At 43.0% G+C, this 121,896-nt stretch overlaps 1 protein-coding gene, 3 long non-coding RNA genes and 1 pseudogene across 9 annotated transcripts; 2 read left to right on the forward strand and 3 right to left on the reverse strand.

Annotated features, from left to right (window-relative positions):
- Positions 1–17,818: 17,818 nt before the first annotated feature.
- LOC143270952 (uncharacterized) lies at positions 17,819–43,291 on the reverse strand. The gene is made up of 3 exons (XR_013048142.1): positions 42,951–43,291; positions 20,001–20,053; positions 17,819–17,993 (listed from the first exon to the last, which is right to left on the reverse strand). It is a non-coding gene; the product is annotated as an uncharacterized LOC143270952 (long non-coding RNA).
- On the forward strand, positions 42,575–119,063 carry Papss2 (3'-phosphoadenosine 5'-phosphosulfate synthase 2). Of its 6 annotated transcripts, XM_015989534.3 has the most exons (14): positions 42,624–42,750; positions 68,237–68,334; positions 85,675–85,789; positions 89,321–89,556; positions 90,844–90,982; positions 91,500–91,618; positions 91,761–91,874; positions 94,020–94,131; positions 97,872–97,886; positions 103,311–103,516; positions 112,934–113,069; positions 114,732–115,000; positions 116,321–116,550; positions 117,330–119,063. In XM_015989534.3, the coding sequence occupies exons 2-14, from the start codon at positions 68,245–68,247 to the stop codon at positions 117,469–117,471; spliced, it is 1,923 nt and encodes a 640-aa protein (XP_015845020.1). In that variant the 5' UTR covers positions 42,624–42,750; positions 68,237–68,244; the 3' UTR covers positions 117,472–119,063. The 6 variants fall into 6 exon arrangements, with proteins under 6 accessions (XP_076418411.1, XP_076418406.1, XP_015845021.1 ...); XM_076562291.1 differs by lacking the exon at positions 68,237–68,334 and having other exon boundaries at positions 42,580–42,750; XM_015989535.3 differs by lacking the exon at positions 97,872–97,886 and having other exon boundaries at positions 42,617–42,750.
- On the reverse strand, positions 48,007–49,088 carry LOC143270951 (uncharacterized). Its single transcript, XR_013048141.1, has 2 exons — positions 48,917–49,088; positions 48,007–48,482 (listed from the first exon to the last, which is right to left on the reverse strand). It is a non-coding gene; the product is annotated as an uncharacterized LOC143270951 (long non-coding RNA).
- LOC102921833 (small ribosomal subunit protein uS9 pseudogene) lies at positions 60,786–61,311 on the forward strand (annotated as a pseudogene).
- LOC143270950 (uncharacterized) lies at positions 86,606–90,923 on the reverse strand. Its single transcript, XR_013048140.1, has 3 exons — positions 89,773–90,923; positions 87,935–87,991; positions 86,606–87,074 (listed from the first exon to the last, which is right to left on the reverse strand). It is a non-coding gene; the product is annotated as an uncharacterized LOC143270950 (long non-coding RNA).
- Positions 119,064–121,896: the final 2,833 nt, after the last annotated feature.

Below are 121,896 nucleotides of genomic sequence, written 5' to 3' on the forward strand. Positions count from 1 at the left end.
TAAAATCAATTCCTCTTTGGGAGTCTTCAATCCATGTTGTTCCTCTGGAGGACACTGCATGCAGGTGAGGGTGTCTCATCACCCTTGTGCAAATTTTACAACCAGGTATGTTAGTAACACAGGCTTAACTGAATGTATAGACAGACATTTACTGTTTGTTCATTGTCTATTAAACTCCTAAACAAACAAATACTAGAAAAAAAACTTTTGTTTGTTTGTTTGTTTTTTGAGACAGGATTTCTCTGTGTAGCCCTGGATGTCCTGGAACTTGCTCTGTAGACCAGGCTGGCCTGGAACTCAGATATCCACCTGCCTCTGCCTCCCAAGTGCTGGGATTAAAGACACATGCCATCACCACCTGGCTGGAAAAACTTTTTAATACAAATAAAGAATCTAATATGAGGGCTATATTTTAACAGACGTGTTTGAGTTTGTGTTTCTATTGCTGTGAAGAGACACTACGACCATGGCAACTCTTATAAGGAAGACATTTAGATGAGGGGCTCACTTACGGTGTCGGAGGTTCAGTCCATTATCAGCATGGAGGGGGAAATGGTTGCATGCAGGCAACATGGTGCTGGAGCTGAGAGTCCTACATCTTCATAGGCAGGCAACAGGAAGGTGACTGACGGTCACACGGACTGAAACTTGAGAAAAGAGACCTCAAAGCTCCTCCCCCCACAGTGACACACTTAGCAAGACCAAACCGGCTCCAACAAAGCCACACCTCCTGATTGCGCCACTCCCTTTGGGAGCCATTTTCTTTCAAACCACAAAACCTAATAAAAACTTGCTCCCCTTTATAAGGACAAGTTCAAATCACTGTATCCTTTGCCTAACTGTAATTGTTTTTAAGGTGTAGATTGGGGAGCTGGAGAGATGGCTCAGCCATTAAAAGCACTTGTTCTTGTAAACGACCTGGATTCATTTCCCAGTACCCACACGGTGGCTCAAAAATTAAACTCCAGTTCCAGGAGATCTAGTACTCTCTTCTGACCGTCCAGGCACTAGGCATGTATGTGGTAGGCATACATACATGTAGGCAAACATTCATATACAAAATAACTAAGTTTTTTAAATTAAAGGTATATATTGCAGAAATTATGAATGAAATCCCCAAAATTTGAACCATTTGCTGCCCCTTATAAAGCATTTCTTCACACTGTATCACATATTCAATGATACTTCTTACCTCGTGTTTCTCCAAATCTACAATTCTTATAACAATACCAGTGAGCCAGTATAAATGGCATTTATGCTGATGGTGTCTTATTCCTGCGAGCCTTGTCTGTCTTTCAGAGCTCCAGTTCGTTCACTGACATGGTTACTGCATCAAATGAGGTGATGCTAGGAAATATACACACACACACATACACACACACACACACACACACACACACGCACGCACGCACGCACGCACGCACGCACGCACATGCACACATGAGAGAGAGAGAGAGAGAGAGAGAGAGAGAGAGAGAGAGAGAGAGAGATCTACTCTAGTGAAGAGGAGATAACCATGAATATAAAGTGTCTTTGAGGCATTAGCTGGAGAGACGACTCAGCAGTTAAAAGCACTAGGTACTCTTTCAGAACCACATCACGTGACTCAAAGACATCAGTAAGCCCAGCTCCCAGAGATCCAACACTCTTATGACCTCTGTGGTCACCTACACACATGTGAATATTCACACAACAGAAGCACATGTCTATGCATGAAGTTAAAAATATATTTTTTAGAAAAGAAAAAGAAGTGTTCTAGTAGCACAATGTTGGGATACATACAAGGAAGAGGGAACATTTAATCAGAGGGACAAGGAGCCATGGGAAAATGGTCATTTTTAGCTCGCTAAAAACACGAAGACTTTTCCAGGAGTGGAATTTCCTGATGAAGATCCAGTTTCTCTGTGAATCAGACCCATAAAAAGACTCTGCCTGTGAGCTGGGAGGTTCTTAAGAATTCAGGAAACTCTGTTCCCTGAGAGGGGGACCTGATGCTCTGGAAGTTGGGCTGGCTTCAGATGATTAAGTGGAGGTTTTTCAGAACCAAGCCAACTCTGAGACTTCTAGACTCTATCCCCATTGTCTCACAGAACCTGGTATTATTTTGCAGCCTGTGGCCTGTCCACAAGCCAATGGAGCTGAATGGGTTTCTAGTAAGCCCTCTTGCTGAGGAGGAGCATTTGGACAACCCTCTTGCCTTGGAAAACCCTCTGGGTGTAACAACACTGGAGAGGGCAGAGGCAGATAACCAAGGGTAGCATTTGGCATGTGGCCACTGTCTGTAGATGTAACGGTCTTATTAAATAAGAAACACGGAGCCAAATGCAGAGTTAAAAGCTCAAGAGGTCAGAGCAGTAGCTGAGAGCTGAGACTAAAACTGCCTTCTTACACCTCGCTGCTGCTGCTGCTGCTGCTGCCGTCCTTCCCCTGAGAAAGAGACCTACTTCCTGTGTGTCTGTCTTTTTATTGACTTTCTGTTCTGCCTTCTTATTGATTGTAAACCCAACCACATGACCTCCTTGTCACTGCCTGTCTATACAGACCTCCAGGTCTCTATGGTTGGTATTGAGATTAAAGGCGTGTGTCTCCAAGCTGGCTGTGTCCTTGAACACACAGACTCGGCCTGCCATGTGATCGGATTAAAGGCGTGCCCTGCTGCCACCACCACCTGGCTTCTGCTATGGCTTGCTATTAGCTCTGACCCCCAGGCAACTTTATTTATTAACATATAAATAAAATCACATTTCAGCACAAATAAAATATCACCATAACTGTCCTTTTAAAGAAATATTGTCTACACTTTTTTTAAGATTCGTTTATTTTTATGTGCATTGATATTTTGCCTACATTGGTGTATCTGTGTGAGGTCTAGGTCCCCTGGAATTCAAGTTACAGGTGGTTGTAAGCTGTCATGTGGCTGCTAGGAATTGAACCTGGGTCCTCTGGAAGATCAGCCAGTGCTCTTAACCACTGAGCCATATTGCCAGACCTCTACATTTGTTATTTTTAACATAAGAGATGAGAGACTAAGAAGGGTTTGTTTGGAAGGAGGAAGGCTGGAGTTGGAATAAGCATACCTCTAGTGCTCAGCCCTGTACTGCACGAGGGGAAGCCCAGGTCAGCCTAGGTCAGCGGACAAACTCAGGGGAGTCTAGAAGTATGCAAATAGACAAAACCTAAAAGCAAAGTTCCTGAAAGCTGGGGAAGAGAAAGAAGAGGCGCCTTGGTTCTGAAATATCTGATATACTGGAAGCAGGATCAGAGGTATGGGTGCAGCAGGAGTAGAGGGATGGGCAACTAATTCCAGTGCCGTGCCTGAAAGTGGGGAGCCGGCAATGGTATTGTCATAGGAAAGGAACCAGAAGCCTGATTACCATGGCTGACATGTAACGCAGGAGCCGGTGGACACGGGAATCTTGAATATGCATTCCGCCATTGTGATCATGCAGAAAGCTGAACCCATTGCTGGCAGGCAGTCCAGAGGGGGCAAAGGAGTCCCTAGTCAAGTAGATCCACAAGTGCCTTCTGAACAAGGGCAGAGGCAACTAACTATCTGGCTTTTAATCCTGTGCCACTTGGTGGATTGACACGCATGGGCACATTCAAGACCGTGGGTGATTGTAATGACTTTCTGAAATTCTTAGAATAAATGAAACGCTGTTTTAAAGTACTTAGTGGAATACCTGCACACAGTAGGCCCGTGCTATGTTGCCAACAATGATATCACAAGGGATAGGCTTACTAAGAAATGGTCCAGAGGGTACATTCCTGACTCTAAACAACCCTCTTAGTTATCTGATTCTAGGGGAGCAGTTTTAATAACTTCATAATTCATGGATGACTTTACAGTGCAAAATAGTTCCAAACTGTACATCATTAATTCCTTCCTGTCTGGTGGAGTTTCAGCTGACTTCCCCTTCTTACTTCTTTTGAGAAATATTCCTTATCTGTGAATAGAGACACTCCTGGAATATGTAGGATCAGGGAAAGTATTTTCCAATACTTACTATTTTTTGAGAATTTCATAAATGGATATTGTATTTACACTGTTTCCACCCTATAGTCCCCCCTCTCCAACTCCTCCCATGCCCCCCACTTTCTCTCAACGTCATAACCTCTTCTTGATATACATACACACATATGTATATATAAATACAACCTGCTGAGTCTGTTTAGTGTTGTTCATATGCGTATGTATTTAGGGAGGATCACGTAAGCTTGGATAATCCATCAGGGGGCTCATCCCTAGAGAAGACCAATTCTCCCTCACTTAGCAGTCACCAATTGCTTATAGCTCTTTTTTTTAACAGCCCTCTGTTCCTTTTTCTTAAATGTTCCCTGAGTCTCAGGTACAGGAGGTATGTTGTAGATATACCAGTTGTGGCTGGGCACCACACAACACTTGTTCAGTGCAGTTTGATGAGTTGTGGTTGTCTGTAAGGGTCTCCATCTATTGCAAAGAGAAGTTTCTCTGATGAGGGGTGGAAGGTACATTCATCTGTGGGTCTAGGGATAAATATTTAGAATGTCGTGAGGAATTACGCTGGCCGAGTAAAGTGATGGTGGTGGGTTCTCCTCCAAGATTCATGACCTCACCAGCCCCAGGTAGTTGGCTAGGTTTCCAGTATCAGACATTGTGGGGGCCCAAATTGCTCAGGTCAGAGAATCTGAACTTGGTTTATCCAGCAGGGCTGCATAATGGGATGATCTGACCACGGGCATGGGTACCAGGTGTTTTAAAGTGTCTACACTTGACTGTATGGTGTGCTTTGATCTAACAAGGGGGAGGTCTTTTGCCTCTCCCTTTGACATATTTTTAAAAACCTGTTTGAATAAAGCTCTGGGTGACTGGGTATTGACCCAGGGCCCTCCCGAAGCTGTCCTGTGTTTCTGTCTTTCATATCGCCCCTTTCTATCTTTCTACCTAGTATTTCCTCATTCCTCTCTCCTCCACCCAAGAACCCTTCAAAAGGTGAGAACAGGTCAGAGCTGGACTCCAGCAGACTCCCACAGACATGATCTCCCTCTTATTGAGTGGAGCTTTAAGTTCAATTTAGACAGTTGTTGGTTACTGCCAAGATATGAGTGCCACTATTGCAATTCTAGAGTTATCATGCCATGCTAGATGTTATTGTGGTTCATAGGCATACTATCTGGGTAGGATTATTGATTGGTTCCCTCCTTTGGAAAATTGTGACAACTTCTAGTTCCATGAAAGTTAAACCTGAGAGAGGAAGGAGGCTTTCAGGTTAGAACCCAGCTCAGATCCTCTGGGTCTTGTATCAGAATACACGTGTCTTCAGCAGCAGCAGCTTCATGTCTGGAAGACAACCTAGGGCAATAGCAATAGCCTATAATGTTTGAGAAGTTTCTTGGACTCCCCTGATCAACAACTCAAAAGGGGACTTCTTGTGCCTGGAATAGGGTTTTGGTTAGCTACTCTATGGCTTTTATGGGGGAGCATTGTCATCTAAGTTGGAGAATTTCAATTGCCTATATTCTTCACCTAGGGGTAGGGTCTTGTGAAGCAGAAAATATTTTTATATAAACTATCTGAAGTATATTTTAGATGAATGAAGGAACCTGAGAAAGAACAATACAGTCCACTCCCTACCCGTGTGTGTGTGTGTGTGTGTGTGTGTGTGTGTGTATGTGTGTGTGTGTGTGTGTGTGTGTGTGTGTGTGTGTATGTGTGTGTGTGTACATGTTTATATCTTCATGAGAATGGTAGAGGTTGATATCAGGTATCTTTCTCAATTGCTCTCCACCTGACTTTTTCATACAGAGTCTCTCATTAAACCTGGAGCTTGTAGATTTGGCTAGACTGGCTGCCAAGCAAGTCCCTGGGTCCTCCTGCCTCTGCCTCCCCAAAGCTGAGATTACAGGTGCAAGCTCTGGTGCCAGAGTCATAAGTTAGAATTGATGTTGAACTCAGATCTTCATGTTTGAGCATCATCTGTCTAGTCCCAGGCTACCCTTCTTGAACTGGGTCAGGCTACAGGGTCTGCATTTCCTAGAGACATCTGGTCAACCTCAGATGAATGGGATAGAGAACAGAGAACACTCCCTAGAGATGAGGGAGTTGAGTTCAAGTGGATTCCAGTCTGAGTGTGAGAATAAGAGAGACTTCAAGGACAGTGCTTCAGAGTGGGATTTTGGAAGGATAGAGCTAGGGCAGAGGTCTCTCATATCTTTGCATCAACAAGGTATGGTACTATTGACAAGAAAATGTTTCTTTCAAAATTCTTTGCTGTGAGTGTTTATTGAGTATTAATAATAACATATCCCTATCCTTGGGGTTTTAGCAAATCCATGCTTGTTAAACTGGACAACTGAGTATTACTAAAATAGACTTTTTTTTTTGAAGCCTGCACTATAAAGGAATTCATCTCTAATCCTTGAGTAGTTAACTCTGGTCAGCTTTCACATTTTATGGTTAGATACACTAGGGCCTTTTATCCCTGCAAATTCTGCATCTGGAATATTCTTCCACCTAGCAGATCAAATTCCACCAAGGAAGATGCCTTCCTTGCCTGCATACTTCCATTTTTAAGAAGTGTTTTAGTTCTGCCTTGCAAAAGAGCAGCCCCCTTCACACTTAGCAGCCGAGGGCAAATGTTATTTCCCTGACAAGCATGTCGGACACCTTCGGCACACAGACCTCTGTGTGGCTCTCCACAGAGTCACTCTGTTTCCAGACGAGACTGTATACCCTGCGGCATTAAGTGGCTTTTGCACTCCTGCCCTGACTCAAGGTGCTTCCCCTACTGCTGTCTAGAGGTCGAATCCGCCAGCAGGCAAATGAGGCAGCAAATCCCCACCGGCAACACTCTCCTCTGCCACACGTGTTGCACCGATTGTTTCCCATCTGCCTGCTTGCTGCTGCTGCTGACAATGATCTTGTCGTCTCTGAAAGGTCCCTGGCAGCCTTGCCATGCCTTTGCTGCCACTGCAAAGGACGACAGGAGCCAGCTGTCCCCAGAGCCTACTACTTGCAACGCCACCTTTTCTGAGAAACCCATTTTGAAATTCTCTCTGGTAGAGCTGCCTGGGTACATATCGGCCTCTCGGGTTCTCTCACCATAATAGAGATTGGTTTGTTTTCAGTGTTTGGTTGTGTTTTTTCCAAAACAAAAGAAATAAAAATATTTTCCTCAGCTCCAGGTTTATTCTTTTCAGTCAGTATACAAAGTAATGGATTTCATGATGGAATTCTCATGTATACTTTGTTATTCATCCCCCTCCCCCTTCTTCCCGTGGTTCTCTTCCTCTCTTCCCATACCCCTCTTCTTCTGCTTTCATGTCACTTGTATTCATTATACACACACCCTCACTTAAGTTCTCGTCTTCCCCTCTCATAGTCCCCTTTCTAGTTTCATGACTTACATTCAGACCCAGACCCAGACTCACACATTAAAATCTAGGATCTACATATGAGAGAAAACATGTGGTATTTATCTTTATGGTATGGTTTATTTCACTTAACATAATGACTTCCAGCTTCATCCATTTTTTTGCAAATGTCATGATTTCATTTTTCTCCTAAATTTAAGAGAAGTTAAATATTTTCATAGGCCCCTGTGCCGGTTAGTTTTTAACGTCAACTTGACACAAGCTAGAGTCATATGAAAGGAGGGAATATATCTCCTTAAGATTGGACTGTGGGCAAGCCTATGGGACACTTTCTCAATTAATGATTGATGGGGAGGGCCCAGCCCAGGTGGGGCTATCCTTGAGCTGGTGGTTCTGAGTTCTATAAGACATCAGGCTGAGCAATCTCTAAGGAGCAAGCCAGTAAGCAGCATTCCTCCATGGCCTCTGCATCAGCTCCTGCCTCCAGGTTCTAGCTTGAAATCCCTGACCTGACCTCCATGGATAATGAACTATGATGTGGAGGTGTAAGGAAAATAAACTCTTTCCTCCTCAAATTGCTTTTGGTCATGGTGTTTCATTACAGGAATAGTCACCCTAAGACAGTCCCTAAAAATATTGTGGGTTATAGGCATTGTACCTAACATATAGTCAGTTCTAAGCCTGTTTTTTTTTTCATGAAACAAGTAGTTGCTATGGTTGTTGAGAGTGTTGAGTCCAAATACAAATTGTCCAGGTTTGAGACCGACCACTGTCCCTGTGTGAATCTCTTGATGTCACAGTGACTCTGTTCCCTCGTCTGTAAATTAGGCATAATATTGTAAACTTGCTTACAGGGCTGTAACTATTTTTAAATGGGCTACTATGTTCTGAGACCAATGACTTACACCTAACCTATGCATGCTCACTATTATCATTATAAATTATTGTTGATATTAGATGTTCAATCAATATTATACTGGATACAATGAGTAAAACAATGAAAATTCTTCTCATGCCAAGATAGTAATTTTAACAATGTTAGGTTACTGTAAATAAACATTTAAATTCTGCATATATTATTTTTGAGGAAAGAGGAGAAGAAATCATCTCTTAGAGATGAGTGATATCCTTGGTAGTATATGAGTGCCTCATTGGGGTAATCAACTCTCTGAGCTGGAAGCATATAACCCGGCTAGCCCAGCTTTCCAAACGGTGAAAAGAATACCTTCAATGGCACAGCTTCCTGAATACTTGTGCGAACATGGGGCAGAAAGCTTATTCTGCATCTCATTCCATCACCAACCACATTAAGCTTTGAACTGTCTCCCAGCAAGTTCTGCCCACCTGCCTTGTTTCCACACGTTTGAACTCATTGAGAAACAAGACCTGCATGTGGCCCATGCCTTGCAGCGTCTCCTCAGCTCCTCCTGCTCAGCGTACAGAGCCTCTTGTCAACCTTCATTTTCTCTAGTGATCATGTGGCCCCCCACACAAACCTTTTACCACCTATAGCCTTGATGAGTATGTGATTTCATCCAACTCACTGACATGTTCTTGCCCCAGGCTGGACAGGGCACCTAATTAAGGACTGCTTCTGGGTTGAATACTTTTTGAATGGGGTTTTATATATTAGCACCATTTAACCGAGTTGCCCTGATGAATCATACTGACTGGGAAAGAATTTTTTTCTTTTTCTTTTTTCCCATTTATTGAAAATGGATTTCCCCCCCTTACATAATATATCCTGGTTACGGTTTCTCCTCCCTCTACTCCTCCCAGTTCCTCCCTTCTCATCCAAATACACCCCCTTTCTGCCTCTCATTAGAAGAAAACAAACAGGCTTCTATGGAATAATAGTATATAATAAAATAAAACAAAACTATCACATTGGTATAAGACAAAACAGAAAGAAACAGACAGACAGAAAAAGGCACAAGAGATATATAGATGCTGAGACCCATCCATTTGTACACTATAGAATCCCATAAAAACACTAAACTGAAAGCCATAGTATACATAAAAAGGGAAAAATATCAAATCAATTAAAATTTAAGATAAGATAAAAATTTAAAAAATAAAATAAAATAATGACCTTATGAGACAAGGAACCTCCTAAGATGTCATTGGGTCATTTTCTGTTGGCCGTCTACTGCTGGGCATGCAGCCCACCCTTCAAAGTAGTTTGTTTGCCCAGTGAGACTGCCTTGGAAGAAACTAAATTTTCATTTGCAAGTGTTTATCAATTGGAGATAGCTTCTGATTTAGGGATGGGGACACGTCCACTTCTCCTTTCAGCCATAGGTGCAGATCCTTACAGCCCTGTGAATGTTGTTCCAGGCTCTCTGAGTTCATATGTGCATTGACTCTGTCAATTTAGAGGGGCTTGTTTTCTTGGTGTCCTCCATCCCTTCTGGGTCTTACTATTTATCTGCCTCCTCTTCTACAGGTTCCTCTGAGTCTTGAGGGGAGAGATTTGATTGAGACATCTCACTTAGGGCTCAGTGTTCCAAGGTCTTTCACTTTTTGCATAATGTCTGGCTGTGGGTTGTAGTCGGAGCTTTTCTGTGTCCCAGCCTGCCAGCAGTGGGGACAAATCTCTCTCACCCACCAGTCCTGGAGTTGCTCAGACCCAAATAGACACACACAGGCTTATGTTAATTATGAACTGGATGGCCTATGGCTCAAGCTTCTGTTAGCTAGCTCTTATATTTTAAATTATCTCATTTTTATTAATCTATGTATCGCCACATGTTCTGTGGCTTTACCTGCCTGCATCCTATTACATGTTGCTCCTTGAGCAGCTCGCTAGCTTCTCTCCCTGCCTTCTTCCTGTCTCTCTCTTTGAATTTCCCACCTGCTTCTAAGCTGCCTTGCCATAGGCCAAACGGCTTTATTTATCAACGAATCAGAACAACATATATTCACAGCATACAAAAAGATATTCCCCCATCATTGAGGTATGAATTTTATATCAAAATTTATAAGATTTTATATATATAAATATTGGGGACTATGGGGGTCCAGCCCCTCGATAGTCCCCTCCTAGGGTCCAGGAAGAATCTACAACCAGCTGATAATTAATCTTTGATGAAAAGAAATGAATCTATGTACACGAAACTCCTTAGTCCATACACTTTATCATTCTGTGTCAGTTCTCTCTCTACAAGCTTCTATTCTGCTCTCAAGCCCAGCTCCTTTCTTGTTTGATTTCTCTCTACATCTATCTGCTGCCCCTCTAAGTTCTATCTTAATTTCTTCATCTTGGTTCTACCCCATCTAGGTTCTCATCCATCTAGTTCTTTCCCATATCAGCTCCTCTCCCATCTCCTTCTGTCTCATCTTGTTCTTTTTCATCTTGTTCTTCCCTATCTGGCTCTTCCTCATCTTCCATCTTGTTCCTCTAGTACTCTCTTTTAGACCTTCAGTCTAGTTCTTCCCATCTAGTTTGTTCATCTCCAGTTCTTACCCATCTAGTTCTTCTGTTCTCTTGTCTATTCTCTGTCTCATCTTCAAGTTCTCTCTCCAAAAATCCTCCTCTCTCTCCTTATACCTCTCAGTTCCCCCAAGGCTCTGAGGTGTTCAGTTATAAAACCCAAGCAGTAGTGATCGTTTGCCAGAGCAAGGTCATGAGGCTTGAATTCTTATGGGGGTCATAAAGGCAGGTAAGAATTTTCCTCAGGCAGTGACCACCAGGCCTTCTTTTACAACCCAAAAGGGGAGTGGTAAAGGAGGAGGTCAATAGAGAGCTAATGATCACTTAGTGTATCAAGAAGGAAATTTATGTGCTCAATCTACATTCCTAGAAGTGGTTAGGTAAGAAATTAGGAGTCTATTAGTAAGGCTGTAAGTAAGGAGGGTCTCACCCTAAATTGCACAAGAAATAAAGCTATCCTCCTGACCTAGGAGACAGGTGCTGTTTCATTTGGCCTTAGATGCTTGATAGACATTTTAGAAAAATACACTGTTAGGAGTTCTTGGAATCACACAAGAAAATCATTTTAGGAACAAGCTAATTAATATATATATATATATATATATATATATATATATATATATATAAGCTAAAATATCACCAAGACTTCTTAAGCTATGGCTTGACCTTTGGAGAAGTCCTTGACTTTTCCAAGTAGTAGCTTTTGTGATAGTAGCTGAATTCCATTACATTTTCCTGTAGCTAGCAGCATATATATATTTTAAACTTTTGTTATGATATTAATGGTCATACAGAGTACTAACTAATTCTAGAAAAAAGACTTCATTTAGCTGCATATACATGTTTTTTGAGTTGGAGTCTCTATCAGTTTTCTGCAGGGAATCATAACCAGGCCTAACAGCAAATTAGAAGTCTCCAAAAAGATGATGGGGCCCCACAATGACAATTCCACATGGACAATAACAATACCACTAAGCTGACAAACATCACTCAAAGATCATCTTTGGACTACAAACTGCTCAGGACAATTTTGAGATGGCTAGCTGAGATGATCCAGCCTCACAGACTATTCGATTGAGGACTTGAGATAAGCCTTGCATTTTTGCATTATGCAGAGACTAGACAACAAATGATATAGCTACTATTCCCAGGACTTGACAATTAACCCCAAATTTTTCTTTTCAGGATCCCCTGAAGATGCCTTCATCCCCAAACAGCAGGAATCAATTTTAAGAACATGACACCCACATTCCCAAGAGGTGGGGCAGGTGTCTTTTGGTCTTTCAATGGGTTATGGATAATTGTCATTGTTTAGGATGGTTGGTTACAAGTTGTTATTGTTAATGGTCAGGAAAAAGACTAAATAAAGGAGATTAGGTTTAAGGTTCTTTCTTTGAACAAAAAAGAAAAAAAGAGGATATAGATAAGAGGTAGATTATTGAATCCACTCTGAAAAAAAGATATAGAGATGATAGAATAAAGGGTAGATTATTGAATCTACTATGAAAAGAAAAAAGAGAGGATATAGATATGATATAGATAAAAAGGTAGATTATTGAATCTACTTTTTAAAAGGCAACCACTAGTTTTAAATGTTTAACATTGGATTGGATTTTTGTATATTATATACAAACTATGTGTATTGATATCAATTGAGATTGATATATTGTACATATATTTCTAATCTTGTTCAAGATATTGTACCTATACAGTTCATTTAACAATGTAATGCAATTTGCTAATCCTTTAATGTTATTATTACCAACTATTAGGATATAAAAAAATGAAAGTTAGTAGTTAGACATAATAGAACTTGTAGTCCTATTAGGTTTTCAAGGTCAAGCAGAGATATATTTTAGATAGACAGGTCATCTTCAAACCCTTCAGAGATCTATAGAATATGGCATTTAAGATGTTTTAATAACATATATAATTTTATGATTATGAGACATGCCTGCTCCTGGCAGCACCAACCTACTTCAGAGAAGATATGGGCATTGAAGAATCTCCACATGGAGTTATTTTCACTGTGGCAAAAGTTAGCCACTGGGCAAGAAAGTGCCCTTGCATCAACTGCTGACATTATGCTATCCAAAATGGACAAGCAGGACACACACACACACACACACACACACACACACACACACACACACACAAAAGGATTACTGATCCTTGCCAAGACAAATGTGGTTGCAGCTTTTGGCAACAGGTGTCCTCTGAGGCCAGGGCAATATGGCACCATCACTGAAGTGGCTTTGCAATCTGGAAAAAGTACAGTGCCCCTTCCTTCAAAGGCAGCTGAACAGGCAGTGGACCAATGGCTCCTGGTGGGCAGTGGAATAGTAGCTGGAATAGTTATTCCTGGAGGAGTAACTAGCCTGATGAAGTCTGGCCTTTCAATGGTAGACTGGCATTTAATAAAGGAGATGAAGCCATCCACAAGCCGAGAAGAATGGGAAGCTGAATTCCAAAATCACCAGCAATTTCCAGAATTTAAAATCCTGAATCATGACAGGACACTGGTGGAATTCAGGTTTATCTGGTACATGGAATACTCGCATCAAATTTGAGGTCGAGCTGTAGGCCTTGTGAACATCCTACTTCACAAATGAGTCTTTCGGATATGCTAAGCCTGTAGGCTGAAGATGATGCCCCATGTGCAGAAGAACCTTGGGTGACTGTCCAGGAAGCTGGCTGTTTCTGTCATAACTCACATATTTTTGAAGTTGCTTGTTTATACTTCCTGTTTTACTAGGTAATATTATTTCCTTCTTGGGTCTCTGAGGGAGTTGAAGACTAGTTATAGTTTTTCTTGTTAAGAAATTCAGAAAAGAAACTCACTAAGAGGTGCTAAGTGTGTAAGTGTGAAAGACATCATAAGATAGTTTTCTCTTGGTAATATAAGTTAGGATAGAAAGTAAATTAAGTACATTTTGGACTCACCAAAATAGGACAGATAATGGAATATTTTCTCTGAATTTGTCAAATGCAAACAGATTAGACATGGTTGGTGTATTTATTGCTTGTATATATTGTATATAGTTATTGTACTTATTGCAGATAGTTTTTCTTACACTGGTTATAACTTTTTTGTTTTTTTGATTTTTTAAAATTTTTTATTAGACAAAAAAGGGGATATGTGGTAATGTATTAAGTCCTCCAATAAAAATTAACTGAGGATCAGAGGAAAAAGCCAACCACTAAAGTAAACAAAAGTCATGCAATGTTAGCACATGCCTTTAATTCTGTCACTTGAGAGGCAGGGATCTCTCTGGATCTATGTGAGTTCAAGGCCACACTGGGAACAGAGCCAGGCGTGGTTAACCATGAAGGTCTGGAGGTCTGTACAGACAGACAGGAAGTGACAGAGGTGGGCAGGAAGAGGAAGTGATGTAGCTGGACAGAGAGAGCAAATCAGATGGCAGAACAGCAAGGCATATAGATGTGGGTAGACAGGAAGTAGCTTGATTTTTGAAGCTGTAGAGTTAGTGAGGTGAGGTTACATGTGGCTGTTCCTATTCCTCTGATCTCTCTCGGGTTTTCACCCCTATATTTGGCTCTGTGTTTTTTATTTAATAAGACCATTTAGAAATTCGTCTATAGGCTGCTGCTTCAGTACTAGCCACTGCAGTTTAAAGCAATAGATTCACAATAAGGCAGAATCAGATGGAATAAGACTTTAAATAGTTTACAGTGTGTGTAGAAATGTATGTAGGCTTGGAAAATAGAGAAAAATGAATATAGACAGTTATATAAAGAAATAGATAGTCTCAAAAAATAAAGTCTTTAAAAAGACAGTAAAAGTAATATAAAAATAAGCCATGTAAAGATGGAAATCACAGAGTCTGGATTATATTGTCTTTGGGATTTTTAGCTGCAGAGAAACATTTGATTGTAAAGGCTACTAAGTTAAATATATATATTGGTTTTTCGAGACAGGGTTTCTCTGTGCAGCTTTGTGCCTTTTTTTCAAGACAGGGTTTCTCTGTGCAGCTTTGTGCCTTTCCTGGAACTCACTTGGTAGCCCAGGCTGGCCTTGAACTCACAGAGATCCACCTGGCTCTGCCTCCCAAGTGCTGGGATTAAAGGCGTGCACCACCACTGCCGGCCCAATATGTATATTTTAAAAGTATCTTGACATCAAAATTTGTGTCTAAGGATACGTTGCTTTGGAAAATAGGTTCTGCTTTTGTTTCCACAGAAGATGAGAACCTATGGATTGCTTCTAGACTTACATGGTTTGATCAGCCAAGACCCCCTGAAAGGTCTCCAATGACACCATGGTTCAGATCATCCAACATCTAAAATCAGCTTCAAAGCAACTGGCTGAGATGATCCATCCTCACAGATACTACAGCCAAGATTTAACTATAATCCTTAATTTTCTCAGGATCCCCATAAGATTACCAGTGCCCCTATCAGCAGGAAGTAGTAGGAGAAGCTATGCCCAAATTCCCAAAATATTGTTTATAAATATTTATTTTTATTTAAAGGGGGTTGATTATAAATGCAATCTCTTTCTAAAGAAGAAAAGGAGATAACATAGATATGAGAGGATAAAAGGTAGATTATTGAATCTTTTAAACAGCAACAACTTGTTTAAAATATTTTACATTGCTATAGATTTTAGTTTATTACGAATTAAAGATAATTTTGTTATACTTTATATTTCTACTCTTGTTTAAGGTATTATGTTTGTGCAGCTCATTTAAAATTGTAATGTATAATTTAGAAATACAGATCAATAACTAGTCATCTATGATAACCAAACTTACAGTCATGTTAGTTAAGTTTTCTAGGTATACATAGATATATATCAATTAGGTAGGTAATATTCAAATACTTGAAAGACCTACAGAATATGGCATTTAAAATGTTTTAAAAACTTAGACTTTTCTGGATAATGAGATACATCTGCTCCTGGCAGCACCAATTACTTCAAGGAGAATGATGGCATTGAATAAACTCATTATAGAGTTTGCTTTCTTTGTAGCAAAAGCTAGCCACTGGGCAAAAAAGTGCCCTTGCATTGACTGATTGACAGTATGTTGTATAAATAGGACATGTGGGACCCATAGGAAGACGACCACTGAACTTTGCAAGGTGAGATGGTCCTTCAGGTTCCTGCTTCACAGAAGAAACTGCCAGACATTCTACAGGGCACAGAGAAGTGATTGAGAGACTCTAGGCTTATAGGCTAAAGAATGGATGCCCCAACATTGCAGAGGAAATTTGGATGACTGTCCAGGCAGGCAGCTGTCTCTGTCATTTCCAGAATTTTGAAAGTTGCTTACAATTCATTTCCTGTTTCCTTAGGTAATATTATATCCTTCTGAGGTCTTTGATGTAATTGAATACTAAATAGTTATAGTTATAATTTTCCTTGGTTATGATAAAAGAAAATTATATATGAAACTTTAGACTCACAAATATAGAATAGATGATAGAATATTTTCTTTAATTTTGCCAAATACAAATAGATTAGATATAACTATAATTCTTGCTTGATAACTCTTTGTTATATGAAATTTTACTATGTTAAAGTTAAAACCTTCCTTTTTGATTAGATAGAAAAGGGGAAATGCTGTGGGATAATGCTTTGGTACAGTGGTTTAATAAAACACTGATTGGCCAGTAGCCAGGCAGGATGTATAGGCGGCAGGGCAAGTAGACTAGGAGAATTCTGGGAAGAAGAAGAGCAGAGTCAGGAGTAGCCAGACAGACACAGAGGAAGCAAGATGACAAGGCAGAACTTAGAAAAGGTACCAAGCCACATGGCTAAACATAAATAAGAATTATGGGCTAATTTATGTGTAAGAGCTAGTCAGTAATAAGCCTGAGCTAATGGTCAAGCAGTTATAAATAATATTAAGCCTCTGAATGATTATTTTATAAGCATCTGCAGGAGTGTGGGAGGGGAGAGGGCAGGCAGGACCCAAGAAAACTTCAGATTGCATCAGTGAGCTCCAAGGATCTTCTTGTGTCCACCTCTCCCATGCTGTGATTACAAGTGTACACCAACATGCCTGGATATTCATGTGAGTGCTGGGGATTCAAACTCAAATCCTCAGCCTGGCACAACAAGCAAGAAAATTAATTTTATTCTCACTGAACTCATCAAAGTTTTACATTTATTATTTTTACATTTAGAAACTTCCGTCTCTGAGAAACACATTCCCTTTGAGAATCTCTGACCAAGGATTAATAATTTAGCTTCCTGTGAACTTTAAATTTTTCTATTGCATTTATTTGTATATTTAGTGTGTGTGTGTCACAGTGTGCCTATGTAGGGCAGAGGGAGTCTCTCTTTCCACCACATGAGTTTTGGGGATGGAACTCAGGTTATCAGCCTTTGCAGCAAGTGCCCTTACCCACTGACCCATCTTGTTGAACTTTTTTAAGTCAGTTTTCTTATGGGTGGGATAAAATGGGTCCATTTATTCATTTAATGTTTTTTGATTATCCTCTATATATATTAGCACACAGATCATGGCCATAATGAGCCATGTGAACCAAAGGACTGGCAGCACAGTCTTTCTTTCTTTCTTTCTTTCTTTCTTTCTTTCTTTCTTTCTTTCTTTCTTTCTTTCTTTCTTTCTTTCTTTCTTTCCTTCTTTCTTTCTTTCTTTCTTTCTTCCTTTTTTTTTTCTTCAGGTTATCAACTCTGAGAGGAAAGAATTAAAATACTGAAGTCTGATCATCTGGGTGAGGTAGACTAAGATGTGGGCAGGGCTGAGAGAAACAGATGATGGGCACAGCAGTTCACAACAACAGAGGGCTGAAAGTAGAACCCTGGAGCAGGCCAGGCCCCACTCAGTGTGTGGCCAGTACCAACCTGCAGCCTGGCAGGAAGGAAGGGGGTCAGATGTGATAAGCATGCCCTGGTTAGCACTGTGTGTCAATTTGGCTAAGCATGGGAGCCAGAGTTTCCCCCAAACACTGTATTTGGACTTAATGCTGCCAATTAAGGCATTTATGAGTGTAATTGATATTTATTCAATTTTTAGATTTATTTATTTGATGCGTGAGTGTTTTGCCTGCGTGAATATCTGTGTACCACATACATACCTGGTGCCCTCAGAGGTCAGAAGGTTCCCGGGACTGGAGTTTCAGATGGCTGTGAAGTACCATTTGGGTGTTGGGAACTGATCTTGAGTCCTCTGCAAGAGGAGCAGGTGCTCTTAACAGCTGAGCCATCTTTCCAGCCCTGTGATGACACTTACATCAGTACATTTGAATAAAGCACATGACACTGGTGTAAGTGCTTGGATAACCAACCAGAAGTGTGGGAGGAGAAAGTTCCTGCAAGGAGGCACCATGGCCATCTATTTTCTGGATCTTTAGTAGCCTGGAACAGACTTCCAGGATCCACATTTTGAAGAGGTAATTGCTTAACAACAACAAAAAAAAATCTCCCCTCTTCTTCCTTCCTCTGCCCCCCCATTTCCTCCCATATTCTCTCTCCTCTCCTCACTTCCCCCAACCCCTCTCTTCTTTCTCCTCACCTCTCCTCTCCCTCTCATTCCCTTCCTTCCCCCTCTTCTCTCCCCTCTCCTCTTCACCATCCCTCTCTCCTTGCTCTATTAAAGAGCTACCAAGGATCTTCCCTGGTCCCTCTCTGATTTTTCTGGTTTCCAGCTAATGTCTACCACCTGAAGTCAATTGAAAGGGAACCCGGGACGTTGACCACAGAGGCCAGCAGTCCCAAGGGCAGGGGCACAGCAGGCATCTGGTCTGGAGGGTCAATTCAGGATTTCCAAACATCAAGAGGAACTTTCCCAAGAGACATTTGCACAATACAACCCTAAAGTGTTAGGTACTCCCAGTTTGGGAACTTTTTGTCTCGGGTGGTGAGGAGGAAGTGGTCCAGCACAGTCACACCTTTCTCATTAGCCCCTCTGGGGTCTCTCCCTCACCTTCCCCTGTATGTCTCTGTAGTAGTTCCCCAGGCACTGGAAATTCTCTACAGAGGGAGCAGGGTTCTTCACACAGCTGTGCCTCTGTACACAGCTCTCCATCTGCCTGTTTTGTCCTTTGCCCTGTCCATTAGCAAAGCTTTGTTGATCCTTTCCACACTCACATGCCACACGCTTTGTGACGTCTGTGAAGTCTATTATTTGGTGGCCCCAGAGACCTCCCCCGGCTTTTCTCTGTTTCTGTTCTGTGGTTTTGTTATTGCACATTGCACAAGGACTCCCGCGGTCTATACACAGACCCACTTGCCCTCTGCACCATCCGCATCCCAGAGCAGGGGTGACAAATGACCCTTGTGCCTCTCTCTCCTCAGTCCATCTCAGACCTAAACAGGTGGCGCTAGAACACACGTGGCCTGCGAAAGAAGCTCTCGGGTGTCTCACGGACGACTTGCTCTTTGTGGAAGAGCGGGAAAGGGCAATGCTTTTCCAAGATCATTTCTGACTATGTTGGCATCTAGGCATATCGTGCATTCTGAGACAGTCTAGAAAATGTACTGGAAAATATTTTGTTGGCAGTTACCTGGTATCAGCCTTACACATGCCAACCCACAGCATGTCCAAATAACCATGGACAGTATTCTTAAGCTGACTCAGTCATAGCAAAGAGCAATTCAGCAGAGGGACAAGGCTCTGTTGTGTGGGTCCCGGTGCCGGGACAAGCTGTTCTGAAACCTTTTCAAAACTTCTGTGTCCCTTGTATACCAGAGACTCATTTCATGGAGCACTGTTAAGGGAAGGACTGCATTTGACACACGGGTGTTTATGTGTGCTTTGGGGGGCGAGGACGCCGGGGGTGGGGTGGGGGCTGAAGGAACAGAAACGTGTTTATTTAGTACATCGTGTAGTGTATTATTTTACTATACGCTGGGGAGGAAGGGTTTATTTCATCTTAGAGGTTGCAGCCCACCCCAGAGGGAAGCCAGGACAGGAGCTCCAGCATGAACTTGAAGCAGAAACCATGGATGATGCTGGCTCAGGTTCAGGCTCATGCTTAGCAAACTGTTTTCTTTCTTTGCGACAGGGTCCCACTGTGTAACCCTGGCAGGCCTCAGACTCACAGAGATCCACCTGGCCCGGCCTCATGAGTGCTGAAATTAAAAGCATGTGCTACTACACTTCTTTTCTTCTTTTTCTTAAAAAAAAAATGTATTTATCAATCCTTTGTGAATTTCATTCCATGTATTTTTATCATAGCCACTCTGACACTTAATCCTAATTCCTCCTAGATTTATGCCCACCTCCTTATCTCCCAGCTTCGTGTCTCCATCTTCTTCTTCTCCTCCTCTTCCTCCTTTAAAAAACAAACAAACAATCAATCCATTGAGTCTAATTGTGCTTCTCCTAGCTGCCCATATAATCCTGATCGTGGGACCATCCACCAGATGGCCACTCTAACAAGGGCCACATCCTTAAGTAAAACTGATTCTCCCTCCACTAGAATCCACCTGACCATCGCTTCTCAGTTAAGGGTGAGTGCTCGTGAACCCTTTCCTTCTCTATGAATACTGATGTAGTTTGTGTTTTCTTTTTAATAAACAATAATGTCCAATTTTCAAATCAGTTTCCAGAATCTCCCCAAGAAAAAAAAGTAGACTTTCTACCCCACATAAATGCTGAAAGGTTGCATTTCAACCCAAAAATTCAGGACAAACTGGTAATATTCACCAAGAATGAGCCTCCTACAGATTGCTTAGGAAAGTTGGGAGCAGAAAAGGATGGCCAACACAGTTACATGCGGAGGAAAGGGATCGCCATCAAGCATGATCTCACAGTATTATTTACCTTTGCGCCACTTCACGCAATTTAAAGCCTGCAAAATGCTAGTTGGCAGACATTTATTTAGCGACTTGTGAGCAGGAGGCAGAGATGACTGATTTAAAAAAAAAAAAAACTTTGTGAGGAAAGATCTGCTTGGCAGGCATGGCAGATTGGAAGAAATGGTAGCATTTGAGGTGTGATGATGCCAGGATTCAATGGGTAGAGATGGGAGAGAAGTGGTTTTAGACTCATGTGATCATGTAGATCACCCTCAGCAAACAGAGACTTTGTCTGTGGGAGCAGATTCATTGGGACAAGCAACCAGAAAGATGGCTTTCAGAATACAGCTTATTAGAATATAGCTTACATCATGAGATTTGAAGGTTTCTATGGTTTTAGTCAGAAAGACATTTGAGAGTCTGACTAAAGACAGGAATGTTCAGGCTGGGCTTGGCAGCCGTGATTCTGGGGGAAGGCAATATAATAAATGGATTTAAGGATTTAAAGAGAGTTTGAAGGCAGATAACTCTTTTGTGCTTTTAATTTTTCTTCTCTAACACACTGCTTAGGCTTAATGAGACCTCAAACATTAATAAACACAAGCTTCGCAGCCATACCCCGATAGGAATTCCAACCACGCCTCCATGTTCATGCATGCCCGGCGGGACACTTAGTCATCTCTACCTAGTCATTTCCGGGCCATATGTCCTGCGTGACCCATGCCCTATGGTTACATGGTCAAGTAGCCAGCGCGGATGTGACCACGTGATCTATGTGCATGCGTGGAACAGCCACGTGGGCCTGTGTGTGCAGGTGCGTCCCGGCCTTTATAAGGCGGGTCCCATGTTCCTCCAGCCTCTTTCTCACACATGTCCTTCCACAGGCCTGATCACGTCTATCCCTTTTGCTTTGTCTTGATGAAACTCTTGTTAGTGGATTCTGTCGTGTGTTGTGACTTTTCCTTGGGGGCAAGAGCACTGAAAAAAAAAAACAAAACCATATCACACCCTCCTCTCAGGATGTATGCTTCCTGGCTGCATCACGAGATAACCTCTACTATCCTGATACCTGCTGCTTCTTGCAGGCAGCTGACTTGAAGTTTTTGCCCCTGCTAATGAAACTTGAGTGTTGCACTGTGAAGTGTCTATGAGTGCTGCCTAAAAAGTGCAATGCGAGTTTGAGTCGTAAAATGTTTGATACTCTTTAACAACTCAGTGGCTGGGAACTTGTGTCAAGAAACAAGATGGCCACAAGGATTTATCTATTAAAAATTTCATCTCTGGCCGGGCGGTGGTGGCGCACGCCTTTAATCCCAGCACTCGGGAGGCAGAGCCAGGCGGATCTCTGTGAGTTCGAGGCCAGCCTGGGCTACCAAGTGAGTCTCAGGAAAGGCGCAAAGCTACACAGAGAAACCCTGTCTCGAAAAACCAAAAAAAAAAAAAAAAAAAAAAAAAAAAAAAAAAAAAAAAAAAAAATTTCATCTCTGAACTGTATAGAAAGCTAAACAATTGGAAATAGCCTAGCCATCTGAGAAGGGGGAAACGTACGTCATTCAGCCAATGAAAATTTCATAGAGGAGTATTTGATAATGTGGGGAAATGCTATGATACCAAGTTAAGTTAAGGAACAGATCGTAAACAGCATGACTTCACTACAATTAAAAGACAATTCATAGAAAGAGAGCCTTAGGGTTCTTTAGATGATGGACATTATGAGTGACTTTGATCTCATCCGTTGGCCTTTCTTTTATTATTGTTTTGCTAAAACTACCTTTATGCAACACAGGTAAAGTACAGTTCAGAACTATTCCTAGTGATTTGGAGTGAGTCTGACTTCAGAGTCTAGATTTGAATGAGGTGGTAGGCACAGATTAACTCCAGGTTCCTTCACAACTCTAAGACATCATACCCCATTATCCTTAGCTTTCAGTGACCTCCAAGCACCAGGTGTGGGATGTGTCCAGTCATCTATCACAAGAAAAGTGATTTTTCAATCCCATGCCTGCCTCTCCTGAAGGGAAAGGGGCATTTCTCATGCATGATTCATCTTACATCTTTTATATTTATTGGGAACAGTCTAGTTTGGAGTGACAAATGTAGGTGAGAAATGAGCATCAAATAAATGAATTTTGAAAAAGAATATTGCTAAGTTCATTGGGCAAAAAAAAATGGAAATTAATATGAACTCTCAAACTATAAGATTCAGAGGTAGATTCCTTTGGGGAGGAGCAGGATTTACAGTTTACTTCGTGCCACCTCCCCAAAATCTGTCTCCCCCCACATAACTTTCATTTCAATTGTCTGCTTTTTCTAGTTACTAGAGCCTCAAGGGCACATCTTCCTGGTGTCAGCCTCCACTGAGGGTAATCATTCCTTGTCAAGCGTTTCACAAAAGTCCTAGGATTTCTTTTCTTGGCTCCTATTTATAGTATTAGGACCAGGACTTAGAAGATACCAGGTATCTGCCCTCCTCCCAAGGTTGCCAGTGGTTATGGTGGAGTGTCTCAATTGTGAGGCTTCCCATGAAAAAACCACCTGAACCAAGAGCAAGGGTACAGGTGCTTATCCAAAGGAAAATCAGGTGATGCCACTAGGAAAGGATGACGTTGCTGTGGGATATTTGTTTAACTATGTAAAGATGTGCTGCATTTGTTTAACTATGCAAAGATGTGTTGCATTTGTTTAACTATGTAAAGATGTGTTGCAGTTTTACCTTGCCTGTCTAAGGCACCTGATTGACCTAATAAAAAGTTGAACAGCCAATAGCAAGGGAGGAGGTATAGGTGGGACTTCTGGGTAGGGAGAGTAAGTAGGAGGAGGAATTTAGGCTCAGGGAATAAAGAAAGAGACACCAGGGAGATGCCAGGGGCCAGTCAGCCAGATACAGAGGAAGCAGGAAAGTAAGAACTATAGAATTAAAGAAAGGTCAAAAGCCCTGAGGCAAAATATAGATGAACAGAAACAGGTTAAATTAAGTTTAAAGAGCTAGTGGAACAAGCCTAAACTAAGGCCGAGCATTTATAACTAATAGTAAGTCTCCGTGTCTTTGGGAGCTAGCTGGCAGCCCAAAGAGAATTCCAACTGCAGAACATGGATTCTATGGAGAAAAATGGCAGCTGTGCTCCCGTATTCGGCCCTAGCACTTTGCACCATGCATGCCATTTTCTGATGAAAATGTATGGAATTAATGAAGGAACAAAGCAAACTTCTACCTTTTCATCAAACAAAAACTTAAATTTCACATGAGAAAACTCATGTTTCCTCCCTCCTCACCTCCTCTCTGTCTCTGTCTCAGTCTCTCTGTCTCTCTCTGTCTCTGTCTCTGTCTCTCTCTCCTCTCCTCTCCTCTCCTCTCTGACACTATCTCACCCTCCAGTCCAGGCTTCAGGCTGGACTCAAACACACACTCCTCCTGCCTCAGCCTTTCCAATGCTAGTATGATAGACACGACTCGCCATGCCCTATATATTCATAGAAATTTGAACACAGTGAGAGGGAATCAGTTCTCCTCCTATATAAAAGGAAATACATATTCGTTTTCTGAGTCCTGTGAGGATGTGTATTGGGTTAACACAAACAAGCACAGCCCTGCTCTGGCCCATGTGCTATCATCATCTTAGTTACACTTGATCTTTGAAAGATGACTGTACATTTCTGTGTTTAGTATGTGGAAGCGATCCAACTCAACCTTGGATTATTTGATTGTAAAACCCTTTTGCCAGAAAAGGCCAGAGCAGTAGAAATTCTATTACATGCTGCTCTGCTAGTAAGATAAAGGAAAGATACAAGAGGTGGATTTTTCTTTTTTAGGTTTCCTTATAGTTGGATTTTAATATTATGTTGTTGTTGGTGGTTTTTTTTTTTACAAATTTGATACAAGCACACAAAGTATTTAAACAGTATAAAGGAGTATGTCTTCCTTTATGAAAACAACAGCTGCTGATTATATTTTGTGTATCTTTCAAGAGCTCTGCAAAACAAATATAAAGAAGGATTGTACTTATTACTACAACCTCCATTCCCTTTTCTATCTTTCTTGCATCTTGCTTTTTTCCCCACTTGGCAATAGGTCCCAGAGTCTGTCCTGTACTAAAACAGAAATTCTATTGTGGAGATATGCCAGATATACCATAATTGCCTTAACCACTTATATACTGATGAATAGTTAACTGATGCAGTCTTTTTAGTATGTGTGTGTGAGTGTGTGTGTGTGTGTGTGTGTGTGTGTGGTGTGCAAGCATACCAGGGCATATGTTTGTTGGATTCAGTTTGCTCCTTTAATCTTTATGTGGGCTCTGGGGGTAGAACTTTAGCTCCCAGGCTTGTGAGGCAAACACCTTTACCCACCGAGCCAACTCACTCTTCTGGCGCTTACTCTCACACTGGTAAGGCCTTTCTGCTTCCCCTTTTGTGAGGAGCTTCCCAGTGGATAAGCCACAATAATGGCAAGGTGCCACTTTGTATTCCCAGTCAAGTTCCAAATGCCCTCATTTACACTCTCCTTGCTCCCGGAGGACAGTATTATATTCTTGCCTCTCACCATTGCTACTGCTGAGAGTAGATGTTGAAGCTCTGGGTCTAACTTGGTTTAAATGAACTCTTCTCCCAGGCACCAGCTGACCTCTGGCTTGACCACTGTACTGTGTGTATTGAATGATAGGCTAGGTAGAACAGACCTGGAAAAGCTTCCAGAACAGGGCCTGCAGGAGAGGCCTCCATATAAACTGGGCCAGCAGAGCTGGGCACTAGACTTTGACTTGGGGCACCCAGTTCTTCTCTCAGAAGAGAAGTCTTGGAAGTTACCACCTCAGTCAACAAAGCAGCTTAGTTTGGGGTACTTTGACATCTTGGGCATGTGTTGAAGGTCTTTTATGAGAGAAGAGGGCTTGCTAAGTGCTCTGCTAAGTGGCTTCTCCACAGTAGAAAACCAGCATACAACATATACTTAACCTGTAAGAATTCGACATGAGTACTTAGGGAAAAAAGAGAAAGAATTAAAGTATTATAAGGAATGCCTTACAAGTCACCCAATGAGTCAGAGATGAGCAGTAGATACAGCCATACTTGAGATCAGCCTCACTTGTGGGTTGAAATCTTTAGAAAGATTGGAAAAGTGATTGCAAAGGTTTGACTCCCCAAAATGAGCCCTTCGTTTCTGCCAGAAGTATGAGAGTGTTCACAGAAAAAGGCAAGGAGCTGGTGCATTGAGGATAATGAACAAAGCTTTGGGGCATCTGAGGAAACAGTGTTTGGCATTATCTGCATTAAACTATATACTTGGGATGTGCTTGCTTTTGAACTTGAAGAATTTTCAAGGTTACTATTGACAATATATGAATTCCACCCTTAGAAACCCACTTTTACCATGATTCACATTAGATCTGAACCCTTCTGTATCTCACCTGAGCTTGCCTGAGGTTCACAGAGGTAAAGTGAATGCCAAGATTCATAAACTGAAAATAAATAGCCAGTGTCGAGTTCAAAGCCATGAGGTTGGCACAGTCTGAGAATTCAGCCAATGCCCTTCATGGCTTACTTATTCACAGCTCTGTCATCTCATACCTGGGAGCATGAGATAGGGCTAGGTGGCTGGCAGACTTCTTTTACCGGGACTCTGGTATTTTCCAGAACAATCAGAGAAAACCAGGACAGATCAAGGCAACCCATGTTGGTTGGTTAACCTTTGGAGGTTTTGAAAGGCCTTGAGTTCCACTATTTTGATTTTTTTTTAATTCTAGATCCTTCATCTGATATTTTGTGACTGATCCTGAGTTCCAGCCCTAGAATAAAGCCCCAAATGTTCAATTGTATCTTGGATACATACGTAAATCCTCTTAGATCTAAGACCAGTCCATCTGCAATGAACTTTGAGTCCTCAAAGTCTTTATTGAAGTTATGAACTCTGAAAACTAAGTTGTTAATAGTGCAAAGGTCACATGCTTCACAAACTCGTTTTACCATTTCCTGGAGATTACGAACTGCAATGATGTAAGTGAAACCAGCGACGGATTGAGTTGCGATGGCTTTTCCCACCAGAGGAGCAATTGAATCAGGAAAGAAATAAAGTGATAGACAGAAAGCTCTCCAAAGAAGCAATACAAATGGCCAAAACACACACACACACACACACACACACACACACACACACACACACACACACAAAGACATTTAACATCAATAATCGGGGCGGGAGGGTTAAAGGAAACAACACAAGAGACCACTTTATGTTCATTGGAGGTACACTTTGTTTTAAGGTAGACAATGATGAATAAGACCTGGAGAAATCAGAACCCTCCTACACTGGCTGATGGGATTCTGGTTCAACCACCTTGAGAAACAGTCTGGCAGTCCCTGAAATGGTTAAACACAGACATTATGCTCCTCCAGCAGGCTGTCTATCAGGAAACATTTCAGGTCTGAGAGTAAACTCCTGTTGTTAGAGGTATACCAAAATAAAAATCATAAAACAATTTCCTTTAAATCATCAAAGACTTAAAAATTGGTGTGTTTTCTACAGACACCTAAATTTTTCCTTCTTTTATGCAGAATTACTTTTCTATAAATATATGCAAGTTAATGATCATTTTATTCCACTTCAAATATTTCCAACATAGTGCATGCAGAGAGGCAGGACAGGAGGCTTGCCTAGCAGTGATGAGTGTTGACTGAGGAGCCTGACTCCGAGTTGGAATCTTGGTGTGTCCTTTACTTAGTCCCTTAACCTTTTCTTACCTCATTTCCTCCTTCATGAAGTGGGAAAGCAACATCACCTGTAGAGTGCTTTAAATTCCCTAATAAATATAAAGCACTGCCTTAGTTAAGATTTCTACTGCTGTGAAGAGACACCATGACCACAGGAACTCCTGTAAAGGAAAACCTTTCATTGGAGCTGGCTTATAGCTTCAGAGGTTTGATCTATTATCATCATGGCGGGTGGCATGCAAGCAGACATGGTGCTGGAGAAGGAGCTGAGAACTCTACATTTTGATCCCCAGGCAGCCCAAGCAACTCTGAGTCACACTGAGCATAGCTTGAGCAAAGAAGTCCTCAAAGCCCACCTCCACAGTGACACACTTCCTCCAACAAGGCCACACAAACTCCAACAAAGCCACACCTCTAACAGTGCCACTCTCTTTGGGGGCCACTTTCTCTCAACCACCAACGCACTTTCAATAGCGCCCAGTGCTCTGGCCATCAGCTCCACTATCTGGATTGCCAACTCTGCATTAGGCCTAAGCCAGCAAACACTAACAACTTCCTGTCACAAATATATACCACCTGGGGAAATTGTACCAGTAAAAAAAAAACAGGAGCACTGGAGCCTTGGCAAGTTCCCTCTGGGGCTCTTTCAACACTTTATGGTGCAATAACACCTCAGAAAAGAATGACTGCTACAGATGCCCCCACTCCCCTTCAGCCTATAAAGTTTATTCTTACTAAACATGGGTTAAGACCGTGGATTATATTAGAAGTTTGTGGCACAAATGTCATGGGCATGACCAAACATTTTCTGATTGGACTTAAGACCTGCTCTACATGATGGAAGCTATACCTAGCACTGTTCTTGGGGCCAAGAACCTTTGGCTAGACAGTACAAGAGAAGAGCCTATTATTATTGTTCTGCTAAATGGATATAGTATTAAAGTGACTCCTAATGACATATTTTAGCCATACCTATAGGTTAGGGTATCTCTCAACCTTCATTAGAGAAGCTTCTTCTTTTTTTTTTTTTTTTTTTGCTTTTTCGAGACAGGGTTTCTTTGTGTAGCTTTGTACTTTCCTGGACCTCCCTTTGTAGCCCAGGCTGGCTACAAACAGAGATCCAACTGCCTCTGCCTCCCAAGTGCTGGGATTAAAGGCGTGTGCCACCACTGCTTCTTCTTGTAGTAGATGATAACTGGTCAATGTGGAGAGTACAAGAGTCTGGAGAGTGCTCATCCCCAAATGGGATGTCCACATCACATTCCTCTGTGCAAGGCTCAGGGATTTTCACAGAAAAGGGGATGATAAGAGCCACGGGCAGTATATGACCACAAGGAAATGGTATTTTCAAGACACAATGCAGCAGTTGCTCATATGAACTCACAGTGGTTAGAATAGCATGCACAAGACTCGTGAGAGCTCAAGCCAGAGAAAAATGATTATGAAGCCCCGCCTCTAACTGAGGAACTATTGGCAATTGTTAGCTGCTAAGAGAGAGTCAGTTTTCTTTAAAGTTGTGACCTGGTTAAGTCAACCAAGCTCCATGGTAGACCTCAAACCCCAGAGTATTTGAGCAGCACAAGTTAGTATTTTTTTTTTTTCAACACAGGATATGAAGGTGGGGAGGGAGGTGGGAGTGGATCTGGGAGGGGATGGAGAAGATAGGATGAATATTATCAAGATACCTTGTATGAAATTCTCAATGAATTAATAAAAGTTTATTTAAAAAAAAAAAAACAGAAATAACTTTGGTTCCTAGCCCAGCAAAATGTGAATGGTGACTCTCCCAGAAGAAAAAGCAAAAGAAAAGGTCTACGTTCTCATTCTAAGCCTTGAATACCTGGGTGTCCTCAGGGACCATGCAAACAAAACTGTGAGCAGTGCAGGTGTAGCAGAGTGGAGATAACAGCTTGCTCGAGAAGCAGAAGCAAGTTATTGGTTGAGCCTTTAACGAGTGGAGGTTGTACTTGATCCGATGAAGATTTGGTGGGTTGCTCGTCATTACCAGAATGTCCCAAGGGAAGCAGAAGGGCCATTCAGCTGTGGCAGCTGGAGCGAAGGTGAGGGCAGAGGCCTCCCAGAGTCCCTGCTGGGCCCTTTGTACCTGGGCAGTACAAACTCAGGGAAGTTGACCACTTAGAGCTCTTAGGATTGTCTGCCAAGGGGACCAATTAGCATCCTACTCATTTCCAATATGTATCAGATACCTATGTATATTAGAAAGAGTGGTCTAAAACAGCATTTATAATCTCTGTTTATATAGGTCATGACTTAGCTGGGCCCCCATGCCTCAAAGCTATAGGTGTCTCACTCAGGGGACAGATATTGCATTTAATGACCTGGTGGCATGTGACTCTTCATCCCAGGGACCGACTAAAGGAAGATTATTTCCAAACTCACGTGTGTGGCTATTGACCAGCCTTGGGCATCACTGGTTCTAAGTACAGGCATCTGTTTCCTTCCTGTGGGCGTTTACCCACCAACCCCACACCTCCCCAGAGTTTTCTTGAGTGTGAGCAGCAGGAAATATTAGTTAAAAGGATTTATATTGCTGAGAATATTGTGGAGATAGATAGAAAATAAAGGATAGCCTCGAGAGGGCCTGGAACCTTTTCCAACAGGCCCTGACTGTCTCTGCCCCAGGGTATTTATAGAGACGCCAAGGGGTGGAGCAAAAGACCTCCTCCCCCAGCACAGCCAAGTGCAGACCATCTCAGACACCTGTACTCAGGCCCATGGTCCTAATCATCCTCTATGCGGACCTGCTGGGTAAAGCCACGAGGAACCCGAAAACGGGCTCCCACACCTTCCCAAGTGGATCTAATTCCAGGGCAGCTCAGAACACAGCAGCCAGAGGACGAGGTGCTGAGTGAGGTGGAGAGGCAGCCAGGAGAGGGACAACAGGGCAATAGGAAGCCTGTCTTTTGTGACCTGATCATGTCATATTACCATCCTTCGAAAGCCAGTCAGCAATCTAGCCCATTCCCAAGGTGAGACAGCAGGAAATGGGGACAATATGAGTTACCTCAGGGGCTGTCCCATAGTCACAGCTTTGTGTCCTTCCTCATCTCTGGCACCAATCCCAGAAAGCAGTTCTCAGGGTTAAAAGTTCCTGGCAGCAATTGCCTCCTCTCAAAAATTAAAGACAGCTGACTATGGCCTATAATGTATCATTCTTGAACTGTTCTGTGCTTGATACATTAAGTCAGAAACTCAACTCATTGCTAGAGTTTTTGCTGTTTCAGGAAATGTTTTGTTGGCCAGTGAGATGTCTCAGTAGACAAAGGCCAAAACCAACAATCTAAATTCAATCCCAGGAACTTGCATGGTAGGAGAGGATCAACTTCTGCCAATGGTCCTCTGACCTCCACGTGTGTGTGTGTGTGTATGTGTGTGTGTGTGTGTGTGTGTGTGTGTGTGTGTGTGTGTGTGTGTGTATCCCCCAGACACATGCAAAGTAAAATCTAAGACAGGAGAAAAATCAGAGAAGGGCTGGATAGATGGCTCAGCAGTTAAGAACATGTATTGTTCTTACAGAGGACCCCAGCTCCATTTCCAGCACCCCACATTGGGTGACTCACAACCACCTGTAACTCCAGTTCTAGGGAGATCTAATAACACCGGCCTCCTCGGGCACTAGCAATTATGGACACATGTATAACATAACTTAAAAATAACAAAAGTAGCTGGATGTAGTGGCGCACGCCTTTGACCTCAGCACTCAGGAGGCAGAGGCAGGTAGATCTCTATGAGTTCAAGGCCATAGAGAGAACCTGTCTCAAATAACTAAAAATCATCAAAATAATAAACCTTTTATAAAAAGAAAAAAGATGTTATAGAATAGTGAATATTAATTTAAAGATGGGTCATGTTTGTGAATGTTATATTAAAAATAGCACAGAAGCTGGGCAGTGGTGGTACATGCCTTTAAGCCCAGCACTCAGGAGGCAGAGGCAGGCAAATCTCAGAGTTCAAGTCCAGCCTTGTCTACAGAGCGAGTTCCAGGATGGCCAGGACTACACAGAGAAACCCTGTCTTGAAAAAAACAAAATCAAACAAAAAAAAAATTCAAAAAACAAAAACATAGCACAGAAAACTGAAGAAATTCTTCCACTATTCAAAAGCAATTGTTGACTGTTATTGTTGTTGGGGGGGCAGAGGAGGGGCATGCAGAAGCCAGGATTTGCATATGCTGATCCAGCCCTTTACAACTGAACTATATATACCTCCAGTCCACAAAGCTAACACTCAGGAAAGAAGTTGTCCATGACATTGATGAACGTGTGAAGCTCTAGCCGAGCGGAAGGTGGACGAAGGTTCACTTTAGTGAGTATAATTTATATAGAGTGGGAAATAGTTCCATTGACCTGCTGATAATAAATTATTGGGGGGAGCAGGAGTAGATCAGGGCACATTCCCATTTGTTAAATCATGTTTGAATTACACCTCTCAGCTGGCTATGGATTCAAGAAATTGCCAGAAATTAGGGAAAACGTATCAACTGGCTATGTTGCATTTACAATAATGTAAGTATCTGACAGAATTAGTAAATGACTACACATATGTCTGTTTACCCCATTGACTCCACGATTGACTGGATATGGCAGAGAGCTTGAGGCAATGATAATTGGGGGGAACTTTTGAGCATGGTGAAGTCCTGAGGACTTGATGGTGCAGATGTTGGGGGAACTTTCTAGTATTAGGGAAGGAAAACACAACAAAACAAAACATTTGTGTCTACTCTCTTAGGTTTAGAGGGTGGGTCTTAGAGTCAAACTAGCTAGAGACAGAATAATAAGTTCAAAGGTTTATCTCACATGAATGTAGGGAGAAGGTCTTCCTAGAAGATAAGAGACTTTCCCAGTAGCCATTAGGTGGGAGAACTTCTATGTTGTATTAAATTGAGGGGGAAGCTGGTTGAAGGTCTCTTTAGTAAGGCTTACTTGTGCAGATTTATTTTGGTGCCAGTTTTGCATCATTAGTGTTGGGGCGCCCTTATTCCCACGGTGCACAAGACGGGTGGGGGAGACCTTCACAAGTAAAAATGTGTGACCTGTGCAAAAGGCAATGTCTTCACTGCCTGTAGCAGCAAGGGAAAGGGGGCTGACAGTTCACACAAAACCAGCCTAAAGCTACTTGCTTGACGTCCTGAAAACGTCTCTATCATAGAGGGTCTGCACATTTTAAGGAGGAGTCAAGCCATCTATATTCTAGACCTTAAGCTGACTTTGACCTGGCCCTAGGTCCTCCTGGGGCTGTGGTCCCTGCCCACTGTCAGGGAACAGAGAAGGGAAGAAAACGTTATAAAGGTGGGTCGTCTGCTTCCAAGCCTAGGATTCTTTTGGTATGTCCTGTATGTAACCTTTTAGAGGATCTGGCCTACCTTGGTGCCATCTCTCAGAGAAGAGCCATTTCTGGGCCACCACTCATGGAAGCAAACCACCCCACTGGCCTCTAATTCCATTTTCACCTCATTGTTTCTCAGGGTGTCATGACAGTCATGTTTGCAACGGGAGGAAAAGCCTTATTCTTTTACTAACTGGTGAAGTTTAGTAGATTAAACATATAGAGTTCTCCTCAAAATCTGTAGCATTCTTCAAAAGCAAGAATGATAATAGCAATGTGGAATGTTTGTAATGCCACAGGAATTGCTGCAATATGAGTATAAGAAACCTGAATAGAGACATGTGGCAGAGGAAACCTGCTCTTCTTAGATGCATGTTCAATTTACTATACCATTACAATTACTAATATTTTCAATCAGATGTGCTTTACAATTTGATATTGTGAAAATGGCTACGTTACCAAAAATGACATATTAATTTAATGCAATCTTCATTAAACTTTCAATAGTATTCTTCATAGAACTAGAAAAAGAGATCTCAAAATTCATATGGGATCTCAGAAGATGCCAAGCAGCAAAAGCAGAGAATGCTGGAAGTATAATATACACCACTCTCAAATGATGCCACAGAGCTATAGTAATGCCACCAGCATAAAGACGACACATGGGTCATTGAAATAGAGCTGGGGAAAAATATCAACCTATACAATTGCAGCCATCAGTTTTTTAACAGAAACATTAAAACATACAATTGGAGAAAAGACAGTCTCTTCCACACTCACTTCTGTAAGATGAATTGCTAAATGGTCTTGTTAATAAAAATAAATAAATAAATAAATAAATAAATAAATAAATAAATAAATAAATAAATAAACCACAGCCAGATATTGGGGTTAAAACTGAGAGAACAGAGGATTAAGACAAGCCACCACCAACCTCACCTCACCAACTCCTCAGCTTCCAGAGAGACCCACTTCCTGTACACCCACGCCTATATGCCTTTCTGTTCTGCCATCTCATTTCCTCTCTTCTCCCAGCTACATCACTTCCTCTTTCTGTCAGTACAGACCTCCAGACCTCTATGGCTAGTGCTGGGATTAAAGGTATATGCCACCATGCCTGGCTCTGTTCCCAGTGTGGCCTTGAACTCACAGAGAGCTGGATGGATCTCTGCCTCCCGAATACTAGGATTAAAGGCATGTGCTACCATTGCCTGACCTCTGTGTTTACTACAGTGGCTGGCTTTTTCCTCTGATCCTCAGATAAGCTTTATTAGGGTACACAATATATGGGAGGACACAATATATCACCACATACTTCAAAATCCCTGTCTCACAGAAGCCTACTCAAAAGGGGTCAGTGGTCTTAAGACCCAAGCCCTGAAGTTGTCACAGGGAAACAGGAAGAACACTTGAAGATTCAGGCATAGGCAAAGACTTTCTGAAAACGACTTTCTAGCCTCAGGAAATAACTCCAAGAATTGACAAGTGCAATCGCATGGAATTAAAAGACTTCTGAACAGCAAAAAAGAGGCCACCTAGAAAATGGTAAGAAATCATTGCCAATGTAACATCTACTGAGAATTAATATCTAGACTCTATAAAGAACTCAAAAAGTTAAATATAAAAAGCACTCATTAACAAATGGGCCAGTGAATTGAGGAGACAGTTCTCACAAGAAGAAATACAAGTGTCCAGTAAAGACTTCGTGGGGTTGGGGTCGGGGTGGTGTTCAACATCTTTAGCCATTGGGAAAATGCAAACTCCATCCCACCCCAGTCAGAAGGGGCATCATCACGTAAGCCAATGACAACAAAAACTGGTGAGAGTGTGAGGAGGGGCCCTCACTGACTGCTAATGGAGAAATAAACTGGTCAACCACTGTGAAATTGGTGAGAAGGGTCCTCCAAAAACAAAAAGTGGGCCTACTGTATTATCCAGATATACCATGCCTACATCCTTACCTGACGAACTATAAGCAAGCCTGCTGTAGAGATATTTGCTTATTGCTACATTATTCATAATAGCCAAGATACAGAACCAGACTAGATGCCCATTAACAGTTGAATGGATAAAGAAAATTGGTGTGTCTAGACAATGGAATTTTATTCAGATATAAGAAAGAATTTATGTCACTTGAAGAAAAATGAATGAAATTGGTGATCATAATTTTAAACAAGATAAGTCAGAACTAGATAAACTAGAATCACATTTTTTCTCTCATATGCTAATCTATATTTTAAAATATTATGTTTTTTAACTTTAATTTAAAATTATATATATACGTATATATACACATATGTGTGTATATATATGTATATATACACACACATATACACAAAATTATGTATATACATATATACACATATATATGTATGTGTATACACAGACACACAGACACACACACACACACACACACACACACACATATATATAGTGAAAGCAGAAGAGGAACCATTTGAGGGAAGAGGGAACATGGGGAATATGAACTAGGTATACATAGGCAGTATGGCCATTTTCACAATCTTAGTTCTCCCTATCCATGAGCATGGGAGCCCTTCCCATTGTCTGGTGGCTTCAGGTTTTTCCTTCACCGTTTTAACTTCTCATTATAGGGGTCTTTCACTTCCTTGGTTGCATTTATTTTTTGGTGTATAATGTGAAACATCTTAATGAAATCTATTATTTTGTATACTGACTAAAACTTAATTTAAAAAATTCTAAAAGCACATAATGACAATATTTTAACAACATTAATGGATTTTTGTACTTACTGTTCCCTTTTCCCTATACTCACCACCATTCAAGCAAGAACATTCTGGTCTCAGAATAGTAAACAGAGAGAGCAGCGTCAACTTGTGATGGTGTTATAAATCTAAAAACTCTGAGGGTGCAGACTAAACAAAGCATTTGGAGAAAGAGAACCCAGCCTAATGAAAAAGTCCTCCATGATAATTAGAGCTAAATGACCTTGCAGAGGAACGCCAGGGTGAGAGTCAGGAATGCGTGCATTTGTAAGCACTCTAGGGGATTTCTGCACGCACTAGCACTACGGTTGGAGAGCCGTGGCTACCTTTGTGGTTCCCAGCCGGCTGTACTGCAGAACCATTCCAGGGTGTGCCGTATCCACCCAGGGAGCTGCACATCTGGGGGAAGGCAAAGTCTAGGCAGCAGGGTTGTTTGGGTTCTTTGCTTGTTTGTTTTACGCTTCTCAGGCCATCACAATGACCAGCACACTGTATTCCTGGGAATTAACCTCATCAGTGTCCACCTTGCTCATACTCCCCCATCTACATCCCCCTCGTTGGTCCTCTCCTTTCCTAATGGCCATTCTGCGTTCACGCCTTCAGTCCCAGCACTGGAAGGCAGATGCGGGAGGATCTTTATGAGTTCGAGGCCTGGTCTACACAGCTAGTTCCAGGACAGCCAAAGCTACACAAAGAAACCCTGTCTTAAAAAAAAAAAAAAAAAAAAAAAAAAGAAAACTGGAGACATAAATTACTAGAATAGTATTTATTCAGTGTTCCCTCCCACGCACATAGTGATCTCTTTCTCCCGTACTTCTGGATGTACTATAAAAACAGGGTGTGGAGGAGCTACAGGGAGGGCAGAGGTCTTCCGAGTGTGGTCCTTGGTCAGTCTCACTTGTGTAACTTGGGAAATTGCTGGAAATGTAGATCCATTCTCCTCCTCTCCACCTGCTAGATGAGACCCCCAGGCAGTCAGTGGTTGGGGAGGAGCAGGGACCCGCAGTTTACCAAGTCCTCCTTGTGGGGACCCAGACTAACTCCCAAGAACCAATAATTCTCTAAAAGAAAAATTGTAAAGTGCTGATACTCCATCCTTTTTTTATTTAATTAGGTGCACCGTTCCTTAGATTAGTGAGTGGTTCTCAACCTTCCTACTGCTGTGGCCCTTTAATGCAGTTCCTCATGTTGTGGTCACCACCAACAATACAATTACTTTGTTGCTACTTCATACCTGTATTTTGCTACCATTGTGAATCATAATGTAAATATCTGATATGCAGGATATTTGATCTAGAACCTCTAAAGTGGTCATGATCCACAGGTTGAGAACCACTGCCCTAGATAATCATAATATACACAAAATTATGCACAAAATTTGAGAGCCCATGAGTCTTCAAAGAACTTCCCCAATCCAGGGCAAATTTGTCTGTCTCTAAACTAAAAGCGCATAAAGAAATGTGTGTTTTGATGAGGACAACACAGGATTCTGTAACTAGTTGGATTTTAAGGTTTATGCAAATTTATGATTAGTGACATTGATAACAGTTTTGACCACTATTTATGTTTCTATTTGGCATTTTTTTTGTTATGAAATGGTCTTGTATACCCAGACTGTTCTCAAACTCAAGATTCTCCTGCCTTTCAAGTGCTAGGATTTCAGGCAATAGTATCCAATCTTTGAGAGAACAAGTATATCTCTATGACTATAGTTGTATTTTTAATATTCAGTGATAGAAATGTTTCATGAAAACCAAGAATTTGATAACGTTTTAAGTGACTATGAGTTCTTCTTCCATAGCACCTAAAAGCATTTAGATAATACTAGTGCATATGTAGAACTATTTTTTTTTTTAAAGAAAATGTGTAGGATTTATATAACTTTTATGAAGCTTTCAGGAGCCTGAATGCCTATGAGATGTGGATCATTATTAATATTATTTGTGTGTCAAAGTGAGATAGTGCTTGTCATGTTGGTGAAAGCCCACAGACTTAGCACTTGTGAGATATAGGCAGGAAGATTGGGAGTTCAAGGCCAGCTTTGGCTCACAGTGTGATTGAGGCCAGCCTGACTGACATTCTATCCTTCCATCATGCAAGACAAATTTCTTTTTTCACACTTTAATTTCTTCAAAAGCCATGTTTTGACCTATCTGCTCAATTTTAGTCTAAATGGTACTCCTCTCCCCCTTTTTTCTTCCTTTCTTTAAACTATGATTACTAAAAATTTACATTTAACACATTATTTAAATAAACCAATAGTTGAATGACTTAATAACTTAAATTGAGTTGGATACTTTTCCCATCATTTAGATTTCTAAGTATCATGAACTAAGTGTCATGCCACTTTGCTAAACATCTTTTCAAAGAATCTGTTTAAAGCTGAGAAATTCAGTCATTGAATGAGCTGAAGTCATTGGTTTACCTGACACTAGACAAATGCAGCTGTCGTTTTCATTGAACTTTCTTGAAACTTGAAATTTCTATAATGACCTGTTTGTATTATATGTAGCATGTGATCATACTAAAAAGTGTACTTGTTTTGTTTTGTTTTTACATTGTGTGTGTGTGTGTGCGCGCGCGCCCGCTCATGTGCACTTAACACTATATATATGTAAAGACCCAAGGACAACTTGGAGTAGTTGATTCTAGCCTCCACCATATGGGCTCTGGGGATCAAACTGTGGCTTGCTTTGCATCAATTGCCTTTACCCACTCAGCCATCTCTGTAGATTAATACAAAGACTACACAATACCTTTGGACTGGATTCTACCTGAGAAATGGGAGAAGAACATTCCTTTTGCCTGGGTTATATATACTACTTTCTCTTGAGGCAGCTGTTGAGTGGCCGGGTCTGTTATTGGTGTACTATGTCTAGTTTTTCTCTGTAGACTGTGCTGAATACCTGTAGTGACAGGCTGGGTTTCTTCAGAAAGGAGACCCAGGAACATGAGTACAGGAAATGAACATATCGAACAGCCCAAGGCAGCCTCAGCTGCCAGTCAGTAGGTGGCATGTCACCCCTATTACAGCCTCCTTGTACCCTTGGAAACTCAGATCAAATACGAATGTTTTCAAAGTCTGCAGCCATTGCCCTGGTTTCTAGGTTTTTGTTCTTGTACTTCCTATGTTCCTCCAAATATCCATTTATTCCCATCTCTGTGGCCCAAATAGGTCTTAAACTTTCCATCCTCCCTCTTCAGTCTCTCAAGTAGCTGGAAGGACAAGCCTGTGGCACCAGACCCAACTAGACCAGTTCTTAAGACATTTTCCTAGGTGCTGGAGAAATGGCTAGCAGTTAAAGTGTAAATGGCCCGGAGTTCAGACTCCCCTGAGACCCAGGGAAATAATGGGTGGGGATGGTGGTCTACCTGTAATTCCAATTTTGGTGTGCAGGAATGGATTTCCAGAGCAAGCTGGCTATCAAGGCTGAATTGGTGAATTCTACGTCTGGTTGAGAAACTCTAATTTAAAGAATAAGGTGGAAGAGCAATTGAGAAAGATTCTCTATATTAACCTTGAGCCTCCGCATGCACGTGTGCACACATGAAACATGCATACACACCACATGCACATATCCACATATCGTGAGAAGAAGAAAAAAGATATTTCCTTGGGCACGCACACACACACACACACACACACACACACACACACACACACACACACTTCCCTCACCAGACTTTGGATACCTTAGGACAGAAAATTCTCACCGTTGCACCTCAGAAGTGTCCCACAGACCCCCTGAAGACCTGCCACCCAGCTAACACACGTGCTGGGCACGATGGGAAAACACACACATTCATGTCGCTGCCTGATCGGAACAGCGTGTTCTCTATTCCAACCTCCTCTCTTCTTCTGTTTCATCTTCTAAAGTCAGCAGTGCCGAGCTTTGTAATCTGCTGAACGTACCATATGATTTCATGCATCTCTCTGCCTTTAATTTCTAAAATTTTCATACCACCCACTTTGGAGAAGGGAGGGCTCACACAGCCCTACCAGTTCTTCAAGTCCCGGGTCATTTTTCCTTGGAGTTTCCCCAAGGAAACCTTGGCAATTTGTCTGTACTGTCCTTCCTGTGTGTTCCCACAGGACCAGCCAACAGACAAATATAAGTGAAGAAATGTTGCTATCTCTTGAAGGGAAAAAGACTGTTGTTGCCTCTCAGATGGATTTTCAAATGCTGTTATTTTTTAAAAGGATTTTTATTAGCATTATTAGTATCATTTCACTTATGCATATGTGGTGGGGGCTGCTCAATGAGGTGAGAGGAGAACACGAGATTCCCTGGAGCTGGAGTCACCTACAGATCCATGTTTTCAGGAACAAATGCTCTTAATTAGAAGCTCCAGTTTACAAAACTCCAACTTGGAAATTATTGTAAATATTTAATGGGGGTAGGATGTAAACAGCCATCAGCAGACCCCACACCATGACAGAAGCCCACAGCCTTCCAAAGTAGTTTTGACAAGTCTGTGCTTTAAGTCAAAGAACAACAGATAAGGCATGCTCTATCACTTTCAACCTGTTCCAAACATATGTTAGCTGAAGTGACCAGAGAGGATCCATTTCTTTCAGTGGATTATAAGCATCTTGCCTGGCTGTTGCCTGCTTCCGGGAAGCCTGTTCAGAAGCCACAGGACAGGACTACTTTATGAATGGAATGCTACCTATATTTGTATGAGGAGTTTCAACAATTCAGTTTTTCCCCAAACACTAATGCATTACAGCCACTAGGGGGCAGCCCGATTGAATTCCTTTGTCATGACCATGCATGGGTGGTGCCTCCTTGTTAGATCCTCAACTAAAACACGTTGAGTACCCCTAAAATATGTTGAGGAGCCTGTGGCATAAATACTCACCTACTGGAATTCTTTGTGTATCCCCTGGTGGTTTGGAGGAATTGACTGATTACAACGTTTCTAAACAATAAAAGGATCAGCTAGCCAGCGCCATCTTTTTAGGTTACTCAAGCCTCACCAGTTTCTAGAAAGAAAAGAAAATGGGCAAACTGGGCCCCTCCAGTGGGTGAATGTTGTGGGTGGTATCGAGAACACAGAACAGAACACAGTCTTGGAAAGGATGTTCGCACGGGAGCTGTGAAAATGTGCTCATCTGCCAGATAATCCGATGCAAACCTTCACTGCCCACAGAGTCTCTCCAGAACATTGACCGTAACTTAAGCTCTGGCTACCCTTCTTTTCTCAACAGAACTTCTGTCTTATAGGAGAAAAAAAGGAGCGAGATGAAAAGGAATTCAAGGCCTTGCCTTAAAGACAGACTTTGGAAAGTAAGTTTCGTCCTTCCTTCCTTCCTTCCTTCCTTCCTTCCTTCCTTCCTTCCTTCCTTCCTTTCTTTCTTTCTTTCTTTTTTAAAGTAAGTTGCCACTAACTTACTAACCAATAATCTATGACCTTAAAGGGTCATAACCACCTCTTGAATCCAAGGGAGCTGAGACCTCCAATACTACATCTTCTGAAGATTAACAAAATGTATGTTCAAAAGCAGTACTTGAAAATTGATTGACTCTTCAGGGGAAAACTTAGGTTATCATGGGGTGTCAAAATGGTTGCCCTAGCCATCTTAGTGACTTAGGTGTCAGATCATTTGAGGAGTCCTGGATTTGAGTCCCAACCCTGCTCCTAACTAGGGATCAAAGTCCAGTTATTTTCTTTTTCTGAGCGTCAGATGTACACTGCTAGAGATAGAAAAACTAGGTAAATGATCTCGTACATCTAGGACAACGAAGATTTCTTTTCCAGGAAGTAGCCTTTAGGATTTACCTTAACTTCCATCTTTGTCTGAAGAACTCAGAAATTTCTTTATGAAATAGGAAACACACACACACACACACACACACACACACACACACACAACTGTCACACAAATTGCATGATTTCTCAGTCTGCACTTTATTTACCTTCTCTTAGGGCAAGACTAACAAGATCCAAGCAAGATACAGTTGAATCTGGTATAAAAGGATTTTCCCCCAATGGAATACCGGCAGGATGTTGCTGTTTAAACCTCATATATAATAAATTAATATCTGCTACCTTGTGTATAGAACAGGGTCTCAAGCCCAAGTGTCTGTCACTTTGCCATGAAGGGTGCTTGCAATTTCCTCAAAATGAATAAAAAATGAGTAGACCGGCCCTCCAGACTACGGACACACAGGCTGCCTTTTAAAGTATGACCCTTGGGGCTGTTGTTCTTTGCCATTTTCCCGTGCAGAAGGGACATCAGTAAATAACTCATCAGACGTAAAGAAAACGGAACATCTTTTAGAAGTAAATTAGATGTGAAAGAAAAATTCCATCCCTCGCCTCTGGAGAAAACTTCTCCAGCCCTTTCACAGAAGGTGGGCTTGGAGAAGCAGGGACCCCGTGGGCCTTCTTGATTCCTCTGGGGGAGCTGTTCTACAGGCCTTTTTGTGTCCTCGGGCAAGGAGTCAGGGTCCAGGAAACTCAGCGCCTGATCCCGAATTACTCGTCCCTGACACCTGGATCCTTCCAGAGAGTGGCGTCTCACCAAACCTAAAAGCCACAATCCTCCTCAACTGGTATGGCTTCCTCCTCCCGGCCCATCCCACCCACAGAAGCGCTACTTGTAGGGAAATGTTTGGAATGAACAGCAACGTGTCAGGTCTCCCATTGCCCAGCCTCCGGGTCTGGCACTGCAGACTTGACTTTTTAGTAACATGTAACAGTAAGTCCTCTGATCTGTCTGTGCCCTGACCACGATGCCAGGCGCAAAGTGCAGTTAAATTCGCAAACTTCGGGTTTTCTATTCTTTTTGCTGTAATGATGCTGGAGGGTCACACTTTGCACTAACAGGCCAGGTTTGAATCCCCTCTCTTATAATATAATCTGGAGGAAACCCGAAGTGTCTCAATGACCCCATTTGCCAAACGGAGAGAAAAGCCAGGCCACGATGGTAGCTTATGAGGAATAAGGCAGGGTTCACGGGAGTGCAGAGTAAGCATCCATAGGTTTAAATACAGCATAGGCTCTAGGTGCTCTGAGGTCCACATCAGCTGGCCTGGTGGCCTCAAATGTGCTTGCCCTTAACTCAGTACACTCTAGGGTCTCGGAGATTCTTGTGGGATGCGAGATGGGGTGAGCTGTGAAGGATGCTCCCTCCCGGGGTCTAGAGCTTGTCCTAGACCTGAGCTGGCAGGACGCCAACGAGGAACCCGCCCTGGCGGCTGCCGGGTCCCCGGGGCTGGGCGCTGCTGGCGGAGCCGACGGGGCGGAGAGGAGAGCGGCGGGAGGAGGAGTAGGAGAAGGGGGCCGGTCAAGGGAAGTGCGACGTGTCTGAGGAGCCTTTTTATACCTCCTTCCCGGGAGCCCGGCAGCCACCGCCGCCATCCGCGTCTCTGCGCCCTGGACCCGGGCTCCGCCACAGCCGCAGCATGTCGGGGGTCAAGCAGCAGAAGACGGTAGGCTGCCAGCCGCCTGCCTGGCCGTCCCCTCCCGCCCGGCCGACCCGCAGTGGGTCCCGCCCTCTCCGGGAGGCTCTGGCGCGGGACTCGGTGCCGGGAGGGAAGACACGGGTGCCCGGTGACACGCAGGGACATGGGGCTAAGTCCGCGTTCCCCTTCCCCGGGCCACGCTCGGGGAGCCCCTCGCTGCCCGGTACCTCTTGGGAGAGCTCCAATCCCTGGGGGTCCTGTCGGCCAGAGTCCTCCCGAGCTTACGAAGTGGGTCCCAACCAGAAAACAGGACCCGACAGGAAAGTCCCTCTTCCTGCAGTCTCCGTCCACCCGCCCTGTCTCCCGCAGGACCTCCGCGAGCGCAGTGGGTGGTGGGCTGAGCATCGGCCGGGTCTGATCGCTGGCCACACGTCAGCGACAGCCACCGGGGTTCTTCTAACCTTGGGACCCTTCTTGGAGTGGACTTTAATGATAGAGTTTCACAGAGCTGCAATTATCTGGGCTAATTGGAGGATTTCATACCGGCAGGCTCTAACCCTCCAGCGTGATTCCCTCCCTATTGGCACGCGGTGGGGGGGGGGGGGGAGCTCCGTTTGATAACTAAGATAAGGGGAGGGTTTCCAGAGGCTGCAGTTTTCTCCACAGCGAGTCTGGGCAGTCCCCGCTTTCAATGGGAAAGATGAAGGTATGTTTAAGTTTCTTTCCCCATAACAACTCTGGCTCTTATAAAATTTGCATTCTTAAAAATGACACTATGTCCCAATAAAGGTGGAGGGAAAACAGTAGTAATCATAGGCTCTGCGTTAGAAGGAAGCTCACAGACAGTATTTGGGTCACCTCAGATGTGGTCTACGAGCCTTAAATAAAAATCCCACCCAGCTAACCGGCTGCTGAACACTGGCCCCTAACCACCACCATTGCGTGCCTCAAATGATTGTGGCGGTGAGTAAATGGGAAGACCTCTCAAAGAATTAAACATATTCTTGGCACATAGTAGGTGCTCAATAAATGTTTGTTATCATCTGCTACTTGTTGGTGTACTTTGAGGAATACAGTGTTGCTGAGGGCTGGAGAAGCCACAAGGAAAGAGTGGAGGAGTCATCCTGGAACTGGAGGTGTGACCATCGGAAAATATGGGTATCCTGTGTCCTGGGAGGAGGGGGTCACTCTTGATCAGCAGCAGTGTCCAGGAGGAAGGTGGTGTCACTATGTGATGGGACAACACTTGGAGTCCAGATGCCTCTGATGGGTAACTTCAAAGGACCCCCAGTAACATATGTAATGAGTTTTATGACTATCACTTGTACTCCTATATCATTTGATCAAGTTCTATTAGGTGTTAGGTGGTGTTTTCTACTGTAGGCACCATTTTTTTAATGTTGGTAGCATTTTAGTCTCACCTCCTCACTTGCATTAAGAATTTCCAGTTCCTGGAGGGAGCTTTGTGAAGCATCAGTCAGAAAGTGAATTCTCCTTTTCATGTCTCTAGTTAGAGGGAGTCTGTGAAGTACAGGGCTGAGGGCAGGGCCTTAAAGGTCCATCCCAGAGGCTCCAGTTACCAGTGAGAATCTCAGAACCAGCGTTTGGTTTTTGTGTTTACAAAATTTGAAACTTTTAGTTTATTTTCTGCTGTTGTTTCTCCTCCTCCTCCTCCTCCTCCTCCCTTTCTCCTCGTCTTCCTTCTTCATTCTAGGGCAGTGATCACTTAATACCCTAAGAGCAGAACTTCCTAACTTTTCCTTAGCCTAACAATTATTTTCCAACAACCATCCCAAGTTCCCAAAGAAGGGCCAGGGACTTATTGTTAGTCCTGTAACAGGCTGGCTGTGAGTGCATGTAAAATCACTCAAACTGTCAGTGTTAACTCAAAATGGGTCTTGACACCCTACAGAACAAAACAAACTTTTCCGCACACATGAACTCATGAGTTACTTAAGAAGCTGGTCTTGCTGTCCCAGAAGGCAGCCTAGGTAAGGGCTTTCTATCTTGGACTTGAAGAGACCTTTATGTTGCCTTCTGCCTGGTCAGTAGAGGACAGTCAGTCGATTCATATAGCAGCCATCCCCATAACTTCAGATGCGTGTGTGTCCCCTTCTGTGTGTCTGATGGCAGTGAGTGTGGAAACCTGGGTGGAAGGCATGGGCTGATGACTAGTAAGGTTGTAACAACATAACCTGAATATTGCATTAGCACATTTTTGTCAACAGCAAAATTTCTTTTCTTCAAGGTTTCTATCTATTTACTGAGTGAATATAGACTTTTATATTACACCATTCTAGGACCAGTAAATGACAAAGACTAAATGAAAGATTGCATGAAGATGATTCATAAGTTCTAGGGAAAAAAATCAATGTTCTTTTAATAAAGAAAAGTAGTACGCCCCTTCTGTGTTAGCCATCTTTACCCTGGAGAAGCAAAAAACAGCGGTCAGTCACATCTCTCTTCTACCCTTGACCTAACTCTAGTCATTGCTAACCTTCTGCCCTCTCCCCTATGCACACAGATACCTGGGGAAGGAAAGGCAGGCTGTCTGAGAGGCCAGCAAAGAAGGGAAAGCAAAGCTGGGTCTCTCTTCTTGCACTGTTTCCTGAGTTGGCAGTTTTCAAGACCCAGAGATTACATTACGATGTTCCGGAGACAGCCAACTCAAAATTAAGACTGCGCTATTACGATGCCTTCTAAAGGGTGAACAAGTTGGTGTTGGGAATGCTTGGAAGGGACACTAAAACCCTGAGGGCTCTCGGTGGCTCTAGCAATGATCACATTTTCATTATTCTAAAAGTGGTACTTTATTTTCTTGGAAGTAGCTACTTTTAAAACCAGTTGAAGACACTGCCTAAGTCAAGACAAGAATGTGTAGAAGAAGCATCTCCGGGTGGAGGGAATGGCTGGTCCTTGCTAGAGCTGTGTGCTCCGATGAGCTAGGCTTCCTCTTATCCCCACAGCACCCCCACCTTGGAAAGTTACTGAGCCTCATCCTCAGGAGAGGAGAAATGTGGGCAGAGCACAGTTTAACTTCAGGTCTGTTGAACCGGTAAAACTAATACTCAACGCTCCTCTGCACCTGCCTGGGGAAGTGACCTTCTCGACTATTGTCTTCTCATGTGTAAAATGGGATAAGAGCGACTTAATTATTCTTACCATTTGAGACTCCATCTTATTGTGTAGCCCGGGCTGGTCTCAAACTCACAATCCTCTCAGCTCCACTTCCTGAATGCTGGGATTACTGGCCTGTGCCACCTTCGTGACTGACTCCTATCTTTGTTATTATTGCACTGTACTGTTGTCGTTTGGCATAACTAAGAAAGCATGGGTTACTGGAGGCTGAGTAAATGACAACTGCTAGAATGTTTAATAAGAGAAAACAAATGCAGAATTATGGAGGAGACAGTTTGAATACTCCCCATGAAAAACTGGGTAGACAAACACACCTCGGTAATCCAAATTTGTACTACTGATACTTTTGCTAGCACATTGGTGAAGACAAGCAGTCCACGTATAACTAAATATTGGTCTAACTTTCCTCCACCCTTCCTATGCCTTTGACTATTTCCAGATGTACCTTAAAAATCAATGTTTTCCAGTTCATGCTATGACTCCCCATAATAAGTCACCTCTTTGGGCCTTCACAAAGTTAGAGATATTTACCCTTGAGGTTTATGTCTCTGAGATAGCTATCTTTGTCTTTTATCACCTTCCTGCTAATATGCGTGGTTCCATGGTTTTCTTCAGGAATAATTAGGCTTAGCTCAACCATGGAACCTTCAGGGAATGAGATTCGGAGAAAGGAATCAGTGATGTCAACTTCAGTCTGGAGAGACAGCTGCGTATTTCAAAATCTGCTATTAAACAGTGAGGGCACTCATTAGACTGTGATTGGAACTCTTTAGAGACCCCAGGAAGGAAAGGTAAATAAGCTTCAACAGGATGGCAGGGCAGCAGACACTGAGTGCTGAGGCCACTTGTTCAGGTGACAGCGGAAAAAGCATGTGTGCTCAGCACCTGCTGCACTGCCTGGCCCAGAGGAAGTGCCCGAGACGTGCAGAATGAATGACTGGACTCACAGCTACAGAGTTCATCAGGGCCTCGACTTAAAATGTGCCCATTTAGTAGATGCCATACTTGACCCTCTTAGTTCTTGTGTGTTTGCTTATTTTTGACTAGGGATTTGTCATTATTGCCCCCTAAGAATTATTTACTGGGATACTTTGAGGCTGAGTGGCCTTTTCCAGGAAGGCCTTGATTTTTATCCTGGCTTCACTCCAGGTGTGCGATCCTTAGGACTTAACCTCACCCTGTTTTAAGTACCACCCAAGTGGTAGGAATTTGAGTTTGTCCCTAAAACGTACCGTGTGGATGCAGCCTTTTCAGGAAGTTTCACCCACCCTCACACGCCCTTCATACACCAGGACTAGAAGGTGGCCTTGTTCTGGTTCGCCCTTATTTTCAGGGCCCTGCACAATAGGAAAAGGATCTCGTGTGTGTGCTCTCCACTTTGATTTCTGTTCTATTTCTACTAACGAGGCTGCTGCAATTAGTGCAAATATGTTCCCACCAGCAAATATGCCCCATAAGGAAAAAAGTGCCCACACACTTGCTCTTTGGGTTCTCATTTTGTTCCAAATTTCAGCCTGATAGTTTCTTTCCATTCCATAGCTATACGCTGTTTTTAATTAGAGTGTTTTGCACTATAACAAGCGCTTTTAGTTATTATCTGTAGAAGGCTAATGAATGAAAAAATTACAGAGGAAAGGAAACATGAAAGGAACATGGCTGCTCCTAGGCATGATGGAGGAGAAATGTAGATATGTGGGAGAGTGTAGTCAGAGGCAAGGACATTTGGGAGAGTCCAGAGTGAACATGACCAGACTGAACTGGGCCATGTGAGGAGGGGTGAGAGAGGAGAGAGAGGCAAACCAGGGCAGCCAGGAGGCCCAAGGTACAAAAAGTGGGTAACCAAAACGGTTGGGTTACATAGGGAAGAGCAGCCCCTCGGCTGGAGAGGTGGGGAGCCGGGTGCCAGCCAGGAAGACCCTGTTACAGGTAGGGCTGAGGGATGCGGGAAGAACCTGGCAAGTCAGCATCTGCTTTGACACGTTGAATAGGCACCTCAGCCATTTGCCCCAGGTTTGAAACCTGACAGCTAACTCATCCCTGCTGGAGACCCAAGCCCCTGCGGGCTCTTCTCAGCTCCTATTATCACTAACACGTCATGTCCTGCATGAATCTGACCATACCTGTGTCAGTCTTAAGACAAGCAAAAGGTTGATTTTATTTTTATTTCTGTGTATATGAGTGTCCCTGTGTGAGCATGTGCCACATGGATGTGCAGTCCAGAAAAGAATGTCAGGGTCCCTGGAACTGGAGTTACAGGCAGTGGTGAGCTTCATGATGTGAGTGTTGGGAACCAACCTCTGGTCCTCTGCAAGAGCAGCAAGTACTCTTAACCAATGAGTCATTTTCCCAGCACCCCTGTGCCATTCTTAAAAGGGAGTGCTCCGTGACCAAGAGAACTTGAGTCAGCTCCGTGGTCAGAAATTGGAAACTGAATTCTCTTTCCTCCTGGAGGTAGGGGCTGCCCATCAAGTCTTGGTGGTCTTTATCCTTAGAGATGAGGATGCCCTGACATACCCTCTGTGTTGATCTGTTTCTCATCTGAGAAAGGCCCCTTCAGCTTCAACACCTCTCCTCTCCAAGCCTGTAACATTGTTGTCCGGTTCCGGTGCAGCCCTGGGACTCTAGGGAAAAACAGGCAGAGCTGGGTAAGTTCCTTGACATTTCCACACCATGCTCAGGAGTGCGGGTGGCAGTTTCTGCTCCGTTGGGGCCATGCTGGGACTTTGAGGAGCACTAGGGACTGCTGAGGTTCAGCTAGGACTCTTCCCTGTGAGATCAGAAACACTGCAATGCCCTAACCCTTCAGCATCCGTGAAGCTCCACGGTCTCCCTCTCCGCTTAGCCTGGCAGAGGAGACCAGCTCCGCTCCCTCCCCGAGGCACCTGGTCCTCAAGCGCCCTTTGCCTCTCTCCTAATAATGATTAAACAAAACCTTCCCAGAGGGCTGCCTGGTTTGTCATAAGCCTGGGTTTTGTTACAAATTTGCTTATTGGTGAAATTATTAGGGCCACTCCACTGTAGTTAAAAGGGAGGTTTACTTTGTGGGATAACTTACAACTGAAGGGACAGGTAGGTTGCAGGGTCTGGGAAAGGTGTGGCACAGTCCAGCAGTGTTCTCTGGAGAATTCTGCTCTGTCTACCTCTAGCATCCAGGGTCCAGGAACCAAGAGAGACAGCACATCCGGATCTCGGGTCTTCAGGGTCCTCTCTTGGCCCCGCCTTGTAGGCGTGACCATTACCGAAGCCTCAATGGGGATTGGAACTTCCAGGTCAAAGCTGGAATGGCTACCCACTACATTTGCTCTTCCTTCATAATCTTGCTTCATAATCACTACTTTCCCCAATTTAGGATAAATAGGTACCCAATAAAAAATTTTCTTCTCTTTCCCTGCAAAAGTGCAAGATATGTAGCTAGCCCCTGACGATGCCTGGTGTATGTAGTGTGTCCTGGTGGCTGCGGCAACTCTTCCGGTGTTTGTAAAGTTTACTGCTGAAGTTGGTTTCCAATAACCAGCACTGTGAAAGTGCAACTATAGTCTAAACATAACAAACGCAATCTGTCTAGTACAAATATTAATGTTGGTAATAAAAATATATAGCCTATAGTCTGCTATAAAACATTCCTAAAATAGTTATCTAAATGCTGCTTCATCCATAATGTTAATTTTTATGCGGGATTAGCACTAGCTTTAATTAACTAGTTAATATCTGATTTACATATTTCATTATTAATATCTTGATTTTGCCTGCCATGTTGGTGCACACTTTTAATCCCAGCACTATGCAGGCAGAGGCAGAGGCAGGTGGATTGCTGTAAGTTTAAGGCCAGCCTGATCGACATAGTTACTGAAGGGGCTGGAGATGCAGTGGCTCAGCTGTTAGAAATTCTTGCTGCTCTTCCAGAAGACCCAGTTTCTGTTCCCAGCAGCCATGTCAGGTGCCTCACAACAGCCTGTAACTTCAGCTCCACGGCACCCAATGCCTTCTGCTCCATGGACAACTATGCTCATGTCTCACACACACACACACACACACACACACACACACACACGCACACGCACACACACACACACATCAAAATAATGTTTTTTAGAAAGGGAGAAAAAGCCGGGCGGTGGTGGCGCACGCCTTTAATCCCAGCACTCGGGAGGCAGAGCCAGGCGGATCTCTGTGAGTTCAAGGCCAGCCTGGTCTACCAAGTGAGTTCCAGGAAAAGAGCAAAGCTACACAGAGAAACCCTGTCTCGAAAAACAAAAAAAAAAAAAAAAAAAAAGGGAGAAAAATAGTGATTTTCTTTATTTTCATATGGCATCTAGCTTTTGAAAGCCTGAATAGCCTTTCAAGTTCCCTGCTGAAGAGTCCTCTGTATATGGATCCCCCTCTTCTCCCAAGGTCTATATCCTGTCCTTTTAAGTTCCTGTCAAGGTCCTCATTTATGTGTTTGTCTGCTGACTAGGCAAATATGTATTGAATGCCTAAGTCAGGCACTCCACTTGCCACAGTGGAGTCTGGCTACTGAGGCTCTACATTCCTTATTTATAGATTTTAGTCCATTCAAACGGCTTAAGTCTACTTTAAACACAGCATTTCCTTTTTTTCTAAATGAGGTGCCTGTACCCTACCCACCCACAATCTTTATGTCCTATAAGCCTTCTGCCTCATGAGTCTTGCAGTGGCCTTGAACCAAAAGCAATAAAATTTCCAACTGACTTTCTTTATATATTTAACCCTTTCTTCTACTAAGTTAATTTTAACATGTGTGACATTGAGGGTTGATTCCAGTGCCTTGTGCAGGGTAAGGAAACAAAAATCCCACTACTAAGTTTTATCACCAACTCTCTTTTCTCATCTTTTGAGACAGAAGCTCACTAATCTGCTCAGACTGTGCTTCTAAAAAAAAAAACTTAAGCTATCTCTACTCTAAGTGTACGTGCGCGTTTGTGTGTTTGTTTGTGTGTGTGTGTGTGTGTGTGTGTGTGTGTGTGTGTTTTCAAGGAATAGTAATTGCAGAAAATTAAGAACCCACGCCTCTAATGCCTTTACTACAGCTGATAAACAGCAATGGAAAGCTTTGCTGGGTGCTGGAGCCATCTTGGTGACACCCCTGTTAGACTGCAGTCCTGACTCCACAGTTTATACCTAGCACTTTTCTTTCTATTGTATATCCTTTGAAAATGGCCCTACGATTTCCCTGCAGCTTGACTTCTATTCCCCAAGAATTTTTTTTTATATAAATAACAATTACCTCCTAATTGGTTTATCAGTCAGTGAGTCACACCACAGTCCCAACTCAAGCTTAGCACTTCATTCTAATCTTCTGGAGATAGAAACACAGACCCAAGAGCAGTTTTTGAAAGATGTAGTTTGGCACTTCCAAAATATTCCAGCCAGTTTGTCTTTAGGAAAGTGTTTTCACTCTTCCTTGAACCCTCCCAAATCATTGAGTTGTTTTTTGTTTTTTTGTTTTTTTTAATCTAAAAACAAATGCTCTCGGGGCTGGCGGTGAAATTCAGTTGCTGGAGCGCTTGCTGAGCTTTAGGAAACTCTCCTTTAGGTCCCAGTCAGTGCTGCCAAACAAGGCTTGGTGCTAAAAAGCTTGCAATCACAGCTCTCAGGAGTGGAGGCAGGAGGATGGAAAGCTCAAGGTCATCCTCAGCAAGAGGCCAGCCTGGGATACTTGGGACCCTGTCAGAGACTGAAGGAGGGGGACCAGTGGAGGGAGAGAGAATTGCCCCATGGGCAATACAGATAAAATCATACTAGGCAAAAGCTGAACTGGGTTCAGTTACATGCTCAAACCTCAGAGGAGTGTTATCTGTTCATCCATCCACGGCTGTTGTTTCCCAAGTCCGTGAAGCATCAGGAAGTTGATGGCAGTGGTCACAAGGCCCCTGAGCACATCTGCTTAGCTCACTGAATCCCCAAAGAGTATTTTCCCCCTCATTTGTATCAGTAATTACAGCTCTCAGTCCACTGGGTCCCTATTACCACAGTGTTTTGAGTGGTTACTGGAAAATAAGAAAAACATTCATATTCATCCCTGGGTTTAAATGAGCCATGCAAATAAAACCTGGCTGGTAAAGTCCTAACCGTGGAATCTGCATGTTTATCTGGAGTTTCACTTTTTAGAACATGTTTTGTTACAATACAAAATTCTCCTCTGCTGTGATCTATTTTTTTTTTAACCAGTGTTTACTGAGTACTTATTTACCTGGCGTGAATACTGGGGTATCCTACACATTAGCTCGTTCAGTCCTTACTAAGTCACCAGCAAGTGTATGACCAACAGTCCGGAGGGAGCTTATTCAGCTGAAGTGAGACTTTAAGAGTCACTCACAGAAGCAGCTGAAGGCCTGCTGGCTTCTCCCTAATTAAGTTGTTGATGTCACAGAGGGAGAGAGGCTTAAAGCCAAGTAGCAAGCCCAGTTGGCTCAGATAACTCATGATATGTTACCACTTCATTTGCACAATTATTTGGCAGCTCTCTACCACTAATATCTCAAGACAATAATAATGAATTCGAATTAGAGGCATCCCTCAGCACTTTTTTAAAATGTAAATGAGCAATCGGTATAAATGAGTGGATATATTCTGTTCCCACGATCAGACACATCTCCTTTCTCAGGGTGACAGAGTGAATGCCTTTTCCTTCACGGGCAGTAACTTTTATGGCTTAGCCTTACTACTTTGCTAGTATTCAGTGGATATGGACAGAATGGTTTGTTTCCATGAAAGCTGGCAATATGTGAGCCAAGAGTAATTTATAGATGATATAAGGAAACTAGAAACTAGACCACCAGTGGATTTTTTACAATAAAAATTTGACTCACTGGAATGCAAGGCTTGAGAGTTTGGGCCACCAGATCTATTTCCATTTCACCAGGAAATGGTGAAGAGTTACTTGAAGTCATGGGGTTGTAAAAGGCTTCTGATGTAATGTTTGCAAGAGAAATTTGGGGGAATCGCTTGCTTCTAGCATAGTACAGGGAAGTTAAGTGTTTTGTCAATGCTGCATCGGTATCACAGGTGGGTGCTAAGAAGGTCTGGGTTCCCACCCCTTGCCGCCCCCTGTGTCAGAGCCTGGAGTCCATGTTTGTTATGGAGGAGAGAAGTGGCTGGGTACATCGCGGGGACTAAAACTGGAGTTTTTACTGGAGAAGAATTGTACTGTTTAAACAAAAGGGATAGTGGTCACTGTGTAAACAGGGACTTTCACTGCCCATGACTTCACAATGGAACATGAAAGTCTACCGGAAGGATGCATCATCTCAGTATAGCCACATTAAATGAATGAGGAAACGTGGGTCCCCATACACACCTCTATTCTTTCATTTTTTTCCTCAGTGTTGAAACAAAGTGCTGTGAGCACCCCTTGTGTTATTAATTCTCATTGATAATGTAAACTCCCTGGGGATTCAGAACGGCACACTGTAAATCTGATGGGGTTCACCAAGTGGAAGAAGAGAGGTAACAGGGCCTTTCCATAAAGTGCCCCAGCTCTTCCTCACCGTAATCTGTGGAGTACTTGGCATTCTTCAATTCATTTGCCCTGTTTTCAACAAGCCCAGTCCTCCCAGTTAATAGGATAAATGGAAAAGATATTATAATTGTGAGAACGGAGAGTATTTGGTTATTTAAACACATGTTTTAATTTTGTCTTTGTGGATGCACATTAATGAAGTGAAGTAATTTAAAAGATAGGGTCACATTGAAAATTATTTTCCTGAGGGACTGTTTGGAAAGCTGTATAAACTTTAGAAGATGTGGATCCTAGCAAATGTCATTAATAGGCAATAAATGTTAGCTTGGATACAGCCCTGTGGCTAGGTTTAGAAACAGTAGTCCTTGGACTCAAACCCAACTTTCACCTTAATAGTACAAGGCTTTATTGTTCTAGGGAGTGAATGCATGTACTCAAGAGTAAGTGTACTTAGAAATAACTGCTGCAACTTACATGTAACTCTAGACCTTGCCTTGTTCATTATGTAAGTACTTCACAGTTGAGCATTCATGAGTTACAAGGTCCCAAAGGCCAACAAGCTCTGGGCCTGCTCTGGGATGTACTAGGGGTTACATTGGCATTTCCCTGGCTCAGCAAAGAGTTTTAATCTTGTGTAGTTCAAGGAGCCCGTGACGTGTACACAGCCTGATTAATAGAACCAATTGAAAAAAAAAAAAAAACAGAGGTAACACAGCACAGCCTGCAGCAGAAGAGCAGCAGGGCGAGGTTTGGGGGCCACTGTGACCCCCATTGAGTCCTCCGTGCAGAGGGAGTCACACATTTCAGGGGCCTCAGTTAGATGTGTATTGTGTTTCCACGAGGCTAATTGTCACCTTGTATTAGAGCGGGGTTCCTCTGGGTATCTTTGATTCTTTATTTCATCATGCTTGTCAAAGCTTTATTCATGCAGTGTGTTAGTTACCCCGCAGCTCTCTATAAAGGGTTCACTGCAAGATCACTTGCCATAGATGAGGACACTAAAATAAAAAGATGAAGCAAACGGTCAGTCGACAGATAGTGGAGGAAACTTCAAGCCTACACTTCCTCTCAGACACAGAGAAGCTGGAGATAGATATCTGAATAGCGTTTCTAATGAAGGGCCCTTCTTACCAGTACTTAAGTTCATTGTGAAGTCAACCACGAAATGGCCTTGTTTCCTTTAGAAACACTGGGTGTTACAAACTGTTATAAACATGTGAGTCGATTCACCTAATGGTGCGTATTTTTATATGGATCAAATCCAGTCCCTTGCTTCCTTTGGTAAAATAAGCATTGTTTCTTTATTTTTAGAAGGTTTAAGTTAAAATCAAAGAGGGACTTCCTACATGATTCATGTCATATGAAACAAGTAAGAAATTGAAGTGTCCATGTCCATAAATAAACCTCGTCGTCGTCGTCGGTGCACAGGATGCTCATTTTGTGATGGCCACAGCTGCTCTCCAAGCGGTTGGTCACCGAATCTGTGATTCCTGCAAAGCTCAGGATATATGTTATTGGAGCCCTCGAGAAAAGTTTGCTACCTCCTGCTGTGGACTGCTGGGGGTTCTGTGTTCAGTTCTGATGATGAGGCCTTACAGGCCATTAGTGCTCAGCTGGAGGCATCTGCCTTCGGAGAGCTGAGGGCAGAGCTGTGCTTTACCAGCCATGCAGAAGAGCTTGCTATATTGCCATTGTTTTGTTTTGTTTTTAAAAAAGATACATGCTGCTTCAAAATTTTTGTGAGACTTTTTCCTGTTTCCTACTAGTATTGTTGAGGTTCATTAATTTCAATATTCTCTTTGTAAAGATCCGTGGGGTTGTCTTTTTTAAGTACATTTATTTTATTTAATTGTCATTTGCTTATGGGGGGCATGCAGTTCTTTGCCATATGTGGGGGGTCAGAGGACAACTTGTGGTAGTTCACTCCTTCCACTGTGTCTGTCCTGGGACTCGAACTCAAGTCATTAGGCTTGGTGACGGACACCTTTGACCACTGAGACATCTTGCTAGCCCATTTTACAAAGCACTATTTCTATAAAGATCCATGGGGGTGGGGTCGATCTTAATTAAGAGGTTAATGTTTCACTGAATTCTGTGACTTTCAGATGCATGCCGACTGCTGCCCAGAACTGTGGCTTACTTCACTTTTCTGTGTTTGTGAACTTCAGTGACACTTCGTTTTATAGCCCTGGCTTGGTTTTCTTTTCTTTTCCTCCTTTCTGATTTATGGACTTTGCTGTGCATTTCTAAGGAATTATGCAGAACACTAAAAGTGTACAAAATGAATAACAATAAATGCCTTTGAATTCTAGTTACAGGGCTTCGCAGAGCCTTCCATTGCTGTCCTATGTCCAAGAGCCCTTTGCTTTCTGGGTTTTATTTGGACCTACCCAGGGTTCTGTAGCTATCTGCAGGGTCAGAGACCAGTACACGGAGTTACTGAGCACTGATGGCTGAGTCCCCCACCCTCCTGGAGGCTTTTCAACAGGGCTCATGACATAGGTCGGAGGTTCCTCACTAGACTCCAGAGAGTTCAGAGTTTCGGATTTAAAAGAGGAACTGGGTATCTTATACCTTTAATTGAAATTCAACACATTGCAAGCAGAGACAAACTGCAGCAATGTTGATAGTATTTACAGCCATGTTGCCAATAGAAACCACAGGTGTTTGCACATCACATCACTTTTATATGCTGTCGCAGATACTAGAGCATATCTGAGCTCTTTATCACTACAGAGTTAAGACTGTTGCTATAGCTCTCTCTATAGACAGCTAGATCTCATCATTGAATGCTGATAAATAAGTACGTTTATTACCGGGCTAGAACTTAAAGTACTTTGATAATTGTAATTCAGTTTTTGTTTGTTGCAATCCTTTGTGCTTTATGCACTTAAAAACTTTTATTTTTCTAAGAAGGGGTCCTAGGCTAACAAAGACTTATTTTTCATTTTTTAAATTTTATCTGAGAGGGTCTTATTTTATCTCCCAGGCTAGCTTCAAACCAAAGAGACACACCGGCCTCAGTCCGCACCGCCCAGTGCTGGATTACAGATACACGCCACCACTCCCACCTCCCAAAGGAATTCCTGATTCAAAAAATAGAAATGTTTGTGTAAATGTGCATTCAAACATGTGGGCATGCATGTGCTTTATATGTGGTTTCAGGGGTTCACAGAACCCCCTGGGAAGGCCATCATCTTGAGTCTGCATTTTAAAACCCCTTGCTCTACTTGCTAAAATTCATGATAAGCCATATGAGGGAGAGTTTTATTTACTTAAAAAAAAATACTTTATTTTATGTGTATGGATGTGTTGCCTGCCTGTGTGTCTGTGCACCACATGACTGCAGTGCCTGTGGAATCCAGAAGAGGGCACTGGATCCCCTAGAACTCATGTTACAGATGGTTGTGAAACATCATGTGGGTGCTGGAAATCAAACCTACATCCTCTGGAAGAGCAGTCAGTGCTCTTAGCCACTGAGCCAGCTCTCCGGGCCCTTACTTACTTTTTAAAGCCTCATCCACATGATTTCCTTATGGGAGTTGACTTATATTGCCTTCATTCACAGTCATAGTTTTGGTGCTATTGGTAGCAATTGTCTCATATTACCTCTTTCTCCCCTTTGGCACAATCCCCTCAATACTTTCCGGGTAGACACCTATCATTTCACACTGAATTATAGTTTGTATTAAAAGTATTTCTGTTTTGGATTTTCAAAATATGCCATGCATGCATGTATTTCTTAGATTTGGGATGGGATTGAGAAGAAGTATGAATGGTAGTGCAGATCATTAGGTAGCATACTAATGCCTTTCATGCCATTCTGGGCCAGTATTCAGTCAAGTATATTTATTACTCATGTACAAAGAAGCCAAGGTTTATCTGAGAATATAACTGTCTGCTCATCTTTATGTGTTATGGACATAGGTTAGAAAGTGCATCTACCTGATGGGTTTCGTGCTTTCTTGTGACTATTCATTGTGCTGGTTATCTGATGCGTCTCTTACTTTACTGAGATCTGGATGGGAGCAGAGGTTATGGCCTGTCTTCCTCAATCCTACCAAATCTGGGTCCCATTCCCAGGGCATCTGACAGGACTGGCCTGTGTTGGAGCAAAGTGATGGTCTTTAAAAGCTGATGAGGAAGTTCCTCAGTCCAGCCTGGCTTGACTCCTCACAGAAAAGGAATGCTCCATGACAGGCCAGGGCCCAGCTAGGCAGTAGCCAGTGGCTTCTCTCCGCCTCAGAATGCCTCTTTTCCCTCCCCAAATCTCTCAGGCCATTCGCCAGCTGATGCAGGCCTCTGCAGTCACCACATTCCTCACAAAAGATGTCAAACTAAACACCCGTCTGGCGCTTTCCCAAGCTGGCCCTTCCCACCCTGTCTTACCATGACCGAAGGCAGTCTTTCCTCATCAGCTGTCCTTGAGTCTTTCCCTGTAAACTTCTCTGTTCTTCTGTGACAGTTAAAAGTGGCTTAAGTGAGTAGCTGTGACTATTTATAATGTAGCGGGCAAGATCTCACTATTGACCCTTCAATGTTAGGATGGGAATGAATTGGGAAGAATTCTCTTTGCACATCCAGCAGAATTGAATGTTAATGACCACACTGGAAGAATCTTCCAGAGGCAAGCTTGTTTTTCCGCTATGAGTTGGTTTAATTTTGGCATTCCTAAGGGGGGAAAAAAAACATGTAAGTACCTCAAGGGCAGAAATATTACTCACTTTATGCCTAATACTTATCATCTAAAATTAGATACAGTGAATAAAATTAATTTATAATCTTTGTACCTTTTCATCCAAACTAGTAGATGCCTGGTATTGTTTTAACTGATCACAGTTGTTAAATTATTCCATGAGGTTTAAAAATTAAAATGTTAACTTATATAACTGTAATCCTCATAAAAGTTATTGACTCTCAGTGTATGAGTAAACCAAAAGGCAGGTATGTGGTGTGGCTATTCAGGTTTACTCAGATTAGAAAATTCAAACTTAGAGCAAAATGTTTTTAAATATTTATTTTCGTGTGTGTGTGTGTGTGTGTGTGTGTGTGTGTGTGTGTGTGTGTGTATGTAAGAGAGACAATGGAGGCCAGAAGAGGCGTCATACCTTAGAGCTCGAGTTGCAGATCATGGAGCTGTTGCCGAAGGTTGGAGCCAGGAATTGAACTCTGGTCCTCAGGAAGAACAGCAAGCACTTCTAACCACTGTGCCATCAGTTCTTACTGGTGGGTTTTCTGCTCTGTATGGTTATTTGCATTAGAGGGTGGGCAACAGTCTTCTGTTACTTTCTTTTCCCTCTCATATTATTTTGAAGTGAAATTAGTTATACTAGTTTGAAAAACAAATGTGTACATTAAATTTAAGATTTGTGCTTTCTCTTTCGTTTTCCTGTATAACTCTCGGAATGGAAAATAAATATCAGATACTTGGGACCAGAAATGAGAGGTGAAATATGGCTTGGTGGATAAAAGAAAAGCAGTTCTTTGCCAAGCTTCTTCACAGCTCTGTGCAGAACCAACACAAATAACTAAGTAAATTGCCTCCCCAGGGAAGCTCTGTCTTCTCTGGATCATATTCCTTGCTGTAAGCAGTATAATTTCACTTGTTTTATTTTTGTATGGTAAAAGTTCTCTTTAGAGTTTTTACTGGAAATCTGGGGAGACAGTTCAGTGGCAGAGGCCATCACCTATCATGAGCCCTAGGTTCACTCTTCAGGAACTACAAGAAAAATAAGGTTACCCGGGAGGATTATCTGCTGTCTCCATAGGTTAACAACATTCACTCCAGGAGGTTAGTACTGAGTGTGTACTTGTGGGTCAGATTTTGAGCTATGCAGTCTCTAAGGCTTTGCAAAGGTCAGTAACAATCGAAAGATGAAGGTTAGAAAACACATCCATTGAGCTGAGAAAATTATCTGGTTTTAAAGATATGCTTAGCCTTGTAAATAAAGATAAGCATTTTCAGAATTGATTTAAAAACAAAGTTTGCTAGAGGGAAAAAAAAAAAAGCCAAGCACTAAAACAACACAGTACTGCAAGGAGAAAATGTGCCTATAGCCTCAGAGCGGTGATGACATACACTCAGACGCCGTCACATGTTTTTAATATGAAAATATTTTAGAAGCCGGTGAGATGACTCAGAGTAAGGGCACTTGCTGCCAAACCTGACAACCTGAGTTTTACCCCGGGACACACATTTTGGGAAGAGAGAACTGACTCCTTCAAGCTGTGCTCTGACACGCTTAAAAACAGCCGAGTGCAATGAAAAAGTTTGGAATATTAACAATTCTAAACCAAACCAAAAGATAGGTACCTTGGCAAGTAATATGCAGCTCATAGAAGACATGGGTTATTTCCCAAAAATACCAAAAGCCCTTTAAGCCAATGCTTTCTAAACTATGCAAACTAAAGTGTGGGAAGATCTAAATAATGGAGTGTGGTGCCCCACACCCACTCAGGAGACTGAAGAAGGACAGGTCACTGCGAATTTGTGGTGAGCCTGGGCCACACTGCAAAAACCTCATCTCAAAAGTAAATAAACAATGATGTATACATTTTTTTAAATTAAGGAAAATAAAAGCTTTAGAAGTTAAAAGTGGCTCCAAATGCATGAAGAGTATCCAGTCTCATGTATTATAAGAAATGAAGCTAAAAGGAAAAGATTTGCTTTTTGTTTCTCAATAGGCAAAGGTCAAGGCTTTTGCCAGTGTGTCATACAGGGGAGGGTTTGAGGGGAGCATGGGACACACCCAAGCAGAGAGGTATATCAGTACAGCCTCCACAAAAATTGGCCAGAGCTTGTCAAAATTTAGATGATTATGTGTGTGTTCTTTAAGCTAGCAACGCAAATTCTAGTGCTCACTTTTTAATAAAGATCTTGCACATAAGTTGTCCTCCGGTTGTCGCTGTTTGATGACATGCAAGGACGTCTTTGACATCACATAATGACAAAATGTTGGAAGCCAAGTCAACTTCAGTGAACAGGAAGGTTGCACTACATACTGTGACAATATATGCCTGGCATGGGTTGATTTAAAATTATTAAAAATGATTCCCTGGGGTAATACACCAATGCTGTTGGCTGGCCAAGCATTTTATTTACTAAGGTGTAAAATGATACTTACAGTCAATTTAACATTTTGGACAAAGAAAGAAAATACATTTATAAATCCATAGAATATCTCTAGAAAGATATGGATTAAACCAATTGTATTATTACTTCCATCAAAGAGAGTGATGTGTGTAGATTTACTCTTCAAAGAAAATTTAAAAAATATGTAGAGGAAAGAAACTTATGCCAAGCACATGGGAGGCAGAGACAGGTGGGCGGGTCTCTGTGAGTTCGAAGCCAGCCTGGTCTACTGAGCGAGTTCCAAGACAGCCAGGGCTACACAGAGAAAACCTGCCTCAAAAAAAAAAAAAAAAAAAAGGAGGCGGCACCGCGCGGTGAGGAGCTCGTGTTCACACTCTCAGGTATGCCGTCCAAGGGTCCGCTGCAGTCCGTGCAGGTCTTCGGACGCAAGAAGACGGCCACAGCCGTGGCGCACTGTAAACAGGGAAACGGGCTCATCAAGGTGAACGGACGTCCCCTGCAGATGATCGAGCCGCGCACGCTGCAGTACAAGTTACTGGAGCCCGTTCTGCTGCTGGGCAAGGAACGATTTGCTGGTGTGGATATCCGGGTCCGTGTGAAGGGTGGTGGTCATGTGGCCCAAATTTATGCTATCCGACAGTCCATCTCCAAAGCCCTGGTGTCTTATTACCAAAAGTATGTGGATGAGGCCTCTAAGAAGGAGATCAAAGATATCCTCATCCAATATGACCGGACCCTGCTTGTAGCCGATCCACGTGGCTGTGAATCCAAAAAGTTCGGAGTTCCTGTTGCCCGTGCTCGATACCAGAAATCCTACCGATAAGCCCATCTCAAGGATCAGGGTTTACCTTTATAATAAACGTCCTAGGGTTAAAAAACGAAAAACAAAAGAAAAAAGAAACATACATGTAAATAACTTTTATATATATTTATAAGGAAATTGGAGAAACCAAGACAAAGATTATATATGCAGTCAGGAATGTTGCGTGGTCTCGGGGTTTTATTTGAAAATCAGGTTGTTCTTTGACAATTTCTGACATGTCTCTAATGTAGGCTCCTCCTCACCATTTGTCTTCTTCCCTCCTCTTTCAATCCCAGCTGCCTACCCGTCCCTTTCCCAGATTTATGGCTTTTGGTTTGGTTTTGTGATCCATTTAGTGTAACCGGGGCCATTTCTGAGGTCATTGGATGGGGACTATGCACTGGAAACTGACGGGGTCACCAGTGAGTATATAACTGAAGGCACAGATTCCTCCTTTCCCTCCGTCTATAGGTAGCAAGGAGTTTGGCAAAGACAAGGCAGGGAGCTGAGATTTTTACCCCTTTTCCAATTAACTTGTCATAGTCTGGTGGATGCTAGCAGAAAACACGAGGTTTCTGGGTCAGAAACATTAGACTTTCTTGCTTGTGGCCTGGCAAGCATGATGACCGCCCACACATATGTCCTTTCTTTGTCTGCAGCCTCCCCAGAGGTAGCATGAACATAACATTCACATGCCTGCGTAAACAGTGAACTCATTTCAGGAGAGAAGTCCTAAATCCAGCCTCAGCCTGAACCTGAACTCCAGCCTCAGCCTGAACCTGAACTCTGAAAAGACAGAGTGTCAGTTAGCCCCGCTCACACTATGTGCGGAGACACAATATGCTTGTGAGAATCACTGTCCATCTCCTGCTTGTAAATAAGTACATTCACATACAGACATCCACAAATGCAGGTAAAGCTTAGAGGCTAAAAGTAACTGGGTACTTTAAGGCTCTCAGCCAAGTTGCATGGGGTGTGTATCTATTTGTTATTGATTAGATGACTAGCCTTAGATGACTAGCCTTGGATCTTGCATCTCTAACTCAGATGGGATCAAAGGTCACTATGGTCACAAATTCCATTTTCCTATCTGGCCCACTATTGTCAGGGCATGCTTTTGGTCTACTGAGATTAAGAATGTGAATGAGTCAGCACAATCCCTTCTGACTACTAACACTCAGCTGTGACATTCCCCAAGGGGCCTTTGTTAGGCTCCCAGGTTTGGGAAGTGGCACCATGGTGTCCTTTCTCACTGGAGTGTGTCTCCACGTTTGTTCCCGGTCTAGCTCAGTGTCGCACTGAAATCCATTTGAAGCCTGTGCTTTGCGAGTCTGAACTGAAAACTGGGATTGGAGGTTCAGTCTTGGCTCTGGCACCTGGCTAACGAAGTGTGTGGCAGGAACAAGCTTTCATTCATCGGTGGAATACAGTGGGTTTCTGTTTCACAGTTTGGGGTGGGCCAGTGGGAGCCATGGTGGGTCTACTAAGGGATGAATTGGCACCCTGTTAGGAAGGTGTTAAGACCCTCCTGGGTCACCTTGAAATGCCCTGTTTTTGTAGCACCAATGACCCGTATTTTATGGCTTTTTATTTAAAGATAATATACATGAGTAAAATATGTGAACATTAAGTATACTGCTCACTAAATTTTCGTGAAGTGAGCATGCGCGTATGACCAGCACCCACGTGGGGAAGCACCGCACTTCCTAGCTCCCTGGTGCCTTCCTCCTGATCAGCGCGACCGTTGTGAACTCTTAAACAGAATTCAACTTTGCAGACTCTTCTGTGGGTGTCTCCTTTTGCCTCCTGTTATACTCATGCAGCTGTGTTACACGTATTGCTTGTGGGTGGTCAGGATCTGTCTGTCCCTATCACTGGTTCTCAGCTGGACTGATTTTGCCCCACGTTGGGGGAGATGCTAATGTTTGGACCTTATAACCTTCCCAAACGGGCTAGGCAAGAGGCTGCTTCTGACCATCCTACAACACAAACAAGAATGGTCAGGCCCAAACACAGCCAGTGCTGAGATGGAGGCACAAGGCAGTGGCGTCTTCCATCACGTGAATATTATTCTACTTATTTACCTGTGTATTTCCTAGAGCCTAACGTACACTCACGGACACTGTGAAATCTAGATATGGCTTTGAAATTCTTGAACTCACACTTACACAGACGTTAGATTACCAGGCAACCAGGCATGGTGGCGCACACCTGTAATCCCAGTACTTGGGAGGCAGAGGACGGAATATTGCCAGACTGAGGCTAGCACGGGTCTTATAAGATCCCTGCATCAAGACAGAAGGTTTTCCAATGAGAGGTGTCCTAACGGTGAGAGTAAGTGTTAGAGTGAAAATGAATTGTTGTCATAGTCAAAATTTCAGAGTTGAGGGCGGTTCTAAGAATTTAGGAGAGATTCTAAATAGAGAAATAAGCTAGTCTCACAGGCTTTCCATCACAGCATGAAAGGGCCTCTCTCGCCCACATGCATGTGACAGTGTGTGTGGTGTGTCCATGTTTGTGTGTCTACACGTGTGTGCATGTGCACATGGAGGCTAGAAGCGAGACAGGCTCTCTCGCCGAACCTGGAGAATGCTGACTTGGCCCGATGGGCTGGCCAGCAAGCCCTGGAGATCCTCCTGCCTCTGCCTCCCCAGCTGTGGGCTGACAGGCATGTGCCCTATGCCTGGCTTTTTTACAGGAGTGCTGAGAAATAAACTTGGCTCTTCACGTTTGCATACCAAGAACTTTACCTGCTGAGACGTTTCTCCAGCCCCCTAGGATGGCAGTCCCCACTTGTGTGTACCATGCATTTGTGTACATGCTCCTGTAAGTGCACGTGGGTTCATAGGCATGTGAAAGCCAGGGGTCAGCATCCAGTGTCTTCCTCAGTTGCTCTCCACTGAGTGTTTGAGACAGAGTCTATTACTGAACCTGAAGCAAGCTCACCAACTGAGCTCCACTAACCAGCCAGCAAGCCGCCGGTGCTCCAGCCTCCACCTCCTAGCCCGGGGTTACAGGCATCGCCCCAACTGACTTTTAATGAAGGTGCTGGGGATCCGAACTCGGGTCCTTGTGCTTTTGCAGCAACTGATTTACCAGTGGAGTTCTCTCCCCAACACCGGGCGGGACTTTTCTTAAAGACAGCTTCACCGAGGGGTAATTTTCACACCATTTTAACTAGAAAATCCAAAGATCCCTAGAAAAGTTGCTGGGTTGCACAGCTGCTTCCTGGATTTCAGAACCTGTCTACCACACCCCAAGTCCCCAGACCCGTGTGCAATTGTTCCCATTCCTGCCCTAAGACCCAAGAAACTGCCAGTGTTTTCATTTCCAGATAGTTTCCTTTCCCACTAGTGGAATGATAGACTACGTGGTCTTCTGTGTCTGTCTTAGCACGTCTTCAAGGCTCAACACACAGAGTCAGTCAGGAGTCAGCACCTCCTTCCTTTTTATGGTGGAGTAGGATCCCTTTGTATAGACAGACCTTTTCTGGGGGGTCAATTTACAGGTTGATAGACATTTGGGTGGTTTCCAGTATGGAGCTGTTGTGAGGGAACTATACCAGGCTTTCTGGGGCATGGTGAAATGGCTGACAAAACCAGCTTATTGGGCCCATGTCTTATCCTCATGTCCCCACCACCAAGAAAACACAGAAACATCACAGGGAGAAGGCTGAAGAAAGTGATATGTGAAGTGTTGATGCAATTCATCTTTCTCATTTGTGGCGAGTTTTCATTTAGATTATGGATTGAAACACTAGTAATCTGAACCATCATATTTTAGTTTAAAATTAAAGTGGTCCTTCATGACCATTCAAAAACTCTCTGTTTTCTATAGGGATGATGGGAGGGCTGGCTGTAAAGCTTCTGGCTGCTAATAAAGTTTTATTTCATACCTGTCAATAACCAACTATACTGCTGCACCTAAAAGAACTGGCGTGAAGTTTTACCCTTCAGGTCTGGGTTATCCAGTTTAATTCTCTATCTGTTGTCTTCGTGACATGCATATTTGATCAGGCATTCGGAAAAACTTGACATTTATGTAAATAATGGGGGGGGTAGTATAAATGTCTCATGCTTTTTAAGTGATATTTTTATCTTGTCTACTCGGTGAAACTCAGGTTTATATTTCTATTAATAAATGCCTTATTCATTACAGAACAAAGATAAGAAAGAGGGAGGAGGGAGATGGGAGGGGAAATGAAAATATCGCTTGCCATATCTGTTTTCCATTTTGATATTTGTCCAAGAAAAGGTCTGTACTTCAGGCTGGCCGGGATAGCCTGAGCCTCAGTCTACAGAAGAACAAAGGATAGTACACTCTCTCCTCTTTCCACAGTCTGGAGTCACACACCTGTTTTACTAGTACTGGTCAAGAGGTAACATTTTTCAAGTTAAAAAAAACAAGTTCATTCTGGGAAGATTTTCCACCTCAAATCCATAGGAATTATTGGAATTTTAGGATTAAGTCTTTAAAATCATTTTATTAGACATAAAGATATGAAATACGGCATTCAAAAATGTTTCAAAAAAAGAAAGAAAGAAAATGCTCCTATAACCAAGCATATAAAAGTGAAGAAAGTTCCCACCTCTGGTGTCAAGCCATCGGCCTCCAATGAAGTTGTAGACGCTGTGGATTTTAGAGGTGGGACTGGTAAGAATGCTTCTCTTTATCCTCCCTGGGTGGTATGGTGACTGGCAGGAACCATTAGAGGAAAGGGCATGTAGGAAATCACAGTCAGTTTGAGAAGTTCTGAAGTAGACCTGAGCCACTAAAGCCAAAGTGTCTGGAGGTCTCTCCCCTCCATTCAGGATTGAAAGCAGAGGACTCAAAGCTCATAGATATCATTTGTGCTTTCCCTGTGGGTTCTGAGGATAGGCCTGAGTGTTTCAAGGTGTGTAGCTGCTCATCTGTGATCTAGACCCAGACCCACAGGAGCCCACAAGTGTGTTTTCTGATACTGTGGTCTCACTGTAAGTGCAAGGGACTGTGCCTTGGCTTACGAGGCTTCTGCCACCAGACTGGTGGTGCTGTTTATTTTTGGTCTTTGTGGGGGCCTGCCACCCACCTCTCAAGTAAATCACACATGGAAGCTTATTCTTACTTATAAATGCCTGGCCTTAGCTTGGCTTGTTTCTTGCCAGATTTTTCTTAAGTTTAACCCATCTATCTTTTGCCTCCGGGCTTTTCCTTTTCTGTTCCTGTATACTTTTCTTTGTTTCTTACTCTGTGGTTTGCTGTGTAGCTGGGTGCCTGGCCCCTGGAGTCCTCCTCTTTCTCTTGCTCCTCAATCTCTCCTCCCAGATCTCTCCTCCTATTTATTCTCTCTGCCTGCCAGCCCTGCCTATCCTTTCTCCTGCCTTGCTATTGGCTGTTCAGAATTTTATTAGCCCATCAGGTATTTTAGACAGGCACAGTAACACTGCTTTACAGAGTTAAACAAATACAACATAAACAAAAGTAACGCACCATAAAATAATATTCTACAACAGACTGGAGTACAGCAGTGTGAATTTGCAGTAGAGAGCAAGGTGGCTGCTCCATGCGCCTGCAGGCTTGTGATTGAAAATGTTTTGTCTTTGATGTGTGTGGATTTGTGAAGGTTTAAACCCAGGGTTTACAAGGGTTTAAACCCAGGGTATCATTACAAGCTATTTCAGGCTTCTTCCATTTATTTAGATGCAATAGCTTTTGTCTACCAGGTACTAGCAGAGAAGAATAAAGTTGACCTGCAGCCCACACAGCCTTTTTGGTCTATTTACAACTGTATTGTGTCAGGACATGTCAACAAAATGCAGCAAAATAGACTTGCTCAATGATTTAATTTTGTGATCAATGAAGACTGAAGGCAGAGCACTGGGTTAATCCCGTTTGAATGTGTTGTGATGCTATTGCTGTTAATTCCTATTCTTCACTCTTGGGAGCTAGATCTCTGTATGGACTAGAGAATAACTATTGTTAGAAAGTTTTCTCTCATTTGCGGGTACGAACACAGTCATAGAATGTGTGGTTTAAATCCTGTTAGATAATAGAGCAGGCTATTATTTCAGGTGAAGTCTCAGAGGAAAGCCATATTTTTCAGGTAGGAATGTAGCCACCTCCTAAGACTACTTCAGAGTCCCCAGGGAGCTACTGCCCCATTCATGTATGATTTGTTCACTGTAGTTGTCAGATGCTGAGGATGTCAGCCACTGTTTGAGCTCTATGGATTATTTGCGTGGGCTGTTTATGAGGTGTAGATAAATGCAATCTTAGAGTGCATGTTCTGTGAGTATCCTCTTGTAGTGACACATCTGTAACATCTGTCCTTAACAGGTGTGTCCCTTGTTTGTTGTCATTGTTGTGTAGTAGTCCATTGTGTGGACGTCATGATTTATTTCCTCAGCTTCCTGTTGATTGACAGGGGGCTTCTTGCTGTTAGTCCATCCTTTTTGCCTGCTTCTTTGTTTTGATTTGGGTGGTTCACTTTGGATCCTTCACCATGTCTCACTCTGTAGACCAAATTGGCCTCAAACTCACCACAATCCTGTCTCAGCTGGGTGTTAAGATTACAGGCATGAGCCACCATGCCCAACTTTCTCCCTTTGCTCTGTGTAAAGGATCCGAGTGTAGGGATTTGGGAAGCTGGGAGATAAACCCAGCTTCCAAGGACTCATCTTTAGCCTGGGCACTAAAGCCTTGTCCCAGAGTCAAGTCTTCTGTTCAGGGAAGGGCTCCCAAGTGGCTCCATATGTTTAACATCGGATACATCTGAATCCCAAGAAATCCTTCGCAGACTCGGGCAAGGCTTCCCCTATACAAAGCATATCTAAAAGTTGAATTGGCTCCCGACAGGAGGTTGGCATGTCTTCGGGCTGTGGTATCTTTGGCTCCCTCCATTTTGGTTCCATTTTTACCACGTGGAGAATGAGGAACCCTGAGGTCATTTTTGTTTTACTTTTGTTTTCTTGACTGAGGAACCCCCTTGACCCATGTAGCACTTTCTTTTTAATGCTTACAGGAAAAGAAATGCCAAGCTCCATTTTGTTTCGCTTTGCTCTATCTATAAAGTCTTCACAAAAGCGTGTTTCCTGCCGTTTTCTCCAGAGACACATCCAGGTAGGAACTACAGGAGAAGGAGAGGGCGTCCAGAGAAGCCTCTGGGGTAGAAATGAAGGGGTGTGCATGCGTCATCATTTTCAATTGCATTCCCTGTATGATATGAGGCGCTCTGCTCTTGCGTCGTTCCCTGGGCATTTCAGAACATTTCAAAACAAACCAGAACTTTGCTGGCTCTGCCAATGCCCCATTGGCTGTGCAGTGACAAGAGTGTGTGAGGCACCCCAGTGCCTTCCCCCTTCAGAAGCCCACACCTCCTCCTACCACGAGCTACATGTTTGCTAGCCCAGAGGGCATCATGCTCCTCGCTTCCTCATCTGGAAAATAAGGAGTAATTTTTGAGACCTTCCAGTCTAGTTGGGGGAAAAACATGAGTGACACAGGTAATTAGGTATATATGTACAGATTGTTTTTCTCTGAGCAGTTTATTAAAAACGTGCAGGCTGCCCTCTGTAGAACATTGTCCTTTCCTTTCACACGCTCCTTCCCACTCTAGAATCTGTGAGTTGTGCCAGCCAGAAGGGGAATGGCAGATTTCCAAAACCAGGATGGGGGTGGGGGATCTCTACTCATTGGTTGGCAGAGGGGGAGGCTGCCCAATAGAAAATCCGAATTCGGTGGTTCTGGAGTGTGAGGTCCCATTCTCTTCCCTTCAGCCCCATTCACACCCAACTCACACATCTTCGCAGACCCCATAGCCCATTCATTTACCTCCTGGCCAACAAGCCAGTTCGCAACTGATTTCAAGGCCATGTGTAGAAGCTCAGTATGCTCAACATCAGCTATCAGGTCTTGGAGGAAGTCAGCTAAACTTCAAAAGACTATTATGTCTGCAATTTCAAAACAAACTGTAGAAAAGTAAACGCCAAAGACCAGAGAGATTGCTCTCCCCTAACGCTGCTGTTTTTATTTTCCTTTTTTTTTTTTTTAGCACTAAAAAGATTGAAACCAAGAACAAATTACCATCAGAGGAGAAAGACATTCCTATGAAATCAATTCCTAAAGGGAGAATTTTATCAGTGACATAAAAACACAGGTGAACAAAGCAGAGAGGAAAACATCTGCAGTGTTCAGATGGTGTGTGTCTGTAATACAGGGTAAGACCAGGCCTTATTTTCTGCGAGGTTAACCCTTACTAGGATGCTAGCTAAGATACAGCAATGTCTAGATAAATTTGAGTTCCAGATAAATTAACAGTTTTGTTAGTGTCAAATAGCACAGTGAACATATTATATTATTTTTTTAGCCTGGCAACTTTAACTAGTGACTTGGTGTTTTTAATCACCCAGTCTCAACAGTGTTTGCTGAGTACTTACTACTGGTATAATGGAAAAATTCAGAGGTGGCCTTAGGCGGCATGTGTCTGGGCTACTTTCTGAAGCTCCAACCCGCAACTCTTGGCACCACAATCACTGGTGCTTAATAAAAAAGTTTTTTTTAACTTTAAAGGAATAAAATAGCTTTTTAAAAAGTTTGATTCATATAACCAAAGTGTAAACACAAGATCACACATATGAAAAGATAATGTAACTAATAGTACCTTATTGAGGGTTGTAAGCGGTCAACTTACTTAATGTAAGTAAAGAATTCAACTGCTAAACAAGTCACTTCAGTAAGAAGTGGTGACTAGCCAGGATTAAGTGGTGATTAAACAATAATAGTCTCATCAGAATTTAATATATTCTTTTCTTAAGTTTAAAATTGGCTTATTATTATCTATTTGATACAATGCACTACCAGCAGCTTAATTGAAGTGTAATTTCTACATAAATATTTCAGCATTTGATGTGTTCCCTTTCTGAGTTTGGGCACATATAAATCAACTTTGTCAGGCTTTTAGCCATAAACTGTATTCAAGTCTATAACTACATATACTTTAAAAACATTTCTTGGGCTGGAGAGATGTCTTGGTGGTCCAGACCTGGGTTCTGTCCCCAGCACCCAAGTGTCAGCTTACAACTGTCTGTAATTTCAGTTCCAGGGGATCTGATGCCCTCTTCTGGCCTCCACAGGCACCAGGCATCTACATGGTGCACATACATACATGAAGACAAAACACTCATACACATAAAATAAAAATAAATGCATCTTTAAAAATAATGTGTTTATTTTTCAGAATTTTATATGTGAATACAATGAAATAAGATCATATCTACTCCTCACTTTCCCTTCCAACTCCTTCCATATTCCTCCAACTGGAGCCTCAGTTATATGTGTTTGCAGGATGCCTGCTTTGTTAGAAGGTGTCAGGGTCTGACCTCTAGGCCTCATGATTGTACAGCAAGTGTTTCTAACTGCTGAGACATCTCTCTAGCCCTATGTTTGCTAAATTTGGAGTCCAATAGTATTCCAGGCACATGAATTCAAAGGCAGGTGTGAGCAGAGAAACCCTAAAAACAACTGTTTGTGACCTACGTTTGGACAATTGGCTAGTCTTTCCTAGACCTGCCTGAGCACTGAAATTGCTTGTCTTGAGATACTCTGTTGTTGTTTAAGCAATAAAATCCTCCTACGGTCCTTAGCTTCTACTTCTCACCAGCTTGTAGACGAATTTCTAAACAGTCTTATTAAATAAGAAACACAGAGCCAAATACAGAGGTGCAAGCCATAGAGATCAGAGCAATAGCCGCCAACTAACCTTAGCTCACCACCTCTCCATAGCTTCCCAAGAGAGCTTCTTCCTGTCTATCCTGTGCCTTTATTGCCTTCCTGTTCTGCCTTCTCATTGGCTCTAAGCCCAGCCACATCACTTCCTCATCACTGCCTGTCTATACAGACCTCCAGGTATCTATGGTTGGTACTGGGATTAAAGGCATGTGTCACCATGCTTGGCTATGTTCTTGACCACACAGAGACTCTGCCTGCCGTGTGATTGGACTAAGGGCGTGTGCTACCACTGTCTGGCTTCTGTTTATGGCTCACTATGACCTCTGATCTCCAGGCAAACCTTATTTATTAACACACAAATAAAATATCACATTTCAGCACAAATAAAATATTACCATACCAGCTGAATTAGAGTTTCTTATCTGGAGCCCTAGGAATCTTTATTTTCCACAAGGAAAAACTAGGTAAGGTGGAGAAATCAGCTATGAGGCCAATCAAGATCCCGTGGGGTAAGAAGAGGAAGTTGTGCAGTGAGTCTGTGGGTGGGAAGGGTGACTGAGGCCTGGCTGTAACCTGTAAGCCACATGTTTACTTAGTAAATGAATAAACAAATGAACAGGGAGCAAGAACATTCTAAGCAAGGAGAACTCTGGCCAAGGTTTAGAAGCATCAAAAGGAATATCCTGTTCTAGAAAGAAGAATGGGGTTCATGTGACTGTCAAAAGAAGGGCCTAGCATGCCATGTACCCATAATCCTGCGCTGGGAGGCTGAAACAGGATCAACACCAGTTTGAAGTGAGCCTGGGAAGCTTAATAAAACAAACAGGAAGGGAGCAGTCAGAGAGGCTGACAGCGGTAGCTTGTGCTTCTTCATGAAGTCCGCGGCATTGCTCTGAAAGCCACCCGGTCTACTGTAAGATTTGAAGCAAGGGAAACTTACTTTGGGTGAGAGACACTGAATCCACTTTGAAAGGTGTTGGGAAGGCTCCTGGGAGCAACCGGCTAAGGAGCTGGGTGCGTGGAAAATAATTGGCTGAATTTGGTGAGAAGATTTAGAAATAAGTTGATACCTTTTGAAAGGAGAGTGGAGCGTGTGAGGATGACTCCTCAGATGACAAGCAGCCGTATGAGTTAGTGCCCAGGGGAGAGGACGAGAGGAAGTGGGGGAGGGGCAAAGACAAGAGGGTCAATTCCGTCTGGCTTGTGCTGTTTCAATAGTTGGAGAGGACCATCAATACTAGGCATTTGGGTATCTAAAGATACAGACTTGGGATTTCTAGCATCCTGGGGGTAGGCAAAGTCTTGGCAACAGATGAGCTCTTTGAATGTCCTTTGGAAGTTCTGTAGAAAGCAGGATGGAGAGAGCCCTGCTGTAAAGACAAGGCTGGGTGGCTTATAAACAACAGTAATCGAATTGTATCTGTACTAAAGAGCCCTTTCTGGGATCCTGAAACTGGGAATCCATGGGGAGAATTAGATACCAAGGAGGAAGAGACAAGTAGAAATGATACTGAGGAGGAAGAGACAAGTAGAAATGATAGTAGGTGCCTCTCAGGTGAGGAAGGGAAAATCCATGCTTCAGTACGCAACTGGAGGTTTTCATAATCGCCTGGCCCAGCCCAGGAAGCCGAAGTGCTCAGGAGAAACCCTGCATCTGAAATCCTGGAATAGGGGACAGAGCCTCTGACTGCCTGGCTTGTGGAACTGTAACATGGCGGATGGGATCCGTGAGCTGTGAAAATAGAAACTGAGTCATGAAACTACCCATCTCTCCTTGAGACAAAGGCTGTATAACCGGAGGTACTGAGAGGGAGATCAGCCCCTGATGGACTGACAAATATGAACCATTGGAAACACTTGGTTATCACCATCTGAGGTTCCCCCAAATATCAGGGCCTGGAAAACAAAAGATTCTATTGTCTCAGTAGTTCTCAACCTCCCTAATGCTGCAATCCTTTAATACAGTTCCTCATGTTGTGGTGACCCTCCACCATAAAATTATTTTCATTGCGACTTCATAACTATAATTTTGCTACTGTTATGAATCATAATGTAAATATTTTTGGAGATGGGGTGTGCCAAAGGAGTTGTGACCCACAGGTTGAGAACTGCCACGATAGACAACGGACAGGCATCCCTGGAGAGTAAGCATGAGTGATTTGACGTCTGTTGCCCAGTTTACTGAGTCCAACAGCATCACGTGCACACAATAGTTGAAAGTGAAGTTGATTCAGGAGGGGCCTTGGGACTGCTGGGGGCCTTTAGGGGCTCTGCTATGTCCCATGGTGAGATGTGATCTTTACAAGGTAGGAAAGGTTTTGATAGATCTGGCTGATTTGGACTGGGATATAAATTGGGTTTGTATGGTACCAAAACAACCAAGAGAAGATGAGGTTCTCTTGGTCAAAACAGACAAAGATGTCTGTCTAGGTTTATTCTTTCTCAAATATAGCAAGGTTTATGTTGAGCCAGGGTTCAAGAAGAAAAAATTAGCAGAAGAATGATTACAGTGCTCGCCAGCTTTTAGGAATGTTTAAAACCCAAGCAGGGATGACCTAATGAGACGTTCATACAAAAGAAGATTAAGATGTTCTAGGGTGGGTAATTATCCCGACCCCCATTATGATGTGTTCATTTCTCCCTGGAAGAAAGTATACCGGCTGTAGAGATTGTTCGTCCAGGGCCCTTTCAGCACCAAGTGTGACCAATGGAAAGGCAAGGATCACAGTGCCGGCCTGGAGCCTGTCAGAGATGGGAACCAGCTCCAGCAAAGCCTGTGCCTTCTTGGCAGGCCAGACAGCAGCTCAATTTAGCTCAGCACTGAGCCTATAAGGGTGGGGGGAAAGTGATGTGTAGTGGCCCAGTGGCAGCAACAACACCCTAGGAGTAGCCTGCCAGTTGGGCAGGGTGCCCCAGGATGCAGTTTCCTGAGCCATCACCCACGCTGTGGTGGCTTTCTGGTGACGCAGCTGCCTTTGGGTCTACCCATTCCTCTCCATGTGACCCAATAATCTCATGCTTCGCCAAGCTAGACTTGGGTAGAATCATTTCTTCAGTCTGTCATCAGTGCCCTCTCTGAGCTTAATAGACATTTTTCCTGTCTCCCTAGGAAAAGTTACACACCCTTTAAGGGAAGATTTCAGCCTCACCAGGCAGGGACTCCTGACTGGCAGGGACATCTAGGAATAGTAATATGCCTTTTCCCAGGAGTGGGCAGTAGGCAGGATGTATCACACACAGCTGGTTCCAAATTCTACAGCTGGAGACTGGAGCCAGAGGTGGTGGTCTTCAAGGAAGTTCAGCAATGAGATGCATTCCGAGAATTGGGAAGACTCCAGAGCATAGGAACAGAACCAACCAAGACTGAAAGCATGGGAGCGAATGTACAGCTGTGGCTCAATACAGAAGCCAAGTGCCCCTGGGGTGGCGAGCCTGTCCCTTCCTGCAGACCTGAGTAATCCCCCATCTAGTGACAGTCCCGTAGTCCTGTCTCTTCCAGCTGGTGCCAGGTTTGTCTCTGCTGCACAGACCTCTCATACAGACTTCAGAAGACCTCTGACATCACACACACTCCAGGGAGGAGAGGAGTGCTCATGTTTTCCCCCACAGCATGTGAATAATGCTTGCTTACTGAATTTGCCGTTCAAGATTTTCCAGTCATGTTCATGTGTTTTTCAGAGCTTGTAGGGTGAGAGGGGGGTATCAAATATTATAAAACGTCACATACAATTTTTTCAGATCTTACGTTTTTTTCTTTTTATCTTTTTTTTTTTAATTTATTTTGTGTGCATTGGTGTGAAGATGTCAGATCCCCTGGAACTGTAGTTACAGACAATTGTGAGCTGCCATGTGGGTGCTGGGAATTGAACTCGGGTCCACTGGAAGAGAAGCCAATGCTCTTAACTACTGAGCCATCTCTCCAGCCCCAGATATGTTTTAAAGATGCTCCACTTAAAATATATTTGTGTTGTCATTTTTTTTAGTGTATTCAAATTATCATCTACCTGATGTCAGTCTATGCTTTCTTTTTGGTGGCTTCCAAAAGTTCACTCATCTCAGCTGTCAAGGTCTTTCCTCTTTAAATGATTATCTTGCTTTCAGTGTAACCTATTCAACAACGCTCTCGATGATAGGAATTGGTGAGTAGTATCCATTTGGCCTTAAGGAAACTTTAATTTATCCTGAACCTTCATTTGATCACCATTTTTATTTAATAAATCCTAGAGTTTACCATTTCTATATTGTGCAATAACTGTTCTTTTGGCAACTGGTTTAATTTGTTCTTTTAAGTAAGTTGCCAGCTCTTTTGTCTCAGTTATCACCACAGATATTCTGTCCCTGGACACCTAATGTGGCTTGGTTTCTCACAATTCAAGAGTATTTATACATGTTTTAGGGAAGTCTGCTTAACGTGATAAATAGTGCCGTGGTTTAGCTGGCTCTGAAGTGTCTCCTGAAAACCCAGATGTTAAATGTTTGTTCTCTGGCCTGCAACTCTATGGGAAGGTGGAGACCTTGGTTGGAAGGAGCTAGGTCACTAAGAGGTGTGCCCAAGGGGGTCCTGGGATCTTGGTCCCTTTTCTCTGCTTCCTGGCCTTCATAAAGTGAACAAGCCTACTTGCTATGTTTTGTATGACTTATTCTGATACTGCAACCACAGACTACCATGGACTGCTGTAGTTTTTTTTTTTAACTCTTTACTCTTTGCTATTTGAGGGGCCCACCACCCAGCTCCCAAATAATCACATGGAGTCTAATTCTTTCTTATGAATACCCAGCCTTAGCTTGGCTTATTTCTAGCCAGCTGTTCTTAACTTAAATTACCTCATCTACCTTTGTCTTTGGGTTTTTATCTTTCTCCATTCTATATACTGTGGTGGTATTGTGTTCCCCAAAATATTGTGTACCCTAATAAACTTATCTGGGGTCAGAGAACAGAAAAGCCACTAGATAATTAGGATAGGCAGTGGTAGCACACGCCTTTAATCCTAGCATTCCAGAGGCAGAAATCCATCTGTTCAAGGATACAGCCAAGCATGGTGACTCACGCCTTTAATCCCAGAAAGTGAGCCTTTAATCCCAGGGAGTGATGGCAGAAAGCAGAAAGGTATATAAGACGTGAGGGCCAGAAACTAGAAGCATTTGGCTGGTTAAGCTTTTAGGTTTTGAGCAGCACAGTTCATCTGAGAGCCATTCGGATATGAGGACACAGAGGCTTCCAGTCTGAGGAAACAAGACCAGCTGAGAAGTTGGCCAGGTGAGGTTAGCTGTGGCTTGTTCTGTCTCTCTGACCATCCAGCATTTCACCCCAATACTTGGCTTCAGGTTTGATTTTATTGATAAGACTCTCTAAGATTCCTGCTACAATATACCTTTCTTTCCTTCTTACTCCATGGTTTGCTGTGTAGCTGGGTGGCTGGCCCCTGGCATCCTCTCTCCTTCTCCTTTTCTCACTCCTTGATCTTCTCCTCCCAGATCTCTCCTCCTATTTATTCTCTCTGCCTGTCAGTCCCACCTATCCTTCCTCCTGCCTTGCTATTGGCCATTCAGCTTTTTATTAGACCAATCAGGTGTTTTACACAGGCACAGTGACACAGCTTTGCAGAGTTAAACAAATGCAACATAAAAAAATGCAACACATCTTTGCATCATTAAACAAATATCCCACAGCATAAACAAATGCAACACATCTTAAAATAACATTCCACAACATGTCTATAAACTCTAAAGCTGTGATCCCAAGTAAACCTTCCTTCCCAATAAGTCATTATCTCAAGATAATTATTATTTGACAGAAAGTAGTATTTCTGTCACATTACAGAAAGCTGAGGGACATAATCAGTGAATACACTTCATTGTGAATACTGTATCTGTTACACCTAGCCCATTATGCACCATGAGGAAGGAGAGAGACAATACTTACAGGTTCCAAAGATTTTATTAAGTCACAACATAAGTGGGTCACTGATCTATCAGGGCTTCAGGACAAGGACTCGGGAGCTTTATTCTTGTGACAGCCCCAAGCAGGGACAGGAGCGGGGTTTGTAAGCATAAAATTCACAAATATTTGTTGCCAAGTTACAGCTATAATTTTCACCAATCAGGATTTAGAGATTAGGGGCTTCCTTGAATGTTCCATCATTGTTAACCAATATACAATGCAAGCTTTTCAGTACAACTAATCAGATTCATCTGTTCTTTCTGTTGTTAGGAACAGCCATAATGTTTCTAGAGAACTAAAGATGTATAATGACTATAGTTTAGGGAGGAGGTTGATCAGCCAGTGGAAAGTTCTCAGCTCCCCTAGGGCTTGGGAACCTGAACTTTATTTCACCCTGCAGGTAAAATGGAGTCTGAAATCAAAATGGCAGTACTTGGGCCAAGGTGCTTTTGCCTGCCCCCTTCAGTATCCATGAGCTTGGACTGAACATGGTCATTTGTCAGTGTCCTTTTTCTTTGGTCTCTTTACACACAATCCATTAGAACCATCTTTTCCTCTGTATAAACTCCTTAAACACACACACCATTTTAAAAACTAGTCGCTCTTTGTCTCAGTTCAAGTTTTATTGCTGTGAAGAGACACCGGGACCACAGCAACTCTTATAAAGGAAATCACTTAATCGAGGTGGCTCACTTTTAGTTTCAGAGGTGCAGTCCATCGTCATCATGGTGGGTAGCATGGCAACATGCAGGCAGACGTGCTGGAGCTGAGAGTCCTACCTTGCAGGCAACAGGAAGTTGACTGAGCAGTATCCCGAGCATAGGAAACCTCAAAGCCCGCCCCTCCACAGTGACACACTTCTTCCAACAAGGCCATATCCACTCCAACAAAGCCACACCTCCTAATAGTGCCACTCCCTATGAGATTATGGGGGCCAATTATATTCACACTACCACACTCTTCTTCACTTGAAACTTGCCTGTCCCCCAGTAATTGCAAGATTGAAACCGAGTGATGGATGTCCAGTGGGTGGTAACCGCACCAAGGCACAGAAAAATGGCCTTTATGTTCCACTGCTACCAGACTCTACTATGTGGTAGCATGATTGTGGGGACATTCCCAAGGGTGACTACAGTGGGCACAGACTCTGAAGTAAAGGTAAATGAGATACTAAGGAGAATTTGTGAAAGAGAGGTTCCCATATGGGCTAGTTGTTCAAAGGCTGCCAGGCCTATGTTGAGGACTTTCTTTTTTTCTCTGAATGAAGCAATTAAAGACTAGGTACAGTAGCCAGTGTGGTTAAATAGCCTTGCAGCACTTCACTGTGCATGTTAGAGGGACACTGTGCAGGGGCTGGCCCTAAGGTGTCAGGGCAATCTCTTGTGGGTTTGCTTAGTGATTGCTTTGGGTTGCCTATTGTCCTGTTGATTTGCTTTTCCCTGCATACTGGAATCCCTGAAAGCAGCCTATTTTCTGGTTACAAAATCTTTATATTTAAGACACATATTACTTCCTAATTTAATGCTGAAAAATCAGAATATAGAAGCAAGATGGAAAACAATTATCTAATATTTCCTAAACATAGGGTGATTACCATTAGTATTTCTGTTGCTGATTTCCCAGACTTTTTGTTCTCTATAGCCTTGTGCAAATAAACACATATGTTTAAAATGTGAGTTTAAAGGGGCTAGAGAGATGGCTTAGTGGTTAAGAGCACTTGCTTTTTTAAGAGCTTTTGCAGAGGACACAAGTTCAGTTCTCAGTACCCATGCCAGGTTCTTACAACCTCCTGTAACTCCAGCTCCAGGGGATCCAGCACCCTCCTTTGGCCTTCAGGGACACTCACACACAAGTGCATAGACACACATAGACACAAGTAAATAAAAATAAATCTAAAAGGATGAGATTAAAGCTGATTTACTCTGTAAACTTTTTGAGCCTATGGCATGACCCATGTTCAGGTGGGAATGCACAGATAATCATGAGGAGATGCTACACTCTCCTTAACTCACAAGCATGTTTATGGCTTCTCAATTTTTCAATACCGTTGCTATGAATAGTTTTGAATAAGGATTGGCGTTCCCCGCGTTATGATTGTAAGGATTCTTTTAAAGCTAAGGTAGGGCAGAGAAAAGTCAGAGTGGAGCCTCCGCGTTGGCAAGGAAATGCGCATAGCTTTACTTCCGCCCACGGAAGACTTTGCAGCACGGGAGCAACAAGGGTGTGGTGAGACACCTCGGAGGGTTAAGTTCAAAGGCCAGTGAGTCGTCCTTAGGGACACTGCTGTTTGTCTGCACTGTGCAGGGAGAATTCTGCACTCCTCACAACCAGTGCGTGAGGAAACTAACCCTGACTTGCAACTTCTGGATTCCTCATTCCTTTGGGGCTCTCCCCTTTGTGACAACTCCTCACTGTGACTCGGCTTGGCACTGGCTTTGGCTCTGGGACGGCCCCACCCCACCGTGAACATGCTGAAGTTTTCCCCTCAGGTTATTATTCTCTTCTGGCCACACAATGTCAAGGCTGAGGCTTTCTGCCATGACCTACGGCACCTCACCCTAAGTTCCAGAAGTTTCTCTGGCTCTCCCCTTTCTGCACCACCAATAGCAGGAAGGGGAGTGTCAGGAGAGGAACGCTGCACCAAGGTTTGTGTGATATGACGTGGATTCTGAATCGCTCATGAAGTTGACCTGGGCAAAGGCCTTCCCTCTCCACCGATAACAAAGTGCCACTCCAAGAGAGCCAGCCAAAATAAGGGTAGTACAGTGGATAAAATGAGGTGCCTGTAACTGCGATGAGTCTGGTTAGGGTGCTTCCTGGGTGCGTGTCTATAACCAGACCTGCAGGAGCAGCGACATTCTGGTTGTCATTAAAACGCATGATCCCATAGAAGATGCTGTCCTTTCTCCCGTCTGATGTGACCAAGAGCCGCACCATGCCAGACCTGCCCCAGAGAGAAGGCGCATGCCCAGAACCTCCTCCAACTATGGTCTTGTCTCCACCTGGTTCTCATTACATTTCACAGCCTACCCTGTGTCTGGGATTTTCTTTGCTCCTTTATTTAAATAATTATCTTAGTTAAACATGTCATCAACCACAGGGGGGAAGCATCCTACTTTCCAGAGGAACTTGCTGTGTGTCAAAGCACAAGGCGACTATGAAGGGGCTTCTAATCCAGGTTTGCTTGGCTCCAAACTGCATACTTACAACTTTTTTGTGCTTGCTGAAGGGAAATTTTCTTGGCCTGGAGATCTAAAGGAAGCAGGAACTTTTGAAAGCTTTTTCTTTGAGATCCAAAATAAAAGTATGTCACCGACTTTGAGGTTCCCACCAGGTGACAGTGTTAGGGGGGCACTGAGGACGGACATCGCTTCCTGTACACAGGGAGGCAGGCAGTTGCTCTCTTCATGTGCGTCTTACACAACTGTAGAGAAAATCCTTTGGCTGCCAGCATTTTCCTTCCAGGGCTTGGAGCACCACATGCTCTTCAGAGAACTGCAAAGCGTCCGGTGGGGAAGAAACCCCTTTGGCCGCCCCAACCATCTGCTGTTCAAATAACATTCAAAAATCTATTTTATTTGTTTGCCTTTGAAAAACAAAGATTGATTTTTGGAAATAAATAAGCAGAATACTTTGGCTGAGCCAAAAGAACTCAGGACCTGGCCATCTGAAAATATTTTTGTTTAAACTTTGCTGTAGTTGTATATTAATCATTATATATATATATATATATATATATATATCATTACATATATATAAAATGATTAATATACAACTATAGGAGCTGAGATAGCCCCGTGGTTAAGAGCATTTGCTGTTCTTGCAGAGGATCTGGATTTAGTTCTCAACATCTACATTGGAGGGCTCGAAACCTATAATTCCAGTTCCAGGGGATCCAACGCCCTCTCCTGGCCTCCTAGGGCACTGCATGCATGTGGTACCAATATAGAGAAGCAGGCACACATACAGATAAGGGAGAATTTTTTTTTTTTTTGAAGGACGTGACTCTTAAAAGCCAGGTGTGTGAAGGTGGCACATGCCAGTAATCGCAGCTACATGGGAGAAGAATAACAAGTCCTAGCCCACCTCAGACTGCGCAGCAAGCTTCAAACTTTCCAAAGAACTGGAAATATCAGCTGACCTGCAGGGTTCTTAGCCAGCATGTATGAGGCCCTGGTTTCAAGTTCCACCACTGTTAGTTAAATAGATAAACAAAAACAGTAAGTAAGTAACTACACTGACAGCCTAGAGCAGTTTCTGCTCACAGACTGTTGAACTGGTTTTAAATGAAAAACTTTTGGGGATGACGTCAGTATGGTGTCAAAGTACTCACAAAAGATTTACAGAGCCTGAGTTTATGCTGATTTGTGCTCATGTGCAGAGAAAACATGGCCAAAAAGAGACAAAGCAAACTTTGGACTCGTGCACAGGCGGATAGGATACCACAGTCTAATGTCCTGTAATTACAAGCTGAGTCCTCTTCCAGGAACACAGCATGGAGCAAACTGCTTGCCCCGTCTGCAACCTTAAACGCTCCTTGTTTCCTTACCTTTAAAAGCATGCGTCTAGGAAATCTTACCCATCATGCAGTGCACACCTAAGCGTGCCTTCAGGGAAGAAAGCATAAGCCTCTATCAAGACTTTATCAAGACAGAAACATCGCACTCACCCCACAGGTGGCTGCTGTTCAGACACAGTTGCTTTGTTTCCCCTATTTTGGGACTTCCTATAAGTGGAATCACACATACGTGGTTTTCCATAAGACTTCCCAGAGTTGGAATAAGGTCTTCCATTCATTTCATCCATGTTTCACATATCAGCCATCCATCCATTTTGGCTTCTGAAGAGTGTTCCATTTTGTAACCCTTCTATTTTAAGCTAGGTTTTTATTTCGGGGATACATACCTTTTCCTTTTTTTTTTTTTTTTTTTTTTATTGATGACAATTATTTCCAGTTTTTAGTCAAATAAAGTTGTTAAGAACATTCTTGTATAAGTCTTTTTAGGACACATGCCTTCATTTCTCTTGAATAAATGAATGGCCATAGTGGAGGTAAACATTTAATTTTGTAAAACAGTTGTTTTACACACACACACACACACACACACACACACACACACACACACACACATACACATACACACACACACACCATCAATATAAGAGACACTCCTTAGCTGCCATTAGATGCTATTGGTATCTTGTTTTGGTTTTATTTTGTATTTCTTTGGTAACTGATGAATTTGTGCACTTCATGATGAACCTGTAATTAATTGATTCTTCAGATCACTGGTATCTTTTTAAAAACTGGGTTCTTTTTATTATCGACTTGCAGATACTCTTTATATACCTTTATAATAGTGTACATTATATGCATGCATGTTGGGGGTGGTGTGGTGCATGTGTATGTGTGCACTCTCTTCTCTCCTCCAGGCAGTGGAGATACTTCATTTTCTGACCTTTCAACCCAAAATGATGCCAAGGATTCTGCTGGCTTGGTGCCTAGGACTGTCCTAGCACAGAATAGGAGCTGAGTAAACTTACTGAAAGAATCAGTGAAGGAACCGAAGAACCAACTGACTTCTGGTCCTGATAATTTAGATAGTAATCTTGGTTTAATCACACAGCAAAGGTGGACTGAGGAGATGTGAATGCTCTCCTTGAACTATAAAGTGACTGATGCGTCCTCTAGTGCAACCCTGTCTAGTGTGCTGGAAGTGTCTACCACCTCCAGGTTCTGATTAGATTTGTCTGATGGGGCATCAGAATATCCACTTTTGAAGACTTAGGTACTTAACCTGGCTGAGACCCTCTCTCACCCTGATCACATGAGACGAATCTTACATTGCTGTGTCAGTGGCTCGGCTTAGTGCCTGGTGCTAGCATGTGGTGGCTGGTGGCTGGTTCCATCTGCAGGTAGCTGCTGGGAGATGTGTCTCTCTACTGTGGCTGGCATGAGACTGTGAGACTAAGAAGCCACGCCGGGCTCCATTTTAGTGTGTTTTGAACCTTTTCTTAAGCTTTCTCAGGTTTCATATGGATATATGTTGCCAGACATTTGGGTGTCATTTGTAGGCAGAGTTTTTCATTATGACTCCTGGCTCCCAAATAATCACACCGAGACTTAATATTAATTATAAATGCTTGGCTGATAGCTTAGGCTTGTTACTAACTGGCTCTTATGACTTGAATTAACCCATATTTCTTATCTACACTCTGCCACATGGCAGTAACTTTTTTCAGCACTGCATGTTCATCTTGATGCTCCCCACATCTCCTGGTGACTTCTCATGACCCCCCCTTCCCAGTACTCTCTTTTTGTCCACATGTCCTGACTAACCTCTACCTACCTAGCTCTTGGCCGTTTAGCCATTTATTAGACCAATGAGAACAAGAAATACCCACAGTGTACAAAAAGATTGTTCCACAGCAAGAAGCATTTTTCGTTGGGACTGTGGACACTTGACCATACTCCAGTGGATGGCCCCATACCCATGTACATATGGGCAGCACTAACTGAATAGAATGGACTATTTAGAAAGAAAGAAAGAGAGAGAGAGAGAGAGAAAGAGGGAAGAAGGGCATGAAGCTGGGAGAGAGGTGTGTTTGGGGGAAATGAGGGGATTTGAAGGAGGGAAATGGGGTGGACATGATATTTAATTGCATACATGTGTGATTTCTCAAAGAGTAAATAAAACAATAAAAATAAAAAGCTTGGTACATATATCTGTAATCCCAGGGCTAGAGAGACTAAGACAGGAAAATTCATTTAATTCTCGCTCCTGAGCTCCAGGCTCAATGGGAGATCTTATCTCAAAAAATAGAAGAGTGATGTAGGAAGACACCGATCTCTGGCTCTCACCCATACATACCACACACACACATACACATACACACACACACACATACACACACACACACATACACACACACACACACACACACACTAGAGTAGGGGGAGAAGACAGAGGGAGAGACAGGGATAGAGACTAAGAGATATACAGAGACAGACACACACACAGAGATAGACACTCACAGAGAGAAAGAGACAGAGACAGAATAGACTTTTACAATTCAAAAATTACTACATCACAGACATATATCTCTTGACTTACCTATAGTTTCTTTCCTGAATAACAGACTATAATTGTATAAACGTCCACCCCAAACTGTGCTTGCTAGATCATTTAACTTTTTACTACCCATCATACATTTTACCTTCCAATTCGAATTTACATGAAGATCATATAGTCTGTTACCTAACTGGGCTGATGTTACTATAACACAGATGCAGATTTGTGGTGTGCAAATTGGCCTCCATGCCTCATGACTGGTACATTTTAATTTCTGTTGGGGATTTGAAAGGTCACAATGTTCATACGTTGACACTGGGAAAGTAAAAGAAACAGAGTTTAGTTCTTTTGAGGCAATGACCACTGTGCTTAAAGACTAAATTCTTATCGACCCACTGCTGGCTAGGTAGAGAAGAGCTGTATTTGGCTTGCTTTCTTTTCTTTTTGAGACATTTCACATTGTAGCACAGCATGATCAAAAACTCATTATGTAGATCAGGCTGGCCTTAAATTCCAGACAACCCTCCTGCCTCAGCCTCCCAAGTTCTGGGATAATAGATGTGAGTTGCCACATCTGGCTTTGGTTTTGCTAAGACTTTATTATATCACCTGTCTCCATAGGGACAGGATGGCTCAAACAGCCCTCACTAGAATTCCCGTTGCTGCTGGAGTATGTGGTGGTATTGTGTTCACCAAAATATTGTGTACCTTAATAAACTTACCTGGGGTCAGAGAACAGACAAGCCACTAGTTAGTCAGTGATAGCACACGCCTTTAATCCCATAGATATCTGTGTGTTCAGGGTCAGAGCTATTAGAGCCATAGCAAGAGTGTGGCGGTGGTGGCACACGCCTTTAATCCCATAAGATCTCTGTGTGTTCAGGGATACAGTCAGCATTGGAGACATATGCCTTTAAGACCTAGGGGGCTGTACATTCAGACAGTGACGAGGCAGTCATGTGTTTGGGTTTACAACCAATGAGAAGGCAGAACAACATACTATAAAAAAACAAACCGACAGGAAGTAGGTCTCTTTTCGTGAAGCTGGGACAGCAGGAGGAAGGGTGAGATTTTAGCTCTGAGCTCTGACTTCTCGGCTCTCTCTTTTACATTGTTTCTGTGTTTCTTATTTAATAAGACGGTTGGTTACATCTACAGGAGTATTTGGTTATTATGTGTTTAAGCCCACAGGATGTGGGGAGAACATGCATTTATAGAAGCAGACATTTCCCTCCACCTCCTAGAGAAGGTGCCCAATTTTAACTGCCATGGAATCAAAGCTATGACAGAATCAGAATAGTCTAACTTGAAAAGTCTGAAAGAGCACAGAGGTTGTTCTAAAGGCGAAGTTTGTCTCTAAACTAGTAAAATTATGATTCCTACTCTATTTGCCAGTTCTAGCTGGGAAAGGCCAGAGACATAATTCTATTAGTTATGTAGCAGATTATATTCTATGAGTCAACGCAATATTACACAATGCTTCAAAATTAATTATTTTGTGGAAACAAAAATTCTCCTGGCTTATGTGTAGATGAATGAGTGGGATGATAAAAGTTCACACACTGCCGGATGAGGGTGGGACTTTTTAAAATATGTTTCATAGTAACTGTTATATACCTCAACTCTGCAATTTAAAGTTAAAATGAGTGTATATGCTCCATGTAAAGCATATGCATTTTATTAATCAAGTATTATGCTCAATCTTTTGTTTTTTTGTAGGACCAGCAAAAATCCACCAATGTGGTCTACCAGGCCCACCATGTGAGCAGGAATAAGAGAGGACAAGTGGTTGGAACGAGGGGAGGATTCCGAGGATGTACCGTGTGGCTCACAGGTATTACACTCTCTCTCTCTCTCTCTCTCTCTCTCTCTCTCTCTCTCTCTCTCTCTCTCTCTCTCTCTCTCTCTCTTGCATGCACACATGCACGCGCGCGCGCGCGCACACACACACACACACACACACACACACACACACATTTTCCAGCTACCCTTTTTAAGATAGAAAATTGATATGTGGTATGCTTTTAAGGAATTCAGTGTGACATATTACACCTAGTAGGTGTTTATTTGAGACTTAAAGGAAGTGAGGCGAAGGGCTGAGGCGAAGGGCTGTGTAGATGCCTGGCTGTCGGCCATCACTCTTCTATCCGAGCGAACCAGAGTCTGGTGGGCTGAGGGAGGTTACTAGCTATCAGGTACCATTCTTTGGCAGCACAAGATGAGACAAGTGGACCCTAGCACCTTTGTTCAGCTCTAAGGAGCTGCTCATATTCACTCCTAGATGCATTTCCTAATTTGACAGTGAGTATTTGGCAGCCTGTCAGGTTACGGATGTTTAGAGCTAGTTTTCTGATGTCTTGTTGTTCTGGGGGCCATTTCCATGAACAAACAGAATCTATGTGAAAAGGATCGCTAAAAATCTCACCTTGGCCAAGTGTTATCTTCTGCCTATAGAAACAACTTGCTGACCTTGAGATGATCCAGTGAATGTCCCTTTTCTTGTCTTTTCCATCCACATGTTCCAAAGCTGAAGGTTAGTGACAGACTTGCAATTAGGCCTTAAGACCGCGCTGTCCCATGTCTGAGTTCTTACTTGAGATAGATAGATGATATAGCCAGGCTTCAGAAAGGGAAACCCAGGTACACTTCATAGATAGGACTTTCTAAAACTGGAAGAGCCCAGAAGCAACAGCATGTTTATTTGGGCTCTGAGAGGGGAGCGTGTGCTATTTTCTGTTCACATAGGCAAAGATCTAACCTGAGAGTGGCTCAGGAGAATGCGGAGCTAGCTGGGGGGCCTGCCTGAATTTCTGTTGGTTATTGTTTGCTTGCACTGTTTTGGGCCTGTGAGACAGGGTTTCACTGTGAAGCCCAAGCTGGCCCAGAATTCATGATTCCCCTGCTTTAGCCTTTCAAGTGTGGAGTTACAGGGTGGTGGTACACGCCCAAGTTTGGTTTGTTTTCTTTCCTTGCTATTCTTGAATTCTTCCTGGTGCCCGTGGTTTCCTGGTTTCCTTCACAGCTGGGATTTGCATCAAAACAACTTCATCCCATCTTCAAATGTGACAATGGGTATGGAGCCCCAAGGGCCAATATGATGGACTTGCCTACTGTTCCACCTGTGGGGAGATGCAGTTTGTAGTAGCAGGGTACATCAATGGTCCCAAGGCTCCTCACCTGCTGCCTGCTTGCCTTCCCCTTTACTAGGGAAGCTCACTTCTGTACTGAGACAGACACATGAAGTTCATGTACTCTAATGTGCACCCCTTTGAAGAAGGAAAAAAAAAAACAAGAAGAAGAACAGGCAGGAAGGACAGGTGGAACTGGAAAGGGTTTATTCCCTCTGACTTCTCTTCTCTGTGCTTCAGAGGTTCAAGATCGGCCACGTAGACCAAAAGAAACCACTTATTCCAGAGGCTCGGATTTGAGAGCATCCACATCCGCTGTGACTACACAAGTCATTTAACCCCTCCCTGCTGGGGGATGTCTTTCTGTACACTGTGAACATACGTTGTTCCCATTGGTTAATAAATAAGCTGCTTTGGCCTATGGCAAGGAGAGAGACAGGAAAGAGAAAGGCAGAGTCTGGAGAGACACCAGCCTGCCACTCAAGGAGCAACATGCCAGCAGACCTGTAAAAGCCATGGAACACGTGGCAAAACATAGATGAATAGAAATGGGTTAATTTATGATATAAGAGCTAGCTAGCAAGAGGCCTACCATAGGCCATACAGTTTGTAAATAATATTAAGCCTCTGAGTGATTATTTTGTAAGTGGCTGCAGGACCGCAGGGCCGGGCAGGACCAGAGAAACCTTCAGCTGTATTTCTGAGCCCCAATATTTCTGAGCCCCAATATCCTTGTTTGTAAGTGCTAATACATAGCCATTGTAGGCAGAGCTAAATAAAATAAAATACCAACACTCTCAGCCCAGTGCCCACCCTAGGGCAGCACCACTCCAGGGTGTTATAGTACATACCCAATAGCCTGCTCACATGCTGGCCATGATCAAAGCGAAGCCTTTGCTCTCCAAAAGCTGAGGGAAATGAAAGGAAATTTAATTTCATTATTCTGATGCAAGAGCACATACCAGCAAGCCAGGGTTCCTATTTTTTTTTTTTTTTTTGTTACCTACAAGCTGACATAAATTCTAAGGGGAATCTATCACGGAGATCTATTCAAAAGAAATTGTAGTAATTCAGTAGGGTCCCAGAACCTTCGTTGGCCATTTTTTCTATGCTTCCCTATTACAGTCAAGAATGTGCCTTGAAAATAGGACTGCAAGCCTGGGGGGGCTGTTCATTGACCTCTTGCAGATTCCCTGCCTTGCCCTGTCACCCCTCCTTTCCCGGAGCTTTGCTCTTACAGTTTCTGCACCCTTCCCCGCCCACCCCCCCACTGCCCCCAGGTGCCTTCTCTGTGCTTTTATTGGCTTTTTGCCTTTTTTGTCCCTCCTCTCCCAGTTTTTCCATTTCCACGTTGAGTTCTGTGCAGTGGCAGCCTTGTGTCTTGGAATATTCTTCAGGCTCAAAGATCTTTAAGGACAAGTGAACTGTGAGCTTGTGAGATCCTTTGTGCCTCCGCCATGTTCTCCTTACCTAGAAAATTATAGAGTGGCCCAACCACGCCTATACTATGGCCACTAGCACATCTTGACTCTATTTCCATCTAAAGACATAAAGTGTCTTTAGAGCAGAGTGCACATGTGCCTACGAGCTCAGAAACTCTCCAGCCTTGGCCAGCATGAACACCTCCGTGTTTTGACAGTCATAAAAGAAAAAAAAAAACAACAACAACAACTATGGGTTCTAATGCCTGGTAGCTATCCGGTAGAATCCACAGGGAGGTGGGCTTACCAATCTTCTGGGTACCAGTCCCCCTCTCCACTCAGTGCTCCCAGAAGAGTTAAGTCTCTGTCACCACAGCTCTGCTTTTTCAGGAGCAGCCAACATCTCAATTTGTAAGAACACCTTTCTAATCTTTGAAAATGTTTGCAGGCAAAACAGCACATGGTCTATGCCCCCAGATCTCCCTATTTACAACCCTGGTTGCTCTGAAAAACTTCCAAAATTCAAAATAAATGCAAGTACTTGGGTTTTGTGCTCTTTCCAGATTTTAATGGTTTTTGTTTAACACTGGAATATTGTTAAGAGTTTAGTTATGTATAAAGGTGCCAGATTATCTCACGGTCTTTCATCTTTTGAGGGACATTGGTTTATTGAGACAAGGGTTTCCTAGAGCAGAGGCTAGCCTTGAACTCCTGTTTTTCCTGTGTCCACCTGGCAAGCACAGGGATTACAGGCAGTGCCTCCATTCCCGAGCTGATCGTTTTTCATTTTAAGTGTGCCTTGCCTGCTCTCAACAGGTCTCTCTGGTGCTGGAAAAACCACCATAAGTTTCGCCTTGGAGGAGTACCTGGTCTCCCACGCCATCCCTTGTTACTCCCTGGATGGGGACAATGTTCGCCATGGCCTCAACAAGAACCTGGGATTTTCTGCTGGGGACCGAGAAGAGAACATCCGCCGGATTGCAGAGGTGGCCAAGCTCTTCGCTGACGCCGGCCTGGTCTGCATTACCAGCTTCATTTCCCCATTCACAAAGGTAAAAGATTCGACTCTGGGCAGGAGGCAGCACACCTACCCTCCCTCGATCCCTCAGCTGTGACCTCAGCCAGCAGAGCTGGAGAGATCAGACTTTCACTTCCCTACTCATTCTCCCTCTCCTCACGTGTCCTTCCACTCCCCCTTCCCCGCCCCCCCCCCCCCCCCCCCCGCAGTCCTTCTATTTGCTATTGGTTATGTAAAGAGAGTTGCTCACTGCCAGAAGCCAGTGCCTCAGTTGACACGAAGCCTTTACAGGGTGACAGTCATCAGAGACACGTGATCAGAGTTGAAAGAGTTGAGCAAGACCTCCGCAGCCTGTCACTTCAGTTGTCTGGAACGAGAATGTTTAGCTGGCCCAAACAGCAGCCAGTTCAAAGCACCGGCGGCTTCTGCCGGTTTAGTGGAGACACCCCTGACCCGGGTGCCCTGCTCTCTAAAGCAGGAAGTTTCCAGCAAAGCCTTCCTGCGTTGAGGGTGGCGGCCCTGCTAAGGGGGAGCTGTGTTCTGTCGCTTCCTCTGGAAGTCCTTCTGTGTGTTTACCAGAGTGACATCTCTGGGCTTCCTGAAAGGACCCCGCGAGGCACACATCTCATGTTGCCTCAAGATTATCAAGTCCAAGAGTAGTACACTGTGTCTTGCCACGAAGAATCTCATGAGGAAACTTTGTCCTAATCTATTTTCTCTCATAACAAAATATCAGACCTGATGAATTAAGGAAGACTAAAGGTTTACTTGGCTCATGACTTTGGAGACTTTGGAACCCAAGAGCATGGTGACATCTGATGATGCGTCTCATTCTGCATTTCACACAAGAAAGAGCGAGGGTTGGGCTAACTCAGCCCCCACACCCCAGCTATTTTGCTATGTATATCCTCAGGCCAGCCTCATGCCTCATCCTCTGGCCTCAACTCCCAAGTGCTGGGATTAAACTTGTGCCTGTGTCCCACCATATCCCACTGCTTGCTTTTCTTTTTATAGCCAAAATCCCTCTCAAATGACCGAGTCTAGTCTCAATTTCCTCCTAAAGGCTCCACCTCCAAGAACTATCAATATATGAGCTTGAGAATTCAATTTCCAACACATGAAGTTGGGGTCATGCATTCAAACTGTACCAAACATTTTTGGGGGGCATGGGGAGTCTCTTGTAGCCCAGGCTTGGCCTTGAACTCACTTTGCATCCAAGTCTATTCTTGAACCTCTCGATCCCTCTGCCTCGATTCCCCTATGGACATGCCCCCTCCATGCTTGGCTCTCCTTTTACTGTTTGAAACACGCTGTTTTTCAGGATCGTGAGAATGCTCGCAAAATCCATGAGTTAGCAGGACTCCCGTTCTTTGAGATCTTTGTAGATGCGCCTCTAAACATCTGTGAAAGCCGAGATGTGAAAGGACTTTACAAACGGGCTCGAGCTGGAGAGATTAAAGGTATAAAAAGTAGCTCCAGCACTCTGACAGTTACTTACTCTGCCAGGCTTCCGATTCTGTCCTTAGAAATCTGTCTGTAGCTACGTACCCTGTGTCCCAACTGCAGAAAGCACACACTTACGAAAGCTCAGTGCGTTCAGAGTGTCCATGGGCTTACTAAATATGGGGGTTACCTTTGAAGAACCGTCACCTCAGGCAGAAGGGGTGAAGTTCAGAGAAAGAACACAGACTGGATTTAGGAATGGGTCTCGAGTTTCCTCCTTACTTTCCTTTTGGATTCCAGTCAGCAGTAGAAGGCTTAGTTTCTGCCAGATATCATGGCTCACTTGAAGCTCTCCATATTGAAAATACCGCCATGTACTTTCTTTTCTGTAGCAAGAGGTCAAAAACGGCGGTTTGAACTTTTCAGTCATAAATCACATTTTCAGTTTAACGTATTATTAGTGTGTAAAATGTCTTATTGATTGATAACATTCTGCCATGAATACAGATATGATTTAGCTCTTATGCCCTTCAGGATTTACAGGCATCGATTCTGATTATGAGAAACCTGAAACTCCAGAATGTGTGCTGAAGACCAACTTGTCTTCAGTAAGTGACTGCGTGCAGCAGGTGGTGGAGCTTCTGCAAGAGCAGGTAGGGAAGAGAGAGAGAGAGAGAGAGAGAGAGAGAGAGAGAGAGAGAGAGAGAGAGAGAGAGAGAGAGACTTGAGTGTCTTTATTAAAACCCTCCCCTTCCATTCTCAGTTCTAACTATTGCCAGCTCCATTTCATTGCAGAACATTGTACCCCACACCACCATCAAAGGCATCCACGAACTCTTTGTGCCAGAAAACAAAATTGATCAAATCCGAGCTGAGGCTGAGACTCTCCCGTCATTATCGATTACCAAGGTAAGAGAGTACTGACCAGCCAGAGGGGCTCAGGGTTGGTATCTGACACCATAAACTAGTACACAACTCCTCTTTAAAACTACATTTGTTTATGTGTTTTGTATATGTCCCGCCCCCCCACCCGTGTGTGAGTGTGTGTGAGTGTGTGTGTGTGTGTGTGTGTGTGTGTGTGTGTGTGTGTGTGTGACAGGCTGCATGAGTGAGGTCGGAGGACAACATGCAGGGGAAGAGTCAGTTTTCTCCTTCCTTCCACCATGTTCGGGGATTGAATTCAAGTTATCAAGCTTGATGGCAAGCACTTTTACCTGCTGAGTCATCTTGCAGGCCCCACAATTTCTTTTGACCATAAGAAATATCCACTTAAGGTGAGTCTATGAAGACATTCCTCATCCTCTCACCTCCTCTCTGAGCAAACAAAGGCCAGGTCGAGAAGCTGGCTGAGAAAGCAGCAGCCATGTCTGCACAGGACAATTTGCATGGCACACCCACACCTCTATATGCTGAAATAGAGGCAGGATGCCAAGGATGGTTTGTTAGCAATGGCTGAAAAGTTTATCCAGAATGTGAATGGTTCTTGGGCGATTGTGAAGAATGTGGTGGGGTGTATGTGGGGGGAACCCCGCAAAAAGCAACCCTGATCTAAAACACTATGAGCTTTTCTGCTGTGTGTCTGCTGGTTCTGTTGATATGTGCAAGCCCATGAAACCTGGGGAAGTAGTACTAGCCCTAGCTGCAAGCTACTCTAGACATATAGTTATCACCAGGAAGAATATGCTCTTGTGGCTAGAACTGACTGCCATCTCTGCAAAATGACAGCTACCACATGCAAGAATAAAATAGCCAACAGGTCAAAGATAAGTCTTTGGGGAGAGTTTATAACTCACAATCAACTCATGCCCACAAGGTGTTCTGTGCATATCCTCTTAGATAAAAACTGTCACCAACAAATATCTCCTCAGACCCCCAGATATGAAATGCACAGCCATATGGGAGATCAGGGTCAAGTGTGGAGAATATATGATACAAGATAACCAAGAACAAGTTCTTCCAGAAGCTTCCTCTGCAGACTGTGTCCTTTCCACATCAGGAGACTCCAACCTGAGGAAAGGGGGTGGCAACTTCACCTGCATTGATCTCATTAGTTGGAAGGAGTCATATGCAATCCCAGCCACAGCCTGCTTGTAGCATTTTTATGGATCAGTTTTACTTGTGCATACAAGATGATCAAGTCTCTCTTGCTATCTTTTTATTATTCATTAGAAATTTGGAGAGTTTATGAGAAAGGTTAATAGGGTACTTGCTTCAGCTAATTAGGACCCCACAAATGATTTATAAACAGAGTTCCTTGGCTCTGCAAAATGAACCCAAGCACCCCAGTATTGTAGTCAGACAAGTAAGCATGTCAAAGCAACACAGGGTGATAGTTCAACAACAAAACTGTCTGCAGGGCAGAGAACTTCAGGACCTAAGGAATGACTCCTCAGGTCACAGGGATGAAAGGAAAGGTTTCAGAGCAGGGAGCTATGTCTTGAGTTTTAAAGATCAATAGAGCTTTGCAGGTAGCCAAGACGATGGGTGGAACATAGCCCGCATCCTCCAATCAACTGAAAGTGCCTGTGGGTTCCGACTACACATTGCCTTGTGGTGTTGGCATGTTGATCCTAACTGGGGGAGGAAAGGAGATGGAAGTCCTCCCCTTGAGTCCCAGGAGCCACAGCTTAAAAGGTTTTCATACCATGATAATAACTTTGTCCTTTACCATAGAGTTAATGGCTTGCTCAATTTAGTCAAATGGCCAGTAAGTACATCTTATGAAAAAGCACAATCAAACCTTCATTTTGTGTGTGTGGGCGGGGGGGGGGGGGGGGGGCAACAGTGAATTTTTAATTCTGTTGCACATTATAAGAACATTACAGCTGAAAGTATTTAAATAATCTCAATTTGGAATCCTGTGATCACTCTTTTATAAGAACGTTCTAGACTTACACATAGCTGGCCCTTGAATCAGAAGTCCATAGAGTTTTAAGTGGGAACACTTGAAACATAGAAGGCTCTTCCCTCCTCATCCTGCCAGTTGAATAGGGAGTCACACCCTGGGCCTGAGGAGGAGAGGTGATGGACACATTCTCTTGTTCCGTTTTCCAGCTGGATCTGCAGTGGGTGCAGGTTCTGAGTGAAGGCTGGGCCACTCCTCTCAAAGGTTTTATGCGGGAGAAGGAGTACCTGCAAATTATACACTTCGACACTCTGCTGGACGGTATGTTTCACGCTGTCTCTTACTGCTTATTAAAGAAAAACACCTGTCTTACAAGTCTGCCCGTGGAAAGGACTGTTTACCCATGGTTTGCAGATCCTATTGCGATAATATTTAGATTGCTTACATTGTGCTCCTTCTACTATGTCTGTTTTCACTTTTAGGAATTTTTTTTTCATTCTCAAAGGATGTATTATTTAGAACCAAGTTGCTGAGAAATGAAGGCTTTGTTTGTATGCAAAGCCAAGGAGAGGTTCAACTCTAGCGTTCCTCCCTCCCAAGTTCTTTGCTGGATCTGTTAGTTAGAAGCTCCATTCGGGAGCATCCAGGAGCAGGCCATCACAGTTTACTGACTCACAGGGACCGTCCTTCCTTCACATTGCTCTCGTCCGATGGTATCACACTGCCTGCTTTCCTTGATGGCTGCGGAAGTGTCAGCTCTCAACCTCACGTGACATACATGAAAGTGGTTTCATCCTCTGGACCCTGACAAGGGAATGCCATGGTAACTTTCTGGCTACAGGCGAATGGCTTTTGAAAAACTAATCCGGTCCAGGTTGGAAGCAAGTGCTACCCAGAAGACTTCCAGGCTGTTTCTAAGAATTTCCTTCCTGGAGTCCCTGAGGTCCTCAGGCATGGGTTCTCTATTTCCAGACCATGGGGAAATGGCTGCCAGGTGGGGAAGAGGTGCTGGTAAAATCACACTGACTATATAACCCTGGGCAAAGCTTCAGGCCCATTAGGAAGAAAGGACCAAACCAGATATTCAGTCTCTGGAAAGATGCTCTGGGGCTTATGTGGCTGCCTAGGGAATGACCTAGAAGCAGAATTTCCCAGATGCACCTTCATTCCTCTGCTGTAACGGAGGATGCCCTACCACCTGAAGCCTCTGTTTCTCAAATTAAGTCACAACCCAAAAGCACACTTGGTTGAAGTTCAGTGTGCTGTAACAGGTCCTGTTTCATTTGTTTTATAAAATCCCTAGAAATATTCCACTTCTCAGATGAGGAAAGTGAGCTCAAAATAAATGACTTGCTCACATTCACACTGCTTAGAAGTGAGACCCCAAGACCAGAGTCTGCTGCCCCTTTTAGACCAGCCAGCTCTCCTGATGGCCTTTCCAGTGGACTCCAGAAGGCCAGGATTCCTAAGCTTGGAAATAAGACATTTCTCTTGCTATCTTAATTTGGACACATGCTGAACACAGCTGCATCAAAGACATGTTGTTGGACTCAGCAGCCAGCCACACCCAAGAGGTTGGCTATGAGTGAGCATCCAGGCTGGAGATGTGACCATGGGACAAGGGGACCACATTGAAAGAGGGGGGCTCATTCCAAAGAGTGCCTTGTACAAGAATAACTCCATAAAGAGAGATGCCTGATGTTTGTCTAGTTTCTATAACCCCATGCAGGCCATGCCTTTCATTCTTGCAGGAATTATCTGTTGGCTGAGACTCTACAGCTACACTCTACAACTAGAATTCACTGGACACACTTACATAGCTCAGGATTCAAAGATCTACACGGCCTTCAAAGTCTCCTCAGCTCTTAAGTAAATTAACTGATTTAAAAAAAAATAGAGAGCACAGAGGGTTCAGCAGGTAAGAGCACTGGCTGCTCTTCCAAATGACCCATTTCCTAGAACCTACATGGCAGCTCAAAACTAGCTGTAACTCCAGTTTTGGGAAATGTGATCAGGCTTTCAAGGGCACTGCACACATGTGGTGCACATGCCTGCAGGCAAAGCACTCATACACATAAAGTAAAATTTTTCAAAATTTAAATTAAAAAATAGAGCGTACAGGCCTGTAATTTAAGCTGTTTTGGAGGATGAGGCAGGAGAACCACAAATTCAAGGACAGCCTAGACAAGTTAGGGAGGCCCTACCTCAAAATAAAAAGGGAAAACAGGGACAGGGACATAGCTCTGTGGTAGCCCACTTTCCTAGCATGGGTGAGGCCCTGGGTTCAATTCCTACCCCTGAACAAAGACATCACAGATATCGGACTCTGTGTTCCTTTTTAGTTTGGGCCTAACTAGATGTAGAATATAATAGCGGGTAAAAGTGTGAGCTATGAAGCCAACCTGGCTGGATTTATCTGCAGTGATTAGCTATGAATCTGGTAATTTCCTCAAGTCATCTGGCTTAGATCCCTCATCTGCATGACGGAGATGATAATTACGGCACCTACCTCCCTAGGGTATTGAAAGTTAAAGAAAAATGCCTCATCCAATAGTAAAGTCCCATCCATGCTAGCTAGTGACACAAACGAACCCCAACTAGTGACAGTGAAGAGAGCCTGGAAACTTGAAGTGGCTTATCTGAAGTCATATTAGCCCGAGTCAGCCCAGATAAAGTTAGTAGCTAGCAACAGCTCCCTACTGAGTACTCACATCCTTGGCTTCCCCCAGCTGCGGTGGACAGAGAGGTCCTGAAGGAAGAGTGAGCTTGTAGGGCAGACAGGACAGCTTCCCTGAGGCCAACAGCAGAAATGTCTTCTTACCACATCTCTTTAAGCCAAAGCACTTTGAATTTCCCAGGCTGCGGCATCTGGGGGAGGCCACTTGAGCCCCTACACTTTCCATGCCCTAGTCTCCTGTGCCTGCCTGGTGTGATGCTCTAAGAAGCTCCAGAGCGTTTATATTTTTATATATTATAAATTTGTATAGTGTATATATATTATAAATATCTATCATTCATACAGATATTACTTCATGTCTGACAGTTCACAAAGGTTTGAGTCACCACCATTGACACCGAAATGTTTCGCATAACCACAACCACCTATCTTTTTACCATCAAACTGTAAATCTTTTGGTTACCTACAACCTAAAAGCAACAGATTTCATTCTCACCCTGACTCCTATAAAGCATTTTGTTAGCTTTAATTTCCTGAAAGGTTCACATTTTACCCTGAGTTTAAAAATGTAATCAGTCTATTTAGTATAGAACCAAAACTGAACAATGCCCCCCAGCTCCCCCAGCCCCCCCCCCAGCAACCATTTGTTCATGTTTATGGTATCTGTGAGTTACTGCTTTCACATCAGTGTCTTCGGTCTCTTTATCCCTCACTGAAAATGTAGTTTCAGGGTTGTCGCAGACCCTCCTAGCATAAATGTCACAGACGTTGGCCTATAGCTGCTGAGTGGGATGAAGACAACTCCATTATTTAAAATCTTCGTCGAGAACCTTCCAGCAGGGATGAGGGTCCCCACATATATTTGGTGAGGTTACTCCATTTAGCCTGCATGAAGATTTTTCATCTTCATGAGGTGGTAAGTGTTAAAAGGGCAGAAATTTCACTTGAATTTGCATTCAAATCTAGGTTCTGATGATTCCAACACTGTGTTTATTTTCCTAGGCACGCCATCAGGTCCTTTAAGCATCTGAGCTTCTACATTCTAAGACTGTTTGTGTCCAGACTCTCCCAAAGTCTGGTTTGGAAACCATTTGTCAGTCTTGCTGAAATTAAAAGAGAGACTAACATGTCTTATAATTATTTCAAATAGATAATCCTTTGAACAATGTTTTTAGAGTGCATTGAACAATAGCCCACAAAAATGGTATTACCGTATGTTTGGTGTCCTGTGCCTATTTTTTAAAATAGCACAAGAAGGAGCTGAGAATATCTGCATGTTGAATATGTAAAGTGCCATAATAGGAATTTGTTCCTTGATATTGTTACTTCAAGACTCTCACGGTGGAGACCTGAAAACATGTTTTTTATGTTTGTATTTCTCTAGGCGTGGCCCTCCGTGGTATGTACTACACCTTCCAAGTAGATAATTATTATAATTAGATATGTTACATTAATTTAAAAAAATTTTAAGGATATAATTTTTAAAAATCCAAATTAACCAGTTGGAATTGTTCGGTTCATAATCCAACCAGTTATAGTAAAATCATACCACACTGTTCTGTTTATTCAAGTACAAACGACAGGAAATTTCTGGATCAGATGAAACTATTATTTGTAATGTTGAGTTTGGCTAACATAAGCAAACTTTGTTTCTAAATTATCATTGCACATTTTGTTCCCAAGTTCTCTTAAATTTATGATCATCTAATGACTTCTGGTCCTCTTTTAGTCTCAGAAATTTGAAATTAAATTTTTCTTTCACACAAAACATTTTTAGTCAATGAAGAAATTCATTTTAGATTCAATTTAAAGTAAATATATCTGGTTGGACTGTGTATGATCATTCCTTGTTTGTTTGCAATGTATGATTGTGCATGGACTTAATTGCAAGCTATCATAATTGATAGTTACAGAAGTGAAAATAAATATACACTTACCAGGACTATAAATTTCTACATTGTACCAGAATGATGTAAAATTCCAAACATATCATTTATCTCTGATGTTATTTTTATCTTTTTTTTTCCTTTAAAAAGCCTAATTATTTAATAAGGTTAATTTCACTTTTTGGAAAGAAAAAGTCTGTGCAGCCAATAAACAGATCTACAATGCTAAAGAGAAAAGGACTATAACTGTTTAAAGCAAAAGAAGAATTATTCAGTTAGACAGGAAATTATCTGTTGGATGTACTATGGTTAAAAACAACAGTACTCTTCCAAAATGAGATAAAGCATAATGAAATAAGGCAACTCTCCACAGAGCTGGAACACATGAAGGGAAAGGCCAAGGGCTCAAGGAATATTTGAGGCCACAGAGGATGCTCAGCACAGTTCAACTGTTGGATATGTTTATGTATCAAAAAACTAGAGGGGCTGGAGGCTCAGTGGTTAAGAGCACTTATTGCTCTTGCAGAGGACCCAGGTTTGGATCCCAGCATTCCATATGGGAGCTAACCAATTGTAACTCCAGTTCCAGAGAACCTGACATCCTCATCTAGCCTCCTTGGGCACTGCACACACATGGTACACAGACACATATGCAAGCAAAGCACCCACACACATAAAATAAATAAATCTTTTTCTTTTCTTTTTTTTTTTTTTGTAGAAAAGGGGCTGTCCATATAACGCAGGTTAAAAGCATGTGCTGCTCTTGCAGAGGGTGGGAGCTTGATTCCCAGCACCCATGTTGGGCAGCTCACAACCATCAGTAACTCCAGCTGCAGGGGGATCCAGTGCCTCTTGCTACCATGGACACTTGCACTCACCTGCCCATACCAACACACAGATACATATAATTTAAAAATAAAAATAAACCTTCTAAAGCAAAGTTGAGAAAAGGGCTGGGACTGTAGTTAAGTGGTAGAGCACTTGCCTCCCATGCCTGAAGCCCTGAGTTCAGCCCCCACTCCTGCCAAAACAAACAAAAACCCAAGAGTAGAGAAAGATAATAGGAACCAAATTAAACATACCCATGCCTATATAGAGCTGCAGCCCCAGGCATATTGGAGCAGTGGGTATTATTACTCAGTAGGACTCCTGTCCATGTGGTCCCACAGGTGAGTCCTTTATCCTGATTGGGAAACAGAGTCTCCTTGGGATGTCAGCGTTACCAGCATGCTGCAGGCAGGGCTGGGCTTCCTAACGCTCCCTTTGACCTTTGCTTTGCAGTCTGCTTTACTTCGGTTTATTCAAGTCTCTGTAAGCAGAACTGAGCATCATGGACTCTCAGTGGAGTGGTCAGTATGCACCAGACAGCATGATTTCTCTTTAGAACTAGAGCATCCCTGAAGGTGTTGCTCTTGGTTAACCTCCCCTTTCTTGTTAGGTTTAGTTGTGGTTCATCACAGACTTCTGTTAATGCTGTACTTTATAGTGTGTTCCCCCCAAAACCTGGGGAGGGGCACACTGCTAACTCATCTTTCAAGAACTCCTCACTTTGAGTTTGGTGTTCTCTCTGCAGAGACTGGGTGCTCTGGCTTCTAGTGAACTTTAAAACAGGAGTTACTTTAACAACAAAATCTTCCTGCATGGCATCCACTTTACAGTCTTTAAAGGCATCTACTGTACACCGCAGGCTTTCATGGCAGACTGGATGTCTTTATTGCTGGCAGTTGCTGTCTGGCCTGTGACATTCTTTTAGGGATTACTAACTTGAGAGCCTTAAAGAGGACAGAGTGATATGCCTGCAACTGGGTTCACAGCCATTAGGCAGTTTTATGTCCCACAGGAAAAGGACTCAGATCTTTACAGGTCAGAAGCATTCTAAGTGGACTTGACATTTCAGGACTCAGCTAACATACATTTTCTCATACCCACAAATAAAGCAAGAGTAGTCCCTGCCCCCGAGGCTTTCCTCTTTGATCATCCTCTGTTCACTCCCAAACTGCGACCTAATGCTGAGTCTTTGGTGTTAAATGAACCAGAGTCCTCGTTTATAACTGGAAGTACAGCTGAGAAAGACAGACTAATTAGAACATTGAGCATGCTTACAAAAGGGAAATGAAAGGGGTCATAGCCTTAGATTTTTTCACACTATCTGCCACCATTAAGAAATGAGAGTCTGTTTTTAAACTTTTTTTGTTTTTGTTTTTTGTTTTTCGAGACAGGGTTTCTCTGTGTAGCTTTGCGCCTTTCCTGGAACTCACTTGGTAGCCCAGGCTGGCCTCGAACTCACAGAGATCCGCCTGGCTCTGCCTCCCGAGTGCTGGGATTAAAGGTGTGCGCCACCACCGCCCGGCCTGTTTTTAAACTTTTAAGCTTCAAATTGGAAAGCAACTACATCTTTTTAACCATTCTATCTAAAAATTCTTCAAAATGTTCATACTTATGTTTGGGAGGTGGCAGGTGGGTTTGAGACAGAGTCTCAGATAGCCCAGGCTAGCCTCAAACTCACTATTACAGGCCAGGATTCCCCTGAAGTCCTGCTATCCTATCTCTGCCTCCCAAGTTCTGGGATTACAGGCATGGTGACTACACCTGGTTACGTTCATACTAAATAACAACAAAGCCTTAGTTGGGCCTGGTGGTCCAGGCCTGTGGTTCCAGTATTTGGGGAGATCTATCAGTAGTGCAAGGTCATCCTCGTCCCTTAGTTCTAGGGCAGCCTGGGCTATCTCAGAAACAAAATAACAACAACAAAATAAACCTCACAGTGTTTAAAGCCTCTTATTCACTCACACACATATAGAAACTGTTAGAGATGTACCTCAGAGGTACCTGCTTGCCTAGCATGTAAAAGGCCTTGTGTTAAATCTCTAATTTCACCGAAACACACACACACACACACACACACAACCCTTATCAGGAAACTTGTGAGATACCTGCGGAGTTTTTATTTCCATAGTGACATACTTCTATGAATTTGCATTTTATAAGCTTATTTTAAATTATTTGTCTGTGTATGAGTATATGCACACAAGTACAGGTACTCACAGAGGCCAGAGGCATCTGATCACCCTGGAGCTGGAGTTATAAGTGGTTGTGTACGACCTAAAAAGGGTCTTCTGCAAGAGCAGGTGTTCTCAATTGCTAAGGCATTCCTGCAGCACCCTACATTTTTTAAAATATGTCTACTTATCTGTGTTCTCCAGAGAAACAGAACCAATAGTGCATGTGTGTGTGCACATGCGTGCGTGCGTGTGCGTGTGTGTGTGTGTGTGTATGTGTGTGTGTGTGTGTGTGCATTGGTTTTAATTGGCTCATGTGATTGTGGAGCCTAGCAAGTTGGAAATCCAAAGGTCAGCCTGCAGGCTGGAGACTCAGAGGGAGGGACGCAGTTTCAGCTCAGTCATTCTGCTACCTGAATTGCCTCTTCTGGGGAAGTGGGTCTCCTTTCCACAAGCCTTTCATTCATCACATGAGACCCACTCACCTTATGGAGGATGATTCTCTTTATCCAGGACTCACTAATTTAAATGTCAGGCTTATCTAATAGTAAAATTCACAGAAACACTGAGAATATTTGCTCAAATGTCTGGGTACTGTGGTCCAGCCACACAGAGACACAAAGTTAACTGCCAGCTCCTGTATCTGGTGTTCACAAGTTTTCCTTTCATCAAGCTGCTGACCTGTTACAAGCATCTTTGAACTGCCAATCTTATATCCTCTGTGTCACATACAGAGGAATTAGAATGGCCAACTTCCTTTAAATTTCTTTTAGCGTCTCAGCAGAGGTGAGATGGTTTTACTCTTTAGAGAAAGTGCCCAAGTTTAGTAAAGTTTAGTAAGTGGCTTTGTGCCATTTTTCACTCCCATGTTCTTTTTAAAGATTTATTTATTTTTATTACATATGTATGGGTGTTTTGACTAAATTTATGTCTGTACACCACATGCATGCAATGCCTATGGACGCCACAAGAGGGCATCTGATCCTCTGGAATTGGAGTTAGAGCGGGCTGGCAGCTCTTGTTGGGTGCTGGGAACCAAGTCCATTTCCTCTGCAAAAGCAGCAAGATCTCTTAACCATGGTGCAGCTCTCTTAACCATGGTGCAGCTCTCCAGGCCCTATGCCCATGTGTTTTGAGTGATGGTTTTAATTGCAGCTGAGCCAGCAAGACTGTGATCCCAGGTAAGTGAGATTAACAGTCTCTTAAAACATTTGAAGACAGAGTTGCATCTGGACACAGAGTGACTATCAAGGGCTTGCTTTTCTGGGGTGTGAATGCAGTGACTTTTTGTTGTTGCTGTTCTTAACCTTTCAGTTCCATTATGTGGGTAATGCCCAACATTGACACAGGTTCATTTAGAAGAAAAAGAAAAGTTTTCAGTTTGGCCAATCTTTATTTGGTTTTTTAAAGACTAAAACATTAGGCTGGGGAGCTGGCTCAGTGGTATAAGACTACTTGCTGCTCTTCCAGAGGACCCAAGTTCAGTTCCAAGCATCCATGTTAAGGGGCTCACAACTGCTTAAAACTCTAGCTCCAGAGGATCTGAAAGCCCTCTTCTAGTCTCTGGTTGCACCCACATGCTCACTCTCAATAAATAAATAAATAAATAAACAAACAAACAAACTTTAAAACAACAAAGACTTTACTCTTCATAGTGCAGTAGGGTCAGGACCAAGATTTTAAAAGGGCAAGGCCAGATGAGATATCTCCATCCTGCCCCCAAAGCTAGATCACTTACTGAGGCAACCCACCTCAGGAATCGGGCAAGGAGTTCCCCTCACAGTCTTAGAGAAACCAGAGGAGCAGCATGTCTGTGCTGGATTTGGGTCCTGATGCCCCAGCAGAACCTTTGGAAGGAGGACTGTACACATTTTAGCCACCCCTGAAGGATGCTCACCCTGGATCTGGCACTCATGCATCACGTGGGTCTTTCCATAGATGGAGTCATCAACATGAGTGTTCCCATCGTGCTGCCTGTTTCTGCGGATGACAAGGCACGGCTTGAAGGGCACAGCAAGTTCGCCCTGATGTATGAAGGTCAGAGGGTGGCTATACTACAAGATCCTGAATTCTATGAGCACAGGAAAGAAGAGCGTTGTTCCCGTGTGTGGGGAACAGCCACTGCAAAGCACCCCCATATCAAAGTAAGTACAAAGTCCTTGGGAGGACTTTTGAAAAGGGGTGTGTGTGTGTGTAGGTTTGTGGTGGTACACTTGTGTGTGTATGTGTACAACTGTACATGTCAGAAATCAGAGGACAAATGACATGGTGTCATTTCTCAGGGTGCAAGCCTTCAACGTTCTGTTTGAGATGGGTCTCTTGCTGACCTGGAACTTTGCCGGGCAGGCTAGACTAGCTTGCCAGCAAGCTTCCCAGTCTTCCTGTCACTGTCTTTCATCTCGTCATCACTGAGACTATAGGTACATGCCACTACACCTGGCTTTTTATCTGGGTTCTGGGAGCCAGAATTCAGGTCCTCCCATTTATGAGGCAAGCATTTTACTAGCTGAACCATCTCGCCAAATGGACATTCTTATTTTTATTTTTGGAATGTGTACATATGTGGTATATATGTTCATGTATGTGCATGAGAGTGTACATGCATGTGGAGGCTAGAGATTGACATAGGGTAGTGTCTCTCACTGAACCTGGAGCTCACCAGTTTGGTTAAGCTAGCTGGCCATCAAACTCCGGGATCTGCCTGACTCTGTCTCCCAGGGATAGGATTACAAGGATGTGCTATTGCACCCAACTTTTTACGTGCATGCTGGGGATCCAAACTCAAGTCCTTCCTCACCTTTATTCGGCAAGACCTTTACTGCCTGAACCATCTCCCCAAATTCATGTTTGAGTAAAGAAATATTTTTCTGAAGCCTGGTATGATGGGTCAAGCCTATGAATCCCAACACTAGGGAGGGAGAGGCAAGATCAGAGGTTAGCCTCAGTTAAATAGCTAGTTTGAGGCTAGGCTTGGTTACAGATGACTCTGTCCAAAAAAAAAAAAGGTTGGTTTTTTTTTTTGAAAGCTGGTCTTGAGCTCCTAAGTTATTGTATCCTGTGACTGAAGCATCCTTAGCTAAAGAGGCAAATAATAGTCTTGGACCATGAGTAAAGGATCAAATTCATAGCTAAAACTATGCACAAAATCATAACTAGAGCTTGCAGCCCTGTTCATGTTGAAAGTGCATAAGGAACACATGTAATGGACCCAACCAACTCCTGAAAACAACTCAGAGTTCATGTTCTGTGGCCAGTGAGGGGTCAATGGCATCTTTCCATAAACAAAAATCAGTACACATAGTGCCGAAGTTCCGAGAAGAAAGATACTACATTCTCATCAGCAGCTGTTCATCTGACTGGGGTCATTCAGTACTCTCCTCCCTACAGGCAAATCAGATTCCTCAGCCACTTCTAACTGCAGTTGGTTAGGAAGTGGGAGTGAGGAGGTATTAAGGAGAGTAACTGGATATAGCCCATTTCCTACAAAATTCTGTGAATCTGAATGCAAATCCATTCTTTATCCAAGACACAGGCATATGGGCAGAAGTGAAGAGAGACATTACTAATCTAACTTGACTTCTTCAATTTCCCAGCTTGGTTAACTTTCAAGCTCACAGGAAATATCATGAGCAACCAAGCCCAAGAGGCTCTCAAGGACCTTGTGACAGACCAAGTAGATTGTCCTTCATTTCCCTTTTGACAAAAAGATGAGGCCAAAATATGTTGAACAGCTTTTCCAGACCTTGACCTTGCAGAAAAAAATTTCCATTGTGAAATGCTACAAGATAGGAAAGACATTCTCAAGGCCCAGTTAGCAGCCTTTGGAGCCTTCTTAATCTGAACAGAAGAGCTCAGGGAGCAAGAGAAGCAGCTTTTCTACTTATTGGACACAACCATCAGCCTTCGAGATAAATGTCTCTTGCCTTTATGCATAGCTAGGTCAATGTCGTCTGGGCAGTTTTCCCTTTCCCTCCCCACCCCACCCCCAAGTCTGGCAGAAGGTCTTTGAGATAGTTGCTCCAGGAATACTACGTTCTGGCCTTCAATTATATCTCTGACCATTTCTTTTATGATTGTAATCACAGAGGTTTGGGACCTTATCTTTTTTTCAGTGACCCAAAGAATAACGGCCTATCATTATCTCTGCTCAAAGATTTCTCCTCTTTGGGACTAGCATCTTAACATCCACATGACTTACACTAAAGACATAAAACTAACCTCTGATAACGCCTAGGGGAACCTGAGTGACTATTTCTTTTCATCTCATCTTGCAATATATCAGCAGTTGCAGTCAGTTTCTTAGAAGCCAGGGAGAGTGGTAGTATGACCTGTATCTTTGCCAATATTGTTAGTGACTCTACACTATTGGCCATTAGAAGAACTAATGGTAAGAAATAGGTCCTAGATAACCATGGAGAAAGCATTCACCCCATATATATTACACTTGAGTTTCCTAAAGGTATATTTGGCAAAAACACAACATGTGGATTCTATTGGGTAAAGAACTCTTTATTTTTAACACCCTGAAACTCACACCAACACTTTAACACAATTTTTTTTAAGCAAACACTCTTCTAACAGTTTTATTCACAAAAGTAACTGTGGCCCTTGCATTTTCAAATGGAACTGAAAATGTTTGCAGAGAATGATCAGTCGCCAGGGAAATGACCTGCTTCTGTTCCACAACTCCTTACCTATGAGTATTTCTGAACTGTCTTAAGAGTTCTATTGCTGTGAAGGGACACCATGACCAGAGCAACTCTTATAAAGGAAAGAATTTAATTGTGGCTTGCCTATAGTTTCAGAAGTTTAGTCCATTGTCATTATGGTGGGGAACATGACAATATGCAGGCAGATATGGTGCTGGAAAAGTTGAGAGTTCTGCGTTTGGATCCTTGAGCGTTCTATATTTGGATCTGCAGGCAGCAGGAAGAGAGAGATAGTGGGCTGGCTTGAGCTTTTGAAACTGTAAAGCGCATCCCCAGAGGTACACTTCTACTCCAACAAGGCCACACCTACTCCAACAAGGCCACACCTACTCCAACAAGGCCACACCTCCTACTCCCTGTCAAGTAGCACCACTCCCTAATGATCAAACATTCAAATATATGAGCTTAGAGGGGCCATTCCTATTCAAACAACCACATGACCCTTCTACTCAAGAAGTTTCTTTGAGTCACCAAGTATGGAACAATATGGTATAATCTCAGAGTCATTTGAGGAACAACTAACATGTGTGGAAATAATGCTTGGAGGAAACCCACCATCTTTTATCCATGGCACTCTCTTACCAAATTAATTCTCTTGTAAAGTAAGTAAAAATTATTACTCTAATTTTAAAGATGAAGAAATCAAGAGAACAACATATGTCTTCCCAATGAAAGGCAGGAACAGAGATTTTTGTAGCCCTTGTGTCCACATAAAGACCAGATGGACAGCAAGATCAATGGGATCACAAGAGAAACCATAAAATTTATACAGATTATGCCAATCATGATGGTTCACACCTGCAATACCAGGACCAGGGAGGCTGCAGCACAAGGATCCCAAGTTTATGGCCACCATGGGTTACACAACAATACCCTGCCTCAAATAACGCAGAGCAGGTCTCATGGATTCTGGCTGGATTGGCATTGGGCCAGGCTGGTCCTTGGGAGTTTGAAGCTGCCTGTGATTTGTTCATGCTCTGATGGTTAAGAACCACTCAGTTACACAGCTGTTGAGAGCTTTATCTAGATATGTCCTGAAAGTGCTTCGAACTCAACATGCCAACCTCCCCTCAAACTCACTCTTCCTCACGTCTCCTACCTGGCAGTTCCATATGCATGCGCTAAACCCATAAACAAAACCTACATACCATTCTTGCTCTTTCTCCTTCCCTTTCCTATTCAATTAACAAGTTCCGACAGCTCTTCCTTCCAAGCATTACTCAAATACGTTTATTCACTCCTGTTCCAGTTTGGGCCAGATTTCACATCCTCTCTGTTTCCTGCTTTACAAGCCTCTAACCCCTTGTCTATTCTTCAGCCAAAGTGAACTGTTCAACCTTTATGTGGGATCCCCTTTGCAAAGGTTTACCTTTTAGCCTGTACCACTAGCACCCATACATTTCTCCTCCAGACACTTCAGAGCTGCTCTTACCTCATGCTCATTTCTTCTCCCTCATCTTCACCTTATTTCCTCCTTTCTGAAGTCAGCCCTATCTCCCCTGACTCATAGGTATGACTCACCGGCCTTCTGTGACCTCCCAGAACAATGTGGACTGTCCACACCTGTAACAGGCATTAACTGAGGGTGATGCTGAAATACCAGCCTGGGGGCCACTGATGAGCCAGCCAGTGGATGTGGTGGGAAAGAAAGCTTGGTTTGCTTAAGTTCCAGATTTGGGTTCTGACTTTGGCACAATAGCCATGTGCACCTGGTCTCTGCCACTTCCTTATGTAAAACGGCCTTCTTAACTGAAAGCTATGAGATCACACTTGCATGATCTTCAAGTCCCTTTAAGCCTTTGTCAAATAGCTTGGAAGGGAGTTGGTAATTCTAAGCCATCGTAAGGACTGAACTTTCCTTCCTGAGAGCTGGACACAGTTCTAGGGATAGTCAGAGCACCTTAGACCAGAGGACCTTTGGAGAGTCATCCCCCTCACTCCAGAATACCAAAAGGGTAGTTTCAGCATCGCTCTTCACAGACTTGGTTCTGCTCTGGGTGGCAAAGAAAGTCATTTCAGTGCTGTTGTCACCAATGTCCAGTGTAGAGTTGACCCATGGAGTTCCAAGTGCTATGGAACTTGTGGAGACTGGGTCAACTCTTTCAAAATTCTAAGTAGTGAGGACAAAGTCATGTACTAATATCTGAAAATATGAGTATGCAATGGTTTGCCTGAGGACAGAGTTTAGAAAGGAGGCCACGAAAACAGAGCCAAATCCATTGCACAATTACCACCACAGTTTCTCAAACTCGCCACCAGATGTCTTGGTTGTTGTTGTTGTTGTGAAGGCTGTTCTGTCCCACCAGCATGGCCAGTTGCATCCTTTGGTTGCACTGGATTCTAATTGTAGCACACCCTTTCTACCCCACTTGTGACAAGAAAATTAACTGGAGATATCAAATGTGACAAAATCACACTAGCCTAACCTTCCATTCTCTGAATCCCTCTGGGATGCAGTCATTGTAAACCTCAGTACCTGGCTGTCATGGGGAAGCTAGCCAGGGCCACCCATTGTGCCAGCTTCTTCTTCCTGCTAGGTGTTTTGAGTCAGCCTTCTCAGTCACTCTTGCTTCCTCTACTGTATCAACATTGTAGGTATCCATTTTGTCCTTGGACGGATGAAATCATACATAATCTGTCTTTTTGTGACTTACTGCACTTTCCCCGTCCTCGGGGTTTCTGTGTTGTGATTGTCTTTTTGTGACTGTCCTACTTTCTGAGGATTATCTATGTGGAAGCTCTGGGCAAGACTTCTTTCACATTAAAGGCTGACTGGTGTCCCATGCTGTATTTATCTTTTATATATCCATTTATCCACTGGTGGACATTTGGATTGCTATGAACAATTAGAGATTTGGATGTGCAAATCTCTCTTCAAGGAGTAGGACTGCTGGAGCAAAAGGTTGTAAGTTTTGTTTCATTTTGAAATGAAACTTCATACTGTTTTCCATAGTAGCTTCATTGTTTTGGAGCCCAGTGCATAAAGGTTCTTTCCAATTCCTCTCCATCCTCATCAATACATATTGCTGAGTCTGTTTAATAACGGCCATCCTAATGGGTATGCCACCTTTTCTCATTCAGATTTCATTTGTCTTACTTGGTGGTAGTAGTGGGCTATTCACATGCTTTGCCCATTTACAGACCATATTTAAAGATATGTCTACTCAAGTTTTGTGTTCAGTCTTTTTTTTTTCAATGATATTTGTGCATGTTCTTGAGGGGAAGTGCGTGAGTGTGTGACCCTCAGAGAACAACTTGTTGGGAGATGATTCTCTCCTTCTACAAGGTAGGTCCCAGGGATCGAACTCATCGTACTTGAATTGGTACCTTCACACACAGAGCTGTCTCACTAGCTCTGCCATTTTAATTGTGAGTTATTTTACTTATCATTGTTTTGGAAGAGTTTTCTGTTCTTGTTATGAAACATGATCATACTGTGTAGCCCAGGCTGCGCTCAAACTCATAATCCCTTGCCTCAGCCCCGAGGGCTAGTGTTACAGGCATATACCACTACACTCAAGTTGTAGGACTAGTTCCCTATGATGTCGTATGATTTGGAATAGTCATTCTCTGTACAGATTCCCTTCTCACCCTGTTGACTGTCTTTTAGTTCAGAGAAAGTTTTCAGTTCAGGGCAGTGCCAGCTTCTGTTCTTGCTTTAGTAGTCTGTGCTTTTGGTGCTACAGCCAAGCGATCACTGCCAACCCCAACGTTATGAAGCCTTGTTCCCTTTATTTTCTTAAGCATTTTATAATCTGGGGTTTTCTTCTATGTGTGCAGTTAATCCATTTTAATTTTTGCACATAGCATACAGGTCCATTTCATCCTTTTGCATGTGGGTATATAATTTCCTCCATATATTTGTCAACAGGCTGTCCTTTTCCCTAGAGAGTAGTCTTGGCATCCTTGTCAGAGGCCTTTTGAGAAAATTGGGTTTTAGCTAACTGTCTGTTTTGCACTATATACCTGGATTTTGCTACACTTTGATGCTCAATGGATTTTCTTTTATCTTTAAAGTGCGTATAAATGAAGGAGGCTGCATCTGTGGTGATTTCCATGGAAATTATGCTAAATAATAATTACATGGTAGAAAAAAAACTTTTCCTCCAAGGCACCTACTTTGGAGTTTTATTGAGAACAGCATAAAACGTATTAGACAATATTAGGAATGTGCCAGCAGAGGTTCTCAAAGCACGGTTCTTTGAACCCTAGCAGTACTCATGACCTAGCTGGAGAACTCCCAAGTGTAGAACCATGTAACAGTGTTAGCCTGTTTTCCTGGGTTGTTATTGGCATGGCTGGTGCAAAGCAATAGTGGGGCAAACCGTTGGTGCCTCGCGCAGTTACGACAGCTGTACGAAGAAACTGCCAGCTTCCCTGAAGGGTGGATGCTCTTTATGATGCTGGCAAGATGACCTTTGAGTTGGTGTTATATTCATAACTTACTCCAAACAGGGAAGTAGACAAGCCACTTCTGCTATACACACCAATCCTTGATGGCAGGTGTGAGAAAAAGAGCTTGTCAAATTGTTTGAGTTTGGGGAAAAACAGCTATTGAAATACCATCGCAACCCTGGTGTCAAGAATGTGCGTTTACAAATGCATGTCTTCAGACTTGGATATTTAGCAAGTTTTTTTTTTTTTCCAAATGAACAAAATCACTTCAAGAAAAACAAGGAGGAATACTTACTAGTTGCTGATGATTAACCTTGAGGTTTCACACAAAAATATTTTATTTATCACTGTGAGTGTGGCAGCAAGTTCATACTTAGAAGATTTTCTTCTGAGACTATCAGTGATGCTCACAAATGCGCGTGCATGCGTGTTTGTGTGTGTGTGTGTGTGTGTGTGTGTGTTTAAAATCCTAAAATACAATGTCAGCTTTTGAAGACTGACAAACTCATAAAAACCAGCAGTTTCGGCTGGGTGGTAGTGGTGCACACCTTTAATCCCAGCACTCGGGAGGCAGAGCCAGACAGACATGAGTTCGAGGCCAGCCTGGTCTCCAAAGCGAGTTCCAGGAAAGGCGCAAAGCTACACAGAGAAACCCTGTCTCGAAAAACAAACAAACAAAAAAACCAGCAGTTTCTAGTTCCAGAATGTTATGGTAAAAATAATAATAGTAATAAAATAATAATAATACAGTAATTCTTGGATAAAAGAACCATTCAAAAAACAATGGAGTTTTAGTAAAACTGAGTATGAAAAACACATAAAGTTTCAGATTCTACACTGTAATTTACCTTTAAGAAAATAGCACCAGAAGGCTGGAGAGATGGTCCAGTTGGTAAAGTAATTGCTATTTGAGCAAGACGACCTGAATTTGATCCATCCTTAGCACCCATATACTTAAGCCAGACATGGCAAACCTGCCTGTAATCCCAGCATGGGGGAAGTGGAGGCAGAAACATCTCTGGGCCTTGCTGGTCAGCCATTCTAGCTGAATTGACATGCTCCATGTTAAATAAAAAGACTGTCTCAAAAATACGGTAGAGACAGCAAGATGACTCAGTGAGCAAAGACACTTGCCTCCAAGACTAACAACTTGAATTCAATCCCTGGAACCCACATGGTAGGAGGAAACAGGTGCCTGCAAGTTTTACACTTACACACACACACACACACACACACACACACACACACACACACACACACCATGCACATACACAACTTGTAAAACTTTTACAAATAGCTATAGAACTTGTGGAAGACAGCTGATGTTGACCTCTGGACTTTACGTGCATGCACACGCCATACATATACGGTATAGGAAGGTGTATGCACACACGAAGGAAAACTAGTGCTTAAAAGCCGAACATGGTAGTAAATGCCTATAATATGATCATTCAGGAGGCGCAAGCAGTAGAATCCCAAGTTGGGGAAAGTCTGGGTTGCACAGTAAGATCCTGTCCAAAAAGAGGGGGATGGAGCCAGTACATGTTTTAGTATCAAAGAATATCCACAATCACATAAAAATGCTATTCAAATCCCCTTCCTTCTTCCAGCTATGTACCTGCAGTTAGGTTTTCCTATATAGCTCAGCCAAGACTCACTGGTTCAGATTAAATGTAGCAGCTCTGAAGATCTGGCTGTCTTCTGTTAGGTTTATTTAGCAGAGTAGCAAATGGGTCAAAGTAAAGCTGGCCTTCCTGTTTGGGGAAGGAGTGGAGAAGAGTTTATTCTTGACATGCAATAGCATCATTACTACTTTCAGATGAAGTTTCTCAGTTGTAATTTCTAACATGGAAACTGATGGATGTAATCCATGTGAGCAGAAGCTTTGGGGGAATGGTCCCTAACTTTTGTGTTGTGGGAATGAGCTGCTGGGACTCACTAGGGCCTTGCCCATCATGCTCTTGCTCTACGACCTGCCCACAACTTTGGTGAAGACAAGTAAGTGCAGAGATTACAAGTTTGATAAATACTGTTAGGAACATTGCAGAAGTGTAACTCAAGATGGCCCAAAAAGAAAAACAGGCAGCCTGGGGAGGAGGCTCAGCCAGTACAGAGCTTGCTGCACAAGCATGAAGACCCGAGCTTAATGACCTCAGAACCCACATCCAAGTTGCCAGGGAGGCAAAGACAGGCAGGAACTCCACTGCCAGGGAGGCAAAGACAGGCAGCTGCTGGGCACTCACTGGCCAGCCAACCTAGCCAAATTTGCAAGCTACAGGTTCAGTGAGAAACCCTGTCTCAAAAAATTCAGTCACGAGCTATTGAAGAAGTCCCCCAACTGTGACCTCTAGCCTCCACACATACAGGCACTTGTACACACAGACATGTATACACACACTTAAAATAAAATAAAAATATCAGTATAGTTACTATTAACCTCGATGATTTTCCTTCTAGATGGTGATGGAAGGTGGGGACTGGCTCGTTGGTGGAGACCTGCAGGTGCTGGAGAGAATAAGGTGGAATGATGGGCTGGACCAATACCGCCTGACACCTTTGGAGCTCAAACAGAAGTGGAAAGACATGAATGCTGGTATGTAATCTGGTTCTAGTGTATCTGTCAATATTCCTTAGCACTGTAGATAAGAATTTAAGTATATCAGGAGTGGTTTTTTTTTTTTGTTTTTGTTTTTTTTAATATATAGGGCCTGGCATTGAATTCATTATGTAGTCAGTGGTAACCCTGAACTCTTGATCACACCTGTGCCCCAAGTGCTGGGATTTAGGCATGTGCCACCATGCCTGACTGAATCAGCATTTATTTAGTTAGTTAGTTGTTGTTTTTCGAGACAGGGTTTATCTGTGTAGCTTTGTGCCTTTCCTGGAACTCGCTTTGGAGACCAGGCTGGCCTCGAACTCACAGAGATCCTCCTGCCTCTGCCTCCCGAGTGCTGGGATTAAAGGCATACGCCACCAATGCCCGGCTGAATCAGCATTTAAAAAAATAAAAGATGTATTTTATTTTTAATGGTGTATGTGTGTGTGTGGGGGGGGGGGTGTCTGTGTGGGTGTATGCCATGTATGTGTGGGTGTCTGAGGGGTCAGATTCCCCTGAAGATGGAGTTCTGGGCAGTTTGCGATCTGCCTGACATAGATGCTGGGAATCAAAGTTGAGTCCTCTGAAAGAGTAATACACACTCTTAAACTTGGGTCATCTTTGCAGCCTAGCAAATTTTTTAAATTTTTTTCTTATTTTTGGTTTTTCTTTGTTTTTAGTTTTTCAAGACAGGCTTTCTCTGTGTAGTCTTGGCTGTCCGGGAACTCACTCTGTAGACCAGGCTGGCCTTGAACTCACTGAGATCTGCCTGCCTCTGCCACCCAAGTGCTGGGACTAAAGGTTTGCGCCACCACCGCCCAGCTGCTCTTTTTTTTTTTTTAGTGTGATAACATCTTTTGGTTTGTTCAGATCAGAGTTGTGCTACATTAACATACAGAACACTATGCAGCAGCCTAAAATAGGCAGATGCAGAATGATTCCTAAAGTGCAAAAGCAAATTGCAAAACTATATATATAGCATAGGCACACTTTGGAAAACAAGAAAGTTGAAAACAACAAAAACAAACCTAACCTACTTCTGTCTATAGAGGCACAAAGGACTCTGGGACCACCAGACTGTCAGTGACACTACCTGATTCTTGGAGGTGGCAGTGGATCAAGAAAGGAAACCTTTTCATTTTTCATTCTATACATTTTGAGAGAGAAGTAATTCTCATTTTAGGCTTTTATATAATTACTAAGTTTTCTGCAAAGGATATATATTAATTACATCTTAGAACTAGAAAAAAATACTTCATGAATCCATCCCTAAGTGTAATTGTTTTCAAGATTTCTTGAAGGTGAAGGTGCAGTTGGTTTTCATCTGTAGAATGTGGTCTCCATGTACTATGTGCTCTATATGTAGGCTCTCATGAAGGTGAGCCTGCAGCAGGTACAAGAGGATTGGTGTTTCAGGAAGAGTGTAGACAGCACCTGTTTTAATCCCTGAGTGATGTTTTCTCTTGTGTGGCTTCCTGCCTCTGCATCCCATCTTGTCCGCTGCTGATAGTGTTGATTAACATCCCTAACAGCTTAGACACATTCTCAACTATCAAAAGCTGACTGGGGGAACTGAACAATATACCACTTCATCTTTCCCCATCTATTCTTATGGACAAGCAACACCGCTCACTTCAAACCTTGGCTCTTTCTTCCTAGATGCCGTGTTTGCATTCCAGTTGCGCAATCCTGTCCACAACGGTCATGCTCTGCTGATGCAGGACACTCGCCGCAGGCTCCTGGAGAGGGGCTACAAGCACCCAGTCCTCCTGCTCCACCCTCTGGGGGGCTGGACCAAGGATGACGATGTGCCCCTGAACTGGAGGATGAAACAACATGCAGCTGTACTGGAGGAAGGAGTCCTGGACCCTAAATCAACTGTTGTTGCCATCTTTCCATCTCCTATGTTGTATGCTGGCCCCACAGAGGTGAGCAATTCCCTGAGCTGGGCAAGAGACTATGAACACAGCCTAAAACTTTATAAAATTAAATAAATGTTGGGGATCCACTCTTAATGAGCAGATTCTACAGTCTTCAAGTTACTCTTTCCCCCATCCCAGCTTAACTTTGTCAATTCTGTATTTGTAAGGGTGCTAGAAGCATCAAGTCCCACATAAACACATTGCTTGAAGAACACGCGTTTGAGATAGGTAGATAGCACAGCTCACCCGGAATCACAGGACAAGAAGTATCTACTCATGTTATCTTTCTGTTGCTGCGATAAAATACCACGGCTAAGGCAACTTGAGTCTATGTGGGCTTATGGTTCCAGGGGAATGAGGCTAGCAGAGCAGGGAAGCATGACAGCAAGCGGTAGGCCTGAGGGACAGGAGCAGGGAGCAGGGAGCTTATATCCTTTACCACAAGCGTGAATTGAAGCAGAGAACAAACTGGAAGTAGGTGGAGCTTTTTAAACTCCAAGTCCATCCCTAGTGACACACTAGTTGTCCAGCAAGGCTGTGCCATCTAAACCTCCCCCAAACAATGGCACCAACCTGGGACCAAGTGTTCAAATGCCTGAGACTAAGGGGGACCTTTCTCATTCAAACCACCACACCAAGCTAAAGATTTTTTATTTCTAAGTACTCTGTGATTCACCATGCCCCAGGAATTTCTTAGAGGGGAGAAGTATCTCTAAAAAGCAGCAGCAGCAGCAGCAGTGAGCTCACCACAGATTCTTGGTCCCTCAGCACCGCCTGCGTAGTGGACTTGGAAATTTCCAGGACTGTGACTGAAAGGATCATAATTAGCCCTTTCAAATGCCCCAAACTGAGTTTAATGAATGAATTCTCCTCAGTTGTTTCAGAGTTCCACACTTTTCTACAGCTCTCATCCCATCCTTTGTATTTTTGCCAGAACTTTAAAGATGGCAAGTGTTATACTGAACTGGAATCATCACTTGTATATGAAAGGTAATTAGTTCATTACTGGCAGCCAGATGATGGCTTAGAATCTGTAATACTCCTTAAATTTTGGTTTTTCTGAAGACTAGAATGTGTAACTCACAGTCCTAACAGTAAGTATTCCTGGGCTGCTAGCTTTACTGAGAGATGAAAAGCTCTTGACTTCAAAGCTCCTGTCCCGCCAATACAACCCAGCTTAAAAAGTGCTCAAGGCTTAGGACTTCATTGCTACTTCTAGTTGACCTGCCTTTCTGAATCACTTTGAAGCAAAATTAAGGAACTGCCATAAAGAGGAACATGTGGACTTGGGGCCATGACCATTATGTTTCCTATGATATTTTCCAGGTCCAGTGGCATTGCAGATGCCGGATGATTGCAGGGGCCAATTTCTACATCGTGGGCAGAGATCCAGCAGGAATGCCCCACCCTGAGACCAAGAAAGACCTATATGAACCTACCCACGGGGGCAAGGTCTTGAGTATGGCCCCTGGTCTCACCTCTGTGGAAATCATTCCATTCCGAGTGGCTGCTTACAATAAAACTAAAAAGTCCATGGACTTTTATGATCCAGCAAGGTAAGTTTCTAGAGAAAATTTTAATTGACATGACAATTGACATGATGAGGCAAAACTTTGACCCTCTGGAAGTCTCCAGTCTACATGCTCTCAGTTGGAAAAACACTCCCTTGAGAGTTAAGACCTGCTCTTGTACATGCTGTGTCCCAACATCACAGGAGAGTCCTCCACACGTAGTTCTTGGTCCATAAATATTTCTCTTCGGTCTATGGGTGTAGCTTACTAACAAAACGCTTGCCTAGCCATGTGCACAACACTGGGTTTGATCTCCAGCACACCCACAAAAAGTTCTTGAACTTGGCAATAGTGGCATATGCCTCTTATCACAGCACAAGGGAAGCAGGGGCAGTGATCAAAGTTGTATGGTTATCTTTGGCTCTATCAAGGTTTAGGCCAGGCTAGGCTATATGAAACTCTAAAACAGTAACAAAACTGTTCCTTCCCACACATGGCTTCTGAATACACTGTGAGCACCTCACATTTTAAGTGAAAGGACATAAATCACAGAAAGATTTCAGTGAGCAGTTATGCTAAGTTCATGCCCATACTAAATTCACACAAGATAATCACTGACATTAGAATATGAAAGAGCAGGTGTGCAAGAAATACTGAGTAGACACCTGCCTTTATTCTTCTTTTGTTCTGTGAGATTCTGAAGACTGAGAGAACTGCCCATTTGAAAGCATGCAGCTATTTACAAGAAAACCTGTAATTAATCCCAGAGATCTTTAGGTCAGCTGTAACTTACCTCCACTGAGTTCTCTGTTGTACTGTGACAGGCATGACGAGTTTGACTTCATCTCAGGAACTCGTATGAGGAAGCTCGCCCGGGAAGGAGAAGACCCACCAGATGGCTTCATGGCCCCCAAAGCATGGAAAGTGTTGACAGATTATTACAGGTCTCTAGAGAAGATCAACTAAGTGTCCATGGTTCTAGTCTCTCTGAAATGCTCTTTGACTAATGATTTTTTTCTATTTCTGTGATTAAATGTTTTGTATCCAATTGCTCCTCAATGATTAATTTTAAAGTTAGTATTTTGTAATGAGGTAAAAAGTTGTGCCTATAATTTAAAACCAACTTCATTATGTATATGAAAGTCACACTGGAGACTAAATCTTAGGTAAAAACAATATTGTTATACATTCCAGAATGAAGCAGTTGTATTCTACTCCATCCCAGCAGGTATGTGTCAGACTTCTTTAAAAATGTGACCATGTGTCTAGTTGACATGCCTAAACAGAAGCATACTTTCAGCTTAATTTTACCAAGCTGGAATCCCAATGTCACTTACTGGAAGTAATAAACCATACAAACAGCCTCTTCTGTACAACTTGACCCAAAAGAACCAACCAAAACAACTGCCACCTTGAAGAAAATATGGCTCACTACAGGATTTTTACCTCATGACTACAGTCTTGCTACCCAATGTATGAGTTGAAGACGCAACTGGAAGAAATACATGTGTGAGGGTGTGAATCTTAAAGAAGTACGCAACTTACTTCTGTTGTGAAAATGACATAGTCTAGCAGGAAGCCAAGGTCTAATGGCCTTCTATGAATAGTAACTTCAGTACAATGGCACTTTTCAATAGTGTAGTGTGCTTTGATGAGAATTTCTCCCAGGGACTAATTCTCCATCAGTGAATATTGTAGAAAACTACATTCCCCACACTTTGCTGTGGCCATAGTTACCTTGGAGAGGCTCCTATTTGATTGCAACTATAACCAAAACTAACCCACATATTAATCAGAAGCTAAAACTGTTGGTTTCTACAGAGAAGATAAAATCCAAACCTCATTCGAGTGCACAGAGATGATCCATACATAAGCTTTGAGAGCTGCTGAGCACTGTAATACACACAATGGCCATTACCAAATACGACTGACAATCAAGAGTGCCCAGCCCATCACACTCCTGAGCTAGGTCCCTGTCTACATTAGACAACACAGGAGCTGGTTCTAATACCTTGAAGCTACTTAACGAAGTTCTCTTTGAGAATGCTAAAGTGACCTTTTTAGAAACGGAAAGGTTCAGGGTATCCCAAACTCTTAATATTACAGGTTTCCAGACTGTGCCTGTTGTGAAACATCTTTTGATGGTTTTATTTTCTAAGAGGTAATTCTTGTATTTTATGTGTGGTTCATTGTTGCCAAGGAGAATATAGAAGAAAAAGACCACAAACTGAAAAGATAAGCTGTGATTTTTTTCATACTGCCAGATTTTTAAAAACGCTAACAAAAGCTCTTTTGAGAGTAAGTTACATACCATGACCACAGCAAAGTGAGTTGATTGCATAGTGCCTGTGTTCACTGCTATCAGAGCTACTCACTGCTGCCTTTAAAACTATGTATTCACTGTAACATGACGTTGTAGTGCCTTCCCAAATGAATAAAACTTGTGATTTTTTAAAGACACAGAAAGCTGCCTTTCTGCTCTAGTACTGCAGTCAGTGTAACTGTTTCAGTGTCCAACTGATGCTTGTTCTTACTTCAATAAACCTCTCGAAGACCAAGCAAGTCCTCTTGTCTTGTAACGCTGAGTACTGGCTGGCCACGATGGCTGCTGAGGTGCCTTGACACTGAGAGCAGCAACCACTCTCTTTAGGGCTTTATTAAGAGGCGGTTGGCCTTTGTTCGTGTCATTTTCTAACTTGAACTTCAGATGTAAAAGACTCATAACCTTAGCTGGGCACTTGCTTTTCAGAGGTGGCTGAGTTGCTTATGACCCTCTGTCCAGAATTTCACTGCAAGACAATCTAAGGTGATGAAGCCAAAGTCCTTGTTCTCCTAAGAACGGATCTTATTTTCAGAACCTCCCCAGCTTCACCAACAGGTTTAAAAAGAATTACCTATACATTTCCCCTTCAGCAGTCCCAGTAACTGCACTAACCTTAGCAGCTGGTATTCTGTGTGCCTAAGGCAGTACATTTCCACCCACACCCTTGGTGGCCTTTAGGTGCATAGCTGCTGCTTCTTCCTGGGGGCTTGACTTATTTCTAACGGTGTCATGCATTTTGTTCTCTGCTGATCCTAACCACAAATGTTAGTGTTGAGTTAGCCAACCCAAAGCTATCATTAGGTGCTAGAGATGCAGCTCAGCTGGTAGACCACTTGCCTAGCATTCAAGAAGGCCTGGGTTCCATTCCCAGCACTATATAAATAAGGCACAGTGACACATACTTGCAATCCCAGCATTTGAGAGGTGGAGGCAGGAGGATCAGAAGGTCAATGTTTCCTTGGCTACACAGCAAGTTTGAGACCAGCCTGAGCTACAGGGATCCAGCGTCAAAAAAAATTCAAAAGAGGGCTGGAGAGATGGCTCAGCAGTTAAGAGCACTGGCTGTTCTTCCAGAGGTCCTGAGTTCAATACCCAGCAACCACATGGTGGCTCCCAACCATCTATGAGATCTGGCACCCTCTTCTGGCATGCAGGAATACTGTACACATAATAAATAAATCTTTAAAAAAAATTTTTTTTCAAAAGAAAATAAATGATACCATTTATAGCTCCTCTTTGTTTTCCCCCCAAATCTTACTTGGTGGCTTCTATTATTAATTAGCAGGACTAAGGAGGCCAAGAAATCTATGCATACATATATCAATAGGTAAGAGGTACTGAGAGGTCATGGCACTCTTCAGAAGTGTGAACATATCCTGGAAAGGCATAAATAAATCATTTTGTTATGCCTTACATCAATATTTATCAGACCCTAGTATTTCTTTCCAACCCAAGAAACAAATCTTGGTTATAGTTGGGTTTTCCTTTTTTTTTTTTTTTTTTTTTTAACTCTTTGCTCTTTGGCGGCCCACCCTGCAGCTCCCTAATAAATACATGGAAACTCATTCTTTCTTATGAATGCCTGGCCTTAGCTTGGCTTGTTTCTAACCAGCTTTTCTTAACTTATCCTGTCTACCTTTTGCCTCTGGGCTTTTATCTTTCTTCTACATATCTTTCTTTCCTTCTTACTCTGTGGCTGGCTGTGTTGCTGGGGAGGGGGCTAGCCCCTAGTGTCCTCTCTTTCTCTTTTCTCCTATTTATTTTCTCTGCCTGGCAGCCTGACATATTTGTCTTCCCTATTGACAATTCAGCTCTTTATTAGACCAATCAGATGTTTTAGACAGGCAAAGTAACACAACTTTATAGAGTTAAACAAATGCAACATAAAAGAATGCAACACATTTTTTGCATCATTAAACAAATATTCTACAGCATAAAAGAATGTAACACATCTTCAATATTGCACAACACTTGGAATCCCACAAGTCTGCAGTTTTGTTCCCTCATTTTCTACTTTTCTATTAGGCATCTGAGTCTAGCAAGACTGTCTTTCTATCAGTGAATCAGACAAGATAAGTTGGTTGTTCTTATGCCTAAAGGTTTACAGGAACTGAGCAAGTTTTGAATGACTCAAATCTCCACTGCCTATTAATAAGCAAGGTTAGAGAACTGACTTTACAGGATGCTGAAGGAGTACCCACTGATCTCTCGCAACCCCAGCATCCATGTAGCTCCTTGGGGAATACTGTTACTAGGCCACAGTTACCAAATGAAGACGATATTCAAGTAATTCACAATATGCATTCTAAAATAATAATTTTGAGTTATACTATGTTAGTCAAACTATCAAGAATAAATGGGTAACTTGCTAGAATTTGAACATTTTAGCCAGGTTCTAGGGGGAAAAACTTTTATCATAATGCCAGCAAATCAGAGTAGATTAAAAAAAAAAAAAACTAGATAAAAAACTCTTCATTTGGAGAAAAGTAAGCCCTTCAGAGGTAAACTCAGCCTTATCTTGGCAGTATTAGTGCAGGAAGTAGACTAGTGTGGATATAGTATACGGAGTTGTGCGCTTTCCCAAAAAGATGACTTATGCAAGGACAAGCGGAATTCAGGCAAGATTCAGACAATGGTGTACTAGCTGGGATGAACTGAATCTAGAAACACATCACCTCTAAAACCAAACTGCTGGACTACAAGCCCCCTCCTTTGGATTTGGTCAAGAGCATGTCAGCAGAGGGGGCTAGACACCTTGTGTATCCTACCTTTTAGAATTAAAAACAAATGAGAACCACAAACATCTGAAGGTGTAACCCAAACTCCTTCCAGCTCAAAACAAACACGATCAAAAGGCCAATATATGGGTGAGTAGGGACTTGGCTAAAACCAATCAATTCCCTCACTTAATGCTTCAGCACAGGTCCAGTGCAACCAGGACTAGAAGGGACAGGCAAACGATCTGCCCTCTACCCTGTTAAAGGGAAGGGCTTGTACTCACTGGAAATAAAAATCTGTATTATACTTCATTTTCCACAGCTCTCTTATACCCACTAGCATAAAATCTT

Source organism: Peromyscus maniculatus, chromosome 1 (genome assembly GCF_049852395.1).
Source record: "Peromyscus maniculatus bairdii isolate BWxNUB_F1_BW_parent chromosome 1, HU_Pman_BW_mat_3.1, whole genome shotgun sequence".
NCBI classification, from domain to species: domain Eukaryota; kingdom Metazoa; phylum Chordata; class Mammalia; order Rodentia; family Cricetidae; genus Peromyscus; species Peromyscus maniculatus.

What these genes read in the sequence shown, in the direction of transcription:
- Papss2 (XM_015989534.3), top strand. Translation starts at nt 68,245, where the DNA reads ATGCCAAGCTCCATTTTGTTTCGCTTTGCTCTATCTATAAAGTCTTCA. An exon ending in TGGAGCTTCTGCAAGAGCAG is followed by an intron (nt 91,619 to 91,760) that starts GTAGGGAAGAGA and finishes ATTTCATTGCAG; the next exon opens with AACATTGTACCCCACACCAC. An exon ending in CAAAGCACCCCCATATCAAA is followed by an intron (nt 103,517 to 112,933) that starts GTAAGTACAAAG and finishes TTTTCCTTCTAG; the next exon opens with ATGGTGATGGAAGGTGGGGA.